The 118026-nt window shown below is 36.0% G+C and overlaps 1 protein-coding gene across 1 annotated transcript; it reads left to right on the forward strand.

Moving 5' to 3' along the window:
* Window positions 1–6206: 6206 nt before the first annotated feature.
* On the forward strand, window positions 6207–100014 carry TRIP11 (thyroid hormone receptor interactor 11). Its single transcript, XM_072625062.1, has 21 exons — window positions 6207–6745; window positions 19264–19340; window positions 22877–22987; window positions 26555–26833; window positions 28405–28473; window positions 30269–30434; window positions 32699–33037; window positions 34913–34953; window positions 35681–35767; window positions 46894–47106; window positions 50093–53095; window positions 55052–55192; window positions 56489–56682; window positions 61827–61990; window positions 62774–62877; window positions 65091–65190; window positions 83340–83421; window positions 84779–84893; window positions 93654–93773; window positions 95106–95250; window positions 98325–100014. Exons 1-21 carry the CDS (start codon window positions 6607–6609, stop codon window positions 98543–98545), a joined length of 5910 nt encoding a protein of 1969 aa, XP_072481163.1. The 5' UTR covers window positions 6207–6606; the 3' UTR covers window positions 98546–100014.
* The last annotated feature ends 18012 nt before the right edge of the window (window positions 100015–118026 follow it).

A 118026-nucleotide genomic window follows, 5' to 3' on the forward strand; every position in this document is an offset into this window, starting at 1 on the left:
TACTCCCCCATCCATGAAAGAGCTCTGCAAGTGCCAAAGACTAACAAATCTAATGCCTCTTTGACATGATAGGCTTTCAGATACTTGAGGATAACTGTCATGTGTCACCTAAATCTTTTCCTTTCCAAGATGAATACCCCAAATTCCTTCCGTAATGAGATATACTGACCTCATTTTCTCAGAGCCAGGTAACCTCCATGTCACCTCTGAGTTCTAGAGTGCCTTGAATGGTTGAAGATGACTTTTTCTTTATTTCAATTGACTCTAGCCCCCATTCACTGTTTTCCATTTTTAGGAGATCAGTAACTATCACTCAAGCAATATTTAATCACTTGACACCAATTAGCTTTTGTAAAAGGATATTTACTTCAAAAGTATAGAAAGAACAAATGTACAAATATTATCTCTAGCACAACACTGCCTTTATCTCTGGGAGTTGGAGGAAATTAAGATCACAAACTACTCAGTTCTTACATAACATTAGTCCCACCAAGTCCATGTCCAGATGTGTCATCTCTTCTGGACAAGTCCTCACCCCAGCTTCCATTAGATTGGAGTCCCCAAAGTACTCCTCAAGGTTGCTTCCTCTTCCCCAGGGTATTAATGCTTTTTTTAATGCAACTTAGGTTAACTATTTTGGCTGCCATATCAGACCAAGCTCACTTTGAACCTGTAGTTCACCAGTATCCTCATCTTTTTCTTGCAAACTGCAGTCCAATTATGTCTTCCCTAAACTAATTTTGTGAGGTTGATAATTTCAACCCAACTGTAGAATTTTTCAATTTGTCTCTCTGAAATTTCATATAATTATATTTCGTATGCTATATTTCACATAAATATATTCATATAATTATATTTCATATAAATATATTCATGTAATTGTTCTAGTCTGTCGGTATCTTTTAGGATTTGAGTTCTGTCCTCCATGATAGCTAACCCTCTCAATTTCATATCATCTGAAAATCTGACGATTGTGGCAGAGTATAATTCTTCATTTTGTTGACCAGAGTCACATGAGAAATGCTGTCAAATGCTTTGCTGAAGTCTAGGTGTTTTATGTCTACATCATTCTCTTGTTCTATCACTCTAATGATATTATCAAAAAAGAAAATAAAGTTATTTTAGTACAATCTTTTTTTTTTAACTACACCCCTTTTCTCAATGAAGTTATGTTGACTTTTCCCTGTCTTAATGGTCTTAAACCATCCTTTTAATACTGAGTTCTGGATTTTGTCAGGAATTGAAGTCAATTGAAATGAAGTCATTTGCAGAATCCATCTTCTTGACTTCCTTCATAATTAGATTAAAATTTGCCTTTCTTTTGTACTGTAGCACGTTTCTCATTCTCCATGATCTTTAAAAAAAATAAATAAAAATGTTTTACATATTTATTTTTACATCACCTAAATTTCCTCTTTTGTTCCTCCCCTTTCCCTCCCCCAGAGATCTGTCTCATATAATAAATAATTTTTAAGAAAAAAAGGGAGAAAGAAAAGAAAACCAAATCAGCAAAACCAATCAATACACTGAAAAAAAGATCTGAAAATACATACAATGTTCCAGAACTGTGAATCCCCTACTTCTATGGGGGAGATTTCTTATATTTCTTCTTTGAGGTCATGTTTATTCTTTGTAATTTTGCAAAATTCACTTTCAATTGTTTTGTGATTATTCTTTTCATTTACATTGTTGCAGTCACTACATATAGATATATACATACATATATAGACTCTGCTTTTCAACAGTTTATGTAGTAATAATAGCTAGCATTTATATATAGCTTTAAGATTTTCAAAACACTTTGCTATATTTTCTTATTTGATCCTACAAGGTAGGTGCTGTTATTATTCATATTTTGCAGATGAGGAAACAGGCTGAGAGAGATTGAATGATGTTCTCAGGGTCACATACCTAATGAGCATCTGAGATAGGATTTGAACTCAATCTTTTTTACTCCAAGTCTATCTCTCTATGTACTGTGACACTTAACTGACTCCTATCTCTTTCTATGCTTTTCTGTATTCATCATATTCATTATTTCTTAAAGCACAGTAATATTAAATTCCAATCATGATTTGTTGAGCCATTCCCTAATCACTGAGCATCTACTTTGATTGCTTTTCTTTGCTACCCCCAAAAGTGCAGCTATATGTAGTTTGGTGTGTATGGGGATTTCATTCTTATCAATTACCTCCTTGGGGTATATGCCTAGTAGTGACTGGAATCTTGGCATCAAAGAATATGGACATTTTAATCTTTTTGTATAAGTACAAATTACTTTCCAAAATGGTTGCATTGATTCACAGCTTCACCGACAATGCTCTCATGTACCTCTCTTCCTCTGTTTTGTCTTCTTTGCCAGTTTGGGGAGTGTGAGGTAAAACCTTGGGATTGTTAAATCTGCATTTCTGTTATTAGTAATTTGGAACATTTAAAAAATATAGTTGTTAATAATTTGCAGTTCTTCTGAGAGCTGTCTGTTCCTATCTCCTGACCACTTATCTATTAGGGAATGGCTTTTGGTCATATGTATTTTTATTAGTCCTCTACATATCTTGAATTTTTCCTCTTGTTCAGTCATGTCAGACTCCTCATAACCCCATTTGTAGAATGATTGGCAAAGATTCTGTAGTGGCTTACCATTTCCTTCTCCAGCTCATTTTACATATGAGGAAACTGAGACAAACAGGGTTAAGTGACTTGTCCAGGGTCACACAGCTAGTGTCTGATGCTAGATTTGAACTCAGGTCTTCCTGACGCCAGGGCAGGTGCTATGCCACCTAGCTGCCATATAGTTTGGATACTAAATCCTTATCTGAGAAATTTGATACAAAGATTTTTTCTCCATTCTGCAACTTCCCTTCTTATCTTACAATCATTAATTTTCATTGTGCAGAAGCTTTTCATTTGCTTGTAATCAAAATTAGTTATTTTAGTTTTTGTAATTGCATTCCTTACCTGATTTCCTTGACCTGTTAGAGATGACTAACCGTGGCTCAGTACTGCCTGTTTCAATGTATTCAATATTTTTGAATAACTCCCAAACTTTGTTCTTACATGTTCTGGGTTCAATCTTGGGGACTTCCCACTAAATGTTCCTTTTTTCCTCATTCTCCCATCCAGAAGTCCCTATATAAACAAAATAATTTATATAGTAAGTAGGCATCTACAGAAGTACAGCCCTTTAGCTCCTGCGCAAGTACTCAGGCTAATAAAAAATTGAATGTAGGACAAGCTTTATTTAGCTCAATAAAAAATACAAAGGATTTATACTTTGATTCACTTTCTTCAGGGAACCTCACTTCCTTAGGGTCTTAGTACTTACAGCAATGGAAAGGAAATCTTCACTCCCTCATGAGAAACCCTCAACTTCACTAGTTGACTCTCTCTCTGAACCTACATACTCTATATAATTCACCTTTATCAAAAAAGGATAAGGTTCCAGTCTGCATTTATATATCACATTTTTTTTTCTGTTGTTGATCTATGGCTCAGGTTCCTACTTGTTCTAGGAGCTCCTCCCAGTCCAAGAATTCCTCTGCTAGTTAATATAGGACTAAGACTTGGTCTAGCAACTGCACTATCATTTGCCACAGCTACTGGTTTCCTTCTTGATAAAGCCTGGCTCAGTAACTCCTTGCCTCTAGATTAGTTCCCCTGTCTGAAAAATCATCTTCAGAAGCACATCTGACTACGTCACTTCTCTGATCAAGTAACTTCAGTGGCTGCCTTTCTATTGCCTCCAGGATAAAGTACAAGCTCTGTTTTGAAGCCCTTCATGACTTGACTCCCACCTACCTTTCCAAGAATATTTGTACGTAGCTCTCTTCCCTATACTGTCATTCTTCATTCTAATCAAACCAGCCTGCTTTTTCTTCCCTAAATTTGACCTTCTATCTGCTTCTCTGCCTATGCAACACAGGCTTTTATTCAATGCCTAGAAAGCACTCAGAATCCGTAGTATGGCCAAGAATTGCCTACTGTGAAGACCAGCAAAGATGGCAGACTAGGAAGAAACAATACTGTCTAGCTCTTTGTATACTTACTCCAACAAAGACTGAGGAAGAGTACCAGACTGAGTGGTGCTAAGGAGTCCCCAGAGTAGTATCAGTGTGTCCTTTTTTTAGTTCAGGTTTATATATGGAGACAGCTAGGGGCTTGTGGGTACTGGGGAAACAGGGGAGGGGTGTTCACTAGGAAGGTCCAGGAGACAGGGTTAGGTGCCTTATACAAGAGAGGGAGCACAGAACAGTTGGTAGCTGGTAATTGGTAAGCATTTATTAAACACCTATTATGTGCTAACCTTTAGAAATACAAAGAAAAGCAATAAAGACAAAAAACAGTTCCTGATCTCATAGTGCTCAGTCTAATAGGAGAGACAATATGCAATCAACTAGGTACAAACTTGTCTGTCTGTTTGTCCATCCATCCATCCATCCATCCATCCATCCATCCATCCATCCATCCATCCATCCATCCATCCATCCATCCATCCATCTGTCCTGTCTACCTATCTATGCATCCATTCATCTGTATGCACATTCATCTGAGATCTATTTTGTTGTTTAGTTATTTCAGTCATGTCCAACTCTTTGTGACCCCATTTGAGGGTTTTTTGGCAAAGATATTGGAGTTGCTTGTCATTTCCTTCTCCAGCTCATTTTACTGATGAGGAAACTGAGGCAAACAATTTCCACAAACAGTTACAATGCTAGTAAATGTGTGGACAAATCTGAACTCAGAAAGATGACTTCCTGACCCCACACCCAGCATTCTATCCACTGTACCACCTAGGTGCCTTCTACTGAGATCTATATGCATATATAAATACATATATTTACATATATATAAATGTATAATACTATTATAGAACATATATTATTACATATAACAGTAAATATTATTTTTTATTTATTATATATTCACATATATGGAATATGGTAAATATATTACAATGTGTAGTATATTACAGCTATAAATATAATCATCACACAATATATGATACATCATAATGTATTACAATATTATAAATATATAATGTTATACATTTATATACTTTTATATGTATATTATATGCATAATATAGAGTTTAATGTATATAAATATACATTTATAGGAATGTATAATACCATATTTATATTATATACATTGATATACATACAATATACATTTATATACATATATAATGTTATACATCATATATTTACAATATATTTCCATATCTCCTGTGTGTATATATATATATATATATGAGATAAATAGGAGAGCATGTCAGAGGGAAGGCACTATGATTAAAGAAGACTGGGAGAGGCTTCTTACAGAAAGCGGTAGTTTAACTGTGTTGATTTATTTGATCCCAACCCGTTCAAAGCCTCCGGTTCAAGATGTGTTACCTACTCAGCTTTTCAGACTGCAGGTCCAGCGCTCCACCTAGCTAGGAAAGTGCTTTGTCTCTTTGGTGACTTTCTTCATGTTTCATGTGGTCTTGTCAGTTACATGAGTATCCTTCAAAACGCCTCTTGTATCTATTCCAAACTTGAGCTCAGGGTTGTAACAGTAACAACTTTTTCGCTCAGCCCAGGACCTTGCACGCCGATTGGGGCTTAATGAATGCAGTCAGACTGGTGTCAAGCGCGGTTCATCTGGGAGAGAAGACGGTGTTTCTGATTCCAAGGCTAACCCTTCCTAGCTCCCTGAGCCTGCGTCCTCACTTGGAGAATGAAGGCGCTATACTAAAAAAACGGTATATAGTCAAAACTTTGTCAACCTTCAACAACGTTCTATAAATGCTATATTAATTTCAACATTAATTAACATATTAAAAATAAATAATAATATTTTAAAAAATCCTAGGAACGGCCTCACTGGCCACCCCTTCGGCACGGCTCATTTTATCTGTTGTATAGGGGATACTTAATCCATAGTTAATCAAATGTCAGGGAAAATCCGGCTGCCCAGGTTGGAACCCGTTAAGTGACACGTCGCCCTATGTACAATAGAAGTCTTTCTCTAAGTGGTCAAACTCTGTTTTTTTTTTTTTTTTGCTTTTTTTCCCCGAGGCGAGGGTTTAGGCATCAGCAGGGAGAGAGGGAGCTCTCGAAGCGTTGAATGTTGAAGGAAGCCCAGCCCTCTCTGGCACGGTCCTCCCGCATCCCATCATCCCCCGCGACATGGACACGTCCTCTCCTGGGCGGCCGCTCTGCCCCGCTGGTGCCCGGCGCCCTCTCGGTGATCCGCCGCAGCCCCCCGGGCGGGTGTCATGGCTGCCGGCGTCGAGTTGGCAGGAGTTGTCCGCCGGGCCGGCGGAAAGTGGCCCAAGTAGCCGGATAGACGCGTACCCCGGCGTCTCAGGAGCTCCCGGGCATGCGCCAGGCTTCCGTCGCAGGGAAGAATTTGGCGGTGTTGGCGGGTGTCCGTCGTTCGCCGCTCCAGAACCTTCTGGGCGGCGGTGGTTGGCTGCCGAGGGGCCGGCTCCTCGTTCCCTTCGAAGGCCGGCGTCGCCTTGGAAACCGGCGGAACGCTTCGGGCGTCTGATCGGGGGGCTGCGCCGCTCAGCTCGAGCTCGGCCCCGCTCGGGAGGGAGCTACTTCGCAGTCCGCCGCCGCGATGTCTTCGTGGTTGGGCAGCCTGAGCTCTGGCCTGGGCCAGTCCCTGGGCCAGGTGGGCGGCAGCTTGTCTTCTCTCACGGGCCAGATCTCCAGCTTCACCAAGGACATGCTGTTGGAGGGCACGGAGGAGGTGGAAGGTAACACCGGGGCCCTGGGGATCCCAGGAAGGACCCCGGGGGAGGGCCGCCCTGGCCGGGACCCCGAGGCGAGGGACCCCGAGGGCGAGGGACCCCGAGGCGAGGGACCCCGAGGCGAGGGCCGCTCGGGCCGGGACCCCGAGGCGAGGGACCCCGAGGGCGAGGGACCCCGAGGCGAGGGCCGCTCGGGCCGGGACCCCGAGGCGAGGGCCGCCCGGGCCAGGACCCCGAGGCGAGGGACCCCGAGGCGAGGGACCCCGAGGCGAGGGCCGCTCGGGCCGGGACTCCGAGGCGAGGGCCGCCCGGGCCAGCCTTCCTCTTCAGCCGTGGGGACATTGAGGCACACAGAGGCGGCGCCGGTAGGGATGTTGACCCGGTCCTCCGACTTCCCATTCCAGTTACTTTTCCACTGCCCAACTGTCTGGCCCCCTAGTTTTTACCCATCCCCTGTAAAAATCTGGAAAGAAATGCCACATTCTTTTTCTTTTCCTTCCGTTGTCTGAGCTCATTCTGTCAAAGTTCCTCCCCTCCTGTCCTTGAGGTCCCCTCTCTTAGCCAAGGAGATCTCCAGTTTCCTTAGCCCCCTTCCCTCCCCCCAAATTATCGATTGAGTCTTCAACCTAGAAATGGTACTTTGGCATCTTGGGCAGGGAAAAACAACTGTTCAACGGTATTTTCTTATCCAGGAATGCCTCTTTGTAGAATTGAAGCTGGACCGAAATTCTGGGACTCCTCATAAAAAAGAAATCTCATTACTCTCACTCAGAAAATAGTTTTTGTTTATCACTATTTTTGAAAATTTAATTTTTCTCCTTACTGTCACATCTTTGTGAGACAAGTAAAGCCAAAACACTTTTAACTGACCGGAATGCTGTTCACTAGCCTCAATAAACATAAAGCAGTCTTTTCTGTGTTTTCTCTGACTTAGGATATCTTCTATTAGTAAAAATTGATTTTTATTCTTATCACTTCTTTTTGCCTTTTTTTGGACAGTGTATTTTGATTTGTGCTTATTTTTTGTCTGTATTCTTTTTTCATTTTCTGCATTTTTCCACTGTCAAATGGTGCTTTGTACTTGACAGTTTTCAAAGCATTTTTTCACCAATATAATCTTGTTGAATTCTGACAGGAGCATTTTGAGATGGGCACAATAGGATTTTTTCCCCTCAATTTTTACAATTAAGAAAACTGAAGCTTAGAAAAGGAAAATTAGGGTCTTTGGTCCATTGGAACCTAAGTAATCTAATATTTTAGATTCTCACTGCTTTTTCCTTTAATAACTGTTCTTGTAGACGTCAGTAAAGACAGTGACTCACCCAGAGTTTCACAAGCAAATAATAACTATTTGTAATTATATAGCACTTTATGATAACATCGTTTTCTATCTTGTATCTTATGTAATAGTCCCAACAGCCCTATGAGACAGGCATATTATCTAACACTAACAAGGGGTACCTCTGAAACCTAGTCTTCAGACCCAAAGTCCAGTGTTCTTTCCATTGTATAAAAATACCTCTCATAAAGTTAATTGAAAGGTAGTATTTACTAACATTTCTGTCTTCAGTTGGTGCTTTAAGTGATTTTGGAGAGTCACAGAATTTCTGAGTGGAAACATCAGTGACCTACAGCTAGGTGGTGCAGTGTAAGGGGTGCTTAACTTAAGAGGAAGATCTGAGTTCTTTAATAGCTGTGTGATTTTGGGCAAATCATTCTACCTCTCTCAGCTTCAGTTTCTCCTTGATGGGGCACAGAACGTTCCAGCTCTAAATCTGTGATCCGGTGATGCTATGTGCTACAACCATTTCTCTAAAACTATCTTTACCCTATCAAGTGGTCATCCAGGTCCTCTTAGAAGAACTCCAGTGAAATGTAACCCACCACTTTCAGCCCTTTGCACTTTGGACAGCTTTACTTCTCAGGAAATTTTTCCTGAAATCAAGCTTAAATTTATTTCTTTGCACCTTCCACTCACTGTTCTGCTCTCTAGGGACAACAGAGCAAGTCTAATCATCTTCCATAGACGGCCCCCTGGACACTTGAAAACTTAAAATTTCCTAAGTGCTCTCTTCTTCAGGATAAACATACTTAGGGTAAATATTCCTCTAACCAGTCTTCATGTGATATGGACTCAAGGCCCTTTACTATCTTGGTTGCTCTCCTCTAGAAACTCTCCAGCTTATGAATGCCCTTAAACTGTGGTCTTCAGAACTTAATTAAGTACTTCAGATATGGTCTTACCAAAGTAGAATGTGGAGGAGCTGTTACCTCTCCATTCTTGGAAGCATTGTCTCTCTAAAAAAAAAGTTATGAACTGGAAAATAATCAACAAAAATAAACATTTCCATGTGCAAAAATAGCACAGAAAAAGATTATATATAAAACCATGAATTTACTATGCACACTTAGTCTTAAAAAAATACCTATCATGATAATTTAAAATGGTATTACCATCATTGCTTTATCCTTGCTTGTATGTCTTCTGAACTTCTTTCTGTTCTCTTATGTGTATTTAAAAAATACCAGTGCCTATTTTAATGTAGCCCAAGATTTATTAACCTTTTGACTGCCTTATCACACTGCTGATTCATATTAAGCTTTCAGTCCACTAAAACTGGCTTTTTTTTAAGACAGTTTACTCTTTAAACATTTCTTTCCCATTTTGTATTTGTGAGTTTGACTTTCTTGAACCCTAGTGTAACAATGCATTTATTCCTATTTAATTTCTTCTTCTAAGTCAGTTTAATGCTCCAGACTGTCAGCTTTTTCACTCTTGACTCTGTCATCCATTAACTGTCCTTTTCAGCTTTTTGTCATCTTCATGTTTTTATGCCCTTTTTCAAGTCATTGATAAAATTGTTAAACCACATTGGACCAAACAGAGATCCTTAGGGCAGTCCATTGTATCCTTTGTGCCAAGTTCATGGTTAATGACTATTCAACTAGTCAACTAGTCCTCCCTCTCTTCCTAGTCTAATTATATTATTATCTAATCTAGGGGTTTCCAGATCCATGGGGACTGGGAGAGGGGCATAGGAAGGGAGTAATTTGAGTAATGGGAATTTACATCAAGCAAGAACTGTCTGTATACATATTGGGAGTACATGCTCAAAAATTTCTTACTGATAGAGTTATTTAATAAAAAACTTGGAAAAACACTAGTTCATATCTTTTCATCTTTCCACAAGAATAACATCAGAGACTGTGTCAAAAGTTTTTCTCAAATCTACATAAATTGTATTTCAGCATTCACATTCTACCAGCCTTCCTAATCCTGTAAAAACTGGAAATGAAGATTTGTAATCATTCAGTCCACTTGGGTTTTTAAAGTGCACATTGTATTTTAGGCATTTTGCTAGATACTGGGATAAATCCAAAGGTAAGATAGTTATTGCCCTTAAGCTTATATTCTGCTTATGTTCATGCATAAGTAAATACAGGAGATATACAAAATAAATGCAAGAAAGATATAAAGGGCAAATCACTTAACAACTGGGTGAATGAGGAAAGAACCGTTGAAAAAAGTGACATTAGAACTGAGACTTGTAAGGAGTTAGAAGTATAAAAATGAGAGTTAAGAGGGAGAGCATTTCAGGAACGAGGTAAAGGCTATGCCAAGGTATTTTGGTGGGAGATGGATGTCATGTATAGGGAACAGCAAACAGCTAAACTTTATGTTAGATGGAATCTGAGGGGGAGTAGTATGTAATCACTTTATACAGATAGAATAGCACCAAATTGTGAAGGGCTTTAAATGCTAGAAGAGATTGTAAAGGTCAAGAAGGATAAAGACTGAGAAAAAGCCATTGGGTTGAGTAATAGATTATTGGTGACCTTGGAGAAAGCAATTTCAGTTGAGTGATGTGAATGAAAGCGAGATTGAGAAAGAGGAATTGAGAAGTAATTGGAAAGTTATGGAGTGTTGGGAGTTTCTTCTGGGAATTTGGCTGTGACGGGGAGAAGAGTTAGAGGCCAGTAGGTTGAAGAGTTGGTAAGGTCAAGTAAAGGTCTTTAATTTTTTAAATAATGGTGGAGATTTTGGCTATTTTGGAGACATGAAGGAAGGAACTAGAGGATTAGAAACTTAAAAATTAGGGTAAAAAGGGATAATTGAAAGGGAAAACTGCAGGAGATGGGAGTTAATGCATTTGTGGGTACAGATAGGTTGGTGTGGACAAGGAGAAGGGCAGTTTGTCTAAGATGAACAAAGGAAAGAATGAGGATGGTTCTGAGACGATTTGAAGTTTTAAGTAGGATAGGAGAGGGAGCTTTGATGGATAGTGCAATCTGAAGTGAGGTTGTGATCCTATATAGGTGGCTCAAAAAGAGAATAAAATGTTTGTGATGGCCATTAGGGGTATTGTGATTAAAAAGTTAATCGGGAAAGTATAAAAGAGTTGGTGTGTAGCAGTGCCATTCTATTGAGATTGGATTAAATAAAGGAACCAGTCAAGCGTGATTATGTGACTTTCTCCATTGACATTCAACAATAAGTAAACAGGAGCAGAGAAGGCAAAAGGTGGGAATAGTTTAGTATTGGGGTTTGGAAAAAAGGATAAATACCAAGGGGACAGTGGGACAAGTGATCCAAGGGTCAAGGACAGAATAAAGTTCAACTGATTAATCATAAAGCCAGGATTTTGAAGAGAGAAAAGTGAGGCCAAAGAAAGAGTTGTAGCCTGGGAAAGCTGTTTGTAGTTCACTCTCGAGAGGACCATGGCATCACCTTCCTGATATCTTGGTCCTCTTCCAGAGAGGACAAACAGCCTGGGTGTAGTAGTAGCTGCCCTGCTGGGGACCCAACTGACCAGTTGCAGTTGAACATTGCAGCTCCTTCCTTCCTTCCTTCCTTCCTTCCTTCCTTCCTTCCTTCCTTCCTTCCTTCCTTCCTTCCTTCCTTCCTTCCTTCCTTCCTTCTTTCCTTCCTTCCTTCCTTCTCTTCCTCCCTCCCTCTATTCCTGCCCCCCTCCCTCCCTCTCTCCCTCCTTTCATTCTGTCTACATAGGGAATCATACTCTTACCTACAGGTACTTTTTTGCCTAAAGGAATAGTCACAAAAGTATCTTGGGGTTTACTGGCTAGATTTCTTTCTCAAGGACCATACCTTCGCCCCACATCACTCAGGCTCTTGTTGATTGACCAACAGTAGTCCAAGCCTCAGGTGGCCCTTGTTTGGGCCCTGATGGCACCGAATGAGTGTAAATAGCACTTGTTTCTGTTTTGACTGGTAACCTTAAAGGTCTCCTCATCCAATACTGATTTTTTTTTTCTTTTGAGTAGGTAAAAGAGGCCTGGGAAAAAATGAGACCTGGGAAAAACCTTAGCTTAAAAAAAAAGCCTGAGAAATCAAGGAAAGGGTGGAGTGACTGGAAGTTGTACTGAATACAGAGAAAGGAGATTTGGAAGGGGAAGACACAAGGAAAGCTAGAAGAACAGGAAGTTATAGTCAGAAAGGAATTTCAGTTTTATGGATTGTGGAGATAGAACAGTCAGGATGGATGATATCAAGGGTATGAGCATTCCTGTATGTGACTAAGGTAGGTTAAGGCATGTGCGCACACACACACACACACACACACACACATACAAACATATTTACATATGTATATAATAGCATTTGAGGAGGTTAATGAACTGGTAAGTAACAGTATTTGAAGACTAACATAAAAATTGACATCTTCAAGTGTTAAAGGCAGGGTTTGATGTTGAGAGGAAAAGACCGTGAGCTGGTACTGCACTTCTGGAGAAAGAAAAAATTATCCTTGAGACTAGTAGGTAATAGTCACTAGGCTCTGGATTGGGTGATATTTATGGATGGAGAGAATCTCAAAGCAGGGAAATCTTGGAGTTCAAGTGGTTGAGGGAAGGCCTGAAAATGACAATGAAAGGCAAGAAGAATTCCTTTTACTCCTAGTCTAGTATAGTGGAATGCAGGAGAGAGTATTTTCTAATACTAGAAAGGGTAGTCAATGATGCAGTGTTTTCAGGGGAGAATCAGATTTTTGTGAGTATAAGAGGAAGAAAAGTTTGAATGCTAAGGACTATTTGTTAAAAATAGAATGAGCTATTGTTGATGAAGTCATGCTGTCTCTTTGTGATGAACACTTCCTTTTCCATATGTTCGTTAACCAACCTTTAAGAAATACATTATAGAATTTTGGTAGGAATGGTAGTCAAGAAAAGCTCCATTCTTTTTCTTTTTTTCTTTGAAAACAAGTACATTTGTACTTCTCCAGTCCCATAGCCAGCATCTCTTCCATTCTCTAGGATCTTTCTGAGAGTATTGACAATGGTTCAGCAATCACATCTTTGAGTTCTTTCATTACCCTGAGATTGCAGTTCTTCTGGGCCTGAAGACTTAGATGCACCAAGGTACTCCTTCCTTTCTACCTCCCTTAGGTATCAACTATCTAAAAGAATTTTTGCTTTTGCCTTTGCACTCCAAAGATTATTATGCCTGGAAGAGAATACAGAAGTGACAATAAGTGCTTTGTTTTCTCTCTTTTATCACCATCTCTTTCATCTTGATCAGTGGTCTTATTTTGTCTTTGAGTCAGGTAAACAAGTCAACAAGCATTTATTCAGTGCCTACTATATATGCCAGGCCTGTGCCATGTCCAAGAAATACAGAGAAAGGCATAAGATAGTTCTTGTACTTAGGGAGTTCTCAGTCTAGCAGGGAAGACACTACATAAATTATGTAGAAACAAGAAACTTAATCAGCAGAGAGAAGACACTAGTATTAAAGGAGATTGGGAATGACTTCTTATAGGAAGTTAGATTTTAGCTAGTCTTGAAGAAAGCCAGGAGGCTGAGATGAGAAAGGAGAGTCCAAGTCATGGCAGACTGTTGGTAAAAAAAAAAGTTGGAAAATGGAGTGATATGTGTGAGGAACAGCAAGGAGGCCAGGCACTTACTCCTTTTTTTTGAGCTGCCTTTCCAAATAGCATACAAAACATAACAAAACAAAAACTACCTAACTCTTCCTTCTCTTTGTCTTTAGCATTCCTTGCCAATCTCATCTTACTCTGATAATTTAGGACTTCGGACACCATTCTTATAGGACTGTATCCACAGTTTTTTTTGTTTTTGTTTTGTTTTTGTCACTTTCTCTTCCTTTCATCTTCTGCACATACCTTTAAAAATCTAGGCTGGTTGAGTTCCATGTGTATTCAGGTCTGTCTTTTTAGACAACTTTTCCATCTTTAGAACTGTTGCTTTTTTGATCTTCAGCTTTCCATTTCTCCTAGGTCAGCTGTTTTGTTAGAATTTGGTCCTCCCAAACCCTTTTTTGAACTCCTTGAAATATGTTTTCCCACAATCTTGGGTGTGTGTCAGACTGTGCTCAAATGTTTTCTCTTTCTCTATTACAGATTTCCTATGATTCTAATTAAAGTCACTTTCTTCTTGTTGGGAGAATCTTTTCTGGAATAGCATTTCTTCTCCTATCTCCACTTAAAAAGTTTTAAAAAAATGATCCACTTTGTTTTTTTTTTTTATTTAACTTTTAACATTTATTTTCACACAATTTTGGGTTACAAATTTCCTCCCCTTTTATCCCCCCCCCCAAACCCGAGCTTTCTGATTGCCCCTGTGACCTATCTGCTCTCTCTTCTATCCTCCCTCCCTGCCCTTGTCTCCGTCTTCTCTTTTGTCCTGTAGGGCCAGATAGCTTTCTTGACCCCTTAACCTGTATTTCTTGTTACCCAGTGGTAAGAACATTACATTTGGTCCTAACACTTTGAGTTCCAACTTCTTTAGCTCCCTCCCTCTCCACCCCTTCCCCTTGGAAGACAGGCAATTCAATATAGGCCATATCTGTTTAGTTTTGCAAATGATTTCCATACTAGTTGAGTTGTATAGGACTAACTATATTTCCCTCCATCCTATCCTGTCCCCCTTTACTTCTATTTTCTTATGGTCCTTTCCCTCCCCATGAGTGTCGACCTCGTATTGCATTTTCCTCCCCATGCCCTCCCCTCCATCCTCCCCTCCACCCTGCTTGTGCCCCTGTCCCCCACTCTCCTGTATTATGAGATAGGTTTTCCTATCAAAATGAGTGTGCATTATATTCTTTCCTTTAGTGGAATGTGATGAGAGTAGACCTCATGTTTTTCTCTTGCCTCCCCTCTTTATCTCACCACTAATAGGTCTTTTGCTTGCCTCTTTTATGAGAGATAATTTGCCCCATATAACTTCTCCCTTTCTCCTCCCAATATTTCTCTCTCACTGCTTGATTTCATTTTTTTTTTTAAGATATGATCCCATCCTCTTCAATTCACTCTGTACACTCTGTCTCTATGTATGTGTGCGTGTGTGCATGTGTGTGTGTGTGTGTACTCCCACCCAGTACCCAGATACTGAAATGTTTCAAGAGTTACAAATATTGTCTTTCCATGTAGGAATGTAAACAGTTCAACTTTAGTAAGTCCCTTATGACTTCTCTTTGCTGTTCACCTTTTCATGGTTCTTCTTCATTCTTGTGTTAGAAAGTCAAATTTTCTTTCCAGCTCTGGTCTTTTCATCAGGAAAATTTGAAAGTCCTCTATTTCATTGAAAGACCATTTTTTCTCCTGAAGTATTATACTCATTTTTGCTGGGTAGGTGATTCTTGGCTTCAGTCCTAGTTCCTTTGACTTCTGGAATATCCTATTCCATTCCCTTCTATCCCTCAATGTAGAGGGTGCCAGATCTTGTGCTATCCTGATTGTATTTCCACAATACTTGAATTGTTTCTTTCTAGCTGCTTGCAATATTTTCTCTTTCACCTGGGAATTCTGGATTTTGGCCACAATGCTCCTAGGAGTTTCTCTTTTTGGATCTCTTTCAGGCGGTGTTCTGCGGATTCCTTGAATATTTATTTTGCCTTCTGGTTCTAGAATCTCAGGGCAGTTTTCCTTGATAATTTCATGGAAGATGATGTCTAGGCTCTTCTTTTGATCATGGTTTTCAGGTAGTCCCAGAATTTTTACATTGTCTCTCCTGATTCTATTTTCCAGGTCAGTTGTTTTTCCAATAAGATATTTCACCTTATCTTCCATTTTTCGAATCTGCGCGGTATGTTCTGAGATATCTGTCTTTCTCATAAAGTCCTTAGCGCCCATCCGTACCATTCCAGTTTTGAAAGATCTATTTTCTTCAGTGAGCTTTTGAATCTCCTTTTCCATTTGGTTAATTCTGCTTTTGAAAGCATTCTTCTCCTCATTGGCCCCTTGCACCTCCCTTGCCAACTAAATTAGGCTAGTTTTCAGGGTGCCAATTTCTTCAAGATTTTTTTGGTTCTCCTTTAGCAGGGAGCTGATCTGCTTTTCATGCTTCTCCCTCATCCCTCTCATTTCCCTTCCCAGTCTTTCCTCCACATCTCTAACTTGATTTTCAGAATTCCTCTTGAGCTCTTCCATGGCCCGAGCCCATTGGGTGGGCTGGGACACAGAATCCTCGATTTCTGTGTCTTTGCCTGATGGCAAGCATTGTTCTTCCCCATCAGAAAGGAAGGGAGGAAGTGATTTTTCTCCCATAAAGTACCCTTCAATAGTTTTGTTTCTTTTCCCTTTTCTTGGCATTGTCTCCCCCTAGTGGCCTGACCTCTGAATGTTCTCCTCACACCCTCCTCGCCTCCTGGTCCTCCCAGCGTTTGGGGACCGAGATTCAAATGCTGCTTCCCGCCTTAGGGCTTTTGGCGCGGGCAGGGCTGCTATTCAGTGTGAGATTAAGTTCAGGTGGTCAGGTCGGGGCAGGGCCGCCTCTCAGGCCCAGTTCCCTCAGGGGGTGTATGCATAGACCTTCCACAATGGATCCAGGCTCCCGCCCGCTTGGGGATCCGCCGTCTGCAGCCGCCTCTCAGTCCCCACCTCCCGGGGGGGGCCCGAGCCATGGGGGCACCACGCTCCCCTCTCGACCCGCCAAAGAGACTCTCTCACCCACCCCCGTCAGACACCTGTTGGTGGGGGGGCTTGTGCCACCGCTGGAGATCCCGTCTCTGGAGCCCTCCCAGATCCGTGTCTCTCGGAGCCGTGGCCGCCGCAGGTCCGGGCTGGGCTCCACGTCTGCAGCGCGACGGACCTTATTTTGCGAGAGGTTTGCAGGTCCCTCTGTGGGTGGGGGGACCCGCGTGGCCGCTGAAGATCCTGTCCCCGTAGCCCTCTCGGATCTCCTCCCCTCAGTGTCGAGGCCGCGGCAGGGCCGCACCCCGCTCCCCGTCCCGGCGCCCAGTCCGTGGCGCGAAGGACCCCCCGCGAGAGGTCCGCAGGTCTCTCCGGAGCAGGAATCTCCCTCGCTCCAATACTCCGTGGTCTCTGGGTGCAGAATTCGCCCTGGCTTGGTCCCCTCTAGCCGTTCTGTGGTTTGTGGGCTCGGAGCTGTGTGTATGTGCGTCTTTCCCCACTTTGTTTTTATATGACAATTATTTCTAGATATTGAAGGAAAACTGGCAGTGGGCTGAGTTTGGCCCTTGCACAGTTGTTTGTCAGTCCCTGGGCTAGGTGATGTCCAAGGGACCTTCCAGCTTTAACTCCTCTAATGAGAGCACTAGGTACTTTCTTTACAACAATCCTGTCTGGTAAGTTGTACAAGTATTATTACACCTATGTTTTACAGATGTGGAAAATAAAGCCTGGAGAGCCTTACTCTGATGGTTTGCCAAAAATCGTATGGTTAGTAGTGTCAGAGCAAGGACTTGACCCTAGAACCTTTAACTTCCATTTACACTATGCTAGGAACTGTGGTAGGTGCTGGGGATGCAAAAGCAGTAAGAAAAAAACCAAACACATTCCCTGCTCTCAAGGAGCTCACATTACAGTGTGAGAGACAACATGGAAAGAAGGTAATTGTGTAGGGAAGACACTGGGAGAGGAAGAGAGGGGAATAGGGAAATATCTTTTATAGATAAAAGTAGGATTTGAGCTGAGTCTCAAGGAAGGCTAGGAGGTGAAGGTAAGGAGGGAGAGCCATTTGAAATCATTTATAAGTAAAGAGAAAGTACTTCTACTATTGTAAGACAGGAAAACAATTAATACCTCTGTGAAGTAGGTAGGGTAGCATCAAATACCATCATCCCTCTATTTTACAACTGAGGAAACTGAGGTCCAAAGAGTTTTAAGTTACTTGCCCAATTCATACTTCTATAATGCTTTCAGACTTACTAGGTTTTTCCCTTACATAACCTTTAATGGTAATTTGTACAAGTATTATTTTACTTATACAGTTTCTAAAATTGTATATTTTGAAGATGTGGAAATCAGTGCTTGGAGAAGTTTGGTGGCTTGGTAGACTATAGTCAGTGTCAGTCAGATTTTGAACCTAAGTCTTATGGTGCCAAATACATGCCTCTTACTGTTAGCTATGCTTAAAGTCACCTTTCACTTTTAATAGACTGAATGAAAGTCAATGAGTATTTGTGTTGACCCCTGTTTAAATGATTGCTGTTTACTAGGAAGGCGCAGCAGGCTGTGGGGAAAGAAGCGTTTAAATCTAGCTTTAAATCTAAAAGTGTATAAAAGATATATAAGATTCAGTTTCACAATTTTGGGTGAATTGATCCACCTAACATATAAAATAAAATAATACTTTTCACTAAGCCCTTCTTGGAATGGGATAGAAATGTATGTATTTAGATTCCCTGAGAGCTTTCATCTTTGGTTGCCTGGCCATTGTTTTTCTGTAACACATGGAATTTAATATTTACTTAGTGCCCATAGGAGTATGACATCGTGGTGATGACTTCAGCATGTCACTTTAAAAACAAAAATGATTAAGTATTTAAATGCAGGTAGTTACATCTGAATACTTAAACCAAAAGTATCAAACTTGCTACAAAACTTTCAGATGTGGCTGAGCCATATTAAAATGTAATTGGGAAATGTTTAACAAAATGTAGTACAAGGATATATAGAAATTCTGTATAAAATACGGAAACAAATAATGTTAATTTGTGGTTTTCTAAGTCATTATGTGGCTGACAAGGCTTTGGACATCCCTAAAAAATTCTGGCATTTGACCTTGAACGATGCAGTAAAATGTCAGTTATAGTTATGATGTTTACAATTACCAGAATTATTTGAAAATCTACTGTTAAAGGGGTGAGACATACCCAAGGTATTTTAACCATATAGAGTATTGAAAACTACTACAAGTGTTAGGTACACCAGGCTAAAAGAATGTTTTTAATTCTTTCATATCATAAAGGAGAACTTTATGGAGGCAGTGCCAAAGTTGTGATTGACATTCGGTTTTTGTCTTATGCTCATTTCACACTTTTAAAATTGACTCAGGAAAAGGTTGCACTGTGTGATACAGTAGAAAGCACACCAAATTGTAATGAGCTGTGCTTCTAAATTAGATCTGAGCAAGTCAGTTAACATTTGGGCTTTGCTTTCCTCATCTGCAAAATAAAGATGTTGGACTAGGTATTCTCTTAGGTTTCACATCTGTCTCTTAACATTACATGTTTGATGTAGCACCAACTATATTTATTTGTTCATATAGCAATGATGAAAACATTTAGGATCTATTATTTTTTTCAGCTACTATGGCAGAATTCCAAATATCCAGTTCTAGGATGAAGGAAATTGAAGCCATTCATACAACCCTGAGGGCAGAGGTAAGGAGAATTATAGATTTTTCAACTGTGTGAACTTACTCCATTTCACCTTTCTTATATGTCTTTCTAAGCAATGTTGGTCTTCATATTACTGACCCAGGACAGCAAAATGCCCTATCAGTAGTGATAATTGAGCATACTGTTGTCAAAATATATGGGAAGTGATCACATATTACAGGATTCTTAACCTTTTTTGTGTCATGGACTTCTTTGACATTCTGGTGAATCCTATGGACCCCTTCTCAGAATAATATTTTTAAATGCATAAAACACATAGGACTATAAAAGAAAGTATGTTGAATTCGTTATCAAAATGTTAACAAAAAATAACTTCAGAGACCTCATGTGAAGAATCCCTGTTTTAAGTGTCATTGGTATGAGATTGCTTATGATATTTCATTCCTGTACCATCTTGCTGAAGTTGCTACATATAGGACTGAAAGAGAATAAAAGAAAATTGGCTTTACTTGATTCTTATGTATGAAGAAAAATTTTTATATATTCTTATTATTTACTATTCTCTTTTATTCTCACCTTCATCTTCATCTATTAGAAATATAAAGCTGACATAACCTCAAATTAGCAATTTGAGAATGCAGTTCTCTTGCTTGTTCTTTTTATATTTTTTCCCAACTTAAAATGGAATAGAAAATGTTGGAGCTACAAGCTAATTTTCTTAGCTCCAGGCAGACACTTGTTAAGTCTATATCTTTTATGGTCTATGGTCCATAGATAACTTGGAAAGGTTTTAAAGGAGAACCACAAAGTAATTTTAGAAATTAAAAAAAGAATTTATGAAGAAAGATTGGCAGATCTCTGATTACTTAGCCTGAGAAAGAAAAGGATGAGGAGGGACTTAATAGTTGGACAATGATTCTCTGTAGATATAAGGAAATTTGGTTGTAGGTAGTCACATTGTAGGTGGTAGTGGTCACACTATTGAGCTATTTTTTCAGTAAGATAACTACAAATTGACAATGAGCTGGACCAAGAATTGCATAGGAGGAGAGTGTGCTGGATCACATTTAGTTCATTTTCAGAGGTTCACATTTGCAACTAACAGTTGAAGCTGAAGTCTTGGTGTCTAATGACAATCAAACAGAGAAACTATTTCAGATAACAAGCTTATAGGGTAGATTTTATGGCTAGATTTTGTTTTCCTGTGGTATCTGCCTTATTGTTTCAGATATGATTGGTTTGTTTAAAAAATATTTTAAGAGATAGCATAGTGATGTGGGGCAAGAAAGCATAGAAAAAAACCTAGATTAATAATTTTTTTCAGGCAACAAATTTTTTTAAGCACTTAACTGTGTACAAGGAGTATTCTAGGTTCCGAGGATATAGTGATAAAAAATGACATAGTCCTTGCTCTTCTTAAGGAGTTTATAGTTTGTATATTGAATACTGTGTGCATACAACCGAATGTGATTCAAAGTAGAACAAGCATGAAAGGTAGTTTAGAAAAGGAATAGATTGCAAGCAGGAAAGCCAGTAGTAGATTATTGTAATAGTCCAGGTGAGAGATTGGGCCTGAACTATGATGGTGACTGTAGAAAGAAGGGGCTGATGCATGAGGTAAAATTAATAGAACTTGATAACTGGTTGATTGTTGGGAGAGGTAGAAATCTGTTAAGGATAACTTTTAGGTTTGGAGTTTAGGTGACTGGGAACATGATGATACCATCAGTAGAAGTAAGGAATATAAGAGAAGTTTATTGAGGGGAAAGATGAGTTTGGTTTTGGACTTATTGATTAAAGTGTTAGCAGGTCATCCAGATAAAGTTGTTCATCAGGTAGTTAAAAATTGGACTTAAAGCATATAGAGAGGACAGACCGGAGGACAAAGCCTTGGGGACAAGCACGTATAGAAGGCAGAGGAACAACAATGAACCAGTGAAGGAAACAGAGAAAGAATTCATAGAGATTGGAGGTTCTGCAGAGAGTAGTGTTCTGGAAGCCTAGGAATGAATTAGTGTCCAGGAGGAAGGGTATGATTAGTAGTATTACATGGTGCAGAAAGGTTAAGAAGGATAAGAACCAAGAAAAAGTCAGTGAATTTGGAAAAAAAGAAGTTCCTCGTTTATTATAACCAAAGGGTAGTTAAATGTTGTTAACTATTTTTGTGTAGTGTGGTACAGTTTTGAAATAATGGTACATTTGGAGTTGGGACCTGTGAGGTTTGAATGCCAGCCCAGTGCTTGGCACTTTTTTCTCATATTTAAAAAGAGGAGATTGGACTTGATGGTCCTATCCAGCTCTATGATTCTGTGATCCAAAATTGGTGTTAAGAGACCATAGTTTCTTGATTCTTTTCTAAACTTACATTGCAAGCTAATTAAAATAGCTTAAATTTTTTGGACCTCAGTTCTTTTCTTTGTTAACATACTGATCCTCTTTTGGATATGATGTGAATGATTTTGAACTCTCTTTTATTTCCTTGTCAGTGTGCATGTCTTATTCTACCAGTAGAAGGTTGTTTGTTGCCATTGGTGCTCAGAGAGCACTAAAATGACATCACTGTTGGGGTCAGGGTATAGTGTGTACCTGACTGTGCCTCATTAAACCAGTTAGAGCTCTCAGGGCTCTACTACAGGGCAGGCACAAATAGTCCATTTGAACATTTGGAGTGAAGATGTCTCTAAATTTGTGCATCTCATGTTTTTTTAGCCATTGCAATTCTGCTTTGCTCGTAGAGCATAGTGTCATCTTTGATGCAGGCGCGCCATGCCATGCTGGGAGTTCCTGTGCCATTGTGTCGCATGTCTCACAACCAGAGGGACATAAGCTTCCTGAGAACAAGGATTGTTTGGTTTTTGTCTCTGTATGCTCAGTATGTAGAACAGCCCCTTGCAGATATTAGGTACTTAGAAATGCTTATGGAATAGAAATAGAGAACAGGTGAGGGAACCTTTTCTTCCCTCACCTGTTAACTCCATATCTTGCTTTCTTAGCCATCTGGGTTCTCTGTTATTGTCAGGGACATTCATTTGCCGTTGTAAAAGTGTGTGCATGTGTGTTGGTAGCATAGAATTATCTTAATAAAATAGCTTGAAGGATGGTAGTAACTTCTAAATCTGTCTTTTGTAGCATGGTTTTAGTTTTAATTCCACTATCTTGACTGTGTTCTTTTACATAAAAAAGAATTACATTAAATGGGCTAAACTAATTTCATATTTTAGCCAGTACAACTAATATATTACTTCATATCTTAAATTCATATAGATTTATACTAGTTAAACATATTCCATTCTTCTAATATAATTTAACACTGTTGTATTGAGAAGTATTAAATAAGCTGCTATATTTATAACTTTTGAAAATTAATTTATTTTGCTTCAAAATTCAGCTAGTTAAAGGCATGTTGTTTTTTGCCTTTGTAACATTGATATGATAATAGTAAATAAAATTTCATTAAACTTTGAGTTTTTATATGAAAAATAACTACCTTGAAAATTAATATAATACAGAATAGTATCTTAATATTTATTCCTGACTTAACACATTTTTTTCAAATATACCGTTTTCTTCCCTTACAGAATGAGAGACTTAAGAAACTTTGTAGTGATTTGGAAGAGAAGCATGAAGCAGCAGAGCTTCAAATAAAACAGCAGTCTGCAGATTACCGGAAGCAACTACAGCAGAAAGAGGTAAAGGAAAAATTCAGCTTCTGCTATTGGAAGAATTTATGTGCTTTGTTGAAACATACTAAGTAGATTAAAAGTTTTCATTTAATTTCATGCTAATTACATAAAAACTTAGTAGAAGATGCATTTACATTTTAAAATTTAGATTATTGCTAATTCAGCCTGATCTATTTTATAGGACATTAAATTACACAACTTTGGGTAAATTACTTGCTTTCTTTGGGCCTCAGCATCTTCACCTGTAAAATGAAAGAGTTGGATTAGAAGAACTCTTAAATCCTAATGTTTCTAGCTCCAAGTTTCTTTGATTCTATTAATTCATTTCAGGTCATAGTATTAATAATAATTATAATCATATTTAATAATAATATTAATAAATCAATAAATAATTAAAAATCAATAAATAATGAAATAATATTTATTAATAAATAATTAAATTAATTAATAAATAATTAATAATAATTAATAATCTACCTTTCAAGAGGAGTTATCATTGTACTAAACAAACCTCATCAAAATGATTTTATTTAGCTTTTTTTTGTTGTTTAGAATTTTAAAGTTCTGGCAGTGTGATACACTATCTAGAGAGGTAGCCTCAGAGTCAGGGAGATTTGGGTTTAAGTCTCACCTCCAACACATAGTGACTGTGTGATCCTGGACAAGTTACTTGACCTCTCATTGCCCTAGGAAACTCTCCAGTACTATAAACTGCAGACTAAGTTCTCATCTGCTTTGGTAGAGGAAATTTTCTCACTTGGAGCTTTATAAATCAATGAGTTGCAGGTCTTCTCCAAAAAGCTCTACACGGACAAAAACCATAGAGATAAAACTCTCAGTAGGCAGGCAAACTAGTGTTTTTGGTTTTTTAATTCCCTTCTGGGCTACGAAATAGCTCTGTAACTTTGAGCAATTGCTGAATATTTTGTGATATTTCAAATTAGGGGTTGCTAGATAATCTCTGAGGCTATTTCTAACTACAGAATTCTATGGGTCTTCAGTTTTTTAGGTGCTTCAAGTCCATTTGAGAGTTCCTAATATTATAGCAGAAAAATAAAATGAATTATTAGATTTTAGATTTTTTTTCAAAGTCAGGAAAACATTTATTGAGTATTTAATACGTACCAAACACAGTGCTAAACACTGGGAATGCAAAGAAAGGCAAAAAATAGTCCTTTACCTCAAGGAACTCACATTCTAAGGAAGGGAAAAATGTGTAAATAATTAGATACATACAAAATATATACAGATTAGATGAAAATAATCTGAAAGGGAAAGTCATCAGCAGCTGGGAGTCCTGGTGAAGTAATTTTGAAGAAGTCAAGATTTGAGCCGAGTTTTAAAGAAAGTCAAAGAAACTTGGAAATAGAAGTGAAGGGATGGAGCATTCCGGAAATGTGAGACAGTCAGTGCAAAGGTTCGGAGACTGGAGATGGAGTGTTGTGTTGAACAGAAAGTTCACTGGCTTAGTTGTATCATAGTGTGAAGGGAGAGCGGAGTGAGGTGTAAGACTGGAAATGTAAGTAGGGGCTAGGTTGTGAAGGGCTTCAAACACCAAAGAGAGGACTTCACATTTGTTTTTGGAGATAATTGGGAGACACTGAAACTCATGGAGTAGGAGGGGTGATAATGTAGGGACCTATGCTTCAGAAAAATTAATCTTTTTGGCTGAATCTTGGTAGAAGGGTAGAATCCTGAAGAGACTAGTTAGAAGCCAACTGTTGTGTAGGTGAGAAGCGATAAGGGCCTAAACTGGAGTGGTAGCTAGGTAAATAGAGAGAAAGAGATGTATGTGAGAAATATTGTAGAGGTAGAAATGATAGGATTTGGCAAGAATTTGATAGGTGGAGTGAGTGAGAGTAAGGAGTTGAGAATGATACCTAGGTTTGTGAGCCTGGGTGACTGGGAGGATAATGGTACTCTCAACAGTTAACAGAAAAGCCTAGAAGAGGGAAGATTTAGGGTGAAACATGATAACTTCTGTTTTGGACTTGTTGAGTTTGACATGCCTATGGGTCCTCTAATTTGAGATGTCTACCTTGTTGGAGCTGCATGTCTGTATCTTGGTAGAGAGACTAGACTTTTTGACTGGTTAATTTTCTTTATAAAAATCAGAGGCAAACTGAGCATAATGTAGTTGAACTTTCAATAATTCTTGACTTTATTTTAGTGAAACTATTAATTTTATGTTGTTATGGTCTTTTCTTCTTAGTAGTAGTGTTGACTAAACTTGTTAGTTTGAATCAAAAGCTCATGAACTCTTAGATGAACTTATAGGATTGTCAACTCCATCAGGGCAGAAGCCATACCCTTATGTCTTCTATTTTTGAATTTTCCATAGCTATGGTTAACGATATTTGTTTGTAACCAACTGTTAGGTTTTCAGGGTGGGGAGAGTACTGAGGGAGATAGAGGAGGGGATTGATTACTTGGTTGTTTTCCTTTTTAGATCTTTTAGTGATACTCTGTGTTAAAAATAAATGTGCCATATTAGGATAAATGTAAGCTTTTAAAACTTTTTTTTCTATAGGGGCATATTGGTATTTTTCTCTTGGATATGTAAATATTCTTTATGACAAAAGAGATATTTTGTATTTGAAGCTGTATAACTTACTGTATTTCTGTTAAATGATTTCTATAAGGCCTTTCTATGTACTTTGTACAAACTTAGAGCAATGGTTATGTATTCCATTGCTTTGCTGAGAGAGAAAATAACATTTGAATGCTTTCAGTGTTCTCTTGGTTTAAGTTTTCTCTTAATCATCTACATGTTGCTCTTAACCTTGTATTTATATTGTCCCTAAAAGATGTAAATTATATCTTTTCTGAAAATGTGAATTAATTCATATGAGTTAACATATGATAATTAAGTTTCCACTAGAGAGTAGCTACAAACAGAAAATTATTTGTTGAAATACATGTAGAACATTCCATGCATTTATATTCTGTTTGTCTTAAGGAAAATACAATGAAGGAAGCAACAAGTAAACATAACTCTTACGTTAGATTTTGGGGAATTGTGTGTGTGTGTGTGTGTGTGTGTGTGTGAGAGAGAGAGAGAGGGGAGGGGGGAAGAGAGAGTGTGTGTAGTACAGTCATTTAAATGAAAAATATTTGTTTATAGCACTGAAGAATTGATACTTTTATCTGGATGATTTAGATCTTAAAAACATAGCTACTTAAAATAACTCAGCTAATGAAGGAGGGTTGTGTTGCTTTGTTTTACATATATAGAAACAGACTTAGTTTACCTGTCATCTTTCTGACCTTATTTTTTCTTTAGTAGTATATGGAAAATCCATAACTAACTGAGGAAATTCATTGCTGCAGTTTTAGTATATAAATTGACATGTGTTTAAAATATTAACTTTTATGAATATCATATTGAGTTGCTTTATTAATAAAGGAAATCCTATAGTTTAAGAGGTTCTAGGTGACTGGGGGTTCCTTAGTGAGCAGTGCGAATTTTTGACCTTAAGTCATTTTACTATCTTGTTACTGTTAACCTATTATAAAATGGCAAATGTTGTTATCCTTAATATCTTTACTAAAATGTACATTATAAATATGTAGGTGGAAGTCAGCCATCTCAAAGCTAGGCAGAATGCGCTACAGGATCAGTTGCAGAAGTTGCAGACAGCTGCTCAATCAGCACATTTGGAAGTTGGCAGCTTACCTTCAACAACTACGTCAGCTTCCTTTGTTCCTGGAATTAGTCATCATGTGTCAGCCTTCCGTGGAGATGACATGGATTTTGGGGACATAATTTGGTCACAGCAAGAAATAAACAGATTGTCAGATGAAGTTTCAAGACTTGAATCTGAAGTTGGCCATTGGAGACATATTGCTCAGGTTAAATACATTTTTTTTTTTATCAATATGAATTGAAATAGTGATGAGAAACAACATGGAATAATGGATAGAAAGACAGCCTTGAAGTCAGGGAAACTCATGTTGAAGTTCTGCCACCGATGAGAACTGCCTGTGTGACTCTGAAAAGGTTGCTTAACCTTTCAGTGCCCTGGGCAACTCTCTAAACTATTAAATTGCAGAGCAGTTGCAGATCTACAGTGACAGAAGGATTTTTCTCTTGCTGCACATTCCCCATACCAGTGAAGTCACAAGTCTGGAACCTCTTAGAAGAAAAGAAAAAGGAATTTGAGTACTTATTTGTAAGATTAAAAATCTTTTGCAAGATTTGAGACTCCTCTGTATTATTTTTCATGCCTTATTATTTAATTTCTGGTGCAGTGTTAGGGTGGGACTTAAGATAACAGAGCAGAGACCATCACTATCTCGACCTCACTTTTTTCCAGGGAACCTATTTGCCTATGAGGTTCAGTAGAGCATAATTTGAAAATCATGATTTAGATTTTGAAGTATTAGTTTCAGAAAAATTGGGTTGTTTCTCATTTGGAATTAGTTTACTATTGTAGATACCAAAATGCTGAAGTTGAGAATATAATTCATTTATTTGGCTTTTGTGATTGTGGTCCAGTTATATTAAAAAAAAAAAAACTTCTCCCAATTATGCTAAAAATAAGGATGTGTATCTGTGGTTAATACTCCTATAACTTATGCTTTCTTTAAAAACACCAGAGATTCTAATGCCCCTCCAAAACAAACCATATAAAAAGGTAATCTGTTTATCCAACTCATTTCCTTAGAATATTGAAGCTTAGGGATTGCTTCTCTGTGATTTGACAAATGCACAAGATCTTTGAGTACTGTAAGAATTAAAGGGGGAAGAAGATTAATGAGAGATTTTATGCCTTAAGTAAAAAGTGAATAACTAAAACTTATTTTACGTTGTTGTTCATTTTTAGAACCAAAGGGTGTTCTAGGTAGAGAGCAAGAAATCCTTTATGTAAAAATATTATACAATATCTGTTACAGGATTAGGGCTAGTATTAAAATTGCCTACATTTGGCATTTCCATATTTTTCTTTTAAAAAAATTGTTACCAGTTTCATTTTCAGGACTTACTCATCAAGAAAATCCAAAGTTTCTCTACTTAACTTTAATCTTTATAGAAATACCATTTTCTCTGCTAGTTTATGGACTTTTTAGGTAGGGATTGTATTTTGTTATTCTTTTGTATTCTCTGTAATAATTACCATAGTGCTCAGTGCATTCTGGATGATGTGAAAGCTGTGTAATTAAAATTATTTAAGTTTGCTGAAGAATTTTATGGCATCTTTCGGAAGATCTCTTGTAGAGATCATGAAAGTGTTTTTATGAGCCAGGGGTGGGGATATGTCTAGATATAGAACAATTTCTCTAATATTTTGAGATGTTTTTATACTTGCTGAAAAACCAGTTTGGATGGGATTGTTTTTAGATAGTGTTTTAACTTTTTACTAATGTACAAATCAATATAGAAAAGTATGTTTTCTTAATTCTTCTTTTTTTTTTAAATTCAGTCTTCCAAAGGACAAGGAACAAATAGCTCTGATCAGAGTGAAATCTGTAAACTTCAGAGTGTTATCAAGGTAAGATAGTGTTCTTGTAAATGGACTGCCATAATGTACCGTAATGTATAATCCAATTTCTGTTAAAATTATACTTCAGAGAATTAATGATAAGTGATTCTGTGGCTACAATGCTTGCTTATTTCCTATCTGTATTTTCATACCATCTTTGTTCCCTGTTCAAGGTACATAAAAAGACAATTCTTTGAACGTAATGATTTCCACATTATACTGTACTTGTGTTTGTTTACACACACACATACACACCCACACAGTATTTATATGGGTATAACATGTGGTCTTCAAAAATATAATATTTTTCTGAAATTTTAAAAGTAGGGCCAGTCATAAATTATTCATTAACATGAGTTCAGGGAAGTACTTTTTTTCTTCTTCTTCAAGATTTTTATCAAATGTAGGTATAGATTTTATTTAGTGAGAAAGTCGAAAATTCTGCAGAGTACAACTTGGCAAAGAGACCATCCTCTACCTTAGTACTCTGAAAAATGTTCTTAATGTCTGTGATGAGCTTTTTTTCATGGGTTTCTTATGGACTTGTTAATGAGGCACTGCTACAGTTATGCCTTTGTTAGTTTTAGTTCAGGAATGGCCTTCTTAAATGATTAGTCTTTACACTGAGACAGTCTCATTTGATGCCACTTTATAATTCATTAGTGATTCAAACTTTGCACTGGAATGAATGTTGGACATGGTTTTGGAAAGACCTGAGTTTGAGCCCCAGCTTTGATACTTGTGTGACACTGATAAGTAACCTTACCTTTCAGTTTCTAGGCTTCAGTTCCATTTCTGAAATGGGTTCAATAATACATTTATTTCTAAATCATAGGGTTGTTTTAAATACTTTGTAACTCTTAAAACACTAAAGAAATATAAGTAGTTTTCATTCACTCAGAGTTATAAAATTTATAAGGCTATATATTTTGACCAAGATTGACTGACTATATGATTTATCTTCATTCAACAAGAATTCCATTGAATTGCCTGAATTGCCATTCAGGTGAGCAAGTGTTGATTACTTCAGTGTTATAATGTATGTTATTCAGTGAAATTAATTTCACTGAATTAATTTATTTAATTACAATTAATTAAACAATTAATAGCAATAAGTAATCACAAATTAATTAATTTGTCCCAGGAGTAGAATCCTTCCAATTTGCATCAGTTTTTTTTCTTTCAAAAAAAACACTTATGTGTGTATTTGTATATACGTATGTATGATAATATGTGGATACTGCATATTATGAATTGTCTTTATGGTATGAATTACTTCTGGGTACTTGTTATTGAGCATAATTAATTTAGATAAGTTTTTATATAGTCAGTTCTATATCTATATATGGAATATCACTTGGGAGATTATTTTAGTAATTAAAAATACTTTGATTCTTCCTTTTGTCAACCAACTTGCTTTTAGAGTAGCTTTGCCTTGCAATCAGTTGGTGTATGCACAAGGAAAATTTTATCAGCCTACACCAAGGATAATAAAACATGTAAATAACCACAGAAAAGTCACGAAATGTCAGCCAAAGCCATTTTAGAGTTTATTCTTGTTCCATTAAACATGGAACTTCTGCTCTTGAAACTTCTGTCCTTGAAATCTTCATTGGAAAGAATGATTTCAGATCATTTCAAATTTAAGTTCTGAGTTAAAATTATTCTTAACCTTAAAATATTTAGGATATTTTAGTGTTTGAATATAATAATTTAAAACTAACTGACAACAATAACTGATTTATATTCTTTTTTACTTATTGGACTTAAAAGAGGATTGATTTTTGTTCTTTTTTATTTTTAGGAGCTTAAACAGAAGTTAAGTCAGGAAATTGATGTTCATCAACATGAACTGTCAGTATTACAAGATGCACATCAGCATAAACTAGGAGAGATAAGTCGTAGGCATAGAGAAGAATTGGGTGAATATGAAGAAAGAATTGAAGAACTTGAAAATCTATTACATCGAGGTATTAATCTTGCCTTCATTATAGTTACTTTGTAATTGATTATCTATGTACATGTATTATTATTATTATTATATGAAAATCATTGATACAAGATCAGTATATTTAGTAAATATAATAGAGGTTGCTGAGATCTAATTGGGTTGTTTAGTGGTGGTTGCAGCCATGAAGAATTCACTGGCAGGGCACTATGATCTCTTTTTTTTCCTAGTAATAATTTCATTCACTAATAACAAATATCTAGTATAAATTAACTCAGAGTTAATTTATTTTAACTCTATTATATATTAACTAATTTTTTTAACTATATTAACTTTTGGAAGCATAATTTCTCTTGATATATTTTAAGGTTATGTTTCATGATTATAATTCTTTTGCTTCTACTAAGAGCTGACCAGAAAAAATTATTTGTTGTACCTCTAAAGTACTCAGTTTATATCAATTTCATCTATCAGAAACTGACCCCTTATATTTTTATTAACTTGTTAGTATTCGTTAGTCTTATATATACAAGAATATAGAAGTTGAAGTTTTTATTGGAGATAGTTTCCACCTCAAAAATTTCAGCAGCAGTTGTCTCTTCACAGTAGACTAGGACTGTAGTATCCACATATTATCATTTTCCGTATCTACTTAGTCTCTTTTTTGTTACCACTTTTTCCAGATAATGCTAACTCCTAGTAGCACCAGATCAATTCCTCATTTCCTTCAGCCTGGCTTCTAACAGTTTGTATGCAAAAGTAGAATTCCTATTAGGGAGCTGAATTTTAGGTCAGGAAGTTGGACTTCCAGTTTCCTGATCATGAAAGTAACAGTACTTTCTGGGCATTTTACAGTAATTACCTTGAACAAGCTACTTTGGAAGTATGACCTGACTTCACTTACAAGTTTGCAGCAATGATAATCTGGCTACCAAATTTTTATCATCTCGCACAACCTACTCGCATATGGAATCTCATAGTTTGAAAAGACCTTAAAGGTCATTTATTATAACCTGTTTCTGAATCAGAATTCTGTTGTACATCTTCCATTTACAATTCTTCTGTTAGTGGTAAATGAATTGGAATTGCAAATTTCCATCGTACTTCTTGGTGAAAACACTTTAAAAGTAGTGGAAGATATTTTTTTTTTCTTTCAAACTCGTGTGCATACTTTTCAGCAAGTGTTTCAATGACTTTTTTTAAACTTCAGTGCTTTTCAAAATAAAATTGATTTTATTATTTTTGAACTTGATGAAAGAGTATTTCCATATACAAAGAACAGAAAGAGGGAAAATTATGCATGAAATCATGAATTTCTGTTATATAGTTTAACACTTTAGTTCCAAACCTGCCATGCTTGCTTTTGTTTTCCCTGTATCTCCTTTTGTTCTTTTCTGTTCCCTTTTTAAAAAATGCCCGATTGACGCTTTACTGTCATTACCTTTTGCTTTCTTATCCCCCAAAATAAATAAATAATGCAACTCTAAATTGTGATTAATAAACCTATTCCAATAATATGAATTCACATATTGGCCATTACTGAAAACACATCTCTGATTATTTACCTCTAGTCCATCATCTCCTTGTGAAGATACGGGAGTCATGCTATGTCTTGATCCTCTAAAGTCATAGTTGCATAGTCATTAAGACTTTCCGAGTTGTTTTTCTTTAATGTTGCAGTAATTGTACAATTGTTCTAGTTCACTTGACTTCCTCCTAGTCCTCGGTTTTTCTGAATTTGATCATTTTGTCCTTTTTCAAGGTATAGTGATGATTCCATTCCATTAGCTTGTTTAGCCATTTCTCAGGCAATAGGTACTCCCTTAGCTCCCAGTTCTTTGCTGCAACAAAAAGTGCTGTTCAGATATTTTTGTGCATACTTGTTTTCTCTCTCTTTTTTTGATCTCTTTGGAATATAAGCCATAAGTTATATCCTTTTGTCAAAAGGTATGCACGGTTAAGTGATACTTTTTTTCTTGGGTTCAGTTTCCAGTTTCTTCCTAGAATGGCTGTACCAGTCCATAGCTCTGTGAACAATGCTTTTGGTGTGCCTGTGCTCCCATTTCTTTCATTAATGGTCATTTTCCTTTTTTTATCATCTTTGCCAATCTGATGTGTGTGAAGTGGAGCCTTGGAAACAGTGACTTCCAAATGGTAGCTTTAGTTTAGTTTAATAACATTTAGTAACATTTTAAGCTTTTAAAGATTTCCATAGCTTTGCCTAGCATATTTCATTGGGCTTTCAATTCTTAATCAATAGTCTTAAATTTTATATTTGTTTTCTAGATGGCTCAGACATTGGGCTTACTGATCATTCTAAAGTTCATGAAATGCAAAAAACTGTTCATATTCTCCAAACCGAAAAAACTGAATCAGTGAAGAAAATACAAGAACTTGAGGCTGAAATAAAAGATAAAGACCAAAAATTGTCTTTAACAGAAAATGAGAAAGAAATCTTGAAGAAAGTACAAGAACTTTTAAATGTGGAAAAAAGCCAGATAATACAAGAATGTGAAAGGCTAAAAATGGAAGTCAGTCAGTTTATTACAACAGAAGAAGAAAGAATTCTCCCAGATAATATGTCTGTCAAAGAGGAGCTGTTGAGACTACAACAAGCATTGTCTGGTATAAGAAATTTTTGAATTTCAGATTATTACAAGTCTTAGCACATAGTAGGTGCTTTATAATTTTGAATATATGAATAAATTGCTGTTCTACACAGTATTTCACATTAGAAAATTAATTATTCATGGCATAAAGTCACTGTTGAAATGCTCTGACCTTAAAATGACTAGAAAATATGAATAGAACTGTTTCATTCATTGCTGTTTATCATTAAGCTGTGCATGACATTTCTCAAGCAAATCTTAAGGATGAGTAGTACCCAAATTCCATCTCTTTTTTCCTTCCAATTTCTATATGGGCATGGCTTATGTTATAGGAGGGCATATAGACTGAGAAATTTTTGTACCTTCTAGTGTCATTGGAGAAAGCTGATGGAGTACTCATTCTTTTATATAAATTGGTTGGCTAGTGAATCTATCTTGTACCTAATGATTACATAGGCATATTACACTTAGTAAATGTAGCTTTCTCTCTATTCTAACCAAATTGTACCTTGTAGAAGTCTCATGTCTATAGGTCTGAATAATAAGAAAAGGGGTTTTCCATTTCTGTGTCCAGAAGGCCACAGTTTCCTATTGTGCATATGGGAGAGAATAGAATCCATTTTATTAAGTTTTATAATTTTTAAGCAAAATATACACAATTGAAATACTGTTTGTCTTTTAAAAGGAGTTGTTTTATTAGGGTTTGTTTTTTTCTGAACTCTGGGTTTCTCCCTCTTACCCAGGCTGGAAACACAAGCAGCTACTCACAGACCGCACTTCAATGCTACAATTGGCATAGAAATTTTAAATTTTAAAAATTTGGCATAGAAATTTTAAAAGAGGGTTTTCCCCTTTTTTAGGCAGTCTACTGGCTGGCCCCATCACTACCGGTATCTCACCTGGTACCAGACTTAGTGTATACTTCAGCTCTACTATGACTTAGAAATTGTGAGCTCAAGTGATTCACCAACTCAATCTCCCCAGTAGCAGAGACTACAAGTCTCTGTACAGGTGACCTGCACAGGTTTTTAGTACCATGACTAATAAAAAGAATTAGTACAATTCATTATCTGACTGCTGTTTTATGCAATCAGAATCATGATTACTTAATAGACTAAGATCAATATTTATTTATTTTTGGAAAGCAAAACTGAATGACTGAGTGTCAGAACAGAATGACAAATGATATATTGAACACAATTTTTTGCTACATTTTTTCACCTAGTATCTTGTGCTCTTTTATTCCTTTCTCTAAAAACTTTTATCTTAACCTGTTTAAACACTTAAATGTTGGATTTTATTTTTTTGTTGACTCTAAATTTTATTTTTTCTGGAAGCAGTGCCTTCTAAAATTGTTAACTGTTAGAATTGTAGCACTGTTGTAGGAATTATTTAAATTTTTTCTTTTTCTATCTTAGTCCCCACAGCCTTTCATAATATCCAAAATAGGTTAATCATAATTTTGAACCATGTAATAGTTTTCTGTGTTTTCTGTTTTTAATAAACAACCATATTTGTAACCCATGTAGAATTAAGTTATAATTCCATGCTATTTGACAGTTTTTTTTTGTCTTGAGTATATAGAACAGGTTCGACAGGCACGGATAGGTTGTAATCTGCGTTGTTGGAAGGAGGGCTAACTTTGAAATCACTGATCCCTTGGAGTATGTTATCTGAAGGTGTGGTGATTAAACTATGAAATATTTGGTACACTTGGATATGGTGATGATAAGCTTATGCAAGTAGTATTCACTGAATTTTATTTGTAGACATGCACCCTGCTTATGTTAATTGTGTTATGCGTGCACAGGTGCTGATTTATGCTTACTAATTATGAACTAGGAATTCATTTTCTTTTTCAAATTTAACATGAAATCATTTGTTTTCACAGATGAACAAAAGGAGATAATGAGACTGAGTAGTTTAAATCAGGTAAACTCATTTCAAAGGAGAATTTTGGGTATAACATTAGTTCTTATCTATTTACAAGAAAAACTACACAGTTGATTTTACTTTTTTAACTTTTGCTAGATATTCACATGTATTTACTTGAGGAAGCTTTTATCCTTTGTAATTTTATACATTTTTATTAATAATACAAGCTTTTTGTTTCAGAATACAGAACTGAGGAATTTGTTATAATGCACAGGCTAATTTAAGATACAGGGTAACTTATGTGTGAGGGAGCACTAGAATATGGAGATAGAACAGTTTTCATGAAATATAGAATATATTTTGAGTTTTTATTAAATACATACAGAAGGACATTCTTTTATAAAAATTACTTGAGACTTTTTTGATGATTTGAATATGCCTGAGGTGAATGTTCTTCACATGAAAATATAAATTCTTTAAAAGAATAGAATGTTTTTAAAATGAAGTGGATGACTGAGATCTTTCTTAAGCATCCAGCTCCTTAAATCTATGGTTATGATGCTTAAGAATACTTGAGAAAAGAAATAATATTTTCCACAGTTTTTTTTTTTAATATAGTGGTTTTCTCACAACCTCTGTATGAAGTTAATAGTGCAAATATGATCATTCCTGATTTACAGATAGGGCAGTTGAGGTTCATACTATTCCATAGTGTAATTTACTAGAATTTTCACTTGAAATTCCTTACCAATTTTCTGAAATTTACTGTGGAATATTTTTATAGGGAAACATTCTTACTGAAGACATTCTAGAACTTAAGAAGAGTCTACAAATACTAAAAGAAGAAAATTCATCATTGAATCAAGAAAAGGTATATGCTGTGGAGATGACATTAAAAAATCTTTTAAAAATTTTATTTTTTCTATGTAAATTAAAAGCAATAAATGTGGAAATAAAATGAGAATTTAAAACTTTCTCAAAAACAAATTGAAGTTCATTCTTAGTTATTTTGAACTCAGAATGAATTTTCCCACGAAGTTTAATAATGGTGGCTATGTTCTTAGACCAGCCTATAAAAACTTACTTAACTTTTAATCTAGTTAAAACTATATAGTACTTAGTTTCCATTGCTGAATGTACCAGTGGCCACAGTACAGGGCAGCCTAGTAGCTGGCTAAGATCCTAGGCCTCTGAGGGCCTTTCCAATTTTAAATCTATTATCCTATGAAGTAGAGAAGGATAAAGACCAGAAATTACAGCCAGGGTATTAATTTATGTTGAAAAGGGGATGTTTAGTTATTCTGAATCCTGTCAGTGAAAATGAAATTAGAATTCAAAGTAGTAGGCCAGACTGTAACAGGAGCAAGATTTATCAGCTGAATAGATGAACCAGACTCTACACTGAGTGAACCAGATGGGGCCAATGTCACAGTCATGCACAAACATGGTTTGGTATTTAGTATTAGTTTGAGCTAGACATAAGGAAACGTGGTGATTGGAGTTTGTAAGTAGAGAATTGAGATCAGGCTTCATAGATGAGCTAGAACAGTGAAGGAAAGAAGCAAATATTTGTTAAGTGTCTGTTGTGTTCTAGGCACTATGGTAAGCACTTTACAAATATATCTCATGAACCTTAAAACAGTCATTAAAGGGAGATGTTATTAGTATCTCCATCTTACTAACTGAGGAAGTCCGAGGTTAGGTAACTTCCCTAGGGTCTTAGAGCTAGGAAGTTGCTGAATCCAGATTTGAAATTGGGTCTTCCTTACTCCAAGCCCAGTGCTTTATCTCTTCTGCCACTTAGCTGACTCCAAAACAAACAGGCAAGTTCATGCAATATTGCAACCATGACAAGGTTAATTCTACTTCCTGAATTAGTCTTTTAAAATTTTTTTCTGGTTTTATTTTAAATGCCCTGCCTGATGTGAAATGATAAAAGCCGAGCATGTGTGAGGTCTTCTTTGCAGTGAGGTAGGATTCTTTGGCTCCTGGTGATGGCAGTCTATGGGTTGGTCCTCTTGAGAACCCTGAAAGTTCTTAAAATAGGGTTCTAGAACTTAACCAGTACTTGTAGTACTATTTCTACGGGAAAATGTATTCAGAATTTCATCTTGATATATCAGGTAATACATCTTCTAGAACACGGACTGCTTCCTTGGTCCCATTTTTTGCAGGTCAGTGGAATTAGGGACTTCTCTAGCTCCAGGGCATCAGCATCAGCTCATGAGGTTGGGGGAAACAGGCTGTTTTGGCAGTTGAGGTAGGGGTTCCTTGTTATCAGTGGCATGATTAGAGCTCCAGGAGGCAGGTCAGGATATCTCTGAAATATTCTCGGATGGTGGCGGTCATTGCTACAAAGAGAATGGCTGAGGAATGAAAAGTTGAGGTGCATTTGTAATATAATTTAGGGGGTAACATCCTTGGAAGTGGATTTGGCAGTGAGGTTTGTGGTCATGGAAAAGAAATGGAATTCATTGTAGTAGGATAATACATTGAACTTCAGAGATCTGTGATTTTATCAGTAAGTGTTCTTTTTACTGGCGTAGGTGACAACTCTTCTGAACGTTAGTAGATTTATTTTCATGAAATTGTTGTGTCTTGAAAAGAATTCGTCAACTGGAAGGCAGTGTGATGTATGAAAAAGATTGTTGGATTTAGAGTCTGAGTAACTGGATTTGAATCTTGCCTCTTCTGCTTTCTGTGTGACCTTGGCCAAGTCCCTTAGTTCCTCTGGGCCTCAGTTTCTTCAACTATTAAATTAGGAAGTTGGATTAGATTGTGTTAAGTTACCTCTGTCTTTGAATTTATGATCCTGTGGTTTCCAGTGTTCTGATGATGAGTTGTTCTGAATTTATTCAGACTGATCCTCAGGTGTCAAGACATCAATTTATTCCCACAGTTTTTCCAGTTTTATGAGATCTTTCTGATCTCGTGCTTTGTTAGTAAATATGAAGTCACTACTCTTCTACACAGAGGCATAGGAATTTTGTTGGGGAAGAATTTAGTTAAATGTTTATTGATGTAATGTTTTTTGAATTGGTGAGGGAAAAGGAAAGGAACTTGTCATAATGACAGAGCATGTAATGGGGAGGAATGGAAAGTTCTTGTATTTTTGCAAGTGGAGCCAAAACTGTTTTTCTCATGTAACACATAAGAAAGTTAGTCATTTAGTTTGGTTGCTGCCATCATAGATTGTAATGTCTGCTGAATTTTTGTATTTGGTAAAGATATAGGATAGCAAAGCCTTTATTAGTCATGTTTCTGTTATTAGGAAAATGGATTTGGTTACTTATGTCTGCTTCACTGTAGTTGCACATGGACCTTTCCAGCATTTATTCATCTGTTTCCAGCTTTCATTCATTCTAATCTACCCATTCATTCATTCAATGGAAACCTTTTCAAGGCCTATAATATGCAGTGTAGGATGCTACACTATTTATTGCTTTGAACCTAGGAATTCCCCTGTGCTTTCTTGGTGAAACTCAGAGCAGTGGTTTATCCATTCACACTGGAAAAACAGTGGGTAAAAAAACCACATTGTCTGGACAGCCCATTCAGTTAGTTCAAATACACGTGTGTGTGTGCGCGCATGCGTGTGTGCATGCACGTGTGCGTGTGTGCATGTGTGTGTGTGTGTGCGTGTTTGTTTTGAACAGGCACTATAGACAATGAACGGGGCTCAGAATTGAGTGAGTAGAACTCGGACTGAATGATGCTTGGTACACCAGTCAATGATGGAAAGCCTCATAGCTTTTAATACCTATGTTCCATTTACATATGGAATTTTGCTGTATATAGCTGCAAATCATAGAACACTACAACTTTGGAAATAATAAAAATTAGGAATGATCCAGAGGGTAATGGGAAGTTATATACTGTATTTAAGTAGACTGTAATAGTGTTGGAACATAGAAAGACATTATCAAAGATTGGAATTACCAGAAAAGGAATTGGAGCAGTTTGTGTAGCAAGAGTGAAAAACAACTGGTGTCAGTTGCGTTGGTGCTACTAGAGTAGTTTTAAAAAACAGAGGAACCCCCAGTGCATCGGGTGGATCATCTTTGAAGGATTTAGGGAAAGAAATGGACAAGAATTGAACAGAATGAAATATTATGATAGAAGGAACATGGAGGTCTCTCTGAAATCAGTAGTCGCTTACAGTGTCAGTATATCTTGTGCTGTGTACTACGTTAGGCCCTGGAGGGAGGAATTGACAAATAATATACTGGTCCTAGGTTAACGAGCGTGTAGCAGGTAGGTAAGATTCAAGACATAGCCAATTTGATGCCAAGGAAATAAAATACAGAGGATTCTGTGTTATGGAATTCAGTTCAACAAATATTTACTAAATTCCTATTATGTGCAAGTCACAGTGGGAAATAGAAAGATTAACAAGATCCTGCCCTCAAGAAGCTTAAAATCTTGTAGGAGAGAGAAGACATATTTGCAGGTAACTGTAATAAAGGGTTAGTGTTATAAGAAAGACAAAGCATAGGACATCCCAGGTAGAAGGAACAATATGAAGAAAGATCTAGCAGCAGGAAAGACTTGGAAGATAGGACTGTAAAGGTCATTTGTAGCCAGAACATAAGGGCCTCAAATGCCATTCTAAGGAGATTTGAATTTATTTTGTAAGTCCTGAAAAGCTGTCAAAGGATTTTGAGTAATGTGGTAACGTGATCAGAGTTATACTTCAAAAAGATGAATCTGATGGTGTATGGAATGAACTGGAACCAGGAGCAGAAGAAGTGTAATGAGGGTCTGAAGTAAGGTAGTCATAGTAGAGAAGGAACGCAAGCAGTGAGTGCCTTTTGGATTATATGCATATGTGTATGTCAACATACAAAAGCATGCATTAACCCAGACATTTTTTAAACCTTGGTGTTATTATTCTTTCCTTACCTCTTATATTTTGTTTCCATTCCTCTCCCTCACTTAACCTCTCTCTCCCTTCTGCCTCCACCATAGTTTCGGCCCTCATTAACACATTCCTAGACTGTTGTTAGAGTCTCCCAGTAAATAATGTTCCCACCCTAAGGTTTTGTTTTCCACCAAACTATTTGTTGAGATGGCTGCCAGACTTACTTTGTTGTGATTCATTTGTTTCACTTTCAGTTGTGTCTGATTCTTAATGACCTCATTTAGGGATTCTTGGCAAAGATACTGGAGTGATTTACCATTTCTTTCTCCAGCTCATTTTTTACAGATAAGGAAACTGAGGCAAGAATGGTTAAGTGACTTGTCCAGGGTCACATAGTTAGTAAGTGAAGCCATATTTGAACTCAGGAAGATGAAATTTCCTGACTTCAGGCCCAGCCCTCTATCTGCTGTGCCATCTAGCTGACAGACGTACCTTATAGGGCCAAGCTTTTCCTTTGTAATTTTGCAGCATTTGTTTTTCTTTGTTTTGTAGTTATAGTTCTTTCCATTCACATCGTTTATTGTTTTCTTGGCTTTGCTTATTTCACCTTAGTTCACTGGCTGTGTAAATTATTTCAAAATGTTATTTTCAGAGCTGTCTTATCTGATACCTTCAGGCCTTCCTTCTGTTCTCTTTTATTTTTAATATGATGGGTTGTTTTATATTGTAGTTATTTGTGCATATGTCATTGTCCTACTGAACTTTAAGCTCCATGAAGATAGGAACAGTATTTAGTTAAACGTCATATTCATCTTTTTAGCAAACGTTAAGCACCTACTTTGCTAGGCGCAAGGGTGACATACACTTAAGACATGACCCCTGCTCTTGTGAAATCTGTTAGGGGTAAGGGATTACTTAATGATGAGTAGAGATGTTTTTGGGTAAGCAGAAAGAAGAAGAGGGAGTAGGATGATCCTGAGAAGAATTAGAGGAACCAAGGGAGTTCATAAGAGATGGCTTCAGTCTTTTTAGGAATGTAGGAGACTCCAGATATGGGGATAGGGCAGAATTTGTTGAGTTGTCCACTGTGGTATAGCTGAAGTTCTGTAATAAAAATTTGTAGTGATTTAAGTTAATTTGATTTCCAAGATGTTCTTCAAGGATGTGCTGAAGCTCTAATGAAATGCAGCCTTTATAGAGTAAGTGGATGAGCACGGTAGGGAGTGGTCAGGTGATAGGGAATTGTTACATCAAGGAGGCGGGGGAGGAAGAGAGAGGGAATGTAGGGAGACGCCATTTGAGATGAGGACGTACAGTCTTAAATAGGGCACAAATTTTGAGACTAGGTGACTGGAATGATGGTGTGTCATTAGATATAGAAAAGAAAGGATAAGCTGGTTTGGGGCATGGAATGATGAGTTTTATTTTGAGTATTTTTATTTTGAGGAACTGGGGAGAATTATGGAGGAAAATGTGTAGAAAATAGTTCTGAATGAAGGTATGTAGCTTGGGAAAGAGATATAAGCTTGGAGATAAAAGACTTGAGAGTCATCCATATAATAGTAATAGTTGAAGCAATAGGAATGATGAGATTGTCAAAGGAGAAAATATAGTAATAACAAATTTGAGTTGTTAAGTTAAGAGTTGTTAAGATATAGTATTTTTGGGCTTATAAAATACTTAACTTATAACATCCTGTGAAGTAGGTAATATAAATATTATCTCCATTTTACACATGAAGAAATAAATTCTGAGAGTTTAAGTGATCACATTTATAGGAAGTATGTAAGATGGGATTAAGGTTCAGATTTCACTGACTCCCAATTCTCATATTGTTTTTTAAATAAATTATTATTGCTATCTGCTGTTATTCCATCTGGCCTTCCCAATGTATTCTCCCTGCTAACTCCCTCCCAGAGAGTTAGCCTTTATGATAAAACATGAACAAGGGAAGAAAGGCAAAAAGTACCACTAAAACTGAGCGTGTCAAAACAGTTTGATGTTCTGTATTGTATCCCATGCACGTGGTTCGCTACTTCTGCAAAGGGGGTGGGAAAGAAGTCTCAGTTCATATTTCTTCTTTGCGCTGTGCTTGATCATTTTAATTTCACAGCATTAAGTTTGATTTGTTCTTTTCATTTACACTGCTGAACCAGTGTATTGTTTTCCCTGATTCTGCTTACTTCACTTTGCATAGTTCAGAGAAGTTTTTCCATGCATTTCTTTATTCATTATTTTATACAGTACAGTAATATTCTTTTGCTTTCATGTAACACATTTTGTTAACCTTTTCCCAATTTATGGGCATGCATTTTGCTTCCAAACCTTTGCTGTGCCTTTGTAAATATTTTGGTGTATGTGGGGCCTTTCGTTTTTGTTGCTGACCTCATTGGTACATGCATCTAGTAGTCGAATCTCTGACTCAAAAGATATGGGTGCTTTAGTCACTTAGTTTGCATTATGCTGAAGTACATTCCAATTCATCTTTCCACCAAATAATATATTAGTATGTCTGTCTTTCTGCATCTGCTCCCTCTTGATGATTCTCGTCATCTGTCATCTTTGCCAGTTTGCTGGATGTGATTTGTGTGTCTTTTATTAGTGATTCTGAACATTCTTACATGTGATTCTTAAAAGTATGTAATTCTTCTTTTGAAAAATTCTTATTCATATCCTTTGGTCCTAATCTCCGGAAGAGTAATTCTTTCTTTTACACTGTGCTACATCCCACAGAGACAAACATGCCCAGGGGCAGTGTTCTGCAACATAAAAAGAACTGGCTCTGAAGGCAGACCTGACTTCAAATCCTGCCTCTTGACATTTACAGTCTCTAAGTTATTGAATCTCCCTGAGGCTTATTTTCTTCATCTGTAAAATGAAGTTGGACCAGATGGCCACTGAAGCCCCTTTAAGCTCTAGATTATGATACTATAACAGATTTGGAGAACTGCCATATTTAGGGGGCGAAGGAAAAATGAGGAGACAGTTAAGCAGAGGTCAAAGAGATAGGAAGACTAAAAAGCTGGGAGCGTTGTCAAGAATAAGGTTTTAACAGTTTAAAGTGCTTCAGATGTCAAGGAAGGGTAAGGATTGCAAAAAGTCCATTGAATTTGGTGACTTGGTCCTTGGTAACTTTTGAGAGAGTAGAATGGTGGTGGATTGAGATACAGGAAACAGTTTACCTAAGGGTTGGGGAGTGAGTGTGAAGTGAAAAAAGGGAAAGATGAGACAGTGATGGTTGTGTTTGCAGGGAAGGGGACACTTGAAAATGTCTGGTCATATGTAAAGGAATTAGTAGAAAGCAAGGGGGTGGTGCATTGATGGATCGAGGTCCTTCAGGTTGTTTGAAGTTGGACTCAAGGATAGTTAAGACTTGGGCAGTGCTTTCTTTGCATATAGAGTTTAATAGATGGTTTTTGAATTGAATTGGAATAGAAATATAGGTACCTTTATGGTATGAGAGAAAGAATTTCAGTTCAGTTTAGCAAATATTTATATGGCATATGCAATATATACAAGGTCCAAGCATCATTAGATTTATATTTCTCCTAGAATGTAGGTTTCAGTGGCCAGCAGATCAAATCTGACCCATGACTAGTTTTTGTAGGACCCTAGCTAAGAGTGGTTTTTACATTTTAAAAATAAAGTTTTGTTGTTTTTGAAAATGTAAAAAAACAAAACATAGTCGTGGGTAGGGGATGTTCAAAAACAGATTTTGGTCCTTGGGTTGTAGGTTACCAACCCCTGTCCCAGAGAGGGATACAAGTAGTTATGGATAAGTGAATACAATATAATTTGAGGGTGAAAATTCTCAAGGTGGAAATGAGGGATTACATATTATGCGTGAAAGACTGCCTGAGTGCATGTGCAGAGATGGGAGAAAGAAGGCTGAGTTTAGAGACTAGTTAATAGTAATTCAGTTTGGCTGAAATGAAGGGGAGTAATATAGCATAAGCCTGGCAAGGGACATTAGAGCCAGGTTGTTGAGGACTTTAAATATTTATTTGGCTGAGAAGTTTATATTTTATCTTATAGGCAACAGAGAAGGTGGTAGTGAATATTTTTTGAACACAGCAGTGACAAGATTATTGCCTGTACCTACTCTTCTCAAGGGAGACTTATTTTGGCAACTGCAATTTATGAATTGGAGTGAAACTAGAGGTGGGATGCTAGTTAGGAGGTTATTGTAATAGAACAGGCAAGAAGTGATGAGGACTTGAATTAGAATGATATCCTTGAGCATGGAGAGAAAGGAATATGTGTGAGAAATACAGGTCCAATAGCATTGGCAACTGATTGGATTTGTCAGGGGAAGGAGAGGAGTCAAGGATGACTATGAAGTTTTGTACAGTATGGTGGAACCTCAACAGATATAGGAAAGTTTGGAGGCAAATTTATAGGGGAAGATAAGATGTTCCATTTTGGACTGAGTTTGAGATGCTTAAAGGGACATCCAGATAAAAATGACCTGTGGAGTTTGTGATTTAGAACTGACCTTCAGGAGAGGGATTAGTGGTGGATATGGAAATTTTCTATCTAATGTTTGTAACTGAATCCACTGGAGCTGATGGGATTATCAAAAATAAGTGTATATATATGCATATATATATTTTTGTGTGTATGTATACATATATACACACATATTTGTTGTCTCTCCATTAGATTGTGACCTTTTTTGAGGGCTGGGACTGTCCTTTGCCTCTTTTTGTATCCCCAGTTAGCGCACTGACTGGCACGTAGTCGATGCTTAATAACTATTTACTAATTATTGATTGATTGAAAAAGTGAAAAGATTTGGCAAGTAATTGGATATGTGGGGTGAATGAAATTGGATAGAAGATGATTACAAGATTGCACACCTGGGTGACTGGAAGGATTTCAACAGAAATAGGGACTTTAGGAAGAAGCTTGGATTTTGTCAGGGAAGGATAATGAACTTTGTTTTGGACATTTTGAGTTTGAGCTGCCTGTGAGACATCCTTTTTGAAACGGTCAGTATACTATTGGTGATTGAGGACTGGAGTTCAGCAGAGAGGCTAGAGCTGAATGAGGTAGCTATTCATCTGCATAGAGGGTAGAGTTGACCCTGTGTGAATAGATGATGTCACCAGGAGAGGAAATATATAGAAGACATTCCTGTTCCTAGAAATGATTTCTAGTTAAGTAGAAGCCACTTTACAAAATTTTCTGACCAACAGTTTCCATATTTGACTGAAACTCTATTTTTTCAAATATATCCATAAAAGTATCCACCATTTGAAAAAATCTTTGATATTTGTTTAACTTCATTTATTTATTCATTAATTCATTTTTAGAAGATAAGTTTAAGTACCACTAACTGGCGGGCTAGCAGCTCTTCAGGACAAAGGGACATATGTACATACATACATATACACTATGTCTGTATATCTGTGTATCTATGTATCTATCTATTTATATCTCCTCACATAAATACGTACATGTATTTGTGTATATAGATTATAGATATATACTTTTTTATACAACATGCATACATACATATATGCATAGATATATAATACACACATATGGTTTTGCACAACTTTAGGGCAACATTACGTGAGGCAAAAGGAATCTCTCAGGTGACGCTGCTTCCTTATTTGGTTGATTGAGTATTAGGGCCAAGATGTCGTGTGATTGGGGGTAGGACAAATATCTTATCCTTGGGATTACAACTTTTTAACCTTGTCTGAAGAATTTCCATAGATCAGGTTTATTCTGGTAATTTATTCTGGTGAATTCCATTGATCATCTTGGTGATACAGAAGGTCTCTAGTTAATCCCATCACAATATGATGGAGATCTCTTTCATATTTGCTTAATTTTAAAATGGAATCTTTATCTACATTTGTGACTCAAAAAAGTGCCTCCGTTAATGAAAAGCTTGAATTCCTTGGAGACAAGCCTTGGTGAGAAAGTTCATGGCATGAGTTGAAAATAATATAGAACAGTGGTTACTAATTTGTCTGTCTTAAGGCTGAGAAATTTTTGCAAAGTGTCTACAGATTCATATGTGCACCAAGTATTATATGTCTGATCCAGCAGAATATATGGTGCAGTAATAAATGTCTGGCCCATATTAGTATTTTTCAAATGTATGCTTTTGCATTTCATAAAATGCAGATTCTTTTAAAAGTATTATTGAATTCATAGTTGCTTTTTTTTTGTTCTTTGTTTTCTTAATCAGTAGTACAGTTAATAATGCAGTTGTTATTGTGGTTGCAGCCCACAATTCAAGAAGTTCTGGAAAGAAGCCTCTTAGGATGTCATTTAAGGGTCACTGAGCATAAGAGTAATACACAAACAAAAGCTACATTCTGGATGCTGTACTCCTTTCAGTGATACCATTTGTGTTCCATTCAGGAAACACAAAATATGTATTGGTGATCATCTTCTGCATTGTCTAGTCATGTGGGGGCTTCTAGAGAGGTCGGGTATTGACTGTGGAGAAAATGTAACTGGCTCAAAGTTTCCTTTAACTTAGAAGAAAGAATTTTCACAATTGAAGTTGAAAGACAGCTGTATTACTATGAGTTAATTTGTGTGAATGTTTAATTAAAATGTCAGTTAAGCAATAAGTATGAGTGACTGGTTGTAGCATTTATTTTATTAAGGGAGAAGGGTTGGAGGGAAAAGAGTTCTTTGGATTCTTGAAGGTGGGAGGGAGATGATCTAGAGGGTAAAATATAGAAAAAAGTGTTTGGGAACAGGCATAAGCTTCAAAGTCTTCACAGGTTTGCAATTACTCTTCTGCAACTGCAAACAAAGGCAATTTTTTGTTAATGAGCTATTTAAAAAAAAACTTTCTTGACTTTAAAGGGTCTTTTAAAATAAACATTTTTTCCTAGATATCATTGTTTCTGTTACAGTAACATAGCATTTAGAATAGATTCTTGCAGGTAATCTGTGATTTTACTCGAATTTCTAAGTTTATAGTTCATTTTTACTTTTTACCTCATTTTCTTCAAAATTATAATTATTGGAATGTTCCATAAAATGAAAAATTAGACTCTATGCCGTCTAGTCTTCAGATCTGACTGTGGGGCTGAGTTTTTGTTTATGTGAGACTAATTTAAATATCTCTTTTAACTTCCCTCTTTTTTCCCCCCAAATTTAAGGAAGAGCTTCAAAAAGCACTGCTAACATTTCAAAATGAACCTGAAGCCATTAAGTTCCCATCTGTTGAAGATATGAATTTGAAGTCAGAATTAAATAATTTAAAAATTGATTTGGAAACAAAGAAGCTAGAACTTAATAAAAGTATTGCTGAAAAAGAAACACTAATAGCAGAGTTAGAAGAACTGGACAAACAGAATCAAGAAGCTACCAAGGTAACAGAAGAGAAACTAAGCCTACATAGTCTACTCTTGATTCACTGAATTGTGGACTAGTAAACAAAATGTTTTTAAATCTCTGCCTTATCATGGACTGGCAGTGTAAATTTGGTCAAGATATTCTCTCTGTGAATGGGTTTTAGCCACCTGTGAAAAGATGATGTCACTTGCATTTTCTACCTCCTGCATACAAATCACATACGTGTGAAAATGGTTTTACCACATGGTTTGAATGACTAGTTGGTTTCTAAGGTCCCTTGCACCTCTAAATTTCTTTGATTTTATGGGTGTTGTTGAATGTTATACTCCACTTCAAATAATTTTTCCCTGTTAGTGCTAGATAGATGTAGAATAGATGTTGCCAGGGAAAATGGTTAGGCCTTCTGTTAGTGTCTGCCATCTCTAGTCATCCTGGTGAATATCAGGCCACTGGACCCAGATGGCTCAGGAGAAGAAAGTGAGGCTGGTGACCTGTCAACTGCAAGTCATGTCATCATCTTGATGTCATGGTCCTCTTTGAGAACAAAGGACAAACACAACAACCACGATGTGCTTTTTAGTTATTTTGTAAGGAAGGTGGCTACAAGAATATCATTTCATAGCTGATCAGAGAATCCTTTCAGCTCTTCAGTTGAGCATGGAATTTACCTCAAAAAAGGATTAACTCCACTGGAGGGCACTCTTGATACTTAGTATATTTTCCTGTCATTTTAAGTGTAGTCATTTTTATGCAGTTTTTCCTTTGCATCAAAAAGTTTTTTAAAATAAATATCTTATTTTTAAAACAGCTAATTTCATTTAGTTCATAAACTAACACTAAAGAGTTTACGGTACAAGTTTGCGGTAATGATAAGTCTTTTTTAGAAGACTGTGTGGGTGAATTCCATTTTTAAAAAAACTCAGATGCACAAAAGTCAGAATTTATGAAGCATAAAGCATGATTACAAGAAATTTCCCTGTAACCTACATGATTCCTTAAATAGAGAGCCACCGAATCAGCTTGTAAAAAAATCAGTCTATAAAACTGATTTATACACAACTTTACAAGAATATATTTGTGTCTTGTGGCTGTTTACTTTCGTAGGTAAAAATAAAAAAAAAGAATTGAACTTTGCTTTGTAAAGTAGATGGCTTTTCAAAAAACCCTAGTAAGTGTTAGAATAAAGTATTCTGACCTTTTTTACAATAAGCTGTATTGGAAGCCTATTGTTTATTAATGTTGCATTGAACTTCATTTAAAAGTAACCTTTATGAATATATTTTGTTTTTATAACCATGTAATTTCATTGTAGCAAATGTAAATAGAGAGACCATTTGGTTTATTTGAAAATATTTTTGTCTTGCTAAGAGTTTCCTAATTAAAATTTTTTATGATACTCAGTTGTTTTTGAGGTATTGACAAACTACCCCATTAGTGATATCATCAGTTCTTTGTATTTAATTTAAACTCCGGATTTTGTGATACAGTATTTTAAGTTTCTGTATTAAACCATGTAAAGGAATTTTATTCTGCTAGTTAGTAGTAGTAGAAAGAGATTGATTCCTAACTTATTTTATACTTTGTATACATGCAGTTTTTAGGACTCTTACATTTTGGCAGATGCAGCCTTGAGGAAGGATTGCAAATAGGTAAAAGGAAATTGTCGGGTTCCCCCCCCCCTACATTTTCCCTTACTGTAAATTTATTCCAAACTCAGCATGTAATTGTGTGGATAATGTTTATTTATTTGGGGAGATAAACATGAAGATACTCTTTTCCCAAAACTTATATGAAAAATGCCTATAAAAAGAATGAAAAATAAAAACTTTAAGGTTCAGTGTTTTATCCTTTGATCTTCAAATAATATGATCTAGGCAATAGGTTGGAATAATTCATGTATCCTGAAGCCTTCCAAATGGTATGATTGTAGGGTGAAGTCATTGCATAAATATTAGTTGCTTTGAAATATAAAAACCTATTTCTTGTCAGTTATGCCAGTGAAGCTGGAGTACTGTTGTTGGAAACTAGGGAAACAGTTATTCAGTTTTAGGCTGCCAGATTTTGAGAAATATAACACTAAAGAAGAGAGGCAAGGAAATACAGGGAAGTTTTCTTTTTTTTTCCCCTTATAATTTATTTATTTAAAACTGGACAGCCATCTGCTTCTGGAATATAAAGTAATCTCCACATTAAAATAAAGAGGGATTATTAGTCAGTAAGCATTTATTGAGCACCTGCTGTGTAGCCAGGTATTGTGCTAAGTACACGTAGTGTTTTCTAACTCATTCTTTTATTGTAGGGATACATGATAGTTCCCAATTAATTGCTTTTATTTTCTCTAAGCACTGTATGGAAAGGATTTTGTAAATAAGGAAAAATTGATTGATTTTCATTCATTATAGCTTGCTGTTTTATACAATGATGATGATAAAGGAATGTTACTTTTGTTTTAGAGTACAGAAGAGAAACTTTTTCACAACTTTACAGCTACGTAAAGCTTATCAGACTAAAGACAAAATCTTTAGGCACACAGACGTTTTAAAAATTTTATATTTTAAAATTTTTTAAAAATAAACTTATTGATACTTATAGGCACACTTCTACTAGAAAAGAATCTTATATACAGATAGATATATTCCTTGCATTATATGCTGATTATAGTCTGTTTTTTTATCTTTAATTTTGGAAGCTACTAAAGCTTTAGTATTGATTAGGTATAAACAAATAGAAAACAATGGTTTCTCTTCTCTTTGCTTAAATCTTATCGTCAGTAGGAAATGTTGACTTTTGAAGTTGTCTAGAACATACTTGATTATATAAAGTTACTTCAAAAAATTTGGATATTTTTTGAAAGGTAATGACAAGTATTTTATGAATGGCTGATTTTTGATATTGAAGTTTCATGAACGTTTTTTATTTGAAATAGATAATTTTATAAAATGTTCATAACTGAGATAAGGTAAAATGTTCTAAAAATACAATTTCAATTTGTATTTTTTTCAGCATATGATTTTGATGAAAGACCAACTATCAAAACAGTATAATGAGTCAGACATCACCGTTAACAAACTAAAACAAGATGTAAATGATGAAAAGAAGAGAGTTTCTCAGCTTGAAAATGAAAAGGCAAAAATTACTCAAGAACTAGAAGCACACAAAGAAAAGTTTAATCAGAGGGAAGTAGCCCTTCGTGATTTGAATATAAATAAGCAGGAACTTGAGGATAAGATTAAGGATTTAATAGATCAACTAGATAAATCACAAGAATACATTTCAAACATTAAAAAGGAAAATTCAGTGCTTCAGGAAAAAATAAAACAGAATGAAGAAGATCTTTTTATCATTAGAAATGACTTAAGTAAGCATCTCAATCAAGAATCTAACAGTAACTTTCAAAATGACTTACTTAAAGAAAAGGAAACAGAAATCAGAAACTTAAATAAACGTCTTTCAGAAATGAAAGAACTCAATAAAAATTTAGAGAAAACTGTTTTTGATGTCAAAATGGAAAATGAAAAGTTGGTTTTAGCTTGTGAAGGTATGAAACAGCAATTACAGGAATCTCTGACTGTTAAGGATCAGGTTTCCCTAGAAAAAGATACTATTATTGAAGCTTTAAGAATGGAGAAAGGGCAGTTAGAAGTAGAATTACATCAGTCTGAAAAGAGATTGTTGGAGCAGGCTCACAAATATGAGCAGACCATTGAAGAACTGTCAGATGCACGCAAGATGAATACTTCTGCCTTACAGGTGGAACATGAGTGTCTGATCAAACTTAATCAAGAGAGAGAGTTTGAGATTGCAAAGCTCAGAACCAAAATTGAGCAAATGGATAGTGACCATAAAGAAACTAAAGAAATCCTAACAACGAGTTTAGCGGGGCAGAAGGAGTTAACAGAACTCATAAAAGAGAAGGAGATATTCATTGAACAACTTCAGAAGAAACTTGATGCACATATTCAGATTTTGGAAAAAAATGAAATTTTCAGACAAACTATAGAAGAAAAAGATAAAAATCTTGCAGTTATGAAAGAAGAAAACAATCATCTGAAGGAAGAACTTGAACGACTCAGGGACCAACAAAGTAGATCTGTGCCTGTGGCTGAGCCTAAAACCCTGGATATTATCACTGAACTTGAAACTGAGGTAACACAGTTGAATGTAATAAAGGATAATCTTGAAGAAGAAATAAAACATCACAAAAAGACAATTGAGGATCAACATCAGAATAAGGTGCAACTTTTACAGACTTTACAAGAACAGAAAAAGGAAATCGATGAGTTTAAATCCCAGCATGAGCAAATGAATATCACACATACGCAGCTCTTTTTAGAAAAAGATGAAGAAATAAAAAACTTACAAAAGACAATCAATCAAATTAAAATTCAGTTGCATGAAGAAAGACAGGACATCCAGACAGAAACCTCTGATGTCTTTCAGGAAACTAAAGTTCAGACTCTTAATGTAGAAAATGGAAATGAAAAGCATGATTTGTCAAAGGCTGAAATTGAAAGATTGGTAAAGGGAATAAAGGAAAGAGAGATGGAGATTAAGCTTTTAAATGAAAAGAATGTTTCTTTAACTAGGCAGATTGATCAATTGTCCAAAGATGAAGTTGGTAAACTGACGCAAATTATTCAGCAGAAAGATTTGGAGATACAGGCTCTTCATGCCAGAATTTCTTCTGCATCCTATATGCAGGATGTTGTTTACCTTCAACAGCAACTTCAGGCTTACATTATGGAAAGAGAAAATTTATTATCTGTTTTGAATGAAAAGACTAGGGAGAATAGTCAGGTAAAAACAGAATACCATAAAATCGTGGATATAGTAGCTGCCAAAGAAGCAGCTCTCTTAAAACTTCAAGATGAAAACCAAAAATTGAGTAGTAGATTTGAAAGTAGTGGTCAGGACATGGTTAAAGAAACCATTCAGAACTTATCTCGTATCATTAGAGAAAAAGATATTGAAATAGATGCTTTAGGTCAGAAATGTCAGACTTTACTGACTGTTTTACAGACATCTGACTCTGGTAATGGGAATGTGGCTGGGGGTGTTAATAGTAATCAGTTTGAGGAACTTTTACGGGAGCGTGATAAATTAAAACAGCAAGTAAAGAAGATGGAAGAATGGAAGCAGCAAGTAATAACTACAGTGCAGAATATGCAGCACGAGTCTGCTCAGCTCCAGGACGAGCTTCATAAACTTCAGGCTCAGGTTTTGGTTGATAGTGATAATAATTCTAAATTACAGGCAGACTATACTGGTTTAATCCAGAGTTATGAAGAGAATGAAACCAAACTCAGAAGTTTTGGTCAGGAGTTGGCGCACGTTCAGCATAGCATAGGGCAACTTCATAACACCAAGGATCTTCTTCTGGGAAAACTTGATGTTGTCTCACCACAGCTGTCTGTTAGATCAGCAGTTGTTTTACCTACTGCAGACAGACAATCTGAAACATCAAATGAGGCTTCTAAACCTCTACAGCAAGAATTAGACCAGCTAAGGAAAATACTACAAGAAAAAGATGCAACGATTAGGACTCTCCAGGAGAATAATCATAGATTATGTGATTCTGTTGCTGCCACCTCAGGGCTTGAAAGAAAGGAACAAGAAGAGATGGATTCAGAGATTAAGCAGATTAAGGAGAAACAAGACATTTTACAAAAATCACTTAAGGAAAAAGATCTCTTAATCAAAGCCAAAAGTGACCAATTACTTTCTTTAAATGAAAATCTTACCAACAAAACAAATGAAAATGAAGTTTTAAAACAGGCGGTAACAAACCTTAAAGAGAGAACTTTAATTTTAGAAATGGATATTCATAAACTAAAGGAAGAAAATGAGAAGATTGTAGCAATGTCCAGGGAAAAGGAAACAGAATTTCGAGCACTACAGGAGACCAATATGCGGATTTCCATGATGTTAAGAGAAAAAGAATTTGAATCAAATTCAATGAAGGAAAAAGCTCTTGCTTTTGAGGAACTATTAAAAGAAAAAGAACAGGTACATTTTCTTTATAGGTATGTGTAAGGACTATGGGGATTGAGGGGGAGCGATTTTTCTTTATGATTTTGTCTTGTGATCATTTTCGTTGGAGAAAATATAGAAGTATAATTGGGTGATTAAAAATTGATCCAAGGTAAGCCTGAGGGAGTACTAGTTGTTGTTTTTAAGAGACTGCTTCTTGAATACTAGATATTTAGTTTGATCTTCTGAAGCTTAATACCCACTACTAAGTCACATAGTCTTTTGTCACAAAATAGCAATGGTATTGTTATTCATGAGAAGGAAATTGCTTTAAATTATTCTATTTTACCCGAGCATGAAAAGGATCTCTGCACCATGTAGTATCTATCCTTTTTATACAGTGTATTTTTTAGATACAAAGTCCTAAGTGCTTTGTATGAGTTATTCTGAATTATACATACAATTTAATAAGTCTTTTTTATTGAATACTATGTACATAGCACAATGCTAGGCCAAGGCATATGTATTCAGAGTTCCTACTTACTGTTATACCTAGAGATGAGAGCGCTTGGAAAGCAAAATATCCCAAGAAATTTAGCCAGTGTACGTGGTACGCTGATAGAATGTGAGTTAATTTAAGCCAGGGAATGTTTCACTCTTGCCTTTGTGTGTGTCTAGCATGTAGTAGTTACTTATTAAATGCTTAAATTGAATTGAAACTTGTTTCTTGCTGCCGTTTGAACGGAAACTTGGATGCTGCAGGGATCTCTCTGCTTCTTTACATGGTTAGCAGCCTAAGAAGGGTCATATATAGATGGGATTAGACTTCGAGTTACAACCAGCATTTTTTACTTAGATTAAAAGAATTTTGGTCAGTTCTGGGAAAAAAAAAGCCTCTACAGAGCAAGAGGTTGTTTTTTACGAGCTGTAAAGAGGTGTTCAATGAGTAGAATCTCCTTATGAACCATTTAGATATATAAAATATATTTTAAATTTATCAATAGTACATGTTAGCAAATAGGCCTATTTTAGGATATAGAACTCTTCAAGATCAACCTTGCATATGTCTAGTTCCTGTTTATTGTTGTTTGGGGACATGTAATGTATATGCTATTGTTATAAAATTCACTTGCGACCCAAAAGGCCCCTCCTCTCAAGTGCATTAGAGTTAGGTAATTTTTTAACATTGACTGTAGTTGTGTTTGTGTTAACTCATGAATATATTAATACTCAATATGATTAAAATATACCTTTATATCATTTTCATTGAGAAAAGTTCGGTAAGCAAAATAGTTTTATTGAAAAGAAATGTTTTTAAGCTTTCATGTTATAGTTCACTTCTTTATAAGTTATCTTCCTTGTAATATCTCTACTTTTTACCTAGAAAACTGAAAATTTGGGGCTTCCTTTTCTAAGAGGAGACATTGAAATATAAGCAATAAATTGTTTAGTTTCAGTGACTAAAAAAAAAAGATTTGTCCTGAATGTTCTGGAGTGAGATTATAGACATTAAATGTTACAGAAGTGAAGTATTTATATAAATTCCTGTTGTAGTACATAGTATATGTGTGCATATAACGTACATATTTAAATAGTGAGAAAAATCAGTAATAAAACTTTTTTTAAATGATTTTTTTAAAGAAAAGCTGGCTGTTGCCTAAAAGCATCCCTCTTTTAAAACTGAGAGGTTATCTTTCTTCCTGAAGGTAGTAATGTGCTGTACTTGTATGGAATGTTTCAGGAAGTAATTTCCCTGACTGTTTAGTGGTGGCTAGCATTCTAAAATTGCCTTCCTTAAATCTTTGCCAAAATGGTTTTTTTAAGTTTCCGTATAGCAAATGGCTTGTTTTCTCTGTTTAATACTACTGATTTTCAATACAGTTGTTGTGTACATTTAATGAATGCAATCTAACATTTTATTGAAACCAAGATTTTTTTTAAAAGAGTTTGTAGAAACCTAGAACTTGTTAATGTTTTTTTTTTTTTCAAAAGGGCAATACTGGGGAGTTGAATCAGCTATTAAATGAAGTGAAGTCCATGCAGGATAAGGCAGTTAAGTTTCAGCAGGAGAGAGATCAAGTCATGTTGGCCTTGAAGCAAAAACAAATGGAAAGCAGTTCCCTACAGAATGAGGTACATGCTTCTCTAAGAATCTTGTTGTCGTTGTTCGTTTTCAGTTGTGTCTGACTTTGTGACTGTATTTGGGGTTTCTTGGCAAAGACACTGGACTGGTTTTGCCATTTCTTTCTCCAGTTCATTTTATAGATGAGGAACCTGAGGCAAACAGAGTTAAGTGAGTGGTTGAGGCTGGGATTTGAACTCAGGTCTTCCTGACTTGAGGCCTGATATTCTATCCACTGTGCCACTTATCTTCCGTAATAATAAAGAATTAAATAATCTTATTTGATTAACAAAATGGAAAAAAATTCTAATAAAATTAACTTTCACATGACTTTCTTTACTCTTTTTCTCACACTACATCTCACTATTATCCATGAGTGTTCCCTTTCCTATGTCAAAAATCCTGACATTCTTCTGTCTGACCAAAACCGCCTATAACATCTCTTCCTATTCCTCACCCCTTCTAAACCTGTTTGCCTTCATTCTGACTTCTAATCCCTCCAACTCGCATTTGCTTTCTGAGGCCTGATTTTAGTAAGTCCGTGACCAAGCATTTATTCAGTGCTTCCTTGGCACTCTGCTTAGTGCTGGAGATACAAAGAAAAGCTCCAAAAACACGGTCTCTGTCCTCAGTGAGGGAGACCAAGAGCAAATAACTGCACTTGGAAGATATCTCTCTACCTATCTATATCTATTTCTGTCTATCCATCTGTCCATCTATCTATCATCTATATCTATCTGTCTGTCTGTCTATCTGTCTGTCTGTCTATCTCTCCATACATCCATCTATCCATCTATTGATCTTTCTAGAATCTTAAGGGGTTGTTTTTTGGGTTTTTTGAAATGAAAATTTTTGTGGAAAAATGTGAAGTATACTGATATTCTTGTTGTCTCCTGAAAAATTGGAAAGAACATGTAAAATAGGTTGTCGTAAGGACCAAGTCTTTTTGAATTCCTTCATTTTCAGGGTGCTGCTCTTCTAGGTTTATAAACTTAAGCAGAGGGCTACTAATAGATGAGTGTACAGGATAATATCTGGTCACTTGTAACCAAGCTTTGGCACATTGTTTTTATGGCTCAGAACTGCGATTTTTGTCTATATAGGAGAATTCTTGGTCAGGAAATTTCTTCCAATAATGGAGATCAGCAACTCTTGTGTAACTTACATCTTTAGATATAATAATATACCTTATAATTTGATAAAGTAATAGCCACTTAATAGTTGTGACATTTGATAACAAAAAATTTTAGTATAAAAATTAAAATGAAGTATTATGAGCATAAAATAAGGAAATATGTTTTGCCCAGGTTCAACATTTTCGTGACAAAGAATCTCGCCTAAATCAGGAGCTAGAAAGATTGCGTAACCATCTTTTAGAAACAGAAGATTCCTATACCCGTGAAGCTTTGGCTGCAGAAGATCGAGAAACTAAACTAAAAAAGAAAATTACAGTATTGGAAGAAAAGCTAGTTTCATCCTCTAATGCAGTGGAAAATGCCAGGTAACATTTAAAAATTTTAGGCATTAGATATACATGAGACCAGCCTTTTTAATATATGCAGAATTTTTGCTGATATGGTGAAAAATCTTTAGGTTTCAGATTTTAATAAAAGAACTGATTCAATTCATATACTTTACATTTTATTAGGTAAATGATTATTAGAGAATACGTGTTTCAGTGGGATATTAGCTTACCATTTTCTTATAGGTTAACTGTTAGAAAATAGGAAATAAACTACATTATAGAAACTAAGTTAGTTGGGTAGTATGAACTTGATATTTTTCTTGCTTCAGAGACAGTAATCTTGACGGAAGGGATCATGACTTGCTCATCTTTGTATGTCCCTATACATCCTGGTGCAGTGCCTTTAATCTGGAAATGTAGTGAGAGAAACATATACAATTTTCAAGTTATATAATATCTTTATTACTCTTATACTCTAGCATATATATTATCAGCTGTATATGAAATTCTCTCAGATCTTAAATTGAGAAAACTATTTTTGAGATGTATATTGTCAACTGTTTCACATTTCAGTTGTGAAGTAAAATGCTTAATATTAAATAAATTTTATAGTGGTTCAGTAGAATAAGCATTTTTTCCTTCTCAATTTGAATAATCTGTTATAAACATGAAAATATTTAGTGAAAAATTGCAAAAAGCCACAAATTTTATAATACCTTATCATTGTATGGTGTTTTATACATTTTACTATCTTAGAAATTTTATTATTTGTTGCTTAGATATTACAGGCCAACTTGTTATTATGGGAAGAGGACTGTACTGATTCAAGAGACCAAGATTTGAAGTCTGACTCTGCTTCTAATGCTTTTGTGATCTTTGGCAAATTGCTTTCCATTCTGTGGATCTCAGTTTCCTTCTCCATAAAGTGAAGGGGTTGAACCCACTCATACATAGGCAATCATTATATTCTTTTTATCAATGTAGAAGATTTGTCTTAGGGAAACTGAAACACTATCCCATCTTTTAGCACTGCTGTTTTTTTTTTCTGGTGGTACTGTATGACTATAAATCATAAAACATTATAGTCTTTGAGAAATTAAAGTTGTGAGTCCTCCAGAAAGTATAGATATAAATAGGTTGTAGGATATTAAAACCATATGCTCAATTGTACATGTTACAGCAGTTATATGCAAGTATTGCAAAATATGTATGGAGTAGCAGAAAATCAGAGAGATTTAGAATTGGAAATGTTGGTGGTGGGTTATTTATGAAAGCAAGTGTTAATAGATGGACAGCTCCTTTTACTGTAGGAGAGCCATGTAAGATTCTAGCCTTGTAAGATCCAGGGGAAGGCTTCCAGTATGTTGAATAGAAATTTTTTGAAATTTATGAGATGAAATAGTTGAAAGTCACAGAGAATGGGAAGGGCATGATGAGGTTGTGATTTGGACCACTAGAAGCAGTCAATAAATTGAAGCAGTCACAGATTTATTGAAGTGTTGAGGAGAGTAATTGCAAAAATCTTAAAGGAATAGAAATACACCTTTAAATTTTCAGTAAAGTACAGAGTTAGAATAGCTTCTGATAGTTTTACTTAAACTGAGTAAACCTAAATAAGAAAAATAAAATTATTTCTAAAACTTCATATGCACAGGAAATAATCAGCAGGCCATATGAAATGATAATTATTTTAAAAAATTATTAACTTGACAAATACTAACAAACATAAATGTTTCAATATACAGAGATCAGAAAAAAGTGTTGCCCATGAAACTATGAATCTCATTTTATACAGCTTATTTTTTAAAGTATGAACAAAATGCAGTACTTTAGTTCCAGAAATTTCCTACTTGCCTGTTTCCTTCTAATCCCTCTCCTCTTTCCTGTACATTTTTAAGTACCTTTTTGAAGCTCTTTCTTTTTGCATTGCTAGTGCAACTTCCCTCACTACTTCCCCTTCCCCTGCCTTATAACAATTATGTAAAACATCTATGTGTAGGCTGTGATTAAAAATGTATGGGACCTTTTGTTCCTCTGCTCAGAAGCTGGAAAGGATATTTCATCTTGGGTCTTTTGGAGTTGTGATTGACCACTGCATCAATCCTTGTTGTTAAGTTTTTCAAAACTGTCTTTATGATGTTGTAATCGTGGTATAAATTGTTCTCCTGATTCTGCTCATTTCATCCTGTATCATTTCTTTCTAGTTTTGCCAGATTTTTCTGAATCCATCCTTTCCATCTTTTCTTAGGGCACAGTAATATTCCACTGCAGTCACATGCCATGATTTTATTCCATTAGATTCATTATATTGAATTTATTCCATTTTATTTCCCATTCATTGTGCCAAATATGTGGAGTGGGTAGGTGATGCTAAGTGAGAGCTTTAAGTATTTATGATTTTTCATTTGATTTCAGTTAAACAGCAAATAACTATTAAGCACCTACTATATGCCAAGCATTTTGCTAAGTGTTGGGAATACTAATGTGATGAATGAAACAGTCTCTACTTAAGGAATTTACATGGGAGACAGCAAGTATAAGAGTAAGAATACACAGAATAAATTTAAAGAGAATAAGTACAAATAATGTAAGTTGTTTACTATAAGTAGTTTGAGAGGAAGGGCACTCGTATTTGGGGGTATTGGGAAAGGTTTCACCTAGAAGGTGTAAGACACTTGACACTCATTAGCTGTGTGACCTTGGGCAGGTCACTTAACCCCAGTTGCCTCATCCTGGGTCATCTCCAGTCATCCTGATGAATATCTGGTCACTGGATTCAGATAGCTCTGGAGGAGAAGTGAGGCTGGTGACCTGCATAGCCCTTCCTCACTCAAAACAAAGTCAAGTGCATATCATGTCATTATTTCTCTGATGGCATGGTCTTCTTTGGCAAGGAAGAATGAACACACACACACACTGGTAGGTACTTGGTAGGTCTGGTAGGTCTTAAGGGAAGAGAGAGCTTATATGAGGTGGAAGTGAGGTACATTTCAGGAAGGGGGACAGCCAGTTCAAAGGCACAGAGACAAGAGGTGGAGTATTGTGTATGTAGAACAGAGAGAAGCCAGTTTTGCTGGATTGCAGAGTAAAGGAGGGGGAGTAGTATTCAATGAGGCTGAAAAGGTAGGTTGGAGCGAGGTTGTGAAAGGCTTTAAAAGTCAAGCCGAAGAGGTTATATTTGCTCTTAGAGACAGCTGCAAACCATTGGAGTTTATTGAGTAGCAGAGTGACGTAGTTAGATCTGTGCATGAGAAAAATTACTTCGGCAGCAGCATGAATGGTGGACTGGAGTTTGTAGTAACTTGAGGTAGAAAAGTCAGTTAAGAGGCTTTGTAGTAGTCTAGGGGAGAGGTGATGAGGAGCTGAGCTAGGGTGTGAGTAGAGAATTGGGAAAGGACTTGGATGGGAGTTGTTGAGGTAGAAACAGCACTTAATTATTTTCCATATTGTCTAGATTATCCCAAAACCTTGCTCCCAAATCCATAATATGAATATTAATTATCACCAATGAAATGAAATCTAGGAGTCTGCAGCTTTATATATAGTGAAGAATACTTTGTCTCCATGTCATCATAATACAGCAAATTGAATTGACTATGAACCTTAAATCTGATCTTGTGGCTATCCTATGAAACAAATTCCAGAGACTCTTTATTACCTTTGGGACAAAATATAAACTCCTTTTTTTAAGCTTTTAAAGCCTGACCATCTTGTTTTTCTAGCATTCAGCATTTCTTACATTATTCCCCTTCCGCACTTTGCAGTCTAGCTAAACTGGGTTTTTCTCTGTTCCTCTCATACTGCACTTCACCTCCCATCTATGTCTTTTCATTGGCTGTCTCTATACATTCCTGGAATGTATTCTTTCCTCACTGCTGCTTAATAGAGTCCTAATATAGTCCTTCTTTTTAAAATTCAGCTCAAGCACCATATTTTACATGTAGCCTTTCTTCATCTACTCAACTGCTTTGCCATTCTACCTTGTACTTAATAACTTTGTATCTATTCTGTATATTTTTATACCTTTATTTATTGTTTGCCCCTTCAGTTTTTAAGCTTTACTTGGAAAGTTCATGTGAGTTTTGTATAGGTATTGTTAAACTCAATTTTGTGACACCGATTTTCAGGAAATGTGGTCTATTAAAGACCATATCAAAAATTATATTATGATTAAATAGGAAAAGTCTTTGGAGGAAAAAAATGAAACCAAGATGCCAAGTGTCCTTAATGCCAAAATTCTAAAACGTAATTGGCTTGTTGCAGTATCATTGAATCTTAGGCTTTGGAAATAACTTAGAAGAACCCTAGTTTTGAAATAAAAAGACCTGAATTTCATTCACAATTTTCCCACTTCCTAGCTTGACCAAATAACTTCATTGAGAAAGGATATGAGGATAATTCTTTGTAAACTTTGGTGTGTTTGCCCTTCATTCTCGAAGAGGACCATGATATCAAGATGATGACATGACTTGCAGTTGACTTTGATTTGAGCGGGGGAGGGCGGTGCAAGGTCACCAACCTCATTTTCTTCTCAGCCATCTGGATCCAGTGACCTGATATTCATTGGGATGACTGGAGATGGCCCAGGTTGCAATGTGAGACCTTGGCCCTTTTAGGCTACGGTCTTATAGCATTCTCACTTTGAGTGAGATACACCCATTCAGTGAATAGTCTTCTTTAAGTAGTTGCTCAAGAGATGGCCCCTTTAATCAAAAAAAAAAAAATATCAAACTGGGAGAAGAAGACCCTCGGGGTTCCTAAGTAAAAGAGAAACAATTACTATTTAGTATTTAGTATCATTGGATCAGAGATCTAGAACTGGAAGCAACCTAAGACTGTCTAGTCTAACCAAGGCAACAGGGGTGTTAAACATCAGAGATATGATTTGAACCTAAATCTTCTGACTCTAGAGTCAGTAACTCTGTACTGTAACTCACTGCCTCTTAATTCTTGATTTTTAATGCTATCAATTTTGAAAATCATTGTCACAATAATAACTCAAAATTATTCTTCAATAAAAATGATTCTAACCCCAACTTAATTTAATTAAATATTAATGTCTAAATGGTTCATGTTAAAGGCCTATTTTGTAAATGTTCCATTCTTGTTAAGGTATTTCAGTATTTATATGTATTTATATATTTTAAGTGTTTTTATTTTGATTCTTTTTTGTTTTTAAGTCATCAAGCCAGTCTCCAGGTGGAATCTTTGCAAGAGCAATTGAATGTAATTTCCAGGCAGAGAGATGAAACTGTACTGCAGCTTTCTGTTTCTCAGGACCAAGTAAAACAGTATGCGTTGTCACTAGCCAATCTACAGATGGTACTAGAACAGTTTCAGCAAGGTAAATTATATGCTGTATTTGGTCTAGTGAAACATACTTGTATAGAGACAAGGTTTTTTTTCTTCTTTTTCCATTTTAGGTTACATGATCTAATCTCTTTACTCCTGAGATCCAGTGACCCATAGGAAATAAACCTGGAGGGCCACACACAAATTACTGCTTAATTTATGTTTCAATTCTTTTATAAACTTCTGATGTCTACTTTGACATTAGAAATAGGGATTATTCATCACATACAGTGGGAACATAAGCACAAGAAATAGGGCATGAGGATGAAAGAGGGAAAGGGGGGCAAAAGACCTGTAGGAGGAAAAGCTCAACAACAGGTATTGAAATGTATATTGGAGGTTTCACTCTGCTGTTTGTGCTGGCAGTGGGCTTCAGAGCATTTTCATCTATTATTTATTGCTCTTTGAAAAGTATATTAGCTGAAGAACCATGATCATAACTCTTCAACTCTACTCTGAATGGAATAACTGGGGCAGCTAATATGATTTCATATAATTTTCTGGAGACACCTACTCCAGTAACCATTAGTTAAGTTTACCCTGAGGGTCAGGTGAAATTAATTAAATACTAGCTCCACTTCTTTTTAGATAATACTGTTACTTTTATTTAAGGTATTGTCTGTTTTTTCTAAAGTTAATGTCTTAAGGTAGAGCACATCAACTTTCCCTTTAAGAAAACATTTCAGATGTTTCTGTTGCACTACGGAAAGCTTGTTAAAATGTGTATGAAAATTTAAGTAAAATGAAAAACATAAATAACAAACTTTTTTTGTAGAAGAAAAAGCTATATATTCAGCTGAACTAGAAAAGCAAAAGAAAGAGATGACTGAATGGAAGAGAAAAGCAGAGAATCTAGAAGGACTGGTTACATCATTACAGGTAAGTGGAGGGGATTTTCCTTTTAATTTTGCAAAATTTAATTCCTTACAGATTTCTCATCTTTATTTCTTTTGACAGTTAACTTTATATGTATGAAATGTTGTAAAATCAAGAGAAGTATTAGAAAGTTCATGAGTATCATAAAGGAGAACACTGTAATAAATGGAGAGGATGTAAATTTTGCCCTTGAATTTCTAGCTTTGAGCAAATTGTTTGATCTCTAGACTGTGTATTTTTATCGGCAAGAAATAGATTACTGTCTCTCACTAGGCATTTAAAAAATATTTGGAAATAAATAATTATAGCCTGTATATACATATATGTCTTAAAATTGAGTTAGGAAATTGAGTCAGTCTAAGTCTTTCTAGCCAAAGCAAATTGGGAAATAGAAGTAGTACCTACAAAATCAGACACGCAAACAACTTACATCCATCTTTATTTATACAGGTATTCATTTCATTTTTACACTTCTCTGATTATAGAGACCTTCCCCCCCAGCCCCCTTTTTATTTTATTTGAAACAAATAATTTTCTAAGGCATGATTAGATTGTGTCTGGTTGATATATTATAGCATACTATACTGATGTTTGACATTTAGAGATTTTTGTAGTTTCAAAAACTTTAAATACAGTAAGTCTCGTAATAACTTCTGATGTTCACAACCCTTCTGTGGGTCATTGGTAAAAAGAGTAGTATTCCTGTTTCCGAGATCATTGCTATAATCAGTTTTAGATCTGTCTAGGCCCTTCATTAGGGATCCTTTAGTCTAACCACTTCATTTTGCAAATGAAGAGATCAAGATCCAGAGAGGTGGAATGAATCATGGTCATGTAGCCAGGGAGTGATAGAGCCAGCGTTGAAGTTCAGTTTTACTGGTTTCCATTCCACTGTTCTTTTCACTATATGCTATTGAGACTCAGAGAGGTTGTGGCTTGTCCAAGGTCACACACCTACTACATGGAAAGTCAGAATTCAAACCCACATCCTCCACGGCTCCAATTATCTGACATCTTTGAAGAATAAATTATACCTCGTTAGTGAATTTTCTAGGTAATTGAAGATTATGCCTTTAGACACTGAAATTTATTTTAATCATTTTTGTTGGCATCTGTCTAATTCATAGAATGTTTGCATTGATGGGAAGCTTAGAGATCATCTGGTTCAATTTCACCATTTTAGATGAGTACACATAGGCCCAGCAAGGTAAAATGATTTTTCTAAGCCCAGCGTATGACTTGAAATCAGGTTTTTGAGTTTATTGCTCATTATTTTATATCATGTCTAAGATCCAATACCTTAATTTTCAAAGAAAATTAAACATAATTTAACCTGTTCTTGATAATTCAGGGTCATCAGTATTAACGTCAGTTATTGAGTAATGACATAATTATGTTTTTTGAGATTATTAATGAATAAAACTATCATTATATGCTTTTTGAGTAGTTTTTGCTTTTTATAGTTTTTGTGATTACTGCTTTGCTTTTAGCGTGTCAGCCCCTTACAGTCCCAATAACTTCTTTCCTGTCTTACTCTTTAAGTTTGCTACTTCTAGGAGCGTTAGTGTGGTAGTAAAGAAAGAACAGAAGAGGATGAGTTGGGAGGCCTGGATTCAGGTGCCATCTCTGATTCTCACTAGTACATGGCCTTGGGCCTCTTTGCCACCTCAGTGTCCTAATCTGTACAATTTAGAGGCTGACTGACTTCATGATCTCTGTAGTTCATTCCTCCTGTAATTCATAGAATATCAGATTTGGACAGTATCTTAGAGGTCATCCACGCCAGTCTATGTAGGAATATCTATTCTGACATTCTCAATAACTTTCACACTGTTTTATAAGGCAGTTCATTCCACTTTTAGATAGCTCTCAATGTTAGAGGAATTTTTTTTCTTTTTATCAAGCAGAAATCTACCTCTTTGCACCTTTCACCCATTTCTTCTATTTCTACCTAAAATAAACTTAATCTTCCTTTTACATGATAGTTGGTTAAATGCTTGATGATAACTTTCATACTTTTAAGTGTCTTCTCAAACTAAGCATCCTTAGTTCTTTCCTAGTTCTTTTATTGTTTATTTTCCCCCCCTCATCATTGTAGTTGCCCTTCATGAATATACTCCAGTTTTAACTATCCCTCTCATGATGTGGAACCTAGACCTAAATTCTGTACTATTGCTTTTGAATGGTAAATTCTAAAGAGCTTTCTTCCCTTAAAGGAAAACTTGGAAGAAGCAAATGCTGCCTTGGATTCAGCATCAAGACTTACAGAACAATTGGATCTCAAGGAAGAACAAATTGAAGAACTTAAAAAACAAGGTATAAATATACATCTTTATTCTAAAAGTATGTCGTCATGTTCTAAATGTAAATAAGCATCTAATAGCTTTAATAGTAAAGCATAGTCAGTCTCATTGTAGTGTGTTTGTGCCTTGCTTTCATTTGACTCTGTTTGTTCTATTGCAGTTCGTTGAAACATAGTGCTAATAACCAGGGCCTTACATTCTGTTTCTTCCTATGCCTTTTAGTTTCACTCTGTTCTGTGGTCACAAAATTCATCCATAACTGTGACCTGGCATCTAGTAAATTTTTGCCTTTTGTCACAAGGAGAAGATTAACTAGACTGGGTAAAGACCATCTGTCCATATTCATCACTCTCATGAAAAAATAATTCTAAGTACATATGAAAAATGGCATATATCAGTCCAGATACCAGAGGAAGATGGCAAGATGTCAACATCTTGCTTGCTTTCTGTTTCTTGAAAGTAGTTTGCATGGAATAAATATTTCCTGAGGTAAGGTATTCTATAAACTCAATCAGTTTCTTGAGGTTTTAAACTTGAAGGACAAATTTGAATTCAGGCTTGTCGTATGGCACAGTGTACATTTTGGAGAATTACATCTGGTTAACATATCATCCCTCTATGTATAACCTCTTAGGTTATTTGTGAAAGTGCTCTTTTCTAGGGCTCTGTCTGGAAGTATTGTTGAAAGACTTCCCAAGAATTTATAAAGACACATACGACATTCAGGAGAGATAATGTACCAGAGACATGGATCTATGTTAGGTGATAATTGAAAAGCTGACTCTTTAGTGGGGAGCCCAGAAGCAAGATAGGACTGTGGTACTCAGGGTAGTTATTATGTCAGGAACCATGCAAACAAGAAGTCAGTGCATAGATAAATATTGGATGGTAGGGCAGGTGATGTGAGCAAGGAGTTAGGAAGATGAAAACCTAAGAACAAATAAAGGCATAGTCAAAAGTACAGAAAGGCTGTTAGGAAACAGAAGGTCTTTAGAAACTGAAGAGGCCCAAGAGTTATCCAGAAAAATAGATGTAAAGCACCAGTACCAAGAATTCCTTGGTTCTGAGTCACTGTTTCATAATATTCTTATTCACAGAGAGGGTAGTTCCTGGGCTCATTGGTGGATATAGGAAAATGGTTACATCTCTGTAGACATATATAGTTGAAAAAAAAATCCTGAGTCCATCACCTCTTTCTAAGGAAGAAGGTAGCAGGCTCTGTCATCAGTCCTCTGGAATAAACCTGTTTTTTTGGACATGGCCAATGCAGGGATTCGTTTTGCTTGACTGTACCTATTTGTTACAAGGGTTTTCTTTTTCTGTTTTTTCAGTGGAGGAAGGGGAGGGAAAGAAAAATGGATTTTTGTTTATTAAGAAAAGATAATTAAATTGAGATGAAAATTAACAGATTAACAGATCTTTTAGGTCTAGTCTTTATACAATTTGATCCATAAGACAACTGGAAACCATTTGGAGTTCCAGTCTACCCTAGTTACTAAAGAAATCTATATCCTAGAAACAGACTAGACAAATGGAAGCAAGAAGCAATCCCAACTTACAAAGGATTGTCATCTCAGTGATAGATGGTATACTAGTATATAAAATCTAACCAAACTCACAATTGAAGATATTGATCTGAATTTCATAATTCTTAGCAATAGGAACTTTAGTGAGTCAAAAATTCTTCTGCTTGATCATAGATGATATGTATTATCAAAGTTCATGAACTACTTGGTTCTCCAAAAATGTTACCCCTTCAGTAACAATTCCATTTTAAAATCTCATCCACAGATATTACACGTTTGTTGTTCATGTATGTTATTGTTGTATTGTATCATCTACTATACTGATGCATTAGAAGTTCAAAGTAATTTTCATCTTGTGTTCTGTAACTTTTGAGTTATTTTGTAGAATTCACAAAAAACACATAAAAGTTTTGTTATTTTTAAATAGCTATGATATTTGAGGCAAAGGCAAGCAGCCAATGTTGCTCAGATAGGAAAGTGGTGTAAAAAGATATTTCTTCTGTTATGTTTTTAAGTATGTTTTTTGCCAGTTTTATAACACTTCTTAAAAGGTGTTGTTTCACATTCATCTGGGTGATTAATTTGTCTTTTATATACGTTCATAACTGCTAAGAGATATAAATTCTTAAGATGCCCTTTTGATTTTATAAATAAATTTGTTGATTAACTTGGTTGATTCAGAAGGATCATTGTATTTTTGCTTTCATAGATCATTAAGCACTTTAAATGTTGATGGATGTTGTAATACTGTACTTTATTTTTAACACAAAACTTGGCCAGACAGTAAAGAAATTTGCCAGGAGAAACAACTTTGAAAAAGACAAATGACTTTTGCTCTAAGAGAGTACATAGTGCTTTAAACTGTAGAGGAAAAGTTAATAGATTGTTTTTCTTTATAAGCATCCGTAGATTGAGGATTAGAATGATTAGTTAACATAAAGTTTCAACATTTAAACAATATAAGGAAATACTTTTTTAAAAAAGGTTTTGTTTTATTCAGTTTTTAATTATCCCATCTCTGTAGAGATGAGGTAATTTTTTTGTTGTATACTCAGTTTAGGAAAAAAATTCAGTTGGAAACAATGTAGCCTAACCAACAGAGCATTTTATAATACCTGTATAATGTATACTAACAGTATTAAAATTTTAGATTGTTTAATTATTTTAACATTTAGTCACATAGTAAATCTCATGTAGATTAGACCACAACAGTCACCTAGTATGACTTTTGTCCAATATAGCAGCGTCCTTTACAAAATAGTTAGCAGTGTATTTAAATGCTTTCAGCAGTGGTAAGCTTTTAACAAGGTAGTCTGTTCCATTTTTGAAAGCTCTAATAGATTTATAGTTAAATGACTAGAAAAGCTCTATGCAGTGGAAAAAAATTGGTGTTATCAGTCATTCGATAATCATGTATTTATTAAGTACCTACAATGTGCCAATGAATGTGTTAGAAGGATTTAGAAATACAGATACAATGGGAAAGACAGTGGGCACTTATAAATTTGATTTGCATTATTAAATTTTTTCTTCATCATTTTCAAAAATCTAGTCAGAGGTTCCCAAAGTGGGCAATACCACCCCTTTTTGGAATGATCCAGAGGGACAGTCTTGAGTGCAATTGTGGGGAGAGGTGTTGAATAAAAACAAGGGGGTGGTAGAAGCATAAGAAAAGAAGAAAACATAAGAAAATTTTGAAAAACTGTTCATACATGTTTCATCTGTTGTGTAACATGAGTTAAAGTTGTGATTACATTATTTTCCAAATAAACACACAAAATGCAAGTTTTAACTGATCGTGGTCAAGTCTGCTGACAGGTCTTAACAAGCAGGTGTTGGCAGGCGAGTATGTTGCACATTGTTGGGAAGTCTAGCATGCATTGATAGGAATATATTCATGTAATGACATATTTACAATATGATTCTATGTGGTTACATGATGCAATATTGCTTCATTAAAATTTCAGTGCAGGAAAACCCCCCACAAATTTACAATAAATTATTGAATTTAGGATGTGTCATTTAAAAAATTTTATATTTTTTAAATGATGCAAATTAGAGAAAACATTAAAGGATTAAAGAAAGTATATTTCCAAGAGGTGCTAAGTAATTTTTTTTAAAGGGATCTGTAGGCCAAATAAATTTGGAAGCCTCTGAGCTAAATAGTCAACAAATAGTAAGTCAAGTTTGATTTGTAACATTTGTCCAGTTTCTTTGGTATAAATGCATTCCCCTATTAGATTGTAAAGCTCCTTGAGGACAAGAGCTGTCTTTCTTATTTCTATTTTCAGTGTCTGGCACAGGACCTTGTACATAATAGGTGCTTAATACATGTTTATTTATTCGTTCATCCCTACACTGAATATTTAATAGTTTGGTGTCACAAGCTGATCTGAGCTGGTTTCTTCATCACCCCTGCAGTAAGGGCACTAGCTTTTGGGGTATCAAGAAGGATTTTATGTACTATGTGGCACCTCAGATGTATCTTAGAGGAAGAGAAGTTCTTTGTGAGGTATTTGGGTAAGTGAGTATGAGAAGTAAGAGGTAGAATGTAGTGTATGAGTAACAGAAAGCCAGTTTGACTTGATTGCGAAATGGAAGAGGAGGAGTGTCCAATCAGGCTAGAAAAATAGTTTGAGACTAGAATGTGTAGGACTTTAAAAGCTAAAAAGAGGAGTTTGTAGTTGATCCTAGAGGCAATAGGAAGTTACTTGAATTGGTTGAGTTGAAGAGTAACATGGTCAGATCTTGACTTAAGGGAAATCATTTTGGCAGCAATGTGTAGGATGGCATGGAGTAGGGAGAGACTTGAGGCAGGAAAACCTTAACTATGAAGAGCTAATTTATCTGACTAATATCCAATGGTGGAACTTTTATCAATGAAGTATACAGCATGAGAAAATAATGAAAAGGAACATGTATTGACAAGTCTTGTTAAACTGTATCAACAGAAAGATAAATGCTGATCTGTAATATAATTATTTCCATCCTTTGGAAATAACTTTTACAAAATTTTACCTAGGAAATGTTTACCTAGAAAACCAGTCTCTTTAAGGGCCTAGTTTGAATTTTGTTTCTGACAGAAGCTGTGTACCATGGGTAAGTTACTTAATCTCTCTGGGTATGTTTTCTTGCATGTAAGATGAGAGATAATAATGCCTTTATTATTGTTGTGAGCCTCAACCAATTATTATTACTCTTCAGAAGGTATTTCATGTATTTCTCTCGAGTGGAAAGGAGATTGGTATTCCAGACAGTCTTGTTTTGGTTAGCATTCACATTTTCATTAATATAGTTATCTTAGGGGAAAACATTTGCAGTGGAATCTGTATTTGAATTTAAATGAATATTTATGTTAATAAGTTGTCATGTGATTTTGTAAATTGAACTTTTTAAATTTTATGCTCTTGTTCTTTATAACCATCCTCAAAACTTTTTACATAAAAGAAATGCTGGGTTAGATAGATGCTTAGTTAAAATAAAAGTAGAAGACATAAAATAATGTGAAAACTCTTGTTTTGCTAGCAGTCAATCTGCAGTCTTTTATTAAACACCTACTATTTGCCATTCCTTGTACTAGGTGTAGGGAATTCAGAGACAAAAATGAAAGACAAGCAGGCAGCCAGCATTAGTTAAGCACTTACTATGTGCCTGGTACTGGGGATACAAATCCAAGCAAAAAGAAAGGCAATCCCCTGCCATTTAAGGGCTTACATTCTAACGGAGGGGGACAACACACAAAAAGGAGTTGAAATGTTAGGGGCAAGGCAGAGGAAGGCAAACACCTGAAAGTCAAAATCCTAGCTGGAAACAAACTGCAGATTGGCAGGCCTGGGCCCTTCCACAAAATGGAGGCCCCAGAAAGAAAACAATTGGAGAAGGGGTCTGGCATGGCGAAAGGGATATTTCACTGGGAGAAAGCAGGGTGGATGGATGTTCCAGGCTGAGGGAGATGCCATGGTGAGACTAAAGCTGAGGTTTGAGGTATTGAAGTCCAGAAAGCAAGGGGCTCAGCTGGGAGGGGAATAGTTTTTGTCCTATTGAAACTTACATTGTAATGGAGGAGAGGGGTGGTGGCAGCAGTATTATATGCACAGGTGAAAACAAAACATGTAAAAGCAAATGGGTAATCTTGGCCTGGAAGGCTCAAGAAGCCTGGGAGCATCCAGAAAGGCCTCTTGTAGAGAGATTCTGAAAGGTAAAGGAGAACCTTCTAGATGTGCCAAATAGCCAAGGCAAAGGCACTGAGACAGTAGGGTGTCACATGGGAGAAATAGTAAAAAGGCTATTATGGCCTTGGGAAAAATATGTGGAGGAGAGTAAAGTGTTAATGAGATTAAGAAGATAGGATGGAGTCAGGCTGTGGAGAGTTTTATTTTTTTTTAAATAAGTTTTTATTGGTATCTTTTTTTTACATCATCATAGTTATCCCCAGTATGCTCCTCCCTCTCCTTTCCTTTCGCCCTTCCTCTCTCAGAGCCATTCCATTATAATTGGTACTAAGGAGCTGAGGGATTAGAAATTGCAGGGAGGATGGAGACTTGCTTTTGTAGGAGTGATGTATAGGAAGAGACGGAATGAGAGATTATGATTGAATAAGGAAGCATGGAACGCTTGTGGGACCAAGGGTGTGAGATGTGTGGGGAGGAGGAGGTCATGGGAGTTGAGTGGATTAGGAGAATGGGAAATTAGTGTTTGAGGGAATACCAGTGTCCATGTTGAAGTGTCTCTAGTGTAAAGGCAGGGGTTGAGGAGAAGGTACTATGAGGCAGGCATTGTGCTCATTGAGAAAGGAAGGAGCGAGTACTCAAAAGAAGAGTGAATTTGTGCTAAGATTTAAATGGACGGTGTAACTGTGGACCAGAGGAAAAAAGGGTATGTTTATACTAATTTAGTCTTCACTACCTGGGACTTGTGGAAGGTCTTTGTCACTACTCTGATTTTTTTTCTTTTTAAGAAGATTTAGTCTCTATACCTTACCCCCTATTTTCTAACAGTAAGAATGAAAAGCTTTTCGTTTAAAAAGTTTTTCTTTAAGAGAAATTTTCTTTAAGAGAAAATTTGAGGAATTTTGAAATAGGACTCGTTATTTCTGTATTATGAAGTGTTAGAACAGAGGGTCATAGCAGCACAGGTAAAGATAGCTTCTAATATGCATGGAACCCTTTCATGATACTGATTGATAGAATTTTCGTATTATATAAAACATTCAGTCTTCTAGGCCATTATTTATACAAAAAACTTGTAACATTCCGTTGAAAACAGTCCCAATACATTCCCAGACACAGCTTTATCGGCCAAACCTTTTGAAGAATTTCTTTATGTTTATATTTAGCGAAAGTGGTATTTAAATGGAAAAATATAAAAAGTGCCAGATGCAGTTTTTGAATGACCATAAATGGTTAACAGATTATTGTCAGTTGAATAAAAGTCTGGATTCTAATAGCACTGTTAAAACTTGGGTGTTAGTTTTGATTTTTTAGCCTAGTTTATGATATGTATTTATTACATATTTTATAGTTAGTTTCCTGTTTTATAAGTAGTTTTACTCATTTGAAACTAATTTTAAAAAATTATTTCCTTTATCGAGATAATTTAAAATATTTGTAGTTGACTACTAAGTAGCTTATTTGCATTAAGCTTCAGAAATTTCCTGTCCTTTTGATAGATCATGGTTGGGGTGGGAGAAAAACAGGAGTCCATAATAAATATTAAATATTTATTTTGTTGGTAGTCTTCTAATTTTTTTATATTGACGGATAACTTTAGAATACAAATTGTTGTTTGTATACTTACAGATGTCTTCTCTTTCCAGAGGAAATCATTATTTTCCTGCAGGAATGATGGTTAAATTTGTTTCTTAGAATACTCCGTCATTAGTGCATTCAGCATATTGAGGATGTGGCATGTCTTAAATTGCTTAACATGTCGTAAAGGAAGTGTAATGACTTTTTAAAAATTTTATCTCTTTATTTTTAGTTTTCAACATTCATTTCAACAAGGTTTTGAGTTCCAGATTTTCTCCCCGTCTCTCCCCTCCCCCCACCTCAGTATGGCTTGCATTCTGATTATACCTTCCTCCAGTCTGCCCTTCCTTTTATCAGCCCTGCCCCCTTTTATCTTCTTCCCCCTTACTTTGTTGTAGGGCAGGATAGAGTCCTATACCCCATTGCCTGTATATCTTATTTCCCTGTTGCATGTGAAAACAAATTTTTTTTTAGAGGGGAGAAGGCATTAGGGTTGAGTGACTTGCCCAAGGTTACACAACTAGTAAGTGTCAAGTGTCTGAGGTCACATGTGAACTCAGGTCCTCCTGACTTCAGGGCCAGTATTCTATTCACCACGCAACCTAGCTGCCCCATGAAAACAATTTTTAACATTCATTTCTGAAACTTTGAGTTCCAATTTCTCTTACTTCTTCCTTCCCCATCCACCCTCATTGAGAAGGCAAGCGGTTCAATACAGGCCATACATGTGTGGCCATGCAGAGCACTTCCATAACAGTGTAATGACTTTGTTCAATACCATAATCTTTTCTCTGGTCTTATTTTTGGGATATAATAGTATTTAGTAAGAAACCTTTTGGTATAAAGAGCTGATGGAGTCGTGAAGACTTCAGTTCTAGTCCTGCCTCTGGCAATAAATCTTGGACAAGTCACTTATCCTCTCAGTCTCCCCTGGCAGTTTTCTAAGGTTGCACATTTCATAAGTGCTGCCTTATCTCCCTTAGTAGAGAGCTTCCTCACCAGAAGTTCCTTTTTCCAACAAAATCATCAGGAAAAATAAAAAAAAAACCAAACTGAAGCATTTAACAGAAAACATTCTTTCCCTTCCCTTCCCTTCCCTTTCTTTCCCCTTTCCTTTCCCCTTCCCCTTCCCCTTCCTCTTCCCCTCCTCCTCTCCTTTTCTCCCTCCCTCCCTCCCTCCTTCCTCCCTTCCTTCCTTTTTCATCCAGACTGAGAATGCTGATCTCACTAGATCATCACAGGAAACTTTGATCTCAGTTTCAGAACTGGCCTCCTCCTTACGCAACCTAAAGGTATAGCTGAGGGGTTGGAGAGGGCTCTCTCCTCCACCCCACGTATGATGTCTGGAGATCAGTCTCAGCCTGTCCAGTAGTTGCAGTTATAGGTGTGAGTCACCACATCCAGTCTACATTCATATTTTTAAAAAAATTTTGTTCTGGTATAGCTATACCTTTTTGCCTTGCTTATCACAGATTATAGTCAAACTTTACCATATTAACAGTATAGGTATCATCAGTCTAACTTAATGAAGTATTTTTTATAAAATGCAATTTTATTCCTTTCAAGTTTATGCAGCACTCTTTGGGTAACTTTTTAAAGTAGAAATACTTACTGGCCCTTTTAATAATAGGTAAAACTGACATATCCAAGGTATTCATTTATATAAACACAATTTATTTATTCATTCATTCATTCATTTTTTTATAAATACCCTTTAATTATTACAGAAATAAGGCAAAATGACACACATTATATTAGGAACTGAAAATATTTTTGTAGGTAAGCTCAAAAATTAATAGTTTGGTTACAGAAGCACTGATGTACTGACAGCACGTTTTGGATTTCAGATCATTATATAGAAATGCACATAATTCAATACTATAAGTAGAATTTTTAAAAATACTTTTTAAACACTGTGTGCGATAGCCCTTATGCTCACCTAGGCTAATTCTTATACTTGTACCCTTGATTTCATTCTTTTCCTCCTTCCTCCATGGTTTTGTTCTATAGTCATCCTTCTTCTCTCGTGTATTTACTAGGTATTATTTTTTCCTCCCTACTAGCACTTTTCTTTTCGCATGCAAACATGCTCAGTGACTTCAGACCTAGAAAATGCCTTTCCCCTTGTTCTCTGTCCTATGTTTTTCTCTCTGTTATTGATAAAGTTGAACAAATTCATCCCTAATGCTTATACTTCTAATTATTTGCTTTTTAACCAACCTCTTGTAGTTTGGCTTTTATTCTCACCAGATGAAAACTACTCTCTCAAAGGTCATAAAACTTTTAAATTGTCAAATCTAGTGGTCTTCTGTCATCATCTTCCTTAAACTCTCTACATCTTTGGCCAATATTGTACCCCTTCTGGATTCTTCACCCTTGCTGGCTTTCAGAGACATTATAGACTCCTAGTTCTTCTGCCTCTTTTCTTTGTTTCCTTCATTGACTCCATAGCCTCTTTCCTGACTCCTTTTTATAGATATTCCCTGAAGTTCTGTCCTTAATCTTTTCTTCTCTCTGTTAACTATAATCCTATGATTTCAACTGATAGGACTGGGTTTGTTTTTTTTTTTTAGACAAACACTGATAAATAAGAACAATTTTTTATATGAAGAACAAAAAAAGATCATTGTATGTGAAATCATAAATATTGCCTGCAACATGTATTTTTTAAAAATACACACTTTGACTCACTTCAAAGCTGTCTCACTTATCTACGTCATCCTCTGCACCTCTTTCTGCCTTCTTATCTCTTTTGTTCATTCTCCTTAAATGTTTTATGGATGCTCTCTTTATTTTTTAAATATTTCTGACACTAGCTCCTTTTTCCCTACGTTCTTCTCCTGCACACCAAAAACAAAATCCAAAACCATTCCCTTGTAACATATATAGTTAAGCTAAATTAAGCCAAATAAATTCACACTGTAGCCACATTTGAAAATGTATACTTCATTTTGCACCTCTGCCAGTGCAGATTGATGCCCTTTCTCCGACTTAAAGTCTTTTTTTTACCTTTGATTTTTTTATTCCATTTGACATTTATTTATTTACTTTTAGTTTTCAACATTCATTTCCACAAAATTTGAGTTCCAAATTTTCTTCCCATCTCTCCCCTCCCCCCACTCCATAATGCCTTGCATTCTGTTTACCCTTTCCCTCAATATGCCCTCCCTTCTATCACACTCCCCCCTTCCCTTATCCCCATCTTCTCTCTTTTCTTGTAGGGCAAGATAGATTTCTGTATTTCCTATTTCCCAGTTGTTTGCAAAAACAATTCTCAACATTTGTTCGTAAAACTTTGAGTTCCAACTTCTCTCCCTTCTTCACTTCCCACCCATCCCCACCAAGAAGGCAAACAATTCAATATAGGCTATATATGTGTAGTTTTGCAAAAGACTTCCATAATAGTCATGTTGTGTAAGACTAACTATATTTCCCTCCATCTTATCCTGCCCCCTATTTATTCTATTCTCTCTTTTGACCTTGTCCCTCCCCAAAAGTATTTACTTCTAATTACTCCTTCCTTCCATTTACCCTCCCTTCTATTATCCCCTCCCCCGCCTCACTTGTCCTCTTTTCCCCTACTTTCCTGTAGGGTAAGATAGATTTTCATACCAAATTGAGTGAGTGTGTTATTCCCTCCCTAAGCCAAATGTGAAGAGAGTAAGCTTCACTTTTCCCCTCTCACCTCCTCCCTTTTCTCCTCCATTGTAAAAACTTTTTCTTGCCTCTTTCATGAGAGATAATTTGCCCCATTCCATTTCTCCCTTTCTCCTCCCAATATATTCCTCTCTCACCCCTTAATTTTATTTTAGATATCATCCCTTCTTATTCAACTCACCCTGTACTCTGTGTGTGTGTGTGTGTATTCCCTCCAACCACCTAAGTACTGAGAATAGTTTCAAGAGTTACAAATATTATCTTTCTATTTAGGAATGTAAACAGTTCAACTTTAGAAAGTCCTTTATGATTTCTCTTTCCTGTTTACCTTTTCATGCTTCTCTTGATTCTTGTATTTGAAAGTCAGATTTTCTATTCAGTTCTGATCTTTTCATCAAGAATGCTTGAAAGTCCTCTATTTCATTGAATTTTTTCCCCTGAAGTATTATACGCAATTTTGCTGGGTAGGTGATTCTTGGTTTTAATCCTAGTTCCTTTGACTTCTGGAATATCATATTCCAAGCCTTTCAGTCCCTTAATGTAGAAGCTGCTAGATCTTGTGTGATCCTGATTGTATTTCCACAATACTTGAATTGTTTCTTTCTGGCTGCTTGCAGTATTTTCTTCTTGACCTGGGAACTCTGCAATTTGGCTACAATATTCCTAGGAGTTTCTCCTTTTGGATCTCTTTCAGGAGGTGATCAGTGGATTCTTTCAGTATTTATTTTGCCCCCTGGCTCTAGAATATCAGGGCAGTTTTCTTTGATAATTTCATGAAAGTTGATATCTAGGCTCTTTTTTTGACCATGGCTTTCAGATAGTCCCATAATTTTTAAATTGTCTCTCCTGGATCTCTTTTCCAGGTCAGTTGTTTTTCCAATGAGATATTTCACATTGTCTTCTGTTTTTTCATTCTTTTGGTTTGGTTTTGTAATTTCTTGATTTCTCATAAAGTCATTAGCTTCCATCTGCTCTATTCTAGTTTTTAAAGAACTCTCTCCTTTTCCATTTGGCTAATTCTGATTTTTAAAGCATTCTTCTCCTCATTGGCTTTTTGGACCTCTTTTGCCAATTGAGTTAGTCTATTTTTAAAGATGTTATTTTCTTCAGCATTTTTTTGAGTCTCCTTTAGCAAGTTGTTGACTCGTTTTTCATGATTTTCTTACGTTGCTCTCATTTCTCTTCCCAATTTTTCCTCCACCTTTTTTACTTGATTTTCAAAATCCTTTTTGAGCTCTTCCATATCCTGAGACCATTGCATATTTATTTTTGAGGTTTTGGATGCAGAAGCCTTGACTTCCTCTGGAAAATACCTGTTCACCAAGAAAATAACCTTCTATAGTCTTATTTTTTTCCCCTTTTTGGGGCATTTTCCCAGTCTATTACTTGACATTTGAGTGTCTTGTCAAGAGGAGGGTATCCTCTGGAGACCTGTAAGTTCTCAGTTTCTCCAAGGTGGCGCAATCAAAGGCTCCTCTCCTGGCCTGTGCACTGCTCTGGGAACAACCAAAAACTTTTCTGCCCAGAATCTGTGAGTAGAATTCCTGCTCCACAACTACCTCCAGCTCAACCATGCCAGTGCTCCTCCTCACCCCAGGGCTGCATTCAGGGCTGACATTCAGATCAGCAGCTCAATTCCCCCAGGAGCTTTAGGCAGAGGGCTCCAAAAATGGATGCTGCCACTGCAATGGCTGTTGCTGGCAGTCCAGACCGTGTTCCCTTCTCCTGGTGAAGGAATTTTCTCATTGACCTTTGAAGCTGTCTTTGGCGTTTGTGGTTTGAGCAGTCTGGGAACTGCTGCTGCTGGTGGCACCCTGAAGCCTGTTCTGGGTCCTGTCCCTGCTGCACTGCGTGGCCCATGCTGAGCTGTGCTCTGCGCCATACCCGGTATGATAGACCTTTCCTATCAGCCTTCCAGGCTGTCTTGGACTGGAAATTTTTTTTATTGTGTCATTTTGTGGCTTCTGCTTTAAAATTTGTTTAGAGTCATTTTTTACAGATATTTTATGGGCTGTGTGGGTGAGCTTCTACAGGTCTGTCTTTCTACTCTGCTATCTTGGCTCTGCCCCCTTCCAGCTTATAGTCTTACAAAGCTGACTGAAGCATGGAGAAGTTAACTGATTCCTCAGGATTATTTAACCATTTTATGTAACATGCAGTCCTTGAACCTAAATCTTTCTGAGTTCAAGGTTGGTTCTCTATTTCTGTACCATGCTGCCCCTCTCTCTCATCCTTCTAGTTCTTTGCTACAACAAAAGGTGCTACTTTGTATATTTTTATACATGTGGGTACTTTTCCTTTTTCTTTAAAGTGTCCATTTAGCATTTGGATCACTGGATCAGAGTTTAGCACAGTTAAATGAATTTTATTGTATAATTACAAATGCTTTTTCATAATGCTTGAAACAATTCCCTGCTTTCCCGACAGTGCAGTAGTATTCTGGTTTTCTTGTGTCTACTGCAGAAATTGTCTTTTTCTTTTTTGTCATGTTTACCAAACTAAATGTGAAATTGAACCTCAGAGCTGTTTTAATTGTTTAAAATCTTCTTATTAGTGATTTAGATCATTTTTTATGTTACTGATAGCTTGGATTTCTTCCTTGAGAAATACCTATTTACATATTTTGAGCCTTTATCTATTGAAGAATGGCTCTTGTCTTTGGAGGGCTTCTGAGGGCATACAATATTGATGCTGCACTTGGTGTAGACATTCATTTGGCTTAGATCGATGCAGCTCAGAAGTCCTGGGTTCAAGAGATCCACTCGACTCATTCTCCCTGGAAGCAAGACTGTAGGTGTGCCCCACCATGCCCAGTCCCACCCATTCTTTAAAGCCCAGCTCAGGAAGTCTTGTATGGTCCTCCTTCTTGACAGTAGTATTCTTTCACAGATCACTCTTGTCACACCTGCATAATTACATAATCACTTGATGTTTTATAGCGCAGACTATTCAGCGCAGTGCTTTGTACCTCGTGTGTGTTAGATAAATGCTTATTGAATTCATTTTGAATGTGTATTTTTAAGCTTCAGTGAAGCGCGCTCATGATGTGTTTGTTTATACTGTTTATTTCATTCATCCATTTGAATGTCCATTCAGCAGACCTTCCTTAAGCTCTTAGCATATACCCTGTACTGTGCTAAAGGGGGAAAATCATATACAGAACCCTGTAAACAGCCCAGTTCAGTAAATTTGAATGTGTGATCAACTTCTGTCCTGGAAAAATTATTAAAACGTCTTATTCATAAATTTAATTCCAGTAAATGGAATATTTTGCATGATTTTTACACTTAACATTCAGCTTTTTCTGAAAGTTTATGGACAAAATCACTTACCTTCTATACGTTACATCTAATAATATGAACACAAATATTCATAAAAATGTAAAGCTTTTTCATCGCTTAATCTTTAATTAAAAAAATAAGATTTTCTTTTTTTGAATTTCTTCTCTCATAATTAACTTTGACAAAGTACTAAAAAAAAAGCAATCTTGACTTGAACCTTTTTTCCAGGGGTATTGCTTAAATTTAAAAGTATTCTTTGTAGAGCGTCCATTCTTTTATACAGCACTCCAACAAGACTGACTCCAGTGCTAGTTAGTGTTAATAGTGAAGCTCCAACGTAGTTTACTCTCTCTCTGTCTGAAGAATGTAACATCGTGCCATGTTGTTTTAATGTAACTTTACTATTGTGTGGCCAAATGTTTTATAAACGAAGGAACCTGGACTTCAATTTTAAAAAGTGGGGGAACCATTGTAATGTGTTACATTACCTCACAGAGATGTTATATTTGGCTTACAAAGCCATATTTTGCCTGCCTTTATGTAGATGTTCCAAATTTGAACTGTGGTTTGAATGAATTATGAATTTTTTTGTAGAAACAAAATTGATGAGAGATTGAGAGGGAGATGTGGTTGAGAAGTGGTTTTACTTAAGGATTTTTGAAGTGGGTATTTGACTCTCTCAAACTTATCCTGGTTACTTTCTGACCCTCATTCCTCAGATTCTGAGTGTTTTCCAGACCCATATTCAGAATATGAGTCTACTGCTTGACCTTGAAACATCTCTTTGCATGCTAAGTGGATAGGTAAAATATAATACTGAAAACAAGACATTGCATTAGAAATAGGGAAGAACGAGTAAGGATGTATGCATGAAAAGGTACTATATCACAAGGATTTTGTTGCCATTAGTTGTTACTTACATATATAAAATTGATGTATTAAATGACATTTCATTTTGGGGTTAGGTTAAGAAGAGTTCCCTGATATTTTTACTGCCTTAAAATTTTAGTTTTACTTAAGTTATGAACTTTATCATTTGGACTTTTACAATATTTCTGTGATGCTTTTTGTCTTTTCCTTACAGTTATTTCATCTCCTCTAGACTGGACTCTCTTTTGTGACAGAAGAGTCCCTAACAAATTGCCTAAACATTTGACACAGTGACCACATCCGACAGTGTGATGTTCTGCCCTGATAGGGCCATGCCTTTCTGACTTGAGGTGGAATTTTGTTTCACTGTCTGTTCTCTGGAATTTTCATTGTTTTTTTGTTTTTAATTATTCAGAGTTTGTATTCTTACAAGTAATTTATTTTTCATTTACATAGTGTAGTTTTTTTATTATTCTTATTTTGTTCTGCTTCTATTCTTACATACATTTCTCTGAATTTCTTATATCTATCTTATTGCACAGTAATATTTTTTCATATGCCATAGTTATTTAGCCATTCTTCTAATGTGTACCCACTTTGTTTTCACCTTTTTCTACCAAAAAATGTGCTCCTTTGTTGTTTTGACATGTACTTGACTTTTATATTTGTCTTTGACATCCTTCGGGTGTATGCCCAGTGGTGGAATCTTTAGGCCAAAGGATAGGGAAAATTTAGTAACTTTTTAAAAACATAATTCCAAATTGATATTCATAATGGTTCTTTATGCCTTTATCATCAGTGTATTAGTATGACTTTTTTCCTAAAGCCACTCCAGTATTAACTGTATATGCCTTTCGTCTTTTTTGCCCATTTTCTAGTATAAGGTAAAACCTCAGAATTGTTTTAATTTGTTCTTCTCTCAATGATTTGAGACATATGCTTTGTAATTATTCTTTTGTACTAAAAACTATTGGTTCTTAACAGCTTTGCAATTTCCTAGGGACAATTTAATCTGTTCTCCCCTTCTGTTTAACTCTGGACTCAACTCATTGTCTGTTTATACTTCCTATCCCAAATATACATGTTGATGCACAAACTCCATAAGCTGTCATTTTATTTGCTTGCCACAATCTAGGTAACAAACTTTTTTTTTCTTGTGGGAATGAGTAACGCAGATTTTTTTAGGTTAGAGCTCTTCTAAGAGGTTTGTAGTGTCCTGGGGCTTAATGCAACCAGGATGGTATTATCTGCAAGCATATGAGCATATGGATAATTTCACCATCTATAGGGTCATCAGTTTGGACTATGCACAGATTCTCTCTTCCATCATAATGACAAGCACCTTTTAGAAGTATACATCTCTCATTTTTATATCACATCTGATGTTTGTGGAGGAGGTCTTTGAACATATATTTCATAATTTTGGTGTATGAATGAGTAATAACTTTTTGAGAGACTTTAAGGTCATATTTTTTTTCTACTGAATCAAAAGCCTTTTCATAATAAACAATGAGTGCAGTAGGATTTTGTATTTTATACCTTTTTCCAGTCAATTACAATATGGTAATAATATTTTATTTAGGGTCAAGGCTATTAAGATCAAACATTTATTAGATATAAATCTTGTCAATTTCAAGAAGAATCATTTCCCAGTATGATGTTGTAACGCTCTTCATTTAGGGAGAGAGAAAACACTGAATAGTAGTTATGATCTAGTAATTGTCAAGGTGGATATTTCTAATTTAGCATTTGTATGTAGAGTAACAAATCAGGACTGAGTGCTTATGTAAAAAAACATGGACACGCAGCTAAAAGCTGTTTATAATGTGAAACATTATAAAAGCTACCCTTTTTTCTCTACTAATGAACTCATTGAGGATGTTTTCAGTACATACGTAAGTCTCATATAGACACGTTATAATTTTCTTCCTTTTCACTCTAGGATCTTTAACCAGGGCTTGATAGCCATTTGAGTGTTGTAGGGGGGATGTGTGTTACTTAGAATGCTGCCATTCAGTGATTCTGTGAAAGTTAATATGAAAGTATAGCATAAATATGAAGAAAGAGTGGTGAGTTAGCTTAGTTCTGGGGGATGTGGGATGTTTCTCATTTTAAAAGACCATTTGTACCTTATATTTCAGATTCTTGTCTCATTCTCCTTTGTTGGACTGAAAAGAGATAACTTCCTATCCTGATTTGGATTGATTAAGCAGTTTTTTCAGCTCATGTTTTTAGTTTGCAAAGTTATTGGTTTAAACAAGGAATTTGATAGGAGACATTCTTAATACAAAAGTCTCTTTGGTCCTGGAATATAGTTGGCTTTATGAAAAGTAATTCTAGGAATTATCCATGATAATTCCAACTGTGTCTTCAAGGTTTTGTAGGTTTCCCTTGTATAGTAAGAATTTCTTTTTAAAAATTAAAATAGAAGTTTGTTTATAGCCCTTGAATCAGTTTTAATCTAGTTGTAAGCTATTACAACTTCATTATATTAGAGCAAACATCCTGGCTTTCAATTTATACCTTTTTAACCAGGGTACCTTGTCCTACCAGCTGTATCCTGGGCCATGTTCTTAGTTCCGTTAGACAGTCTTCCCAGACAGCCTACTAAGAACAAGGTTCAGCCAGGAAAATGGGATAAAGGAAAACAAATAATCCTTTCCATTTCCTAGCATTTACCGAATGACTCTGGAACTGCCACTGATATTTCTAACATATTTTAAATGTGTTTGCCAGACTTTCTAATGCAAGCAAACAAATGAGAAAACTTTCTCCTTTGCTTAGTTGAGCTTCCAAAGAGAATGAAAAACATTACCTAAAATGTACTATTGAACATTTTTGTATACCTTACTGCCTTAAATCGTTTCACCCTGACCTGAATTAAATAATTTGGAGCTACTGTACAGATTTATTGGTTTCATTTTAAGTTCTCTCCAAATTCTCCCAATACAAGGGGAAAAGTTGAGCTAAATACAGTCATATAAAATAAATGTTAAAATTCAAAGTAAAATTTTTATAAATCTTATTGCATTTAATTATTTTTAATGTACTGTTTATTTCATTATGTTTTTAATTCTGTAGGTGAGCTCCGTCAGGAAATGTTAGATGATGTACAGAACAAATTGATGAACCTAATAAATAGCACAGAAGGAAAAGTGGACAAGTAAGGGAGCTTTACTATTTGTTGTTATATTTTACATTATGTTGAGATTTATTTTTAATTCTACAAATAATATTTAAATTTTAAAAATTGCCACATATAGGTATGTATTAATATTGTTTCATGTAATTTATTCAACATTTTCATTTAATTTATACTTTATGATACAAATATTATATAAGAATTTAATTATATACTTATCTTTATAATTATATGCTTATGTATATAATCATATACTTAATAACATAGATACTTCTTTATTTCTTCCTTTACAATATTTTTTTTACCCTAAGATTTTTTGGGAAACTTTATTATTGTTTTAAAATGTTATTAGAAATTCAAAGCAAAATAGAAAAATTCTGTTCATCATATTTTTAGCCTTTACATTTTCTTTCTTAAAATGGAGTTATTATGAGGAAAGTGCCTTTGCAGATCTTAAAGTATTTTTGAATTGAGTTCTTATTTCACTTTATTCAAATTCATTGGTTTAGGGACATTACAGTCAGGCTGATATGTTGGAAAGAATGCTGAACTTGGAGTCAAATACTTTGCATTCAAATCCTGGTGTGATTCAAGAGGGCTTTGGGTGTATGGGCAAGACTTCTGGCTCTAGAGACAGGAGAACCTGGGTGTGAATCCTGTCTCTCACACTTAGTGACTGAGTGATCATTGATAAGTCACTTATCTTGAGGAAATCTCAGTTTCCTCATATATTAAAAAGTAATTGTGAGGATCAAATGAGATAATATGTGGAAATAAAATAGAATATATGGAAAGTGCTCTGCAATTCTTAAAGCCGCTGTGTAAAGTTAGTTATTTTTGTTATTTTTAAGTTATCTTTGGCAAGCCACTTAATTGTTAGCTTATTAACACTGAACTGTCAGGTTCTTCATCTGCATAGAATTTGTACTCTATATAACGATCATTATGAAGAAAGCATTTTACGAACCATAATTTTTAGCTGTTATAATTTATGTATTTGAGAGAATCATTCCGTATTTACTCAGTTATAACTGTGAAAATATAAACAAGGTAATAATTGAAGGGCCTAGAGCTCCTTGTTTTTCTGAAGGAAATTTGAGATGTTTACATTGTGGGAAATACGAGGCAAAAACCAGCAGATACATTGAAAATTAATTTAGAGATGATTTTTCGCTTTAAAATGTGGCTGTATAACATGGTTATTTTTTGAAGTATTATTATCTATGAGTGTTTTCACTTAATTGAATTTGCTAGGAGAAGAAAACGAGTAGCTAAGAAGAGTTGGTGCTTAGAAGAATATATGTGGTAATATTTGTTTTGGAGTTACTATTTACATAGCAATTGATCCAGATTTATTTATTATTTTTTTGTCTTTTAGGGTTTTAATGAGAAACCTGTTTATTGGACATTTTCATACACCAAAGAATAAACGTCATGAAGTGTTAAGATTAATGGGAAGCATCCTGGGAATTAAAAAAGAGGAAATAGAGGAGGTAATGATAAAAATAAAATCTAGTCTAAATAAGCTTTTAACTAAAAGTGTTGCTTTAGAATTTTGTTTCTTGTTAAATATTAGTGGGAAGAACATTTTTACTTAAATCAGTGTGAAATGAAAACATGATTCTTTTCTGCAGATGATTCATGCCGTCTGAAGTTAATTTAATTCAGCAAACACATAAATGCTTCCTTTGTATAAAACTCTATGGGAATGCAAAGATGAAATAGGATAGTTCCTGTCCTTTAGAGCTTACAGTCTACTAAAGAATATGCAAATATATACTGATATGGCAATATATGACAGTGTGAAAAGTGAAAAAAAGGGAGACCTTCTCTCAAAGGTCATAAAGACGGGAAACGCTTTGAGGAAGAAGTGATTGCTTTCATCTGGTGCAGTTGGGTGGGAAGGGGAGGAATCAGTAAATGTTTCTGGAGGTCACTGCATCAGACTGGGATTTTGAACAACCTAAAAGTGAAGACTAGCATTGGGGGTAGAGAGGAAGACCTAGTGAGACTGCATTAACGAGGCACCAGGTGTAGAAGATAGCAGAATGAGAGAGAATAATGATAGGATGGGGAGGAATATTTTGGCTTAAATATTAACATATGCAAAGGTAGATAATATGAGGTGAAGGTACAAGGTAGAATCATAGACCAAAGCTACTGAAGCTTTTTGAGTAGAGGGATGATATAATCAATGCTGTATTAGAAAAATTGTGTGGATTGTAGTGTGAAGTATTACAAACCTTAGATGTTTACCATCAGCTAACACCTCAGAATACTCCTTCTCTACTTATTTCTTAAAATTTCCCCACAGTGAATGTTCTGAATTTTTCTTCTTACAACAAATGATTCAGACTCTCAGTTCACTGGAGATAATGAAATCTTCCTTCCAAAATTCCTTCGGCTCACCTCCTTTCAAAACTTCTGTCTCTTCACCCACTCTTCTTTAGTTACAGAGAAATTCTTAGTCATTCCACTAAAGCCAGTCTCTTTACTTATGCCTTTAAATCCTATTGAATCATTCTTTTCTGGGACCTTATGCCATTAGTCTCTTTTAAGAATCTTCAGTCTTTCACATCGCTAGCTTTTCCTGTAATAACATAATTAGCTATTAATACCCTTGTAACAAAACAAAACAAAAATCCTCTTGATTTTTCAGCCCTATATATTTGCTGTTGTTTTTTGTCTTGTCAGATCTCTTGAAAATGTTATCCATACCCAGTGCTTCTACTCTTTTAACATTGTCTCCTTGACCCTTTGCAATTTGGTTTTCGCATCTATTCTACTGTCGTTGTTCTCTCAAAAGTCACAAATTGCTTTGTAATCCATGTCTTTTCCCTTATTCTTCATTTTCTCTTACCTCTCTATAGTGTTTGATCATCGCTCCTTCCTCTGGGGTCTTTATCCTTTGGCTTCAAAGATACTATATTCATCTGAGTTTCTTCTTGCCTCACTAACTTTGCTTTTCTATGTTTGCTTTGTTGGCTTCCCCTCCTATTCCCACTGCTCTAAATTGGCTGAGTTTGCTTTTTGCTCTCTCCCTTCTCCTTTTTGAACTTTTTCACTTGGCAGTGTCTTTTACCCTATAGCTTTTAATTATCACCTCTGTCTAGATGACAGAGCTTTCAGAAGCTTTCTCTCCAGTTCTGAACTCAGACATGAGCACTTGACGCACATCTTTGACTGCCTATAAGAAATTTCTACCTGCCTGCTTCACTTTTACCTCAGAGTAAGCTTACCTTTCCCATTAAACTGGATCTTCCTCCTTGCTTTATTTCTATCAGCTATGCTACCATTTCTCTACTTTTTAATGTTTGAAACTTTAGTGTTGTTTGAGACTGACTCACACTTCTATTTTTCCAATCAGTTACCAAGTCTTGGTTTTTTTCTCTGCAATATCTAGTGTATTACTCTTACTTTCTATTCTTCCTGCAATAATCCTAGTTTAGGGTTTTTGCCATCCACCTGGATGTAATGAAAGTCCACGTGGATGGCAATCTGTTTTTCTCCTCTTCCAACTCATTCTTCTTTATTTTCAGCCAAGATTGCAACCTGAATGAGAGACCCAGCTTCTGTAAATACTGGCTCTGGTAAAGTTTGTACTAGACTGAATAATGATAAAGAAATCCAATGAGAACTACAGTAAAATGGCTTATTACTCCATTCCAGAACTCTATGAGTCAGCCAGAAGCCCAGATGTTGTAGGAAAAGAGACACCAGGAATGCCAGTGTCAGAGCAAGGTAGCCTTCCACCATGAACAAAGATGGCATATGTGTAGCCGTAAAACTTTGTGTCTAGTGGCAACAAGAGTAGAGAGCATGAGGAGCTCTAATGTGGGGACTTTGAAAGTACCAGAGAACAGCAATGGCAGTAACTAGCATGTTGCCATAGCACTCAGATCAAGACAGCCCAGGTTCAAGGGCTCTGAGATTCCTAATACTCCATCTTGAGATTATAGAGAAGGCCCTGAAGAATGCTCTGAATCTCAAGATCTAGGGGTGTGGGGGGTGGGAGGTGGTGCCTAAACTTAGGAGGAGTAGGTCAGCCCAGGAAACCACCTTATCTAGGGTTAGACTAAGCAAGGTTCATAATTCCACCCAAAAGTGCATCAGGGGACAAAGCCTAGCTCTGGTCATAAAGCCCTAGTTCAAGAACTGAATTTCTAGAAAGGTAGAAAGATGAATGAATAAAAACATCTTTCCAGTAAAGCTGGAAAGACAAGCTAAAAACAAAAAATGTAAAGTATCAAAAGTTGTTGGAGAAAGGCAGAGCCAAGATGGCAGAGAAAAGACAGGGACTCACCTGATCTCTCCCTAGATCCTCTCCAAATGACTTTAAATAATACCTCAAAACAAATTCTGAAGCAGCCAAACAAAAGGATAGGGTAAAACAATTTTCAGCCCAAGACAACTTAAAAGGTTGGCAGGAAAGGTCTGTCTTACTGGAGTGAGAATGGAGCATAGTGAAGTATGAGCCATGCCCCAGTAAGCCAGCAGCAGGCTTTGGGGAGAACCGTGACTGACTCTACAGCAGCAGCTTCTGGATCTCTCAGTCCATAGATGGTAAAGGGCTCAGAAAATGGTCAGGAGGAGATTCTAGGGGATTGCTTGCTGGCACCAGAAGCAAGACTCTGTTGCATTGCCCAAATGTGGTTCTGGGTTGTAGTCCCAGGGTAAGGAGGAGCACTAGCAGGAGCAGGGACCCTGGACACGGTTCCAGGGCAGAAGAGAGTACTTGTGGTCGCTCACAGGTCAGAGCAGTGGTAAAGAGAGCAGTGACCACATCTCTCTGGATCATATCACTTTGGAAAAACTGAAAACTTACAGACCCCCTCCAACCCAGAACTAGTTCTGCAAACATCAGCATACAAAACTTGAAGCTTGGGACAGTGCTCCTCATTCTGGGAGTAGAGCCCAACTTTAAAGTTTAAAGTCTCAAGACATACACTAGAGAAATGCGCAAACAACAAAAAAAGAACTTGACCATTGAAAGTTACTATGGTCACAGCAAAGATCAAAATACAAACTCAGAAGAAAATAGTAATGTCAAAACAATTACCAAAGCCTGAAAGAAAAATGTGAATTTGTCTTGCTCACCCTCCCACCCCCACCCCCTCCAACTTCTGAAAGAGCTCTAAAAGGATTTTAATAATCAAATAAGAGAGAGGAAAACTTGGGAAAAGAAATGAGAATGATATAAGAAAATCATGAAAAAAAGAGTCAACAGCTTGGTAAAGGAGGCACAAAAATAGTGAAGAAAATATACCTTAAAAACAGAATAGTCCAAATGGTAGAAGAAAAACAAAATCCCATTGAAGAGAACTCCTTAAAAAGCAGAATTGGTCAAATGGAAAAAAATGTACAAAAATTCACTGAAGAAAGTTACTCTTTTACAACTAGAATTGGCCACAGAGCAGAAGAGGCAGAGAAGCTTACTAAAGAAAATAATTCCTTAAAAATGGACAAGTGGAAGCTGCTGACTCCCTGAGGCATCAAGAAATAATAAAACAAAATTAAGAGAATGAAAAAATAGAAGAAAATTTGAAACATCTCATTGGAAAAACAACTGACCTGTAGTTATTTTAAATATTTTTTATTTTTTCCCTAGTTATATATAAAACAATTTTTAACAATCTTTTTCTTTAGTTTTCAATTCCAAATTCTATCCCTCTTTCCCTCTTGCTCTTCTTCCCCTCTTCTCTCCCTGAGACAGTAAGCAATCTGATATAGGTTATGCATGTGCAATCATGTAAAGCATTTTGTTAATCATTTTGTGCAAGGAAACTTTAAACAGAAAAAAAGGGAAAATGAGAAACAGCCTCCTTTGGTTTGTATTTAGACAATATCAGTTCTAAGTCTGGAGGCAGATAGCAGTTTTCATCATGAGTCCTTTAGGAATGTCTTAGACCATTATTGTTGAGAGTATGTTGCTAAATCATTCACAGTTTATCGTCATAAAATATCGCTGTTGCTGTGCACAGTATTCTTCAGGTTCTGTTTACTTCACTTTGTATCAGTTCATGTAAGTCCAGGTTTTTCTGAAATCACTGCTTGTCATTTCTTATAGCACAATAATATTCCATTACAATATACCATAACTTGTTCAGCCATTCCCCAATTGATGTGCATCCCCTGAACTTCTGATTCTTAGCCAGCACAAAAAGAGCTGAGAAGCAAAACACTTTTTATGAGAGAGAGGAAGAGGGAAAGAGACAGAGAGAGAGAGAGAGAGAGAGAGAGAGAGGGAAGAATAGAGGGAAATATACAATTAGTAGTCATAATTGTGAACGTGAATGGGATGAACTCACCCATAAAATGGAAGCAGACAGCCAAGTGGATTACATGGTTTAGACATAAAAAATGATACCATAAGCAAATTAAGGGTATATGGAATATAGTTTACCCGTCAGGTCTATGGAAAAGGGAAGAATTTGTGACCGAACAAGAGATAGAAAGCATTATGGGATATAAGATAATTTTGATTGTGTTAAATTAAATGGTTTTTGCACAAATGAAATCAATGTATCCAAGATAGTAGAAAAGCAGAAAACTAGGAAAAAATGTTTACAACCAGTTTCTCTTGACAAAGAGTCTTCTCAAATATATAAATGTAAGAGTTATTTTCAATTGATAAATGGTCAAAAAAATATGAACAGGCAGTTTTCAGACAAATCAGAGCTATTTATAGTCATATAAAAAAACTGTCTAAATCACTATTAATTAGAAAAATACAAATTAAAACAATTCTGAGATACCACCTCACATCTATCAGATTGGCTAATGTGACAGAGAAGGAAAATGACAAATACTGGAGGGGATGTGGGAAAACTGGGACATTAATACACTGTGGATGGAGTTGTGAACTGGTCCAGCCATTCTGGAGAGCAATTTAAAGCTATGCCTAAATGGCTATAAAATTGTGCTTTCCTTTGACCCAGCAATACCACTAGTGGGTTTGTATTCCAAAGAGATTAAAAAAACAAAAAGAAGTGTTCAAAAATATTTATGACACCTCTTTTTGTGGTGGCAGAGAATTGGAAATTGATGGAATACCCATCCGTTCGGGAATAGCTAAATAAGTTGCAGTATATGATTGTGAAGGAGTACTATTGTGCTATAAGAAATGATGAGCAGGATACTTTCAAAAACACTGGAAAGGCTTACATGAATTGATGCGAAGTAAAGTCAACAGAAGCAGGAGAACATTGTACACGGTAACAGCAACATTTTATGGTGATCAACTGTGGGTAACTCAGCTCCAAAGAAAGAATCGATGGAGTCTGAATGCAGATTGAAACATACTTTTTTACTGTATTTTTCTTGCTTTTTTTTGAGGGCGGGGGTCTGTTTTTTCATAACATGACTAATATGGAAATATGATTTACATAATTGCGCATGTATAACTTGTATTAAATTCCTTGACTTCTCAGGGAGGTTTACAGGGAAGGAGTAAGGGAAAGAATTTGGAACTCAAAATGTATAAAACAAATGTAAAACTTTTTTTTACATGTAATTGGAAAAAAATCAAATATCAGAATTTTTAAAATTAAAATTGTTGTAAATCTGTAGAACTCCTGGAAGGAGTTAATTTTTTAACACTGCAGAATTAATTTTTCAACAGGATTACATGAAATGAAGAAATAAATAAAAAAAATAAAAATTCTAGAGGAAAGAATTCAAAGGAAATACATAGCTTAGAATGGAAAGTGATGTTACCTAAACTAGAATATACCAAAGAGAAATCATGGACTCCATGAGATAAGATATGTTAGAATAAAATAAAAGATTGGCAAAATAGAAAATAATGTAAGATATATTGACCTGGACGAGATGTTCAAGGAAAGAGGATTTAAATTGGATTCTCTGAAAACTGATATTAAAAAAACCTGGCTACCTCATTATATTTAAGGAAATAATAAATGAAAACTATTAGAACCAGAGGGCAAAATAAAGATGGAAAGAACCTCTGATTACTTCCAGAAAGCAAGCTGAAAAGTAAAAGTCCTAAGAATGTCATAGCCAAAATCCAGTTCTCCAAAGTCAAAGAAAACAATGGTGATGCAAAAAAATGGTGAAAAAAAAAGACAGTAAAAGTCTATTTTAGCATTTTTAAAGATACACAGAAGAGAACAAAAGGAAGTTCAGAAGGAGCAACAGACAAGCCAGACAGTTTGAAAGTAATGTAAAAAATTTATAATATTCTAAAAAGGAAGTGGTATGGTAATAGAGATTTACAGCCTACTATGTTCTAAGATGGAAATTTGCGTTTTTGGTTCTTCCCTCTCTCTCCAAAAACAAACACAAAACCACAACTCACCTATTTTCCATGTTTTTCCCAGACATCTTTATATAGAGCAGGGGTGGGGAACCTGCAGTCCCAAGGCTACATGTGGCCTTTTAGGTCCTTAGGTGCAACTTTTTGACTGAGTCCAAGTTTTTTATTAAGGGGATTTGTTCTGTCAAATTTTGTATTATGGAGATCTAGCCATATGACTTTTCTGCTTGGAAATTTCCTTACTACCCACCTGAATGAAAGTTATATTCTTTTTTTTTTTCATTCAAAGATTTCTGTAGTCTGGTACCACTTTAGTCTTTCCAACTTTAATTCATGTTACTTCCTTTCTTATACACTACTTTCTAGCAGACTACTCCATCTCCATGTTCCTAGTTTACTCTGTTGCCTACATCTGAACTATGTACCCTTACTTTCTCTTCCTGTTGAATTCTTCTTCATCTTTTAGTGCCTAATTCAGATACTACTCCTTCAGTGTACTCTTTTCTGATTTCCCCAGGAGGTACTCATTTCCCTCTCAGATCTAATATGTCACTTTGTTTGGCACTCAGTGAATTTATCATATATTATTTATTTTGGGTATTTGTCATGTCTGTGTTTCAGACAGTATGCATGAGGACTGGAACCTTTACCTTAAAGTACTCTTGAACTGTAGCTTCCCTGGAGCCTGATGTAGTATGGTCTACAGCAGGCATTTGATGAATTGTTGTTGAATTACTTTGAAGGATTTATTGTAGAGTGGAGGGAGTAGAGGCAGAAAACAGTTTATGAGTTTTGAACTTAGATGACTGCAAAAGGAGTAGGAAGGACTTAGGAGATATGAGAAATATGTGTATTAGAAAGCAAGTTGGATTTGTAATCATAGGTCCCAATGTAGATTCAACCACTTACTACCAATGTGACCTCAGACAAATAAATCATTTAAACCCTCTGGATCTCAATTTTCTCATCTGCCAAATGAAAGGGTTAAACTAGTTGACATGTAAGGTCCTTTTCCAACTCTAAATCTATGATAAGATCGCAGAAGTACAACTCATGATGTTGTAAAGGGAGCATCTTAAAAAGTTGAAGTTTCCAAAAGCCTGTGTGTTGATGAGGATGATGATGACAGCCCCAGAGCTAGACTTTTCAAAAAATAAAATTTTATTAATAATTCTTGTTTTTACTTCCTTCCTGGAGAGGCATCCACATAATAAAGAATTTATAAAGAAAAAGAAAAGAGAAAGATTAAGAATAAAAATGAATCATCAAAACTAATACATCAAAAACAAACCCTGATATCATAGGTAATATTATATACCTATGGACTCCCTACCTCAGCAAAAGAGCAAGGGAAGTATCTTCTCATAAAAAATAGACTTGAGGAAAAATGAGGAATTCAGTTTTGTACTTGGCATGAAACATGGCCTTAATATAGGTGGATGTTTTCACCAGACAACTGGAAATACAATATTAGGTCGTTGACAAGTTTCAGTATGAACTTTGGAGTTAATCTTCAACGGGCTGATAAAATATTGAATTGAAGTTGTGGGAATGGATGGTGGTCATGGAAGAGAGTGAGTATGGAATGAAGCTGTCCGAGGCCAAAACTCTGGGGGCTCCTTGTGTTTGGAATGTGAGAGGAGGAAGAGAAACCAGTGAGGAGAAGCAAAATGGACATGGAAATGAGAGAAGCCACAGAAATGCAGCATCATGGAATCTAAGTGACAGCTTTCAGAAGTCACTTCATATTTTAGAATGAGACACAATTAAAACTATGTGGAAATGAATCTGGGGGAAGGGAAGGAGGGATTGTTTTGATTGTATTTGCTTATAATCTTAGCTTTTACCAATTAATATTTATCATAAGTCAGGTTGGGATAAAGCATTTACTACAATTTCAAACCAAATATATTAAATTCTTGTTTTTTTATGACCTGATATTATGGTGATTAGTGATGTCTTAAAATTAATCTTCTAGTTGTTGAATGAAGATCGGCGTGGTGTCACTAGATGGATGGCAGGATGGCTTGGTGGAGGAGGATCAAAAAGTGTACCTAACACACCTCTGAGACCAAATCAGCAGTCAGTGTTCAATAGCGTAAGAACTTCTGTATTCTTTCTACATATGTGTAGTACAACGACAACTCTACTCACTGCTTTGTCATACACTGCTCTTAGAAAGATAGAATAATGCATTGCAAAGAATAATGGAGTAGGTGACATGTCAAGCCCCCTTCAACTTTTTGATTCTGTGGAGTTAAAAGACTTGTATTAAAGTCCATGGATATGACTTTAATGGTTCTGTGCCCTTAGACGAGTTATATGCTTCAGTTTCATCATCTGTAAAATGAGACTTTCATATAACTTGATAAGATGATTACAAAAATTTGCTACTTTTTCTACCAAAGTTTTTTTCTGATGCCTCATCATGATGTGGAGGCAACCCTAGGTTCTTGAAGGCTTTGATGGTGCAGCCCAAGCTTTGGCAAGTCTTACCAAGCTGGAAAGACTTGGAGAATGGACTCAGCAAAGCGTGCTGTGTTTTCTGTGTGTGGATCAGCCTCACTGAGATCCAAGAAGGCCATTCCTTGGTTGGCTTTACAATGATTAATGTTTTAGCTACAAAAGTTCTTGAAGGACAGTCTACAAAATTATAGTTGGGGGCAGCTAGGTGGTGCAGTGGATAGAGCACCAGTGCAGAAGTCAGGAGGACCTGAGTTCAACTCTCACCTCAGACGCCTGACACTCACTAGCTGTGGGCCTAGCATGTCACTTAACCCCAATTGCCTCATCCTGGGTCACCTCCAGTCATCCTGATGAATATCTGGGCTCTGGATTCAGATGGCTCTGGAGGAGAAGTAAGGCTGGTGACCTTGCACAGCCTTCCCTCACTGAAAAAAAAGTCAAGTGCAAGTCATGTCATCATTTTTCTGATGGCATGGTCTTCTTCAGCAACGAAGGACAAACACACAAAAAATTATAGAAGGATTATAATATGTTTCAGTGAAGAAAATATTCTTGCTGATTCTTGAATTTTGAAGTATTTAATTTGTACATTTATCGTGCTTGTTTAGTGTTTTCTAATTCTTTTTTACATACATTCTGTTGGTATAGTCTTTGAAAATCTAGTTACCTCCATGCCATATGGCAGTGAAGGGGATTTAAGGGGATGAGAAAGTTATAGTTTTTGGTATCTATGAATATAAAGAATTAAAAATTTTAGAAGATGTTAAGTCCATCTGATGGACAAGAATGACAAAATATAGGTTGGGAATATTACCTTCAGATATTTTAATTTAAGTCTTGAAATGTCTGTTGTGATATTCATGTGTAAAGCAGGCATTAATCCTTGAAACAAAGGTTAGATTTTGATTAACATTTTACAATTTAAAAATAAGTAGTATTTTACAACACAAATTTTTAATTTTAGTCTTTTTCAGAACTCTTTGTCAAGTTTCTGGAGACAGAATCCCGACCAAGTGTTCCTCCACTAAAGCTCACTGTTCATGATATGAAACCTTTAGATTCGCCAGACAGGGGAAAACCAACTCATACTGCATCAGGCAGTTTTACAGGTAAAAACATATATTAAGAATAGTGTTTGGATTTAGTATGTAATTCTGTCTGCATGAGGAGCTCCTGGTGTGAAGACTAATATGCTTCAATTCCTTTTCTGCAATTTATGTAGTCTTAGAGAATTTATGTGGGGCACTGGGAGGTCAAGTGATGTGTCCAGGGTTCCACAGCCAGTATATTAAGCAGCACTTGGACCCAGGTCTTCTTGACTCTGAGGTTTCTCTCTGTTTATTTGCCTTGATGTCTCACTAATATTTAATTTTATTATTATTTATATTTTGAAGTGATGCTAACTAAAATGGAATGTCTTTGAAATTTGTGTTTACTCTTTTTGAAATTGTAAAGAAAATAGATTTTCTCTCCTTGCCTTCCCCATAATAGATAAGTATTAATTTTCTACCTTGCATGCTGAAATGATACTGGCTTACGTTTCTTGAATGTACGCGTTTTGAGTTTTGTTTTAAATTTTTATTAATGACTTTTATTTTTATATCACTTTCATTTTCAAATATATCCTTCTCTCCTTACCTACTCAGTCATTTGTTGTCATTCAGTCATGTGATCCTGTGGACCATACTGTGTATAGGATTTTCTTGGGAATGATACTGGAGTGGTTAGCCATTTCCTTCTCCAGTGAATTAAAGCAAACTGAGGTTAAGTGACTTGCCCAGTCACTAACTGCCCAGCTAATAAATGAGTCTAGATTTGTACTTAGGTCTTCCCGACTCCAGGCCCTGCATTCTATCCACTGAGCCACCTAGCTGCCTTCTCCCTCATCCCTTGTAACAAATGATAATAATAGGCTCCTACTGTGTGTCAGATATTATGCAAAGCACTTTACATTTTGATAAGCATTGTATCTCATTTGATTATCACAACTCTGGGAGGTAGGTGTTGTTATTATCTCCATTTTATAGTTGAGGAAACGAATACAAACAGGTTAAGTCACTTGACCACGCTCATGGAGCTAGTAAGTATCTGAGGCCAGATGTAGCTTAGCTCTTCCTGATTGTAGGCCCGACTCACTATCCATTGTGCCATCCATTTACCCAATTAACAAAGAGGAAGAGAGGAAAAATAGTTTACCAAAACTAACCACCATACCAAGTCTGAAAGTATATTCAGGAGAAAGTGTATTTTAAATTTAATAAAAGTTTGTTACATACTTACTGTGTGTAAAGTATCTTATCTTTATGCCATCTTAGACTTGACATTATAGAAATGATGATGAATTAGTGTAAATTCCATTACACTGTCACCTGGTTTTCCCACGTGACCAAAAGGGATGAGTGTGTGGTACATCCCAGCATTAGGAGTGAAGACTGGTCAGGGAATGAGTCCCTAAAGTTTATTAGATTCATACTGGGATTCAGACCCACAGTTAGAGTCTTATTAACAAAGGTTGTACAGACTAACTCAGCTCCTCTAGGCATAATAGATAGATATAAAATGCTTTCAGGTGACAATTTTGATCTAGTCATATGAACCTGATTACCACTGAAAATAAAGAATTGTCATTGAAGAGATTTCTTTTGTTTTTGGAATGCTCCTGTTCTCCTTGTCCAGAAAGAAATTAACCTCTGTAAATCTGGGTGTTATGTTGTACATAACAAGGATACTGATTGTTGCATACTTCCTAGTTTTTAAAAAAATGGCATGTCAGACATCCCAATCCAAGCTAAAAGATGGAAGAATTTTCACTCTGTATTATTGAAAAAATTTACTTCAGTGGTCACTTAAGTTTTTCTATTCCTTAAATGAAAATACCCTTTTTATAGGGAGGAAAATGTTCTCTCTTGTATAGATGTTCAGATGTTTCATGGTGGTCTAATGAAAACCTTTGGTGTTTGCCCAAAACTACAGTTTGAATTAAGAATAATTAATGCTTGCTCATTCAGGATTTGGCATTTTGATGTACTTTCCATGATTGTACTGTGACACTGTGACAGGATTTCCTTTTCCCTAAAATTGGGCTTTTCTGATGATAGCTAATAAAAAAGTGGGGCATTGGAAATGCATGTGGTGGGTGTGAATAGACTGCAACACATTATCAGCAATGACTTGCAAAGAAGGTGTAACATGAATAACCAGAAATTGTATGATCAGAAAGGGTAACGGATGGACAACACAAGTATTTACGCTTACGTGGTGAAATATTAAAGACCTAGAGGAAAGTCTGGAGTATATTTGTTAGGTACTCTGTGAAAGATTTATGGAAAGACATGACCAAGAATGATATAGGATGAGAATATTGTTTAGGTGAAATATTTGCATTTTTGAGATCATAGATTCACTGAAGGAATTGCATTTTTCTTATTTAGAAGAATCTAAACTCAGATATTTTATCTTTTTGAATAGGAAGGTAGCAGATAAATTTAAAAATAGGAGCCTTTTTATATCTTAGTGTTTTATACAAAACTTAACTAAGTTTTGTATTATCAAAATTAAATGATATTTAAATGTAAATGAACTCCTCTGAACCTAGTAGTATAGCTCACTTACCTAGTAGTATAGATCACTTGAAGCTTTTCCAGGTTGATAAGACTTCCCAGACCTAGAGTTCTAGTTGCATAATCTTTAAAAGTTACATAACTTCCATACCATAATAGAAAATTTTAGTTGTACCCTCCTTCCCCTTGTTGGATAATGTTATAATAATAAATATAATAGTAATGATAATAAACAGAATAAACTATATCTATTTCCTTGTGCTATGTTCATTCAGTCCTTATTTCAAAATATTTGTGTATGTACCGTGGAATTCTTAGTTACCTCTCAAATGTATGCATCTTCATTGTATAGTCAAAAAGCAAGTATTCCTTTGAACGGTTAGGGCATTAAAAATGTGCTGAATATTACATTGGTTAAAATTTATACAGATGTTCAATTCATTAGTGTCTCGCTCTTCTTCCTTTTTTAAATAGATTGAGAATTCATTTGTATTCATCATGTTTATGTTATTATAAATACCAAATTTTACCATTTTACTACATTTAGAGAATAAGCTTATGCTAGCACAAAATGATTTTTATTAAGAATATGATGCTAAATAAACTGTATTTTTATGTCTTAGATACAAAAGGATCTGGAACCAGTAGAAGACCAGATGCAAATCCATTCTTGGCACCACGTTCTGCAGCTGTACCTCTAATTACCCCAACTGTTCTTGGAGGTGGTGGAACTGGGCATCTGCTTATGAAGCCCATTTCAGAAGCTTTGCCTACGTTTACACCTCTGCCAGTGTCACCTGATGACAGTGCTGGTGCTGTGCTCAAAGATCTCTTAAAGCAGTAGGTGATGCTGAAAGCTGAGTTAAGATATAGCACTTTAAAGAAGTCATGAACACTATTTGAAAATAACCTTACCACAAGCGGCCTTTTGAAAAAGTCATGTAATTTGTTTTCATTTTTTTACTTATTTCCCTAAATTTGATTATGAAATAGTGTATGCTTTTGGGAATTGTTTACGTCCCAAATCAAGTGCCCCTTGCCCAGTATTTTTTGTTGTTTTTGTTTTTTCCTTACTGATTCTGCAAGCTCATTTTTAGCTGATAGAAATTTTGTTTTGGTTCTTAGAAAAAAAAAGTATTTGTAGCCAAAGTACAGGAACTTTGTAGAGTAGTTCTAGACTTCTTTGTATAATGGAGAAATAAGAATCAAAGTATGTTCTAAGCTGCTCTAGAGCACTTACTGTAGGCAGACCTAAGAAAAGATTTGAGGATTTTTTTTCCTTTTATAAATTATGAAAGACTTATGCCATGCCAAAGTGGAGTGTGCTGCTTGATTCTGAGAGTTAATATTTGCAAGGGGATGGTCTATTACTGATATCTAATATGCAAAAAGAAACCATTTAAAATTGAAATTCTAAGGTGTCTGTCCAAATTAGAAATTCCTTATATTTGTTTTTTATTGGCTTGTAATCATTAGCATTTTTTAAATGAGGCAGTTAGTGTCATGTCTAGTTGTATTAAAATTGTAGTTAACATAGATGGAGTAATGTTATTTAGTAAATATACAAGTTAATTATATAATGGTACATTTAGCTTCAAGATACCATTTTTTTTTTTTTGGTTTCGAAGGTTTTTTTGTGAGACACACTAATCTAAGAAAATCAAGTTTTCCTGATGGTTGTTTTTGACTGTGACACAATCTAGACCACCAGCACCAAGAGTTTGAAACTAGAGAAAGAATATTTCTTTAATTTTATATAAACCTTCATAAAGAAATAATACCAACCTGAAATTTAATTGATTGTACCAGGATGTTAATATTTGTATTAGTAGTTGAAGATGTACATTTAAAAACACATTTCTTGCCATTTTTGTATATTTCCATGTGAATTTAAAATGTAAACATCTGTATAGAAATAAAAAGTTAAAAGATACTTATCCAAATATGTAAATAGATGTGCTTTATGCCAGAACTGGAGCTGGTTATTTGTAAATTTAGCTATAATTAACTGTATTCTTTATACTCAGACAGAGTGGAAGATTTTTAACCCTACGTGGATACGTAGAACTTGCCTTTATGAAAAACTAAACAGCCTATGGCAGTGCTGTCTCATATTTAGATGTCATGTGCTTGTTCTATCATGATTCCTTGTTTAGTCTGTGGAAGTTATCGTTCAAGTTCTATATTAGAACTGTCGCACTATTCTGTTACTGTTTTACATTGTTTCCCCATAAAATTTTTACTGTTATAGAGCATATTTAAAATACAAGAATGTATAGAATCTTCCAAAACAATAAATACAATAAGCTCTTGGTTTTCTTTATTATTTATTTAAGTCAAGATTAAGAGGTACACTTGTTCAACTTAAATTTTTTCAGTGAACTGAACAACTCCATTTTTTGTGTAAAATTAATTCAGGGTTTTTTTTTTTTGTCAAGTTTACAAATTGAAATGAGGTTTGTGAAAATTTAAACCATTATTCATTTTAAAGTAACTTTTCCATTCATCACTCATATTTCTTTTCTAGCCTGAAAGCATCTTAAAGATTATGGATAATAATGAAAGAGTTTTACAGTTTTTGAAATTTGCCTTTTGGAAATTTGTTGTATGTCTTGGGCACACCAAAGAAGCAATAGGGGTTTAAAACTCATTTAATTTTTTTTTTTTGGAGTCTCACAGTAGTGTAAATCTCTTTTTTTCTCATTTTGTTTCTTAAATGCACCTTGGGATAATACTTTGAATCAACGAAAACATTGAAGCACCATTTCTTTGGAATAACAGAAAAAACCTTTCCTAAATGTTTAGAGAAAACTTTGGACATATACATTTTTATTTCGTGGGGAGGAAGAAGTGGGGTGCGCAGAAATGTTATCTCGTTGTTTTCTATTGCAAAAGAGATATATGAGGATGTTCGAATGACGAATGAAAACATTTTGGGTTATTCCTTCTCTAGCCCAAGTTATTTTAGGTTTTTTTCTTTCCTGTGACTTAGAATTAGTATAAAAGTAGTTCTGGAGTTACGCACTGACTACTTAGCTACCAGAGTAAAGAGTGCAGTTTTATATAATTGTCATGTGAATGAACATTGTCTTTAAAATTATACTCTGATGTAGATGTGCTATTACAACTAACTTCCCACTGTTAGTGACTATTATCAGTTTAAATCTTTTTTAATGGCAATGTCATTTTCTTCTAACATCTCATGCTTTTCTTTTGAAAACTCTTAATGTTGAATGAATGAATAAGTGAGTGAATGAATAAAAAGAATGAAAAAATATTAAGTGCTTACTGTGGGTCTGGCATGATGCCAATGCATATTGTTTCTGAAGTGAATCATGTATTATTTTATCGGAAGGGACACGGTTTTAATGTTAGCACTTATATGTTGGCGAGCCTAAAAGTGATTTCACTGCTTTCTTGTATTTAAGCTTAGTGAAAGTTTGTGATTGAATTCTGATATAAAAGCCACAGTTTTTCACAACATTCCTAGTTGTTTAACCACTATATTATAATTTAAAATTCAACCATCCACAATTAAAAACAACCAGTACATAATCATACACCATCTGACTGCTTGATTTCGGCTTGCTTCTATAATAGGTAAAAAGAATTTGGTCAGAAGAGAGAGAGAATGGTTTTGTTGCAATCTCCTATTTTAAAAAAGTTAACTTTTTTCTCAAGGCAAAATCTCTCCACTTTTCATTTTTAAAGAGGGAAATGCCATCTATTTGGAGAAATGATTGTCAAAATAGTTGCCAAATGAATAGGAAAAAAAAGCCTGTGACTTGGAGAGCAGTAATCAGAACTACTTTAGAATGCTAAAATAAAATTTGAAACTTTTGAATCGTGTTTTTCCAAGAATAAAATTTTTTCATCTTATATGTTCATTTAAAGGGTCTTCCACATGCCAAAACTATTCGTAAATATCACACAATACTTTTAAAGAGAAGCAGGTTCCTTTGGGGTGGTGGTGGGTTAATTTTAATCTTCTGACAGTCGTGCTCATTGTCTTCAGCCTATGAGATATAAATTTCAAAGTTTCCTTCATCTAATATTGGAAATGTATTTTTTAGGTTTTAGAGCAATAGTTTATTTGAAAGCTGGAAATTTACAACACAGCCTCCGGATCAGTTTGTGCTTTATTAAACCACAGGATAATGTATTTCTGAACTTCTTGGGAGCATTGCAAGTCCTAAAAAGCTCCAAACAAAGATGATATATGTAAGTTGGCAATGTATAACACAATAAAAAAATTAGCAAGCAGCTGCTGGCTTTTCCTTTAAGAGGGAGAAAAATGACTTACACATGTTGTTTACAGCAGCAGTGAGTGAACTACTGCACCCAACTTCCGAAAGTTTATAGTTGAAAACCAGATATTTCCAGTTATGTTGTACAGTGTAAGCTTTGGAAATGTAAGTATAAAGGTTTTTTTGGTTTTAGTTTCAACAAATCAAGATGATGTATTAAAGTACGAAACATGGTAAAGAAAGGGTCCAGATACTATAGATTTTGAACTATTTTCATACTGCCTGATATAGGCCAGTTGATAGGTTCTTAATTCTTTAAGGTCATAGATCAATAAATGAATTTTATCTTTATTTTCCCATAATTTGATTTGTGTGAACTCTTCACAATAATAAAAATCAATATATCCACTAAGTATCTACTGGATCCAAAGCACTGGCTTACGTATTACGAGAAAAAGTTTAGATAAGAGATAGACCTTGCCCTCAAGTAGTTTATAGTACAATGAGGACAGAAATCATCAACATGTAGTTAAAATAACCAATATTTAAGATAAATGCATTAGGAAGTTATACATTGAACTGTTATTTTAATATCTAAGAGGGAAGGGTCACATTACTGAGTGGGGATCAATGAAGGCTTCATGGAGGAGGCAGCATTTGTATTGAGATTTAAAGGATGATTAGGGAATTCAGCAGGGGAAGATGGTGAGGGAGAGAATAATCCAGTGAGTTGGGTATGTTCAGGGTACATTAGGGGGCAAGAAAAAAATAGTTAAGTTTTTCTGAAGCATAAGGTATATGGAGTTGAGTGGAGTAATAGAAGATAAGAGCTCTATATGTATGGAATATGAAAGGCCTTGAGTGGAATTCCAGGTAGAGGAGTTTGAACTTGACTCAGGCAATAATGGAACCACTGATGATTTTTTTTTTTAATATAAAGGATATGACCAGATCCATTCATAACATTCTATTGATAGCAGCATAAAGATAGATTGGAAACTTAAACAGAGTTGAGGCGAGAGAGATCTATAAAGAAGACTGTACCATCGTGAAGAGAGCACTTAATCTTTTGTACATTTCTATTCTGCCAAAAGTATTAAGATAGCACATCTGATGTGGAGCCAAGAAACCTGAGTTTAAATCCTGGCTCTGTTATTTATTCCTTGTGTGGTCTTGGGCAAGTCATTTGTATTTCAGTTTTGTTCATTAAAATAAGGGTTAGAGATTTGACCCTGGCCCCTCCTAACTTTGAACTCCTGTGATTCTCGTGGTTCAGAAAGGTATTAACTGGGACCTCTATTAAGGTGATGGAAATAGAGGATGGATATGAGAAGTATTAGGTAGGTGGAACAGATAGGAATTATAAGTGATTGAATATTAGAGGTGAGGAAATGGCAGAATCGAAGATAATGTCATTTCTATGCACGGGAGACCAAGTGGTGCCACAGTACTGTGGGCAAAAAAAAATGAAATCTGAAGGAGAAGGTTTAGGGAGAAAAATTAAGCTCCACTGGGAAGTGAGTGTGGAAGCGCTGTTGGGGGACCTCCCCATGGAGATGTCTTATACACAATTGAAGTTACAAGTCTAGAGATAAATGGGATTTTATTGCCAAAAACTTCATACTAGTTATTAGTAGTAATATGATTCTTTAGTCTCAGAGGGTATCAGACAAAGTAAAAAGCAGATTAGAACTGTTTGTAGCTTCAAAACTTGACTGACCATTTCTAATAGAGTAGCAGATTTAAAGTTGGAAATGACTTTGTGAGTCCATCTGTTGCAATCCCCTCATTTTATAGGTGAGGACGTTTAGGTTAAATGGCTTATTCAAGATCACACAAGTTCTAGGTGGAAGACTGAGGATTTGAATCCAGCTCCTCTAACATTTGTGTAGTGCTTTATGGTACATACCTTCTCATTTGATTGTCACAGCAAACCTGTGAGATAGGTGCTGTTCTTATTTTTTAAACTGAAGAAACTGACTGAAAGAGGTAATTGATGCTATGCGCCACATATCTAGGAAGTGACCGAGAAAGAATTCACCCCATGATGTTCTTGGGCACTTTTCTAAGTCACACATTGGAAATACTATAGGTAGAGTTTGCAAATCTTATAAAACATAAATTTTACAATAACTTACATAAAATTATTATTATTATTAATAGTAGTAGTAATCACCTGCTCCTTTGGGTCATGTCACTATATATGTTATTTTTCATAGTATACTTTTGTTCCACTTTTATAGATCACCCTATATGCTGGAAAACCATTAAACTAAAAAACAACATGGAGGAAGATTTTTAAAAAGTGAATAAAGAAGGAAGATTTAAAGTGAATGCTTTGCATACTCTGGGACTCATTTACTAGTTTTGTCCCTAAAGTTGAGCCTTTATATACTTGAATAATAATGCTCTTGTTTTTAATTTAAAATTTTTTTAGAAAATTGTCAAAATACTTTTTCTAAACTATCTGATAATCATTAGCAATAGAGATTGCTGCTAGTTCAGAGAAAATGGTTTTATTTTATTGCAGTTGATAACATTGCATCAAGTTGGATTTGAATCAAAAATTGAATCATTTAGATAGTTGGAAAATTCAAATCTTAATGATTTGAAAATATTCCTGATACTTTAAAAGACATCTAAAAGTGGATTTTTTCCTAAGGCACTGATAGACTTGATCTGTATAAAAAATGTGACATTTGTCATTTTTTTTTTTTGTGGTTTTTATTATATGTTTTCTTTTCTTTTTTTTTTTATTTAACTTTTAACATTTATTTTCACAAAATTTTGGGTTACAAATTTTCTCTCCTTTTATCCCTCCCCCCCCCAAACCCAAGCATTCTAATTGCCCCTGTGACCAATCTGCTCTCTCTTCTATCCTCCCTCTCTGCCCTTGTCTCCGTCTTCTCTTTTGTCCTGTAGGGCCAGATAGCTTTCTTTACCCCTTAACCTGTATTTCTTATTTCCTAGTGGTAAGAACATTACAGTTGATCCTAACACTTTGAGTTCCAACTTCTTTAGCTCCCTCCCTCTCCACCCCTTCCCTTTGGAAGATAAGCAATTCAATATAGGCCAAATCTGTGTAGTTTTGCAAATGATTTCCATACTAGTTGTGTTGTATAGGACTAACTATATTTCCCTCCATCCTATCCTGTCCCCCATTACTTCTATTCTCTTATGATCCTTTCCCTCCCCATGAGTGTCGACCTTGGATTGTATTGTCCTCCCCATGCCCTCCCCTCTATCCTCCCCCCCACCCTGCTTGTGCCCTTGTCCCCCACTCTCCTGTATTGTCGGATAGGTTTTCCTATCAAAATGAGTGTGCATTTTATTCTTTCCTTTAGTGGAATGTGATGAGAGTAGACCTCATGTTTTTCTCTTGCCTCCCCTCTTTATCCCTCCACTAATAAGTCTTTTGCTTGCCTCTTTTATGAGAGATAATTTGCCCCATTTAATTTCTCCCTTTCTCCTCCCAATATTTCTCTCTCACTGCTTGATTTCATTTTTTTTTTTTAAGATATGATCCCATCCTCTTCAATTCACTCTGTGCACTCTGTCTCTATGTATGTGTGTGTGTGTGTGTGCATGTGTGCGTATGTACTCCCACCCAGTACCCAGATACTGAAATGTTTCAAGAGTTACAAATATTGTCTTTCCATGTAGGAATGTAAACAGTTCAACTTTAGTAAGTCCCTTATGACTTCTCTTTGCTGTTCACCTTTTCATGGTTCTCTTCATTCTTGTGTTTGAAAGTCAAATTTTCTTTTCAGCTCTGGTCTTTTCATCAAGAAAATTTGAAAATCCTCTATTTCGTTGAAAGACCATTTTTTCTCCTGAAGTATTATACTCAGTTTTGCTGGGTAGGTGATTCTTGGTTTTAGTCCTAGTTCCTTTGACTTCTGGAATATCCTATTCTATTCCCTTCGATCCCTTAATGTAGAGGGTGCTAGATCTTGTGTTATCCTGATTGTATTTCCACAATACTTGAATTGTTTCTTTCTAGCTGCTTGCAATATTTTCTCTTTCACCTGGGAATTCTGGAATTTGGCCACAATGTTCCTAGGAGTTTCTCTTTTTGGATCTCTTTCATGCGGTGTTCTGTGGATTCCTTGAATATTTATTTTGCCCTCTGGTTCTAGAATCTCAGGGCAGTTTTCCTTGATAATTTCATGGAAGATGATGTCTAGGCTCTTCTTTTGATCATGGCTTTCAGGTAGTCCCAAAATTTTTAAATTGTCTCTCCTGAATCTATTTTCCAGGTCAGTTGTTTTTCCAATGAGATATTTCACATTATCTTCCATTTTTCCATTCTTTTGGTTTTGTATTGTGATATCATGGTTTCTCACAAAGTCCTTAGCGTCCATCTGTGCCATTCTAGTTTTGAAAGAACTATTTTCTTCAGTGAGCTTTTGAATCTCCTTTTCCATTTGGCTAATTCTGCTTTTGAAAGCATTCTTCTCCTCATTGGCTTTTTGAACCTCTTTTGCCAATTGAGTTAGGCTAGTTTTCAAGGTGTTAATTTCTTCAACATTTTTTTGGTTCTCCTTTAGCAGGGAGCTGATCTGTTTTTCATGCTTCTCTTTCATCCCTCTCATTTCTCTTCCCAGTTTTTCCTCCACCTCTCTAACTTGATTTTCAAAATTCTTTTTGAGCTCTTCCATGGCCTGAGCCCATTGGGTGGGCTGGGACACAGAATCCTTGATTTCTGTGTCTTTGCCTGATGGTAAGCATTGTTCTTCCTCATAAGAAAGGAAGGGAGGAAATGTCTGTTCTCCAAGAAAGTAGCCTTCAATAGTTTTATTTCTTTTCCCTTTTCTGGGCATTCTCCCCAGCCAGTGACTTGACCTCTGAATATTCTCCTCACACCCACCTTGCCTCCTGGTCCTCCCAGCCAGCGTTTGGGGACTGAGATTCAAATGCTGCTTCCAGCCTTAGGGCTTTTGGTGGGGGCAGGGCTGCTATTCAGTGTGAGAATTAAGTTCAGATGGTCAGGTCGGGGCAGGGCCGCCTCTCAGGCTCAGTTCCCTCAGGGGGTTTATGTACAGACCTTCCACAATGGATCCAGGCTCCCACCTGCTTGGGGAGCCCCTGTCTGCAGCCGCCTCTCAGCTTCTATCTCCCGGGGGGGCCCGAGCCTTGGGGGCACCCCACTCCCCTCTCGACCCGCCAAAGAGACTCTCACCAACCCCCGTCACCTGTGGGTGCAGGGGCTTGTGCCACCACTGGATATCCCGTCCCTGAAGCCTGCTCGGATCTGTACCTCTCGGAGCCGCAGGTCTGGGCTGGGCTCCCCGTCTGCAGCGCGACGGACCTTTTGCGAGAGGTTTGCAGGTCCCTCTGTGGGTGGAGGGACCCACGTGGCGGCTGGAGATCCTGTCCCCGTAGCCCGCTCGGATCTTTTCCTCACGGTGTCGCGGCCGCTGCAGGGCTGCCCTCTGCTCCCAGTCCCGGCGCCCAGTCCGCAGCGCGAAGGACCCCCCACGAGAGGTTTGCAGGTCTCTCCGGAACAGAAATCTCCCTCGCTCCAATATTCCGTGGCCTCTGGGTGCAGAATTCGCCCTGGCTTGGTCCTCTCTAGCCGTTCTGTGGGTTGTGGGTTCGGAGCTATGTGTATGTGCATCTTTCTACTCCGCCATCTTGGCTCCGCCCCCCCTCTATAACGACATTTGTCCTTCTTTTCTGAAATAAATGCAAGGCATTTAGATGTTCAGAGAAACACCATTATGTAATTTCCTCAAACAGCTGCTGTTGACTAAAGTGCTTTTGGACATTTTACTTAAAAATGACAATATCTACATGGCCAACTGGATGGAGGACTAGACATTTTTGAAACTGGTGACAAATGAATTTTTCAACATGGGAAGAGGCTGAGACAGTTTTGAGATCTAATCTTTAGGGGATCATCAAAAAGGAAGGAGTCAGAAAGTGAACATTAGAGGGATACAAGGGAGAAAAAAGATGGAAGTCACCAAAGAACTCAGAAAGAAGAAAAAACTCAATTAAAAACCTTGAGCACAAACATAAATCAGCAGGAAAGATAACAGGAGAGAAGATGGCTTCCAGAAGATAACATCCAAACATCTCTGAATAAATATTACAAGGAAAAGGAAAATAAATCAACACCTAATGAGGCAGAGGACCCTGCGTATATAACCATATAACCACTTCAAGATGTTCCTTAATGGTTCAAGAGAGAAATAAGATTCATGAAAGCAGAATTTATGTTTCATAGAGCAGAAATAATTGGCTGAATAGAAAAGTTGAATCTGCAATGAGTCTATCCAAAGAAGTGACAAAACCACTGGTTGAAAATAGAAATATACAGAAATGAAGAATGATCTGGAAGAAGAAAAAAGATCATGTTAAAACAACACATGATCTCTCTATAAGCACGCATTGATACCAATGATAGGGTGTATAGAGACAACAAGCATTATAGGCCTCCAGGAAGAACACAATAAGTCAAAAAACCCAAACATCATAGTGGGGGAGGGGAAGAGGAGGAAGACTTCTGAAAATTGAAAAGCAAGTGCTAATTGAAATAATTCACAGACTGGCTTCAAGAGGAGAAAAAAACTTATATTGAAAACTCCAAGAGATGGTGGTTGTCTTTTAACAACTGCAGTGGCCAACAGCAGATTCTGCCAGTTACCTGGGGAAAAATTCAAATTTAAAAGAAAGGTTGCTCAAATACCATAACATGATTCTGCACCTCACAAACTACGGATGGGAATGAAATGAACTCCAAAGATCAAAGGAGCTCAAGATGTACCCTAAAGTTGCATGCCTTGCAAATCTAAACCTTATCATTAATAACAATAAAAAGATGTTTAATGAGAGATCTCTGAGACATTCTTACAAAATAAAAAAACCTAAATGTGAACCAATTATTTGCTTTTTAAATACACTAAACGTCAGAAATATTAAAGAGGTAAATAAAGCAGCAAAGGAAGGCACAGCTAATTAAATTATTCTGAGGAGGGAGGGAGAGATAACGATACCTTTGGTGTTAAAAACTAACAAAAACAACAAAACAGGGCTATTAAAAAATCTGAAAGTATGCAAGGACACAAGGGTGGCAGCAGAACACAAATAGAAATGATGAAGGAGGAATAGGCTTGAAGCACCTCTTAACACACTACCTAAAGACAAATCAATATTTCTTTGTAACTAAACTGAAGAATGGGAAGGCACTTAAAAGAGTTTGAAAGTGGAGGAAGAATATAGAGGGGAATATGTAATGTGTCCCAAACAAGTAATTGATAAGAGAGAAATAACCCTTTTATTCTCAGGAAGCTGTAGAGGAAAGGGTGAATGGAATGAAAGGAGGGATTTCCTCTCATCCCAAAAGGGAGGGAAAGGGGAAAATCTTGATTCAGAGGTGGGAGGGGGTCCCATATTGGGGGAAAAAGCATCTGTAATGGCAGAAGGCTTCCTTCCAATGGGGTAACCTACAGGAATTTTGCACTTAATTTTTGCCTCTAAGAGTCTTGGCCCACCAAAGAGAGCTTCCTGCCTTAAGAGTAGAGGAATCAAAGTCCCAAGGTGCAATTGATACTGAGAAGCTTGGGATGAAATGGACCCAGAATGTAGATTTCAAAGAAGACAGGGGCAAAACAAACAAGGGGAGTTATGAGAACCAGGAGAGAGTACTGTCCTGAACTGCACAATAAAAGGCAGGAGAATTCCTACCAGAAGTAATTTCATTATTTCTGTCCTCATCTACAGGAACTGAAACAACAGAAAAAAGAAAGAGGGAAACATCTACAAAGCAATAATATAATGTCTTTAAGAGGGAAGTCTTATAAATTTGTAATTCCATGAGGAATAGAGAGACTAAAGGAATAAGGAACTAAGGATAATGAATCAAACTAAAAGAGAATGAGGGAAATGAACCGAAAACTAATAAAAACTGGAGAAGGGGAATTTTTACCCAATGACTGACAAAAGAAAAGGGAAGAATTAGATAATTAGATAAAAGCCAGGAAAAAAGGAAATTAATAACCATCTTCTAATTGCCAAATCTAATGGCCTTTTCTCAGTCCTCATCCATCTTGACTTTTTTCCACTCTTTGACACTGTCAATCATCCTTTTCTTCCTGATACTCTCCTTTCCGGGTTTTCAGAACACTATACTTTCCTAGTTCTCCTAACAATCCAGGGAAAGGGGTTATAAATGGGAAAAGTCAGACTTGAGATGATGGAAAGAGACCCTATAGAAATAATGTTGCTTTAAAGTAGATTAATCAATAAATATTAAGGACCTACTATGTGCTGGGCACTGTGTTAAGCACTGAGAGTATAAATAAAGGTAAATGACAGTTCCTGCTCTTAAGGAATTCACAATCTAATGGGGAGACAATATGCGAATAACCAGGTGAAAACAAGCTACAGATAGGATAAATAGGAAATAGTCAACAGATAGTGTCACTAGAATTATGAAAGTTCAGGAAAGTTGTTTTGTAAAAGCTGGGATTTAAGCTGGGACTTGAAAGCCAGGGAAGCAGAGATAAGAAAGGAAAACATTCTAGGGTGGGGGTGGGGCACATAACAGGTAGGGAAAATGCCTAGAGTTGTGACAGTCTTATGCAAGGAACAAGGAGGTCAGTGTTACTGGATGGAAGATTATGTGTTGGGGTGTAAAGTATAAGAAACTGGAAAGATGAGCGGGGCAGGTTACAAAGGACTTTGAATATCAGATTTGATACGTTTAATCCTGGAGGTTGCAGGGAGACACACCACTTATTTAGCAGAGGGTGACGTGATTAGGGCTGTGTTCTAGGAAAATACAGTTGAATGGATGATAGACTGTAATGGAAGGACACTTGTAGCAGGCAGACTTACCATGCTATTACAGTCTGAGAGAGGTGATGAGGGCCTGCATTAAGGGGGTGGCAGTGTCAGAGAACATTTATGTGAGAGATGTGAACAAAGATAAAGTCAACAAGGCTTAGCAAAAGATTGTATATGGAATGGGTGGAGGGTGAGAAAGACAAGGGAGTTGAGGGTGATACATAGATGGGCACCTGAATGATGGGGAAGAAGATGGTGCTCAACAGTACTAGAGAAGTTTGGAAAGGGGACAGGGAAAGGTGTCAGAGGAGGGGAAATAATGTGTTCAATTTTTGGACATGTTGAATTTAAAATATCTCTAGGACATTCTGTTTGAGTTGGAGATGCAAATCTGGAGTCAGCAGGAAGGTTAGGGCTAGATAAGTAGAATTGAGAATCATTAGGATAGATATAATTAAATCTATGGGAGCTAATGGAATCAAGTGAAATAGAGGGAGAAGAGGACAAAGGACAGAGCCTCTGGAACACCCAAGGGTAGTGGGCATGACCTGGAAAGAAATCCAGCGAAGGAGACTTAGAAAAAGCTGGATTGTTAGGAGAACTAGGAAAGTATAGTGTCCTGAAAACCTGGAAAGGAGAGTATCAGGAAGAAAAGGATGATTGACAGTGTCAAAGAGTGGAAAAAAGTCAAGATGGATGAGGACTGAGAAAAGGCCATTAGATTTGGCAATTAGAAGATGGTTATTAACTTTAAAGAGACCAGTTTTGGTTAAATGAGGAGGCTGAAAAGCCAGATTGGTAGAGAGTGAGAAGAGAAAAAATGGAGACACTTGTAGACAACCTTCACAAAAGATAGGAGGGATATGAGATGATAGCAAGGATAGATGGGTCAAGTGAGGTTTTTTTTCTTTTCTTTTTTTTTGAGAATGAGGGAGACAAGGACATCTTTGTGGACAAGGAAGCAGTCAGTAGACATTGAAGATAAGTGAGAAATTGAGAGTGACAGGACAGCATGTTGGAGAAGACAGAAAGGAATGGATCACTTGCATATAGAGGGGTTAGTCTTAGTGAGTAAAAAGGCCACCTCTTCACATGAGATAGGGATGAAGGAGTGGTAGAAGGCTTCTGGGTTATGTGAGATGAGGAAGAGAGGAGAATATGGCCTCAATTTTTTTCACAAAAAATATGGTAATTTTCTCAGCTGGGAAGGATAATTTCAGGAGAGATGAAAAGGTTTGGAAGAGCTGCTGTGGTGAGTGGGTTAGTGAGTTAGGCAGATGTAAAATGATTGCCTTGTAGCAGTAAGGGCCTAGTTGAGGTTATGTAACAAATATATGAGGCAGCTAGGTGGTACGGTGGATAGAGTGCTGAGCCTGGACACAGGAAAACTCATTTTCCTGAGTTCAAAGTCACTTACTGGCTGTGTAACCCTGGGCAAATTACTTTACCCTGTCAGTTGCCTCATCTATAAAATGAGCTGGAGAAGAAAATGGCAAGTCACACCAGGATCTTGGACAAAACAATCTCAAATGAGGTGACAAAGGGTTGGACATGGCTGAAAAAGGATTGGACAGAACAAGTTTACGGTGGGCCTAGTCAGCATGTTTTTGTTATTTTTTCTACCTTTGTTTGGCAGCATATGTGTAAGAGTGAAGGCAGCAGACCGAGGGAGAGCCAAGGTTGAGGCTTTGCATGATTGGTAATATGATTAAGGGACAAGGGAGTCAAGAGAAGGTTGTGCAGAGTTCAAATGGTCTTTCAATGGATCAAGATGGGAAAAGGAGAGGCTAGCTAGTGCAGGAGGGATAGCCTGGGAGACAACTGAGGATTTAAGGGATTGGAGGTCATAGTGAAGATGAAGAACAGAGTTTGGTGTTGCAAAACAGAGGGAGCGATGAAATGACAGACTGATCAGATAACCAAAGCTCACGAACATGCGAGGGATGGCAGGATCCAAAGTATCTTTGTGTATGCCTGTGGTAGGGTGGAGGAGTAGGTCATGTGAAATGAGTAATTTGAGGAAATGTGAAATTAGGATGTTTAAGAGAATATCCATAGGTATATTGAAATCCCCTTGGATAAAGGCAAGAGTATGGGAGAAGAGAAAGCTTGTGAGCCAGACACTAAATTCATTTGAGGAAAGCAGGAGAGTGATCTGGAGGCTGGTAGACAATAGCTACCAGCATTTTGATTGGGTGATAGAAAGGGATTTAGTGAACCCCAAAGGTAGGAAAATTACTGAATGATGGTGCTAGAGGGAAAACCTAGAAGTGACAGGAGGGAGTAAGGAATATTCTCTACTTCCCCCATTTTGACCAGTGAGTTGAGTGAAATTGTAGCCAATGCTGGAAAGGAGGACTGAGGAAGCTGTGTCATCAGGAGGGAGCCAGGTCTCAGTGAGAGCCAGACTGAAGACTGAAAGGGTGGGAAATGAAAAAATTTAAGATAATAACAAATTTGACACCTATGGAACAGTCATTCCAGAGAATACAGAGGAATGGGTGGATAATTTAGGGGTGGGACATTCGAGAGAGTGAATTGAAGAGGATAAAAAAATTCTTTGGGGAGTGGGAGGTGAGGAATAGGGGTTGAATAATAACCAACGGAGGTCCATGTCACTGGGATGGGTAAGGCATAATGGGGGAGTTTGTTAATCATTAAAGGAAGATTTTAGATAGATTTTTTGATGTCCCTAGGACTTTGGCCTTATAGTGAAGTCCTTTCAGGGCCTTAGGCAATTCAGGGACGGGAACTTAGAGCTGAAGGAATGATGTTACTCTCCTTCCTCCAAGCAGGAGACCAGTTTGGAGACTTGATGAAATGGCATTTTTTTGTCTTCTCTTGAAGGGAGGGGTCCCTCTTCTCTTCTCACGGCAGCAACAGGAGACTGGTGTGAAGGAATGATACCTCTTCTCTTCCTGTGGGAGACCAGAGACCAGGCAGGACTCATGCCTAGCATGACAGAATAATGCCTTTTCTCCTCACCACAGAGATAGGGTACTTGTGTGAAGGGATGGAGAACCCTTACCACAGCAGTATGAGACTGGTGCAAAGAAATGGATTATTACAGATCTAAAGACGCTGGAAAATCCAACCTTTTCTCATAGCTGTGGTGCATGAGGCAAAGGGCACACAAATATGAGGGAAAGAGGACCGAACTAAAGACTCAAAGTTCTGTTTTTACAGAAGAAGAGAAATAACACCACCAAATCCTAATTATGAAAAAAATTTTAAATATTAGGGAAGAATGGAGGAAAATATAAACCTAACACAGCTTTAAATGTGAATATATTAAAATTATCAAATTGAAAGTAATAAATTGGATAAGAAAATAAACCCCCATGATTTGCTGCTTACAAGAAACAAAAGGCAAAGGCTCACAGAATAAAAATGAAGTGGGGGAGAGGGGTTGGACTATGAATCAGAATGTTATCAGACAAAACAAACATAACAATTCACAATATAAAAAAACATCAACAAGGAAACTACATAATACTGAAAGGCACAATAGAAAACCAATATAGATATGAAATCTATGTGCTAAAAATATCTGAGCATCTAAATTAATAAAGAAAAGTAGACTGAATTACAAGATGGCACAGACAATAAAAGCAGGAGACTTTACTAGGCCTAAGTTTTGGATAGATTTCACAGAAAGATAAGTAAAACGGAGAATATTGAATTGAACAAATTTCTGGAGATGTATTATATCTTCTAAATGAGACTGCTAAGGAATATCAGTATTTCTCACGGAACTATACAAACACTAACAATTGTTTTAGGGCACAGAGATTGCAAATAAATATGAGAAGGCAAAAACTGAAAAGAAACTCTTTACAGATCATAACGAAAATGGCAATTAGTACAGGCAGCACAAACAATATACAGACACAAATGGAAACTTAATGAAATCCTAAATAATTATTGAGTCAAAAAATTGCTGAAATAATTTTTTTGAAAGAAAATAATGGTAAAATAACATGAAAATTTCTGGGATGCAACTAAAACAATCCTCAGGAGAAAATTTATCTCTAAAAACATACATTAACAAAATGAAAAACAAACTAAATACACATATTAAAAAATTAGCCAATAAATAACTCTCCCCCCAAAAAAATTAAAATAAGAAATATGGAAAAGTAGTGGAGAACTAAACTGGAAATAGAAAAAGACATTAGAAATGATAAGACTAAAACCTAGTTCTTAAAAGCTAACAAAATTAGTAAGCTTTAGCAGACCTGTTATAAAAAAGGGCAGAAAATCAAATCAACAAAATAGCAAATGAATAAGGTGATACCACAACAAAACTAGAGGAAATAAAAAGAATTCTTAGAACCTACTATGAACAGTTATATGCTACCAAAACTGAAAACACAAAAGAAATAGAGGAATACTTTTAGAAATATAAAATACCTAAGTAACCAACTAGAGATCTTCTATAATCCAATCTGAGAAAAGAGAAATAAAATGAGTAATAAAGGGCCTACCAAAGGAGAATAGTCCTAGTAGATTCACAGGATAATTCAAACTTCTAAAGAACAACTAGTTTTAATATCATAAATTAACTTAATTAATTTAATACCATACAAAGTATTCTCAAAAATTGAGAAATTGTTTTATCAGACTCTTTTTGGGATGAATATGGCCTTGATTCCTAAATGAGGGAAAGATAAAGCAAATAAGAACCATGAACTGATGTCACTACTGAATATTAATTAAAGACATTTCAAGTCCTGTCAAACAAAACATACATCACCATAATCATACAAAGTATAAAAACATCCAAAACCACACGATTATCTCAAGTAACAGAGATTATTGTAATTATAATTACAGTCACATAATTATAATTAATTATCTCAATACTTTGCCTTTGACAAAGTACAATATTCATTTCATGCTACAAATCCTATGAAATATAGGCATAGTGGGATTTTTTGTTAATATCAGGAAATGTATGTGAAATCTAAAAAGATCGGATCCACTAGAAACTTCTACAAGAAATACAGGAATAAAGCAAGCATGCTCAGTTTTTCTGCTGTTATTTGACATAGTTCTGGAAATGACAGCAACAGCAATAAATCAAGAGAAAGAAGTTAAAGGAGAAAAGATAGGCAAAAAAAGAGTTATAAAATGATTCCAATTTGCTAACGACACTATGGTTTATTTAGAAAATTCTAGGTGAACAGCAAAGATTTCAATTGAAACAATAGTTTCAAAGTTTCTAGCTGCAAAAATAACAGTATTTCTATATAACAACCCAAAAATAACATTTCTATATTATAACATCAAAATGAAAGGTAAATACCGTTCAAAATAACTACAAAAGCACAAAATACCTGGAGCTCAATCTATCAAAGTATACAAAATACCTGTTTGTACTCAATTGCAAAATATCCGTTATGGAAATAAAGAAGAACCTAAATATTTGGAAAACTATTCAATGATCATGGTTGGACTGTGCCAATATAATAAAAATGACAGTTAAAAGTTATAATTTTCAGAGAGAAAAAAAGAAACTTGATTACTTTATTATATATTTAAAAGAAATAACAGGTTATACATAAAAGATTTGTATTTTCAAGTGATTTTTTTATTCTGCTAAATTATGGAAATGCTTATCTTAGGTTTACAAATTAAAAATAAATCAAATTTTAAGAAAATTATAGTTTTAATACTATACCAATCAAACTATCAAAAGGATATTTTACAGAGCTTGATAAAATTATCTCAGTTCATTTGGAGAAACAAAATATCTAGACTATAAAGGAAAATAATGAGGAAAAAAGGTAGGGATGAATAGGGGAGTGCAAACTCTATTATAGCCTGTCAGTTATCAAAACCAGTTGGTAATGGTTTAAAAAAAATAAGGAAGTAGATCAGTGGATGGACTAGGCAAGGAAAGATGAAAAGAAATAGAACTCAATGACCCGATGTTCAATGAACTAGAAAACATAAATTAGAAAAGAACTTATTAGATAAAAACTTTTGGGAAAACTAGAAAGTTGTCTGGCAGAAAATAGAATTAGACCAACACCATTCCATCACATTCCACAATGCATTTTAAATGGATAGATTACCTTAAGATTAAAAAACCATACATAAAAAATGAGAAGTAGATCATATATGTTTTCCACAGGTAGAAGATGTATTTTTAAACCAACAGTTGATAGAAATAACTATACAAGATAAATATATGAAACTTAAAAGCTTCCACGCGAACAAGATGAATGCATGTAGAATAAGCAGTTGAACTGGGGGGGGGGGCAGAGGGATCTCTATCAAATTTGTCTGATAAAGATATACAGACTACCAACACACATGCACATATATTGTGGTACATAAGTATAAAGAAATTTTACTGTGCTGTAAGAAATGATGACTAATGAATACTGGAAAGCATGGAAAGACTTACATGATTAAACAAGTAGCAAAATATACTGTCCAAAATAACAATATACACAATAACTGCAATGACATAAATGGAAATAACAGCCACAGAACTATCAAAAACAGATGTTTAAAAATTACAAAGGTCAAGCTCAGTTCCAAAGAAGTAACATGTGAAGACACCCCCATTGCCCTCTCTCCCTGGGACAGCATGCAATCTGATGATTTCTAGACATATATTCTTATTAAGCACATTTTCACATTAGTCATTTTGCATAAAGTTATTAAAATGAATGGGGGAAATCATGAGAAAAAACAAACTAAAACAAAACATAACACAGGAGAAAATGTTCTGCTTCATTCTGCATTCCAATTCCATAGTTCTTTCTCTGGATGTGGATGGCATTTTGCCTGAAGAGTCCATTGGGAAGTTTTTAGGTCCTTCCATTGCTGTGAAGGGCTAAGTCTACCAGAAAAATTCCTCACACACTGTGGTTGGTACTATGTACAATGATCTCCTGGTTCTGCCCCTTTCACTCAGCATCAGTTGATGTAAGTCCTTCCAGGCCTCTCTGAAGTCTTCCTGTTCGTCATTTGTTATAGCGCAGTAGTATTCATTTCATTCATATACCACAACTTGTTCAGTCATTCCCCAATTGATGGGCATCCCCTCAATTTCTATGCTTTCCTAACCTTTGCATACTCTCCGTGACACTGACCTCCTTGCTCTTCCTCAAACAAGACCTTCCATCTTTTGATTCCAGTTATTTTCACTGACTTTGTCCAATGCCTGGAATACTCTCCCTCTTCATTTCTGCCTTCTGGTGAGCTTGTCTTTAAGTCCCAGTTGAACTCCCACCTTTCCTGGTCTCCCATAATTCTAGTGCCTTCTCTC

This window comes from Notamacropus eugenii, chromosome 7 (assembly GCF_028372415.1).
Source record: "Notamacropus eugenii isolate mMacEug1 chromosome 7, mMacEug1.pri_v2, whole genome shotgun sequence".
NCBI classification, from domain to species: domain Eukaryota; kingdom Metazoa; phylum Chordata; class Mammalia; order Diprotodontia; family Macropodidae; genus Notamacropus; species Notamacropus eugenii.

Coding starts and splice junctions, on each gene's coding strand:
- TRIP11 (XM_072625062.1), top strand. CDS start 6,607: ATGTCTTCGTGGTTGGGCAGCCTGAGCTCTGGCCTGGGCCAGTCCCTG. Junction 6,746..19,263: donor GGGCACGGAGGAGGTGGAAG/GTAACACCGGGG, acceptor TATTTTTTTCAG/CTACTATGGCAGAATTCCAA. Junction 47,107..50,092: donor AGAATCAAGAAGCTACCAAG/GTAACAGAAGAG, acceptor TATTTTTTTCAG/CATATGATTTTGATGAAAGA.